General features: G+C 35.5%; 1 long non-coding RNA gene across 3 annotated transcripts; it reads right to left on the bottom strand.

Annotated features, from left to right (window-relative positions):
- Positions 1–63085: 63085 nt before the first annotated feature.
- Positions 63086–130645, bottom strand: LOC127550716 (uncharacterized). 3 transcript variants are annotated; one of them, XR_007950929.1, is made up of 5 exons: positions 130474–130645; positions 130348–130386; positions 130165–130219; positions 120169–120231; positions 63086–63344 (listed from the first exon to the last, which is right to left on the bottom strand). It is a non-coding gene; the product is annotated as an uncharacterized LOC127550716 (long non-coding RNA). The 3 variants fall into 3 exon arrangements; XR_007950928.1 differs by lacking the exon at positions 63086–63344 and adding an exon at positions 109398–109848; XR_007950927.1 differs by lacking the exons at positions 63086–63344; positions 120169–120231 and adding an exon at positions 124771–125084.
- Positions 130646–144179: the final 13534 nt, after the last annotated feature.

Below are 144179 nucleotides of genomic sequence, written 5' to 3'. Positions count from 1 at the left end.
CATCTGCAGCCCTCTACAATTTACTATTTCAATACTTTTCTTACTTTCAGTTTTTATTAATCTTACCTCTAACTTTCAGGATTTTTAATTTGGTCTTTTATTTTAAATTTTGGTCTTCATCTAGTTTTCTTAATTGCATGCCTAATTCGTTAATCTGCTCTTTCTCTATTTTTGTTGATGTAAGAATTTAGAGAAATAAAATTTCCCCTAAATACCGATTTGGCTGCATGCATTAGTTTGGGAATGTTGTCTCATGGTGTCATTCTCTTTATTGAAATTATTGATTGTTTCTATCATTTGTTCTTTGACAAACTTATTTTTTAAAGATTAAGTTATTTAATTTCCAGTTTATTTTAATCTATCTTTCCACTGTCCTTTGTTGAATGAAATTTTTATTGACTTAGGATCCAAAAAAACCACATTTGATATTTCTACATTTGATTTTGAGGGCTTTATGCCCTATTACATGGTCAACTTATGTGTAGGTGCCATGTGATTCTGAGAAAAAATAATATTGCTTTCTGTTCCCATTCAGTTTTCTCCCAAGGTCTGTAATATTTATTTTTTTTCTAATATGATAGTTACTTCCTTAGTTTCTTTCTTCTTTTTTTTTTATTATTAAGTTTATCACTTTCTGAGAGATCCCTCACTAGTGTAGTTTTGAAATCTATTTCTTCCTGTAATTCACTTAACTTCTTTAAGAATTTGGATGTTATAATATGTTATATACACATATATATGTTCAGTATTGAAGTTGCTTCATTGTCTCTGGTACTATTGGGAATATGTAGTTTCTTTCCACATCTCTTTTAATAAAGACTACTTTCGCTTTGAGATTAAGATTGTTACCACTGTTTTTTGTTTTTTTGTTTTTTACTCCAGCTGAAATATAATAGATTCCGTTCCAGCTATTTACCTTTACTTTGTATGTAGCTTTCTGCTTCTAGTGTATTACTTGTAAATAATATATTATAGGATTTTAGTTTTTGTTCCACTCTGCTATCTAGTTCTGTTTTATGGGAAAGTTCATCCTTCACATTTACAATTATGATTGCTAATTGTATTTTCCCCTCCAATCTGTTTTTCTTCCTGTTTGTCCTTTTTCTACCTTCACCTTTTTCCTCTTCATCAGTATTTTGCTTCTGTCTACTACCTCCCCAGATCTCTTTTCCTCCTATGTCACCATTAAGTAAAATAGATGTCTATATTCAATTGATAGTGTATATTTTTCCTTCTTTGAGTCAACACTATTTGAGAGTCAGGTTCAAGTGATGTCCATCATTCACCCTCCCATTTCCTTCTGCACTATCATGCCTTTTAATGTGAAATGCTTTACCCCATTCTACCTCTCTCTTTCATCTGCAGCTACTACTTTTTCTCATCCTTTAATTTTTTATGTTGTACCCTCTGTGTATAATCTTTTACAAGTATAATCTTCCTATGTAGGGATGTAAACAATTTAACTCTATTGAATCCTTTATGCTTTATTTTCCCTTTTTATACCAATTGGGAAAAAAAATTGTTAATTCTGGTGTCTTCCTTATGAAAGCTTGATGACCATTTTTTCTTTTGATGTATTATGCTTAATTTTACTGAGTAAGTTGGTTGTACTCATAGCTCCTTTGCCTTCCAGAATATCATATTCCATGATTTTTTTAATGCTATAATTTTTAATGTTATAGCTGCTAAATTATGTATAATCCTGATTGTGGCTCTCCAATGTCATTCTGAAATTTGACTATAATGTTCCTGGGAATTTTTATTTGATTTCTCTGTCAAGTAAATAGTGGAGTCTTTCAAGGCCTATTTTATCCTCTAGTTCCAGGAAATCAGTGCATTTTCCCCTGATAATTTCTTGAAAGATACTGTCCATGTCCTCTTTTGATCCTGGATTTCAGGTAGTCCAATGATTCTAACATTATCTCTCCTGGATACATTTTTTTTATGTTACTTGTCTTTCCTATATCATATTTTACTTTTTTATATTTTTTTCATTCTTTTGAATTTGTTTCATTGATTTTTAATGCCTAATAGAATCATAAGCTTCCATTTGACCAATTCTAATTTTTAAGGAGTTATTTTCCTAACTAACTTTTGTAAATTTTTTTTTCTATTTGGCCAATTGTACTTTTTAAGCAGTTGTTTTCTTCAATTGATTTTTGTACCTTCTTTTCTTTTTGACCAATTCTGCTTTTTTAAGCCGTTGTTTTGGTTTTTTGTTGTTGTTGTTGTTGTTGTTGTTTTTAAAGCTATTGACTATGTATTCATAATTTATTTTGCATCATTCTCATTTCTTTTCCCAATTTTTTCTCTGCCTTTCATATGATTTCTAAGCTCCTTTTTGAGGTTTTCCATGAATCCTTTCTGGGTATCAGATCACTTCCCATTTTTCTTGGGAAAATTATGTCATAGACATTTGCCATTGCTGTCCTCGTCTGAGTTTATGTCTTGATTTTCCTTATCATCATAATAGCTTTCTATAGTCAGGTTCTTTGTTGTTGTTTTTGGTAACTTTTTTTGGCCTTTTTCCTTTCTTTTAAATTTGAGCTCTGCTCTCAAGGTGGAAGAGGTACTTTTTCAGAGGCACTTCTTATGTTAGAGGCTGCAGGTTTGGCTGTTTATCTGGTGCTGTACTTACTGATGTTGTCTTGAAGACCACAGGGGACCCTCATGTTTGATGCTGACTTAAGGATCTCAGATGGCAGCAAGATTGTGACATTGCTGAAGGTCATAGAGGTTTGACAGCTAACCTGGTGCTGAGCTGGAATCCTCGTGGTGATGTCTGAGAGTATTAAGATCAATGGGATGTTTCTGCATTTCCCTGGAACTATAATAAAACAAATGGTAGTCTGGCCACTGGCAGCTACCTGTTTTCTCAAGGTTATTGTAAAGCATGTAGAGAAGCCTATATTGGCAGCCGCCTATTTGTTTAGCTACCCATAGGTTTGGTATCTACTTGTTTGCCTAAAGCTACACTGAAGCATGAGGTCTGGCCACTGAAGGTTCCTTGTTTGCCTGGGGCCATGCTGATGCATTTGGTGATTCTCAAAGTTGAAGTCTGCCTATTTGCCCATTTCCCTAGCTATTTTAAGGAGGAAAAGGAAAGGGAGATGTGGTGCTTTTGTTTACATTTACCTGCTCCACCACACTAGGGCTCAGGATCTAATGATAGTTTGCAGAGATGGGGCTTGCTGCTGGCTTGCCGGGAGACTTTCTGTCCTGGACAGTACTTTACTTTTATCAGAACGAGGCAGACCTTTCTAGCAGATCTTCCAAGTTTGTTGGACTCAAAGATTGTTTCGCCCTGTCTTTTTCCTGATTTTGCTGTTCTAGGATTTGTTTTGGAGTGCTATTTTTTAGTTGTTTAAAGGTGAATATAGGACAATTAAGGCAATTCACTGCTTACTTTGCCATCTTGCCTTCTGGAAGTCCTGCTTAGAGCTGGACTTTAGGAATATCACTTCGGCATCTGTGCAGAGGAAAGACAGAAGGAGGGAAGTCGATTAGGAGGCTAGTACAGCAGTCCAGGTGAGCAAACTTTTGGTTCTAAACTATAGTGACTGTAGTATGAATTTCAAAAAGGAGAAAAGTGAGAAAGATGTTGTGGAGGTAGAAGCAACAAGATGTACAAACTAATTATTCTACTGTTCCTGACACTGCAAATGTATCCTGGAATATTCCTTTGTATCTCAGGCATCATTGCTCTGAAACATCCTTCTCATCCTGGAATATTTCTCCATAAGACCCTAACTCCATTTTTTCCATTAATGAGTTCCTCCTGGAGTCTCCATTTAGTACAGTCTGTCTTCATTTTTCTCTGTTACCAAACCATGTTCTTAAACCAAATACCTTCCTTTGCTCCATCCCACCTCCAACTCCTTTTGTATATTATTTTTCCTTCCCCTATTAAAATATAATCTCCTCCCGGGCAGAATATGTCTTTCTTTTAAATTGTATTTGTCTTATTTGGTGCTTAGCATAGTGCTTGGCACATATTAAGTGTTTAATAAATGATCTAATCAAGTACCATTTCTTTTCCCTTCCCTTCCTTTCCCTTTCCTTCCTTTCCTTTCACTTCTCTTCCCTTCCCTTCTTTTTTCTTCCCTTCCCTTCTCTTCCCTTTCCTTCCCTTCCCTTCCCTTCCCTAGATCTCCCTAGATCTTCCCATTTCTTTCAGACTGGAAATGCAATGATCACTCATGGCTCATTGATTGGCAGAACTATGAACTGTTATAATCTAAGTTGGTTCATTCCTCCTTAGGTAGTTCTTCCTTCCTCGTACTGTTGCTAGACTTAATTTGAACAATCAATCACTTAGCATATTGTTGCTCAGAATTTCAGAGCTAAAGAAATCCCTATAGAAGGGATTATAGGCATGTACCACAATATTCAGCCCCACATCATTGTTCTATTTGATTAACTCTAATGATTCTTTATTTCTTCTAGGATTAAATATCATATATATATTACATATGTAAATTATATATAATATATTATTACAAATGTATATTTTATATATATAAACAAATCCAGCATTTCAAGTCCTCAATATGATCCCAACCTATTTTTTGAGGCTTATTACACTATTGCTCTTTACTTAGTCCAATTTTATAAACATTTATTAAAGAGCCTACTATATACTAGACAAAGTATTTATAATCTAAAGGAAGAGACAACATGGAAAAAGATGCAAGAAAATAGGAAGTGTGTACAAAGGACAGAGTATACTCAACCAAGGATGTCTTGTTGAATGGAGTTGAAACTAGGCAGGGCAGCACATACAAAATAGTGAATTTAGTCTGGTTTCTGTCCTTTATAAAGGATAGTGTTGGGAGGAGTTTGATACTTTGCCCTTCAGCCCTGCAATCAGAGGGAAGAAGAAGCTGAGGGAGGTGATGTCACTCAAAATTTGTTTTGAGTTTGTTTTGAGTTTTAAAGTAATGAATTTATCCCAGGAGGGGCCTCTTATTCCAGACAGTAGTCCAGTCAACTGATCTTCTCACTATTCTTCAAAAATGGCATTTCCCTTCTCATCTCTGATGACTACTGGAGACCGGCCATCTCCCATTCCTGAAATATATTTCCTCCTCATCTTGTCCCTTAAAATACTTAGTTTCCTTCCAAGTTGAGTTCAAACTTCACCTTGTATGAATCAATAAACAAACATTTATTAAACATCTACTATGTGCCATTCACTAGGGATACAAATACTCATACAAAGCCAAATTCTGTCACTTCTTTCCCAATTGAAGCTTCTCAAACTACCAGTAGTTGACTACTTTGTGTTTATTCTCTTTATTTATTTTTTATTTATTTATTAATTATTTATTTTTGTAGAATTATACAGAGTATATTCAAAAGTCTTACTTCAGTTTAAAACTTAATTGCTTAAAACTACTCTAAGACTTCTGGAAAATATAATGTATGTATTTGTGATTTATGTTAGAGTCTGTGTTAGCTCTCTGAAAGTAAAAATTACTTTATTCCTTATATTTATAACTCCATCCTCTAGCACAGTTCTTTAGACAGAGTAGACATTTAATAAATATTGATTGATTTATTGAAAAATAAAAAATCCCTACTCAGAAAGAGCTCATATTCGCCAACAAACTTCTTTTAATCTCTCCATTTGCTAGTGCCTCCCTTCTCCCAGTTATGTTGAATTTATTTTATCTTTTTTGTGTTTGTATCTGAATTTGCACATGTTGTATCCTGAAGTGAGATTGTAAGTTCTTCCAGGGCAGGGACCATTTCACTTGTATCTCTGTATCACTCATGCCTAGCACAACCTCTGACCTAAGATAGGAACTTAATAAATGCTTGTTGTTTGACTGATTGATATTGCAAAGTGAGAAGATCCAATAAGACAAATAAGAAGAGAATCATAATGTGATGAAAAAATGTAAAGAAAGCAATTTTCAGGAAGTAGAGAATAGCTAAAATAAGAGAATGATCATCAATATTAAATGCCACTTATCAAGAAGGATGAGAACTAAGAAATGGCCATTTTATTTAGGAATAAAAAGATTATTATTCACCTTTGTGAGAGTATTTTCTGTCAAGTGGTAGGAAGAGAAATCATATTGTAATAAGTAAATGCTAGAAAAGGGAGTTCATGTAACTAATAAAGACTTTTAGGAAGCTTTTGTTTTGTTTTGTTTTTGTGAAAGGAAAGAAAAGGTATAGGATCATACTTTGGGATAGGATGGGAGAGTCAAGGAAAGACTAATAAATCCACAGCCTGGTATTTTCATTCAGCATCACTCAACACTTGATTTAAAAGACTATAAACTCAGTCTTGATAATCATACCTATACTTCCACCTGCTCATCTTATTTCCCACATCAAACTCAATGTATTTAAAAGCATCCTCCTCATCATTCCCCCACAAGCCAACTACTCTTCATGAATTCCCTATTCCTATAATAACACTGTCTTTCTAATTTCTGGAATTTTGGGTATCTTAGAGTTATCTTTGTCCCTTCCTTCTACCATCTCCCACACACCCCAGCCATTCCTCAAATTCTGTCACTTCTATCTTTTGCATTCTTTTATATCCATTCTTTTTCTGGTTAGCTTCTGCTAACCCAATTCAGGCTACCATTATTCTCTTTTGGATTACTGCCATCTCTTCCTATCCTATCTCCCTACCCCTAGTCTTCTTTCCCCAGTCCATCATACACATAGCCACCATATTCATCTTGTTAAAACACAACTTAAATCATTTCTTAGCTCTAAGACTTTCAGTGGCTTCCATTTTTCCTGAATAAAATTCAAAGAGAGGAAGAGACAGACAGACAGACAGACAGACAGACAAGGGAGGAAGGAAGGGAGGAGGGAAGGGAGGGAGAAAAGAAGAAGGAAGGAAGGAAGGAAGGATGGAAGAAAGGAAGGAAGGAAGGAAGGAAAGAAGAAGGAAGGAAAGAAGGAAGGAAAGTAGGAGAGAGGGAGGAAGGAAGAAAGGAAGAGAAAGAAGAAGGAAGGGAAAGAGGGAGGGAGGAAGAAGGGAGAAAGGAAAAAGGGGGAAAGGGAGGGAGGAAGAAGGGAGGAAGGAAGGAGGGACGGAGGGAGAAAGGAAGAAAAGGAGGAGGAAAAGGAAGGAAAGAAAGAGGGGAAAAAAGGAAGAAAGGAGGGAGAAAGGAAGGGAGGGAAAGAGGAAGGAATGGAGGAGGAAGGGAGGAAGGAAGGAAGAAGGGAAAGAAGGATGGACAGAAAAAAAGAGAAAAAGAAAGGAAGGAAGGAAGGAAGAGGAGAAGGAAAGAAGAAAAGAAAAAACAAAGAACAAATAACAGTGTGAATTTAACTAGTACCAGAAAAAAGGTTAGTCAGTTACTTAATCAGGTAATTATATTTCTAACAAAACAAAACCAAAAAAATGGTACCAATAAGATGAGTCATAAAAATGTAGAAAAGTCATCGAAAACAAATCCCATTTGGGGATACCTGAATTGGTCAATTGGCTTCCACCCTACTTGCCCTACTTATAGCTTAGAACACTTCCACAGGCTTCCTCAAAGAAAGGTTAGAGGGAAGGGCAGTGTTGGAGCTGGGAATACATTCAGCATCTAAAAAACAGAGCTAGTTATGGACCCAGCTCTAATGATCCCAGGGCCTCCCATGGGCCAATGGGGACACTTGGGTGATTGTCTTTGAAGGGGCTAGCAGCTTTGAAAACCTGCTTTCATGTGAATATCAGAAACTTTATTGCCTTGACTCTGGTGACCTCATCTCCCAGAATGAAGTCATTCATTGAAAGTCCATCAAGCCAACAGCACAGCCTTATCTCCAGCCAGTGAGAGAGGGAGCAGTTATAAACCTGACAGGCACCAGCTAGCCTCCTGTTCTTCATGTGATGCAACATCAAAAAGCTCCAACTTGTAGCCAGAGAAGCCCAGCGTGACATAATTTCTGACTTGGGGATTACATTGTTTCAAATCAAGGTATTTCTGGGAGAACAAAACCATGGCATTCCAGTGAACTTTAGATTTTTTTTTTTTTTTTTAACTATTAACTCTGCCAGATAGGAATGCTGGCCACATAATTGCTGGCCCTGCCTTTTCATCCCAAGCTATCTCACATCCCATAAACATTCCAATTAGATAGCCAATTAAAATGAGAAAGGACCTCCTGAATTATACAGCAGTTGGAGGCAGCTCTGCCTTTTGAGTTGTCAGCCAGTGAAAGGTTTTTATTGCGTCTGAACTGAAGGAGGTGAAAGAATTAAGTGAAACAGTGATGTTTGAAAGGCCCATGTGAAGGGGCAGAGCAGTGATAATAGTTCTCAGTGCTCCTGACAGGGAGCCATTAGTAAGCCATGAAAAGCTTTGTTATGCTAAGGGTGGACTTTATAATAGGTAGGAGCTTCCTTCCCTTATTTTACCCCACCACAACAAAATAAAAATCCCTAATTTCATTTTACTTTGTTGCTGTTTGGCAATCCTGAACCAGGAGATTTAATGAAAAGTCTGAACTGTGCCAAGTTTCAAAAAGTGGATTGCTTCCAAGGAAATGTGCCCGGTACCTAGTGACTCGGGCTTTGTAGGGTAATCCTATATATTATCTTACTTAATACTTCCAGCAACTCTGCGATATAGTAGGTATCATTATCCACATTTTACAGATGAGGAAGCTGAGGCTTACATAAATAAAGTCTAGGACTTACTAACAAGCTCTCACAGTGAGTTTTGCCAATCAAACCCACACACGAGTTTCTCATCTTCCTTTGATATTATATCTTTTTTTTATTCTTTTTTATTGTTTTCTTCTTCTGATTATACATGTACAGTAGTTTTTAATACACATTTCTTTATGACTCATGTTGAAAGAAAAATTAAAACAAAAGGGAAAAACCTCAAGAGAAAGAAAGAAGAAAAAGGAAAAAAAAGTGAACATAGTGTGTGTTGATTTACATTCATCTCTCTCTCGATCTAGATGACATTTTCTATCCAAAGTTTATTGGGATTGCCTTGGATCACTGAACCAAATCTTTCATAGTAGATCCTCGCACAAGCTTGCTGTTACTGTAATCCTAGTTTTACTTGTTTCACTCAGTATCAGTTTGCATAAATCTTTCCAGGCCTTTCTAAAATGAGCTTATTCATCATTTTTCATAGAACAATAATATTTCATTACTTTTATATACCATAACTTATTCAGCCATTCTATATCTTTTTTTAAAAAGTATTTTATTTATGACTTTGTAAAAATATCACTTTCATTTCCTGTGGTTTAAGCAAACAAACCAACATGTTAGCTGTTTGATAACATATGCTTCATCTTATACCAGTCCATAGGAAAGAAGTGTATTTGCCATTTTCCATCTGAAATCATCATCAGTGATTTCATTGATCCGAGTTCAGGTGCTTTTCAACATATGTTTCTTTTACATTATTGTACTTATTGATCTTGGTTCTCTTTCCTGTGCTCTGCATCAGCTCATATTTTCCCAAGTCTCACTGAATTCCTTATATTTCATTGCTTACAGAACAATATCACGTTCCATTATTTTTACATGGGATAACCTGCTCAGCTATTTCTTAATGAATGGCTATTTATCCTACTTCCAATTCTTTGCAACCATAAAAGTGCTAAGGGGAATATTTTTATATATGTTTTATCTTTTTCTTTGTCTTTAATGTCGTTATGAATCATTAGTAGTATTGGTCAGTCAAAGGATATATACAGTTTAGTGATTTTAATAGCACATACCAAATTATTTTTAAATAGTTTAATTCAGTATTTATTTATTTTAAGTACTCTTTTCTTTTTAAATTTTGAATTCCATGTTCTCTCTCTCCCTCCCATCTTCTCCCCTACCCACTAAGAAGGCGAGCAACATTATATAAATTATACATGTGAAATCATGTAAAATCTTTCCATACTAGTCATATTTTTTAAAAGCAAGAAAAACAAAGAAAGTGAGAAAATTATACTTCAATTTGCTCTCAGAGTTCATCAGTTCTCTCTCTGGAGATGGTTAGCATTTTTTCATCATGAGTCTTTTGGAATTGTCTTGGATCATTGTACTGTTCAGAGTAGCCAAATCTTTCACAGTTGATCATAGTTACAATATAGCTATTAACATGTACAATGATTTCCAAGTTCTTCTCACTTCACCTTGCATTAATTCACACAGATCTTACCAAGATTTTCTGAAGCTACTCCATCATCATTTTCCAGAGTATAATAATGTTCTATCACTATCATATACCAGAGCTTGTTCAGACATTTACCAATTGATGAGCATTCCTTAAATTTCTGATTCTTTGCCACCACAAAAAGAGTTGGCATAAATATTTTAGAACATAATAGATCCATTTTCCCTTTTGTGAAAATCTCTTTGATAAGAGATAGAAAGAAAAAAAAATCATTTAAAATTATTGTAGGCAAAATAAAATACTTGGCAGTCTACCTGTCAATACAAACCAAAGAACTATATGATCACAATTACAAAACACTTCTCACACAAATAAAGTAAGTTCTAAACAATTGGAAAAATATCAATTGCTCATGGACAGACCAAGCTAATATAATAAAAATCACATTTCTGTCTAAATTGGTCTACTTGTTCACTGTGATACTAATCAAACTGCCAAAGCATTATTTTATAAAACTAGAAAAAATAATTACAAAATTCATCTGGAAGAATATCAAGGGAATTAGTTGAAAAAATACAAAGGATGGTGACTTAATAGTATCAAACCTAAAACTATATTATAAAGCATCAATCATAAAAAAAAAAAAAAAACGCTACTAAGAAATAGAGTGGTGGATCAGTGGAACAGATTAGATACACTCAGCACAGTAATCAAGACCTATAGTAATCTAGTATTTGATAAACTCCTGAACTCCATTTTCTGGAATGAGAACTCACTATTTGACAAAAATTCCTAGGAAAACTGGAAAATAATATATCAAAAATTCAGCATAGGCTATATCTCACACCCCATACCAAAATAAGGTCAAAATGGGTACATGACTTGGGCATAAAGGATGATACCATAAACAAATTAGGAGAACAAGGGAAAATTTACCTATCAGATCTTTGGAAGAGGTATGAATTAATGACCAAAGAAGAACTAAAGAACATTATGAAAGGCAAAATGGACAACTTCGATTACATTAAATTAAAGATTTTTGCACAAACAAAACCAGCAAAAACAAGATTAAAAGGGAAGTATAAAGCCAGGGGGAAAAAATCTTTACATCCAATGTTTCTGATAAAGGTCTCATTTCTAAAATAAACAAAGAACTGTGTCAAATTTATAAGAATACAAATCATTCCCCAATTGATAAAAGGTCAAAGAATATGAACAGACAATTTTCAGAGGATGAAATTAAAACCATATATAGTTATATGAAAAAATATGCTCTGAATCATTACCGATTAGAGAAATACAAATTAAAACAGTTCTGAGGTATCACGTCATACCTCTAAGATTGGCTAAGATAACAGGAAAAGATAATAATAAATGTTGGAGGAGATGTGGGAAAATTGAGACACTAATGCATTGTTGGCAGAATTGTGAAATGATTCAACCATTCTGGAGAGCAATTTGAAACTATGCACAAGGAGCTATAAAACTGTGCATGCCTTTTGATCCAGCAATGCCAATCCTGAGTCTGTATCCCAAGGAAATCATAAAAAAGGAAAAAGGACTCACATGTGCAAAATTTTTTCTAGCATCTCTTTTGTAGTAGCAAAGAATTAGAAAATGAGTAGATGCCCATTAATTGAGGAATGGCTGAATAAGATAGTATAGGAAGGTAATGGAATACTAACTATTGTTCTATAAAAAATGGTGAACAAGTTGATTTTAAAAAGGTCTAGAAAGATTTATATGAACTGTTGCTGAACAAAACAAGCAGAACCAGGAATGCATTGTACACAACAACAGCAAGAATATGGAATGATCAACTAAGAAGAATGATTCTTCTTAGTGTTCAGTGATCCAAAGTAATCCTAATAGACTTTGGACAGAAAATGCCATCTCAATCCAGAAAAAAGTCATCTTTCCACATAAGAATGTAAACTATTTGAATTTTATTGAGATACTTAAGATTATACTTTCATATTTATCTTTTTATGCTTCTCTTGAGTCTTGTGTTAAATATCATATTTTCTATTTAGCTCTTGCCTCTTCTTCATCAGGAATGCCTAGAAGTCATCATTTCATTAAATATTCATTTTACTTCCCATGAAGGATAATACTAAGGCTTTTCTGTTGTATTATTTTTTAATTTGCATCTTTGCCTTCTGAAAAATCATATTTCAAGCCTTTCACTACTTTAACATGGAAACCACAAATTATGTGCAATCCTGACTATGGCTCTATAATATATGAATTGTTCCTTCCTGTATACTTCAAGTACTTTCTCTTTGACTGGAATCTCTGAAATTTGACTATAATATTCCTAGGAGTTTTCATTTGGAGATCTCTTTTAGGAGGTGAATGGTGGATTCTTTCCACTTCTAATTTGCCCTCTGGTTTCAGTATATTAAAGCGGTTTTCTATGATAACTTCTTGAAAAATAGTGTCTAGGCTCTTTCTTCCTTCTTTTTTCTTCCTTCCTTCCTTCTCTCCCTTCTTCCTTCCCTCCTTCCTTCCCTCCTTCCTTCCTTCCTTCCTTCCTTCCTTCCTTCCTTCCTTCTTTCTTTCTTTCTTTCTTTCTTTCTTTCTTTCTTCTTTCTTTCTTTCTTTCTTTCTTTCTTTCTTTCTTTCTTTCTTTCTTTCTTTCTTTCTTTCTTTCTTTCTTTCTTTCTTTCTTTCTTTCTTTCTTTCTTTCTTTCTTTCTTTCTTTCTTTCTTTCTTTCTTTCTTTCTTTTCTTTCTTTCTTTCTTTTCTTTCTTTCTCTTTCTCTCTTTTTTTGATCATGGCTTTCAGATCATGGCTTTTATTTCTCTTTGATCTGTTTTTCGGGTCAGTTGTTTTTCCTGTGAAATATTTCATTTTTTCCCATTCTTTTGCCTTTTCTTTTATTACTTGACATCTCATGAGTCATTAGCTTCTATTTGCCCAATGTTAATTTTTAAGGAATTCTTTTTTCAGTGAACCTTTGACTACAGTTGGCTGAATCTGTTTTAAAAATTATTTTCTTAAGTGAATTTTTGTACCTTCTTTTCTGGATGGCCTATTTTTATTTCTTTTCTTCAGTGAATTTTTGTGCTTCTTTTACCATTAGGCTAATCCTATTTTTTAAGATTATTGTCTTTAATTTGGTTTGTGCCTTTTGTTTTTTTACCAAGCTTTCAACTTTTTCCATAATTTCCTTGTGTCATTCTCATTTTTTTCTCCAATTTTTCTTCTATTACTTTTATCTCCTTCTTTAGTTCTTCTAGGAATTTTTGTTGGGCTTGGGTCCATGATGTTTTTTGAGACATAACTTTAAAATGTTTTCACATTGTTATCTTTTTCTGAGCTTATGTCTTCAACATCTTTGAAACTATAGTAGTTTTGTATGGTTAAGTTTTTAATGGTCAAATTCTTTTTTTTGTTGTTGCTTGATCATTTTTCTCATTCATATCTTGACTGTATTAAAGCACTTACCTGGGTTTGAAAAAATACTGCCCCAACCTGTAGGTTTTTTCATGATACTGTTTCCAAAGCTAATTCTGGGAGTCTGAAAGTTTTTGATGGTTATACAGTAGAGTGATCCTAAGAAAGGTATGTTTACTGTTCTCCTCAGCTGTGTTTTGGTTTTTACCCAGAAAGGCTCCCTCGTATCTAACAACCACAAACAGTAGTGTTCCTTTTTGCTTTGGAATTTGATCAGGGTCCTTGCTCTCTTGTGACCAATCACCAGTGCATCTTTCTACACTGGAACTACAACCTAAAACTCTATAAAGGCAATAAAGTTGCCAAGTTGCACCAGCTATACTTGGTGTCAACAAATAGTTTCTTATAAACTTTTTTTGACAAGTTGTCTGACCACCTTATCCTTGCTATGCTGAGCTCTCTAGAAGCTGGTGCTATTCCTATGGTTTCTATATTGGAAAGACCTTCTATTTATCCCCACTACACAAAATGCTTGCTCTTGGTTTTAGGTTGACACTACTTATCATTTTAAGAAAAATTCCATTGATTCTTATGCTATCTACTGCTTTCCAATAGAATGGGTGTTGTATATTATCAAAGGCTTTTTCTGTATTCATTTATATAATAATATGATTTTTGTTGTTATCATTGATATAGTCAATTATACTAATAGTTTTTCTAATATTCAACTAGAATTCCTGGTATAAATTTTACTTTGTCATACTTTATGATCTGTTATCTTCTTGCTATTATTTTATTTAAACTTTTTGGATTGATATTCATTAAGAAAATTGGTCTTTGTCACTTTGATGTCTAGTCCAATTGCTTTATCTAAGAAAGAGTTATTTAAGTATTCTATTTCCTCTACTATAAATCTGGGCAGTTTATATTTTTAAAATATTTATATACTTTACTTAAATTGTCATATAATCATATATATTATTATATCACATGTAATTAAACAATAATATATATAATTAGACAAAGAAAATACTATATTTATATATATAATTAGACAAAATAACTCTTAAAAGTTGCTTTAATTTCATTATCATTGATGGCAAATTCATTATTTTAATTTTTTATACTAGCACTTTGGTTTTCTTCTTTTGTAAAATCAAATTAACCAATAGCTTTTTTTTTTCTATTTTGTGGGCTTTTTTCATTAAATAAGGTCCTCAGTTTGTTCATTTATTTTTTACTTTGAAACTTATTAATCTTTCCTTTGATATTAAAATTTTCCATTTTGATGTTTAATAGGGGGATTTAATCTGTTCTTTTTCTAGTTGTTTTTTTTTTTTTTTGTACTTGCATGCTTGATTTGTTCACCTTTTTTTCTCTACTTTATTGGTGTATGCATTTAGAGATATAAATTTTAGTTTGATCATGGCTTTCAGATAATCCAATAATTCTTAATTTATCTTTCCTTTATCTGTTTCCTATATTTCAATTTTTTTTCTATTTTTTTATCTTTTGTCTTTGTTTTATTTCTACTTGATGTCTCTGGAATCATTAGCTTCCACTTGCCTAATGCTACATTTTAAGGAATTATTTTTTTCAGTGAACTTCTGAGCCTATTTTTCAATTCGGCCAATTCCTTTTTTTAAGGCATAATATTTTTTAGTATTTTTGTGTCTCTTTTACAAGGCTGTTGATTGTCTTTCCTTAGTTTTCTTCATTTGCTTTCTTTTCTATTTTTTTTTTGCTTAATTTTCCTCTACCTCTCTTATTTGATTTTGAAAATTATTTTTTAGTTCTCCCAAGAATTGTTGGGCTTGTGACTAACTCCCATTTTTCTATAAAGTATTGCTATAGCTTGTAGCTTGTAGTTTTGACTTTAATATCTTCACCTGATTTTCTATCTTCCTTGCCTTCACAGTACCTTTTATGTTTAAGTTCTCTTTTGTTGTTTGGTCATTTTCCATTCTATTTCTTGATCTGGCTGTTCATGTTAATGTTACTCTCTGTTTCTGGTTTCTGGGCAGGGAAGAGAACTCTTATATTTCAGGGTTTGGTTTTTTGTTTGTTTGTTTTGGGTTTTTTTTTTTTTTTTTTTTTTTTGCATTGCTGTTGTCAAAGCCAATTCTGAAGATTTGGAAGTTTTCAATGCTTCCAAAGTGGGTTTGAGCTAGGGAAAGATGTGGTCACTGCTTTCTTGGTCAACACAGTAGTCCTTACTCAGAAAAGGCCCCTGATACCCTTGAGATAGCAGTTGATACTGATTCTCAGGACCCTCCTCCACTGGGACTAAAAGTGATAGTGCCCCTCAGGGCTCTTTCCTCTGGACAAAAAGAACTCATCTTTGCTCTTGAACAATGACTTATAAGTAAGTTGTCAAATAGCATCTGGTCCTACATACACTGATAGCCCAGAGATACCCGGTAATCTCTTTCTGACCAGATGCCAGATCTCCTTACCACTGAGAGTTACCAAAACTGCTGCTAATTCTGTTAGTACCCTCAAGTTCACCAATGGGTGTTTATTTAAAAAAATAAAAATAAAAAAGTTAAAAACAAAACAAAACAAAAAGAAAATGTGATGTCTTATTGCATTTTGGTGGTTGTCAATTATCCTGTTTCATCAAATCAAATTTGGTTTCTCAATTGCATTAACTTTATTCTCCTCTTCTTAAGCAGCCATCTAATTAAGTGTTTCCTTTAAATAATCTTTTTGGTCATCTGTTGACTCATATTAATTGGTGTATAAGACTTTATGGTGTGGACCCTGGGCCAGCCTTCACACACGTCCCAGAGGTCTCTTTCCAACTATGTTTTCTTAGTCTGAAAGGATGTCACACTCTGACCTTTTTTTGGCTTTGACATTCCAGAATTCAATTTGAGGCATTATTTTACTCTAGAAGAGAATAGAGCTGAGTACTTTCTTTCTTTTGCCATTTTGATTCTACCTTCAAAAATCCTACAGCAAGTCTTGATAGCCATCAATTAGATCTGAAAGGGGTTGTCTTCTGAACAAAAATAAAGAATTGACTCAATAACCTATAAGTTCTTTGAGGCAAAGACTGTCTTCTTTTTGCTTGTTTTTGTATTCCCAGTGCTTAGCACTGTATCTGATATAAAGAAAGCACTTAAAATGTTCATTGACTTGACTTTATCACCTTGAATTACACAAATACTGGACACATTGAAGGAGTATAATTGTCCTTGTCTCCACTTCTTTTTCTTTCCTTGTTAACTAAAAACACTTATCAATTTCTCTATATTTCCCCCAGCAACTCCATGTTTCTTTATCTCAATCTGTGATTTTAAATTTGGAAATAATGCTTGGCTTGGAATCGGAGGATATGAACATGAATCTCAGCTCTGCTGTTTCCTCCCTTTTTGAGCTTGGGGAAATCTCCTCACCCTGCTAGGTCTCAATTTCTTCATATATGATGAAGAGATTAGATAGAAGGTCTGTAAGGTTCTGACTAGTCCTAATACTATATGATTCTATTTTCAACATTTTCCTAGGCGGAGGTTAGACCTATATGTTATTCTTTAAAATCATCAAATTTAAAGCTAGAGGGGACCTGAAAAGCCATCTAATTCTATTTTATAGTTGAGAAAACTGAGGCTTAGGGATGTAAAATTATTTGCAGAAGGTTGTAGACATACTAAATAGTAAAACTAGAACTTGAACCCAGGTCTTCTAATGTCAATTCTGCCAAATGTTCTACTTCATCTCTACTTTATTCTTTGTGGCTTACTCCTTGCTATTAAAAAAAAAATTCTTTTTCATTCATCATTTCATTTTGGTTCTTATAATCATATCATGGGTTCTTATCATTTGCTATTCTTTCCTCATGATTTATCTACCTCTTAAATTCCTGAATGAAGTAGCTTCATTGGTCTTATATATCAATTAATATGAGTCAACAGATGACCAAAAAGATCATTTAAAGGAAACATTTAGTTAGACTTTAGTTAAGAAGAAGAGACTAAAGTTCATGCAACTGAGAAACCAAATTTTATTTGATGAAATAGGATAATTGACGACCACAAAAATGCAATAAAACATCACATTTTCTTTTTGTTTTGTTTTAAACTTTTTATTTTTTTAATTAAATCTTTTTATTTTCAAAATATGTACATGGATAATTTTCCACAAAACCCTGTATTCTAATTTTTTCTCTCCCTTCCTCCCACCCTCTCCCCAAGTTGACAAGTGATCCAATATATGTTAAACATGTGTGGTTCCTATATACATAGTACCATAAATATCATGCTGCACAAGAAAAATCAGATCAAAAAGGGAAAAAAATGAGAAAGAAAACAAAATTGATTTCCTTCTAATTTTGTCTGCATTGGTTTTGTTTGTACAAAAACTTTTTAACTTAACATAATCAAAATTATCCATTTTGCATTCAATAATGTACTGAAGTTCTTCTTTGATCACAAATTCCTTCTTTCTCTGCAGATCTGAGAAGTAAACTCTCCTTTGTTCTTCTAATTTGTTTATAATATCACACTTTGTGTCTAAATCATGAACCCATTTCAATCTTATCTTGGAATAGGGTGTTAAGTGTGGATCATTGCCTAGTTTTTGCCATACTAATTTCCAATTTTCCCAGCAGTTTTTGTCAAATCCCAAAAGCTGGGATCTTTGGACTTGTCAAACAATATAGTAATATAGTTTTTTGTTTTTTTTTTTTTTTTGTCCTATGAACCTAACCTATTTCATTCATCAACTACTGTGTTTCTTAGCCAGTACCAAATGGTTTTAATGAGCGCTACTTTATAATATAATTTTAGGTCAGGTGCAGTTAAGACACCTTCATTTACATTTTTAAGCATCACATTTTCAAAGGCTCATCTTGTAGACTTCATGATTTAGTTCTCCATGGTTAAGAAAAAAGAAACTTGATTCAAATTTTGTCTTGGCCAACTCCAAGCTATGTGTCCATGGGGAAGACATTTTGCTTCTCTGAGTCTGAGTTTCTTAACTTGTACAAAATGATAGAATTAAACAATAACCTTTAAAATCCATTCTAGTTCTACATATATAATTCTATAACTCCCACTGTTCTTATGTACAAAGAGAAAAAAGACAAGACACTCCAGATGAAAATATCAGTTAAGGCTTAATCCTGATTCCAAGGCTCAAAATGTCACATTTTATCTGTCTGTACTTTGCATATGCAAGGACTTCATAATTTCTAGGTTATTCCTTGGAAATAGATGTCCCATTGCATGTGGACAGTATAGTAGCCACAAGACAAAAAGAAGGTTTGAATAATGACTCTGCCATTATTAGCTACTTGTGTGCTCATGGGCAAGTTTCTTGACATCTTTTAATATGTTTCCTTATCTTTAAAATTAACTAGATGATGTTGGAGATCTATTCTCAATTGAAATATGGAATTTATCACTTCAAAATCACACTGACATTAAGTAGACTTCCCCAAAATGTTGAGAGAAATATTGATAGTTGTCCTTCATTTTTGAAGAGGATCAAAATTACATTCCCTATGTTAGAGTCGAATTACAATGTGTCTGACTGTGGCTGATCAATATGAGCTCAGAATTCTCTGCTACAGATTGGACACAAATAATACCCATAAACATTTGGAGTAATTTCTCCATTTTTGCACATTTAGCATTTCCTTTGGATTAATTCCATTCTGCTTTGTTCATAGAGCATAGGATCTTCTTTAACGATGGCACGCAATGCTGGACCATCCTGTGTCAGAGTTTCCCATGTCATACAGTTGATTCCAAAGTTCTTACAAAAGGAATACTGAATTTAGCATCAAATGACAGAGTTGAAATCCAGCTTTGCCACTTCCTGCTAATATGATCTTGGAAAATTCCTCCACATCTCTGGACTTCAGTTTCCTTATTTGTAAGTTGAGGTAATCATATGGCCTCCAAGATCCCTTCCAGCTTTAAATCAATTATCCTATGAAATGTATGTAGTTGTATGCTAATACAATCTCTCTGCTTCAGGGTAGAAATTTAGTCTTTTTCTTTACTTTTCAGAAACATCTTTTCATTGTGTGCAAGGGTATCTTCTCATTCAGTCATAGTGATCATTCTAAGTACCTGCTATGTGGGTCATCAATTCAGATAGCTACATATTTGCAAAGAGAAGAGAAAGGAAATGATTTTTGTGTGTGTGTTTATGAAATACTGCACCAGTGTAGTGCAAAACAACAAAATCTGGCTCCTGCTGAATAGTCAGAAGGTGATGAATTCCTGAGGTTTTGTTTGCATTTTTTTGCTGTTTATTATAGCAGATCAACCAAGCTTTTTGATTGAATTATCACCTGATATTCAGTCTAGAGCAATGCATTATTACATATGTAAGTATAAATGTTGATGCAAATGAGTTTTTCTAATGAAACGAGAGGTAGTTTGTTATTTGCCTTTGCATAATGGAAGATTCAGAGAATAAGATTTATTTTCTAGAAGTGAGTACATGGTTATTTTTCAATTTGTCATCAGCTGTTAACATATGCACCCCAATAATTCAATTCTGCAAATCTTCTAGCTTTCACTTTTTGATATAGATTTTCTTACCCATTTTTAAACTGAAATCAATTTCAATGTGATTTATCATCAAAGAATTACCTTATGTAAAATGCTTAAGTGAATGAAGTAATAACTTTTGGTCTATCAGTTATAGGTAATATTTTCCTGTTCTTGGTTCCAAATAAAGAGTTAGACTTCAGATTACATTTTCATTTTATTCATTGCATTGCATATTTTAGTTATTTCTAGAAGGTCTAGAAGCTTCAAATCAGTTAAATTACTCAGAAATATTCCACAATTTTATTTTATACATGTTGAGTTGTTTGAGAATGTTTCATATTCTATTATTGTGCTCAGGAGTATTCAATGACTCCTGACTGCCTACTGAAGAGAGTCCAACTTCTTCTACCTGGTACTTAAGACCCTCTAAACCATGGTATATTTTTATTTCCCAACCTCCTTTATTTTTCTACTTTAAATAAACAACTCTGTTATCTGAAGACATACATTCAGGTGTGACATTAAAATTCCAGTTCCCTCTAGCCTCTCTCTTTCCCTGGATTAAGGTTGACTTGTTCACTCTACTTGTACTCACCTTGCTAAGTCTGGGTAATATCACTAGCAGGATGACCATGGTAATAACTACTGGAATACTACTCAAACTCTTTCTAAGGGTATTAAAGATAACCTGGTTTGTGAAAGATATACTCCTACTACTTGCTGTGGTAGTGCTTGAATCCCCATTTATACCAGGTCAGCCAACACAACACTACTGACTCTTAAACATGAAATATTTCCTTAATGATGAGAAAAAAAGAAAAAAATACTCATAACATTTACTTAACAGAAGATAAGAGCAGGAATGATCAAAATTAAAGAGTTCAAACATAAATGTCCCGGAATGATAAGACCTACACAAATGCATCCGATGTCCAGATCTATGCTACAAAAACAGAAACAGCATTAGCAAAATCACTACTTCAGAACGATATAGTATGTCTTCAAACAGTAGGCAATCAGGAGCCTGCACCCATCATTGCATCGGGTTGTTGTAGGACATTTATCTGAGGAGCAGTTTCTTAGGAAATTCTATATCTTTCCTCAACATTTTCTGTTGAAAACTATATTTCTTTTTGAACTGATTTATATTATTTTGCCTTATATGAATTTTATTTTTCTTCCCTTTTAAATAATCGAAATGTTCAAATGTGAAAGAGTTAAAACCATTCATGTACAAAGATGCAGTATTATATGGTGAATAGAATACTGTATTTGGAATAAGAAAGATTTGGATTTGTGTCCCAGATTACTAGCTGTTTAATCATGGAAAAAGCACTTAACCTCTCTTGAGTCTCATTTTCTTCATCTGTAAAATGCTAGGGTTCTAAGGTTCTTTCCAGCTCTAAATTTAGGCTCTCCAAATGTCTTCCTTCTTTTTTTCTTTTACTGACTCTCTTACTACCCTTTTTTAAAGAAGGGCTCAATTTTTTTTTCTTTTTTCTTCATTTAAATGATTTGTAACAACATTCCCTTCTTTTTCTATAACTCTCTGCTGTACTTAAAATGTAATCATGTATGTTATAGTTATATTTGCTTGTATCATATTGTACCATTAGACTATAAGCTTCTTAGGACAATTACCATATTTTATGTAAATTATTTCAGTGTTCAGCATAGGATACTTCATTCAAAATTTAATAAAAGTTTGTTAAATACTTTTGCTAAAGAATTCTATTATCTAAACCAAGACATAGTGAACAAAGAGCTTTCCTCAAAGTTAGGAAGGCTGTATTCAAGTCCTACCTCTGACATATATTGGCTGTATTACCCTGTGAAAGTTACTTGTTCTCTCATTGCCCCAGGAAATCTTATAATTGAACTATAAGTTGCCAAACAGGTACCACCCTACATTAGTTGTTTGGAATCACTAGGAATTCTCCACAATAAAAGTACAGATCTGGCCAAAAAAAAATTATGTATCTAAATTATCTAGCCAGTTTTGGCTAGATTTCATTTCTGAATTTTATTTGAGTGTTCATAAATTAAAACTCTAATCTTAAGCTTATCCTTTGTGTAATACCCCCTAGGTACAACAAACCACTCTTTGTGATTTTCTGATGTCCACATGTAACTGAACATTTTTTGAATGAATCAAAGAAATGCTTTAAAGATAGACTAGTTTGGTTGTTGAAGTTACTGGAGCTACTGGGGCTATCAGAGGTATAAAGGGTCCTGTAGATTATGGAGAAATAGCTCCAATTGCTATGCAGCACACCATAATAGGTAGACAATTTGTGTGGTATCAGCCTTCCTATCCATTTATCCAGAATCTGAAGTTTGGAACTTGTAGCTTTTCTGATGGAGGGGGAGACCTACTTGAAGCCATTCAGGCAAGGAAACAGAGACCATATGCCTTCATAAACATTTATGTTGCTCACATATCATATTGGAAGACAGAAGCCAATGTAGACTTGAGAAGAACACCAGTCAAAATAAAGACGGGCAGTGTTTGCTGTCCCCATTGTACAGTACAGTTGGAACAAATCCTATTCTCTCTACCTACGTTTGATGAGAGATAAATCTCCCATTGCTCTCTATGTAGTGATCACCACCATTTCTACATTTGAATGTAAATTTACTCTAGGTTTTTTTTTTATTTTGAGTGGGTAAAGGGTACTTAGATTTATAAAAATCTACTTGCAGAATAATTCAAAAACATCATTTTTGGCAGTATAGAGAATCAAAGCTAAAATAAATCCCTGAATAAGCATCTGACCCAGTTGATGAAAGGCCATTCCTCTCTTTCTGTTTAGAAACTAAAGACATATCTTGATGGCATACTCAATCCTCAGTGATGGAGATTTTCATGCAAGGGTTTGTGCAGTGGAGTAATTTATAGTTGGAGATCCCTAGTCACTAAAGTCTCTCCTTCCATAGACAAAAAAAAAATTTAATTAAAATTTTAAAAAATCTCTGGCAGAGATGTTTATTTGTAATAAGATTTATAAGTAGATATTTTATGTCTAAAAATATAAAAGACCTTTAAATCAACCAGTCCAAACTTTTATCTGCAAATAAAAAAACTGAGGTCCAAAGAAGGAAAGTAATCTATACATTAAGTAGGAAATAGGAATCATTTGTCCTGACTACAAATCCAGAGATTTTTCTATAATGTTTTCTGTCTCTACAAAATACTGCCTCAACTCCATGAAATTCTGTAGAATTGGGGGAATCAATGCCAACTTTATGTCCCACCCAAATAATAGAAGATATGGTCTGACACCAGAATGGTCAGTATAGAAACAGCCTATGTGAACACTATTTGAATGGTAATCAATATGTATTTCTAATTATAACCAACTATATGAACCTCCCTGCCTCAGAGACTCAGGGTAATGATTAATGAGATAATACTCAGGAATTGTTTTGAGTTTCTTGGAAGAATGGGCCTCTGTACAATCCAGCTGGTGGTTTTACTGTTTAGTGGCATTTTAAAAACTCAACTGAATGAATGATATGCTCATGGGGAGTTGAAAAGGGGATTATCTTTGAAGACTTGGGAATGTTGATGATTGCAACTATTCTCTTGCATTTTCTCCTAATACTGCAAATTGGCTGTAGAGATAATGGGGTGGGAGGGAAGGATGACATCATATACCCAACTGCCTTTTAAGTGCCAGGGCTGAAGGAACCACTTACAGTAATTAGGAAATCCTTAAACAAGTGTTTGCAAAGTACTGGCTGACCTTTGGTATTTGCTTTCTCTCTCTTTCTCTCTCTCTCACTCTCTCTCTCTCTCTCTCTCTCTCTCTCTCTCTCTCTCTCTCTCTCTCTCTCTTTCCTTCTGTATCCAACTGAGAGTCTGACCTTGAATAATTATCAATCCACTGCCTTTCCATCCTTTTCAGCAACCAGGGTGAAAAGACTCCTGAGTGATTGTTTTGTTATGAGTAGATGGCACCATCAACTGTAAACACAATTAACAAATAAGGAACTGTTTTAAAGAAACTCACAGATAAATTACACAAAGTGATGTTGAATGAGACCCCTGCTAATGCTTCAGAACAAACTGCCAACAATTTCTCCTTGCTTCCTTTTCCAAAAAAAAGCAACAGAAATAAAAGGAAAAGAAAAGAAAGCAAACTACCAAATTCAAACTCCGGTCTTTTTATTCTAATGAAAATTTCTTCTATGTTCGATATGAGATTAATAATAAAGCTTAAATGAATTGTCTTCACTGAAAATACACTATATTACATGTTAACATGTTTGTGCATTTCTGTTTCAAGTTGATAAACTATATTAAACTCCATTTGAATCTATATGTCACTTAAAATTCATTTAATAGGTTTCTAGATAGGCCAGAATTTCAACTGTTTATCTTATCCTATGTATTTCAGAAAGTAGTATAATATAGGGAGCTGGCCTCTAAGGAGGGTTGGAGTCTCCTCTTTGCCACAAACTGATTGTGAGACACTCCTTCTGCCAATTAAGGTCATTATCTTATTTGCAGCATAGAAAAATAGAGAGATACTTAAGGTACTGGGATAAAAAGTGACTTCTCTAGTGGCTTAAGTATCTCTCTATTTCTCTATGCTGCAAATAAGATAATGACCTTAATTGGCAGAAGGAGTTTCTTCATCTGGGAGTTCTTCCCTGTACCAGTGAAATCACAGGTACAGTTCCTATCATCTATTGGATTTCTTAAATTATAGGCAGCAGATGAACTATAGGGTAAAGCAAAATTTCTTAAAGGGGGTAAATAAATTGTGACATTTTGTCAACAATACCTTAAATATGAGTAGTGTTAGATATATATATATATATATATATATATATATATATATATATATATATACATATATATTTGATGATGATGATATATAGATATATATTTCATCATCATCAAGGATGCTTGGATAAGAAGTTAAACAGGTCAAGTAGTAAAAAATGAAGGATTAGAAGTAAAAATCTTATGTTAAAATAATATTCAAAAAATATTAAAACATCCAGATACCACATTAGATAGATCTTCTATGGTGGACTCATGAAAAGCTGTAGGTAGGCAAGAATCATTCAGAATAAGGTTTCATTTAATCCTAGTAGTCTGTCCTGATAGAGGAAGCACCAATATCTATGAGACCAAAGAACAAAGTATTGTCTAGCAGAGTCCATAGGCTCTTTCTCAGAATAATATTTTTGAATACCCCAAACATGTGAAGATATCTCCCAGTGGAATGGGTGGATGAGAACAATTTGTTCTAATGGCCATGAAGATGGCTGAAGCAAGCACTGTGGAGCACTTAGAGTTTGGTTAAACATCAAAGACACCAAGGTCATCCATTGCATCCCTTGTAACCACTAATCATCTTGATTGTCTTCCCACTGGACTTAGATAACTCTGGAAGAGAAACTAAAGCTGACAACTTTGCTCAACTCTGCTTCACTTAAATCCAATCCACATGCAAGTCAAGATATCCTCCTTGTGATATTACTGGTCCTCTTCAAAAACAAAGAACAAACAAAAATTTTTAAATGCATAAAATAAAGCACAAATGATTAAGAAGGAAGTTAATTGCACTGAAATGCAGTCATACATACATGCATGCATATATGTGTTATATTTATGTGTATATATGCATATATATATACATACATATGTGTGTGTATATTTATATATACCTATCAATATATTTAAAGCTCATAGACACCAAATTAGGAGCCTCTGTTATAGAGCCATAGAAGAATCAAAGTATTCATGAACCTACATTAAGTAAAAGCAATAACAACAACTCCCATTCCATTGCACTTGAAAATTTGCAATATTTTAAATCATGAAGAAGATAGTGCAAGTACTATTATTGTTTCAGAATTAAGAAAATCTGAGAGAAACTAAAATTTTCATGCCTAGGATCATAGAACTAGAAAAAGTTGGAGCTGAGATATGAAGCCACATTTTCTGAATCCCAGAGATCCTATTTCTTTGAATTGTGTCTAAAACTACTTTGTAGTCCTTCTATCCCCTAATATGGTGCCTTGCATAAAGTAAGTGCTTCATAAGTATGCATTGGTTACTATAACAATAACAACTATAATAGTAGCTTTATTTATTTATTTAGTAATCTAAAATTTGCATAGTAATTTACATATACTACATTAATATTTCACAATAATCCTAATGAGTATGTGCTAAAAAATTTATTAGTCCCTTTTTTACAGGTAAAGAAATTTAAGCTAAGAGAATTCATATAACATGACCATGTTCAGGCAAATAGCATTGAAGGTTGATGGATTTTTGACTTCAAGTTCCATACTTAATCCAATATGTCATATTTGCCTCTTTGGAATGAATGAAAGACTCATGACAGGAAATTTTACCTAATAATTTTATCTAGTATTTAGATACTAGTAAGTTTCTCTATACACATTAAGCATATATATAGTTGAATCAATTGGTTTAATCTTGTCATCAGAAAATGCCTTAAATTACTAAAACATATTTAAGCTTTTTTGAACTTGGCATTATGGAGGACAACAAAATAGTATGAGACAAAAAATATCCTATATGAGTTTATGGTCCTTTAAAAATTCAAATAAGCTAATGATACTTTTTAAGTCTTTAGAAAAATTGTTTTGTTTGCTCTGCTGTATTTTTGCTTTAAATTCTGTTTACTTCTTATTTGATTTTCTAAATTTTCACTTTTTTGATTATTTGGAGATTATTAAGTTGATAATTTTGTAGCATTTTTTAAGCTGCATGCATAATTCATTAGTTGTTCCTTTTTTTTTCCTTTTTGTTAATAGAGCATCATACATTTAGAGCTGAGAGCTCTTCTAATCCAACTTCCTCATTTTGTAGATGAGGAAACTGAGTCTTGGAGTCATTATGACTCCATTATTGCTTCAAGAAAATACAGGTAAACTACACACTTCTCAGATTGGCTAAGATGATAGGAAAAGATAATGACAAATGTTGGAGAGGATTTGGGAAAACTGGGACACTGATATATTGTTGGAACTGTGAATGAATCCAAAAAATTCAGGAGAGCAATTTGGAACTATGCTCAAAAAGTTATGAAACTATCCATGCCACGTGTCTAGCAGTGTTACTACAGGGCTTATATCCCAAAGAAATCTTAAAGGAGGGAAAGGGATCCATATATGCAAAAATGTTTGTGGCAACCCTGTTTGTAGTGGCCAGAAACTGGAAACTGAGTGGATGCCCATCAGTTGGAGAATGGCTGAATAAATTGTGGTATATGAATATTATGGAACATTATTGCTCTGTAAGAAATGATCAGCAGGATAATTTTGGAGAGGCCTAGAGAGATTTATATGATCTGATGTTAAGCAAAATGAACAGAACCAGGAGATCATTATACACTGCAACAAGAAGACTATACACGATCAATTCTGATGAATGCGGTTCTTTCCAACAATGAGATGATTGAGGCCAGTTCCAATGATCTTGTGATGAAGAAAGCCATCTACACTCAGGGAGAGGGCTGTGGGACCTTCTATCACAGTGTGTATCACAGTGTGTATCATAGAGTAGCATTTTTCACTTTCTATTGTTATTTATTTGCATTTTGTTTTCTTTCTCATTTTTTTCCTTTTTTAGTCAGATTTTCCTTGTGCAGCAAGATAATTGTATAAATATGTGTATGTATATACATATATATATAGGATTTAATATACATTTTAACATGTTTAACATATATTGAATTACTTGACATTTAAGAAAGGGGGTGGGGGTAATGAGGGAGAAATCTGGAACACAAGGTTCTGCAAGGGTCAATACTGAAAAATCATCCACGTATATGTTTTGAAAATAAAAAGCTTTAATTTAAAGGGGGGGGGAGAGAAGATATACTACATTTAGAAAACATAATTATAGATAAACATTTGCTAGGGCTAGACAGAGCTCTGCTTTGAATCTGGTTATATGGAATACTGGGACTCAGTCCCACTTGAAGAAGACTGAATATGAAGTTTACAATTGCTTGTGAAATTCAAGAACCTAATTTAAAATAAACCACAATTAATTCAGAAAATATGCAACTTCTATTACAAAAAATACAGGTAAAAGTAAGAGAGCTGGAATTTGGGTTCTCTTATTTCAAATCTAACAAACTTTCAACAGTACCATGATGAATGTATTCAGATATAAATTTTTTTGTTCCAAGGACTGCTTTAGCTACATCTCATACATTCTTATATGTTGTCTCTTTGTCACCATTTTCTTTAATTTCACTTTGTTTGTGTAGTTTATTATTTAGCCTGACTATTTATTTAATATTTTCCCCTAGTTACATTTGAAACATTTAAAAAAAATTTTTTAGTACTAGATTCTCTTCCTTATCCCCACCCACAATTAAGAGGTCATAATGTTAAGTTATGCAAAACATTTCCATAAAAGTCAAGTTGTGAATGAAAATGTAGATCTCCCACTGTAATGAAAACAAAAATCCTCAAGAAAAATTAAGCGTGCAGGGGAGGGAAGGAGAGAGAGAGAGAGAGAATGCTTCAATCTGTTTTCAGATTCAATCAGTTCATTATATGGATAGGATTTTTCATCATAAGTCCTTCAGAGTAGTTGTGGATGATTGTATTATTGAGAATAACAAAGTCCTTTACAACTGGTCATCCCAAAACATTGCTATTACTTTGTATACAGTATTTTTCACTTTGTTCATAGAGGACTTTTCAATTTGTTTTTTTTTTTCCTCTGAGAGCATCCTGCTCATCATTTCCCAAAGAACAATAATATTCCATCAGAGAAACATTTAACCTAATTTTTAAAAGAATATATTGATTTACATTTAGATCTTGAGATTTTGTCCATAATTATATTGCTAATTATAATTTTATTGTTGTGGTCCGCAAAGAACATTTTATATTTCTGCACTAGTAAATCTCTCTCTCTCTGTCTCTCTCTGTGTGTCTCTGTCTGACTGTCTGTCTGTCTATCTGTCTCTCTTTTAAGGCAATGTGTAATGATGCCCATTAAGTTCTTTCTTAAGATAATATCACCTTATTAAGCAAAGACCTCAAGTGTTCTAGTTTTAATTTTTTTTGTTTTCCCTCTAAATATTTGTAAAATATTTAATACAGTGTCTGACACATAGATATTATATAAATGACCATTCTTTTCCTTTCCCTTCTATCCTTATATTTTTTAGTTCTATTTATGCCATTCTTTTTTCACTCTTTTGTTAAAATTCTCAACCATATATTCTAAACTCTTGAGATTCACATTCATAGTTTTTATTCTTCTTTAAAAGATTTTTATCTCCTTTTTTATAGAGCATAGATTTCATTTTAAATCTTTTATTGAATATCTCAACCATATGAGTTGTGCTTATGGTTGTATTTTTTCTTCAGATGTTCTAGTTGTTATTTTGATAGAATTATTTTTCTCCCCAGTCTCACTTTGATGGTTTTGTCTCATTTCATTTTAGTCTACAATAGTTTATTAGGGCTTTATTTATTTATTTTTTTTTACTTTTTTGTCTCTTTAGGCTATCTCCTCTTTTTCTGAATTTATTTCTTTTTCTACATTTATATTTTTCTTTTAAGTTTATTTGGCACATTAGTTTTTGCTCTGTGGTGATAAAGATAGCTAGGCTTAGTTATTTTTGCCAGAAGTCCAGAGCTTACAATATAAATTAATTTATTTTAAAATATGGTCCCAAATATAAACATAAGAAGAATTCTGCATATTTAACCTATTGACGGTTTGCTGTCTTGGGAAGGGGAGAAGTAAGGGGAGGGAGAAAAATTTGGAACTCAAGATCCTACAAAAATGAATATTGAAAACCATCTTTACATATATTTGGTAAAATAAAATATCACTGAGAAAAAAAATACTGTCCTAGTCACTGTCAATATTACCAGTTGTGGCCTGTTTCTTAATACCACCAATGACATATTAAATAGTATTACCCCAGAAATTCATACTGCAGTCCTTTGAGTATGTATATATTTTTTTTTACTTTCAACCTGAATTATGGAATTCCTTCCCTTTTCCACACTTAGAATTATTGTTACTCTCAAAAACAAAAAGAAATGTTTAATGTTATTACCAATAGTCATTTATTACTTATGATATACTTCAACAAGGTTTCCTATGAGTTAATTCAATGCTTTTCATTTTTTCCAAAAAAAAAAAAATGAGGATACATTTTAATTTTTGGCAACTAAATCATAGTATTTGTACTTTTATAAATCATGACAGATTTCCTTATTAACCACCATGAAGATCACTCTTTTAGAAAAGAAAATTAAGATTATTCTACCTTGGGATCATTTTCATTATCTTTAGCATACAAATGATTTTTTAAAAAGATTTTCCCCTCTACATATGTACAGTATCATTGATATAATTTACATTGCATCCTTCCTATTAACACTCTGATCAATCATTGCTGACAAAGCAGTGTCTTTGTGTGAGAGGCTGTAGGACAAATGTTTTAGCTTGTGAGAAGAAAATTGTTAGCATTTGAATAGAGAACAGTACAGGAAGGATTAATAGCCTACTTTGATGGATTAGAATGTAGGGAAATTGCTCAATATTAATATGAAAATGTTTGTGAATTGGTTGCTTGGTGCTGTCAATGGAAAATGAAGGCCACTGATTATGTCTCTAAGGCCTTATCAGTTTAGACTTGACTCTCACCAAAGACTCCCACACAAAAAGACTGATGAGAGTCCTGTAAAACAGCTGAATGAGAGCCACTACAATAACTGAGCCATTCAACAGTCAGTATCACAGTGTCAGTTGGGGTGCCCTTTCTGTAATATTGTACATCTTTATATTAACATATCTGAATATGGATTTGCAACAAGAAAGAAATGAAACCAGTGCCAATACACACTTATTTCTATAATTATTGACCTATGATCTTTTAAAACTTGATCAGAAAATAATCAGGGGGTAGTTAAATAAACAACTGAGGTTTGTGTCTGCTCACAATGGTTTCGAATATGATAATTTGCAAAGGTGGTTGATAATTTAAAAATCATGATATGAAAGCTGTTTTTTTAATATTGTTGTCAACAAACACAACAATAAAAAACCTAATTTTATACTAGTGCCTGAAAGACTTTTGGGGAGTATTAAAAAGATATGTGTAGAAATTTTCATTTTCAGTGGTTAAAAAAATCTAAATGTAGTCAGCTTAAGTTGTTTGGCATATTTCCTGAAACCTCAAATTCAGAGCATAAAGTTAAAGAAATCAGACAGTTTTATTTATTCAATTTCTTCAAGAAAATGGGAAATTATAGATATCTATGCCTTTTGAACACTGGATTAGAATTCTCAGATACAAAAAAAAAAAAAAACCTGTTACAGTAGTTATCAATAATAATAACTAATAGAGATAATAATGAATAGATAGCAATATAGCTCATGTTAAAATTGGAGTAATCTGATTAAAGATGAACTTCAACATATAGAAATAGAAATGGCAAATTTAGATAGGTACAAATCTTAAAATAAATCCAGTAAAGTAAAAATGATAAAATTTGAGATTTGTGCACATGAATCAAAGGCAATTGTAGTATGGAAGGAAGCCCAATCTCTGAGTCATGAAAATCTATGTTGATTATTGGCCATGACTTTGATGGCAAGCCTTTTAAGCTAGCATTCTGGTACAGTAGAAAGAGCACTGAGTGGAGTCAAGAAGACCTGAGTTTAAATCTGGTTTCAGGCACTAGCTGTGTGATTCTGGACAAATGACTTAACTTCTACCTCATTTAATTTCCTTAACGGTAAAATAGAATAATAAAACACCTACTCCCAGGGTTGATGTAAAAAACAAATACAAGCAGGACTGGTTCAATTAGGAAAACTATCAGTATAATTGGCCAAATTAACAAATTAACAAAAACCATATGATAATCTCAATAGAGGAAGAAAAAGCATTTGATAAAATCCAACATCCATTCCTATTAAAAACTCTTGAGAGTATAAGAATAAATGGACTTTTCCTTAAAATAATCAGTAGCATCTATTTAAAACCAGCAGTAGGCATCATATGTAATGGGGACAAACTGCAACCATTCCCAATAAGATCAGGAGTGAAACAAGGTTGCCCACTATCACTGTTACTATTTAATATTGTATTAGAAATGCTAGCTTTGGCAATAAGAGTTGAGAAAGAGATTAAAGGAATAAGAATAGACAATGAGGAAACCAAATTATCACTCTTTGCTGATGATATAATGATATATTTAGAAAACCCCAATCCACACCTTTAGCAAAGTTGCAGGATACAAAATAAACCCACATAAGTCATCAGCATTCTTATATATCACTACCAAAACCCAACAGTTAGTTACAAAGAGAAATTCCATTTAAAGTAACTACTGATTGTATAAAATATTTAGGAATCTATCTGCCAAGGGAAAATCAGAAACTTTATGAGCAAAACTACAAAACACTTTCCACACAAATTAAGTCTGATCTAACCAACTGGAAAAATATTAAATGCTCTTGAATTGGGTGAGCAAATATAATAAAGATGACCATACTACCTAAACTAATCTATTTATTTAGCACTATACCAATCAGACTCCCAAAAAACTATTTTGATGACCTAGAAAAAATAACAACAAAGTTCATATGGAAAAACAAAAGGTCAAGAATTTCAAGGGAATTAATGAAAAAAAATCAAATGAAGGTGGCCTAGCTGTACCAGATCTAAAATTATATTATAAAGCAGAAGTTACTAAAACCATCTGGTATTGGCTAAGAAATAGACTAGCTGATCAATGGAATAGTTTAGGTTCAAAGGATAAAACAGCCAATAACTTTAATAATCTAGTGTTTGACAAACCCAAAGATCCAAGTTTTGGGGATAAGAACGCATTATTTGACAAAAATTGGTGGGAAAATTGGAAATTCGTATGGCAGAAACTAGGCATTGACCCACGCTTAACACCATACACCAAGATAAGGTCAAAATAGGTTCATGGCCTAGGCATAAAGAATGAGATTATAAATAAATTGGAAGAGCACAGGATAGTTTGCCTCTCAGACCTGTGGAAGAGGGAAGAATTTATGACCAAAGAACTAGAGATCACTATTGACCACAAAATAGAAAATTTTAATTATATCAAATTGAAAAGTTTTTGTACAAACAAAACAAATGCAGACAAGATTAGAAGGGAAACAATAAACTGGGAAAACATTTTTACAGTCAAAGGTTCTGATAAAGGCCTCATTTCCAAAATATATAGAGAATTGACTCTAATTTATAAGAAATCAAGCCATTCTCCAATTGATAAATGGTCAAAGGATATGAATAGACAATTCTCAGAGGAAGAAATTGAAACTATTTATAGCCATATGAAAATATGCTCCAAATCATTATTAATCAGAGAAATGCAAATTAAGAGAACTCTGAGATACTGTCACTCACTAACACTGTCAGTGTCACTGACTACACACTGTCAGATTGGCTAGAATGACAGGGAAAGATAATGCGGAATGTTGAAGGGGATGTGGGAAAACAGGGACACTGATATATTGTTGGTGGAATTGTGAACACATCCAGTCATTCTGGAGAGCAATTTAGAATTATGCTCAAAAAGTTATCAAACTGTGCATATCCTTTGATCCCACAGTGTTTCTACTGGGCTTATATCCCAAAGAGATACTAAAGAAGGGAAAGGGATCTGTATGTGCCAAAATGTTTGTGGCAACCCTGTTTGTAGTGGCTAGAAGCTGGAAAATGAATGGATGCCCATCGATTGGAGAATGGTTAAGTAAATTGTGGTATATGAACGTTATAGAATATTATTGTTCTGTAAGTAATGACCAGCAGGATGAATACAGAGAGGACTGGCGAGACTTACATGAACTGATGCTAAGTGAAATGAGCAGAACCAGGAGATCATTATATACCTCAACAACAATACTGTTTAAGGATGTATTCTGATGGAAGTGGATCTCTTCGATAAAGAGTGCTAATTCAGTTTCAATTGATCAAGGATGGACAGAAGCAGCTACACCCAAAGAAAGAACACTGGGAAATGAATATAAACTGCTTGCATTTTTGTTTTTCTTCCCGGGTTATTTATACCTTCTGAATCCAATTCTCCCTGTGCAACAAGAGAACTGTTCGATTCTGCACACATATAGTGTATCTAGGATATACTGTAACCTATTTAACATGTAAAGGACTGCTTGCCATCTGGGGGAGGGGGTGGAGGGAGGGAGGGGAAAAATTGGAACAGAAGTGAATGCAAAGGATAATGCTGTAAAAAATTATCCTGGCATGGGTTCTGTTAATAAAAAGTTATTTAAAAAAGAGAGAGAGAGAAAAAAAAAAAAAAGAACAAATACAAGACTATTTCTAAAGTGCTTAGTGCAATGTTCACCATGTAATAGATGTCCAATAAATAATCATTTCCTTCCTTTTTTTCCTTCCTTAATTCATAAAGATATATATACACACATATATACATGCATATATTTTTATTGCAGATCCAATAAGAGATAGAAAATGGATTTATAATTTCATAGTATAGGCAATTTTTGGATGAGGAAGTTCTCTTTACTAAGGCAAGTTGGCAAATTCTCTACAACTCATCGTCTAAGAACACTGAAGCAACTTGACTAGGTTCACATGGCCAATATATGTCAGATCTCAGTCTTCTTATCTTCAAAGGATAGGTCTCTCTCCATTATGCCACAGTGCCACAGAGGATAGAGTGCTGGGCCTAGAATCAGGAAGATTCATCTTCCTGAGTTCAAATCTAGCCCTCACATACTTAATAGCTCTCTGACCCTGGACAGGTCACTTCACCCTGTCTGCCTCAGTTTCTTCATTTGCAAAATGAACTGGAGAAGGAAATGGCAAACCGCTCCAGTGTCTTTGCCAAGAAAACGCCAAATAGGGTCACAAAAACTTGGATGTGACAGAAACAACTGAACAATAACTGTATGTGTATGTGCATATGCGGCTGTTTTTGTGTGTGATACATTCTTCTTTAGTCTTCCCCATCCCATGAATTAAAATTAAAAGCAAAGATTTGATGCCCTTCCGTTGGAGATTTTCTTTCTCTAACAAAGCTTTTTTCTATAACATTTGTATTTTTTTAAATCTCCTATTAATTCCAATCCACTATAGCTCTTAAACTTTGCACTTCCCAAATGATAGGCCAGTTTTGTTTTGTCTTGTTTTTCCCGAAGCTTCTCATCCTTCTGGATAGATGCTTCAAATCACTCTTAGGATCTAGACTTTTATATCTGTTTTATGTTTGAATTCTCCTAAATGTGTTGTGTTTCCCCAATTATATTGAGAACTCATTAAGAGGAGAGAATTTCTCTTTTTTTTTCTATTTGTAGTTCCAAAGCTTAGCACATAGCACTTAATAAATGTTTTGTCATTCATTCATCTACTCTACATCATATGTGATCTAATTCTCTTTTCACAAATGTTGAAATGGTCAGCTCCTAAAATGTTCTCTCAGAATTATTTAACAAATATTCCTCACATAGGATTTCTAAAACTGTCTCCATTCAGCATAAATTGAAGAGGAGGTTTGGCAACTGTCTGACTGTCTACATTGATCAAATTTTCTAGGCAACTGCTAGATTTCCATTTCATTTTCTAAAATGTAGACACAGTTTAAACACTGAAATTGTATCATATCTTCTTTAGTTGAAATGGGGAAAATATATTTAGGCTCCAATTAACCTATAAAAAATCCTAGAAGTCCTATAATATTAGAAGTGAACTTATATATAATTGAGATCAATTCCCTTGTTAATATGGATGAGGAAAATAAGATTCTGAAAAATTGTGACTTTTCTAAGGTCACATAGCTAGCAAGTGACAATCACAGCCTGAACATGTCTTCTGATTTCAGATCATTATTTATCAAAAAGAAGGTGAATATATGAATGTAAAAGCATTTATTAAGATCTAATTATGTGCCAGTTGATGTTGATTCTACATCAATAATTCAAGGATCCATTATTTTATTGATGGGGGTACTTGTTCAGACACTATAGTTAAGTTCAAATTAGTACAATAATGAATTTTCATTACATATTTCCATGGGACTGGAAAAATTATTATATTTTACATAAAATCATAACATCAAATTCAACTACTTCATGGGAATTCATCATTCCTAATAATGTGGACTAAGCTATAGAACAACCAATCCCTCTACAAGTTAAAGTCTTCAAGAGATGGTATGGACAATAATAAATCATTATTCTGTAAGCCTGGTGATGGTCCTTTCTAAAGTGGGTGAAGCTTCTCTCCACGATAATAGACATATAGAGCAATAGCTGGCCCTTGTCTGAAGCATTTCTATTTGGAGATGACCTACCAGAATTGCTGGTAGAGCTTTCAAGAACCTAAGGTCACCTCCAAACCTCCATGAAGGATCAAAGGAGAACACTTGCATTAAAATAAGAGTAGTTCTATTCCTTCCACTCAGGGTGTTTCTCAGGCAAAAAAAAAAAAAAAAAACTGGAAAGAAAGAATTTCAGTCAAAAAATGAGGAGTCTCCTATGTTCTAGAATTCTATGACCATAAGACCATTGCTTTACAGCTGGAAGGATCTTTAGGACTTATCTAATCTAATTGCCTCATTTTACAGATCAGGAAACTGAGACCCAGAGAGGTAATGACTTGGTCACAGAGGTAATAAGTTTCAGAAGCTAGATTTGAACATTCTCAGATTTCAAATGTCCATCTCTTCCATGTATTACATATCTCAGTATCAATGTTAACTACAATTTACTTTAAAAGAGATAATCTCCAACATAATTTAACAAATCTGAAAGGTAAGATCACCAAATATTTGTTAATGATTAAGACAGATAGCATTTGAACCCAGATCCTTTGACATCAGTATTTTCTCAGAGATATTGCCAAAGTTATCATCTTGCTTTTATATTTAAATTGTTGTTGAATTGAAGGGAAACTTAAAATTAATATGGAATTTGGGTAGGAAAGTATAGACCTATTTCTTCTAGGTACAATTAAAGAGAAAATAAAAACTTTTTAGTCACTTTTCATATTGAAATGTTCTAAACTCTAAAGCACATATTAATAAAATGTTCACTACGTTAATCTTTTAAACTATTTTGCAGGTACAGGAGGGAAGAAATTTACCTTATGACTACAAGTTTTTCTTATGCTATAGGCAGTATTGCTATTTGAGAAAAAATCTAAAAAGTGCATTGTTAGAAAAAGTAGCAATAACTTTCTTGAGGGGAAAACAACGAAAACAACCTATAAAGATTTGGAAAACCTTTGAAATAAAATTAGAATAGAATTTTATTATAGCCAATTTTATTTTAATAACTCCAAAGACTGTTGGTGAAGCCATATTTCTTCAGTGACCCAACACATAGTAACAGCCTGACACAACAAATTTCATCTTTAAGGTTTCTGTTATTCCTGTGCCCAAATGTCAGTGTCAGGAAGGCTTCTTATCATTGTCATTTTTTGCATGAAACATGAGACATTATTGATGGTTTGGGAAAAGCTGATCTGTGTGGCATCTGCCATCTTGATTGATTCATGCCATGACTTTTCTCTTTTTTTGTTCTCAATAATATTTTATTTTTCCAAATACATGTAAAGATCATTTTCAACATTTATTTTTTAAGACTTTGTGTTCCAAATTTTCTTCCTCACTTTCTTACCTCTTCCTTCCCCAAAACAGCAAGTAATCTGATATAGATTAAATCTGTACAATCCTTTTAAACACATTTCCATACTTTTCCTATTGTGCAAGAAAAATCAGATCAAAAGGAGAAAAACACAAGAAAGAAAAAAAGTAAAAAAATAGTGAAAATACTATGCTTCAATAGACATTCAGAGAGAGTTCTCTCTCTAGATGCGATTAACATTTTCCATCCCAAGTCAATTGGAATTGCTTTGAATCACACTTTATTGAGAAGATCCAAGTTGGTCCTCACATAATATTGTTACTGTGTACAATGTTCTCTTGGTTCTGCTCACTTCACTCAGCATTAGTTCATTTAAATATTTCCAGGTTTTTCTGAAATCAGCTTGCTCATTATTTCTTATAGAATGGTGATTTTATTCCATTACATTCATATACCATAACTGATTCAGCCATTCCTCAAAAGATGGGCATCCACTGAACTTCCATTTCCAAAAAGGGGCTACCACAAACATTTTTGCACATGTGAATACTTTCCCTTCTTTTATGATCTCTTTGAGATTTACATCCAATAATGACACTATTGGATCAAAGGGTATGCACTAGCCCTTTTGGCGTAGTTCTAAATTGCTCTCCAGAATGGTTGGGTCAATTTACAACTCCACCACGACTTTTCTTACTCAGTTTTCAACTCAGTGAGTGAAAAGACCAGATTATCTTAGAGGAATGAGAAGTGCAGGCTATGTTCTGCTCTAACTTCTAGGATCCCTTCTGCCACATGATGGGGATCATGATTATATGGTATGAAAGATTTCAGAGATTCTATCATCATCACTATGACTAACTTCATTATTATCATAATGCTCAGTTATAGATAGGATAAAGCCATTAGGACTATTAGCCAGGGTACTGAAATGTATAGGACATCGATAGCAAAACACTGGGGCATATTTCCAGCCCCTTTGCAGTTGTTCCTCAAGTGAGCTCACATCACCTTTTCTATCCTAATCACACTCTCATAATAACAACAACGATAATAGTAGGCCACTTTTTCTCTAGACTGGCTTAATGTTTACAAAAACACAGTCCTTGGACGAGACCAAGGGGTGAATCTGTCCCTTGACTCTAGCCACAGGGTAATACCTAGCATTAGGGCATGCCCTACAGTCATGCTTCCAGGGTAAAAGTACACCCCTTAGAAGCACAAGTGCATCCTGAGGCTAGAGTGTGGAGCTCTGCCTATTGCACTGATATGCTTTCCCCTTTTAGGCAGCAAGTGGGTGGCTGATAGCATATAACTACTTAATGCTGAGGTCTGTTGTAATGTTGCAATGGGCAGAAGGAGATGGGAAGAAAAGAAATTCTTTCTCCCATTCTATACCCCTCCTGCCATACTTAAATCCCACATGATTAAATGGCCCTGGGCTACTTGATCCATAATAATTCTAGACCTGCAATGTATACCTATGTGGTTTTCACAAGAGAAAAAGAGAATTCTCTTTTTTCCTCTCTTCCTTCCTTCTTTTTTTCTATTTATTTTTTCTCTTTCTCCTTTTTACTCTCTCTTTTTCTCTATTTTCTTCCTTCTTTTCCTTCTTTCCTTCTTACTTTCCTTTTTTCTTTATTTTGTTCCTTCCTTCCTTCCTTCCTTCCTTCCTTCCTTCCTTCCTTCCTTCCTTCCTTCCTTCTTCCTTCCTTCCTTTCTTTCTCGCTCTTCTTTCTTTCTTTCTTTCTTTCTTTCTTTCTTTCTTTCTTTCTTTCTCTTTCTTTCTCTCTTCTTTCTTTCTCTCTCTCTCTCTCTCTTTCTCTCTCTCTCTCTCTCTTCTTTCTTTATTCCCATCTTCCTTTCTTCCTTCCCTTCCTTCTTCCTTCCTTCTTTCATCTTAGAAAGGAAGGGCCCTTTTTAAAAACATTCTGGCTCCTAATTCACATAAATGAGTGGTTAACAGTCACTACAATTTTTGCACTGGGGGAACAAGTGACATCTTGCTGAGACCCAAGATCGGCATTTTAAGCAGCTGACAGTTCACAAGGTGGGCTCCTGGCAGATGCGGCCAGCATACCCATGGGATTGGCAGCTTCATTATTGCTGTTGTCACTGTTTGTACAAGGCTGACATTAGGAGAAGGCTCTGCCTCAGGACTGACTTTCCAAGTTAGAGATGTTCACTGTAACCGATTAATTCCCACTGAGAGACAGTCTTGGGGACCCTTTTTGTTGTCCTTAATCACCTGGGTTTGTCTTTTAATACCTTGTCATGGGGGCTGAGAGTTTGAAGCCCCAGATTAGGAAGTAAACTGAATCTATGAAAACAGCACAAAACTGGAAGTCAAAAAATAGGGATTTTCTGTAGCTATTCTCAGTGATCACAGACAAACAAGTCCCTTTTGTTTTCTGCACTTCATTTTCTCTATCTGCAAATGGGTATAACTATCCCTCCACTGACTGTTGCAGAGATAAAAAGAAAGAATAATTGAAGATCCTTTGTAAGCAGCATGTCATTCTAACAATGTAAGGAATTGTTTTGCTATTTCTTTCCTCATTTTTCTAACAAATATTTTTGTCTAAAATAGGAATTCTTAACCTAATAGATATCAAGGGGTTCATGAAATTAAGTGGGAAAAAAATTACATCTTCATTTCACTAAAATTTATTTCCTAAATAAAATAAAAATTATTACAAAGGAAATAATATAGTACATATATATAAATACATATATGTGTATATTAGGATACACACATACACATATATACATACATACACACATAAATACATACACTGCATTTAAAAGCAATATTCAGAACAGTCCACAAATTTCATCAGACTGCCAGAGGGGTCCATAACACACAAAAAGAATGATAATCCCTGCTCTGGAATTATCATGAAAATAAAAGTTTTTATTGTAAATATGGACTATTAACTATATAGTAGACCAATGTGGCTGGAATATAAAGTATGTAGAAGGGAAAAGCATGAAATAATCCTGGGAAAGTAGGCAGAAGCTAGATCATTAAGAGGGAGATAGAATATGGAACATGAAAATGGAAATATTATTTCTTAATAGAGTTTATGATTTTATAACCCTGTCCTGGGTTTTGTACTCACTGTATCATAGTTCACAACAGACCAACATGATTTCCAATCCATCCTAAATTAATAGAGGGTCAACTGGAAAAGGAGGGAGGTTGTAGGAGAAATTAGATTAATGACCCTAACGGCCCCTTCCAATTCTGAATTGTACAAATTATAAGATGACAGCATCTGAGATCTGGTGTCAAGAAAACTCTGGTCCTCACAAGACGTGGCCCTGAACAAGCCACTCACCCTCTCTGAGACTCATTTTCTTAATCTATGAAGTAGAAATAATACAAATCCCTATCTCACAGAATTGTTGTTAAGGATCAAAAAAGATAAAGTGTTTTTGTTCTTATTCTCTGGGTATTTGTTTATTTGTTGAGAGAGAGATTGTTTTTCTAAATGGAATTCAAATAGAGATGGTCTGGAAACAAATTGTATTTAAGGTTTTCTGGAGTATTGTGCAAGTGAATAAAACAATTAACTTTAAATGACTAAATAAAAGTATTGGAATGTGTAAGTAAGCTTGCTGAAAGAATCTTGGGAACAATTTTAGTAGCCGGCAGAATGGTGGGGATAAAATATAACACATTTTGTTCCTATTTGAGTTTGATTTCCTCTTCTGGGTCTTTGTATTTTGAAAGCTTTTTGTTCCATGTAGCTTGGATTACTAGTATTTGATGTGGTGATATCTATTAATAAGATTGTTCTTAGGTGTTTGTAGAATAGTGTTTTGTACAACAGTTTTGCTGTGGTAATGAATGGTTCATTTCCAGTATAAATTAATTGTTGAATTTTTTTAAGGTTATTTTAAGACAGAATAGTAGTAGTAATAGTAGTAGTAGTAGTAGTAGTAGTAGTAGTAGTAGTAGTAGTAGTAATAGTAGTAATTTATATTATTAAGAGGCAGTATCATATAATAGATTTCAAACTGATTTCAAAACCATGAAAACCTGAATTCAACGATTACCTGTAGTACATACTGACTATGTGACTCTGAATAAATCATTTAACCTTTGAATGCTCTACCACATAGGGATGTGATGGAGCTAGCTCTAACAAGATTGAAAGAGCAGATTGTTAAGTTGACACCTCTAAAACTGGTTAACTGCTATAAATCAAAGTTGATTTTCATTTGTTATCTAGATCAGAAAGTAATGGTGAAAATGCTAAAAATACAAATTAAATTTAAAAGTATGTTGTGAATAGATATTTTTTCCTAGAGAATTAGTCCTTAAGCGTTTAACAAGATACTCTAGCTCTAGACAATTGTATAAGTGAGCTAGAAAAAAAGCACCCAATTATATTGGTAGAAGTTTCCTTATCAGGTAGTTGCTTATATCAATGAAATGACAGGTCTAGTCCCTATCCTTATGATAGTTATTTTTATAGAAAGTAGTTTTTCATATCTCTATTGATGTAGTTTATATAGAAACTGTTCTGGGACAAGTCACTGTCTTACTATTTTTTTTAATTATGTTCTGCAGACTATAGCACAGATGTACTTATAAAAAACTTTTTCTAATTAAAAAAAGTTTTAGGTTGTATACTCATCTTCTGGAGGTTCATTAAAATATGATGATGTTGATAATGATGGTGATGATGATTCACAGACATAACCTACCTAAACAGATCCTCCCAACTACCCTGTGAAACATGCAGGTGCTATGATACTCATTTGTCAAATAGGGAAACCAAGACTCAAAGATGTGAGGTGACTTTCCAGTGTTCAACAGGATAATATGGAAAAGTTAGACTTGGAAAATCCAAGTCTTTTAGCTACATATGGATCAATCTTTCTGATTAATTCTTAGCGTGGGCCATTGTGAAGATGAGTCATTTCTCTGAAGCTCTAAAAGTAGGTAAATAACCCTGTGAAAATTAAAAATGTATGCAATAATAGAAGTTTAATTTTTAGAGGGATGATTATTTTAAGATGCTTTCCAAATTGTCTACTTTATTATCATCTCTCCTTGACAGAACGATTTTTTAAAAGGATAGGATGACCTTATAAAAGATTGTAAGGGGATCCACATTGTTTTTGCACAGCTAAAGGTCACCTTGGCTTTTAATCTTGACTGCCATGCTTTTTCTCTCATTAAAATATTTGACAAGAATTCTCTGCCTGAATGAACAGCACAGGGCACCTGAGCACTGGGATTTTCTCACTAAAGATGTTGCAGTGTCATAATAAATAATTGTTCTGTCAGCCCAGAATCAATACCAATGTTATACACACATTAACAAATAAATCTGCTGTTTTTACAGTTAGCATGTTTCTTAGAAGATTCTGAGCTAGAATGAAGTCTAAGTTTTCCTTTTAACTTCCTGTTTAGGAGATTTTAAAAGAAAAAACATTGAAGAGGCACATAGTCCTAAATATGAAGTCAGGAAAACCTGGATCCCTTTCTGTCTGGGACAATAGTTGTATGTTCATGGGCTATTTTCCAAATCTTAGTTTTCTTATCTGTAAAATAAGAATGATAATGCCTGTAGTATATCCCTCATAGGATTATTGTGAGATTCAAATAAGATAAATGGTGATGAAACATGCTATCCAGTATGGAGAGGTAATGGATTTAGGAAACAGAAAAGTATGTGTGTTGGGGGGAAGGAATAGAGGGAAGGGAGATGTATGTGTGAATGGCTGGGGGTGTATTGGGGGGGGATGTACAACCACTGAGAGAATTTATTATTACAAGCAATGGTTTTTCTTTTCTTTTTTCAATGGGAGAGAAAATAGAATTATGTTTTTTTTTTATTAGAGAGGTGAACATACTATAGCTATAAAATGTCATATGTTCTTTCAGATGATATCACTATATCTTTATTTTTATTTAACTGTTTTACTTTGTTATAAGAAAACTCTTACAAAGTGAGAAATAATTTGTAAATATTTGCCCTGTAAAAACAAAACAAATCAATAAAAACTTAGAATATATATTTTATATGTTATATTATTGTAAAGTAATTTAATCTCTCTGGTTGTTCTAAGAATTTGCATATATATATATATATAGTTATTTTTTGTGTTTCTTTTGCAAAGTAATGGAAAGTTAAGTGATTTGCCCAGGGTCACAATTAGTAAGTGCCTGAGGTCTGATTTGAACTCTGGTCCTCCTGACTCAGGGTGAGGAAGTCAGGGCTGGTTCTCTATCTACTGTGCCATCTAACTGCCCCTGAATATATTGTTTTTGAATGATCAATGAAAGCCCACAAATAGCATCTCTCAACAGTCACTCATCCATCAATCCATCAATCAATAAGTATTGTGTTCTATGTGGCAGGCACTGTGGTAGGCTATGGGAGTACAAAGACAAAAAGAATAACTGCCTTCAAGAAATTATATTCTAGTGAAGAAGATAATATGTATAACAATGTAAAAAAACACATACAAAGCATATATAGCATAACATTGGGAATGAAGTCACTAACAGCTCATGGGACCAGGAAAAGCCTCTTGTAGCAGGTGTAGTAGATGTTACAACATTCCCAAAGATGAAATGTTGAGAATGAAGAACAGAAAGAAGACTGGACTAAAGAATTAATGGAAGGGAGTAAGACATAAGACTTCTGGAAAGGCAGAATTGGGTGAGATTGTGAAGAGATCTAAGTACTAAACACAGGAGTTTATAGTTAATCTTTCAGTTAATAGGAAGCCACTGGATCTTATTGGAGGAGGGGCACATTATCAAATCTATTCTGTAGGAAAATCACTTCAGTAACAGTGTGAAGAATGAATTATAATTGAACAAGTTGAGTCAAAGAAACCTGTTAGGAAGCTATTTGTAAGAGGGCGTGAGGAATAAGAGACTAAGCAATTGTATAGTACCTAGTGTATACCTAGCACTATGCTAAATGCTTCCTAATAGTGTTTCATATGAAGAGGTAATAAGGGCCTGCATTAGAGCAGTAGGTACATAGGGAGAAAAGGAAATATATTAGAGATGTTTGATACATGACATGATTTGAAACTGAATATGTGGGATAAATTTGAGTGAGGAATTGAAGATGATTTCCACTGTGGCAATCTGATTGATCAGGGGTTCTCAAACTGTTTAAATAGGGGGCCAGTTCACTGTCTCTCAGACTGTTGGAGGTCCGGAGTATAGTAAAAATAAAAAACTTTGTTTTGTGGGCCTTTAAATAAACTTTATAGCCTTGGATGAGGGGGATAAATGTCCTCAGCTGTCGCATCTGGCCCACAGCTGTAGTTTGAGGACCCCTGATAATGGTGATATAGCTGAAGTGTAAGGTAAAATGGAAGAGAGTTGAATTAGGGGGTGAGGAAGGCAGGAATAATGAGTTCTTTTCTGGAAAGTTTAGGTTTGAGACATCTATGAGACATTCAGTTTGAATATCTGTGGGATAGTATGCTCAAGATGACGGGATATTGGTCCTCAAACCTATATCCTGGATCTTCCTAGTTTTATTGACTTATATAATATTATTTTAAATATGGGAAAATGTTATTTTAAAAATGTTCATTCTGGTTTGTTGAATTAAAACACCAACTTGAAATAGGAGTAAGTCAAATAGAAGAGTCATGTACTCTAATATCACATCTTATCATTGCAAAATCACAAGCAAAAAATAGAAATTATTTTAATTGGAGTTACAGCTAAAAGGGACCTTGGAGATTATCCAGCCCAAACCCCTCATTTTTTATGAAATAGAAACACCCAATGTGTATTAGGAATTTTCTCCACCTACCCTAGAAAAACCAACTTAAGATTTATAGGTAAGGTCTTAAGTAGTAGTTCTCAAAGTATGGTTCTTGGGAAAGCAGTCCATGAAGTTGAAATTATCTTTATAATAATACTAGGATGTTATAATTTCTAATATGACAAATATCAAAAGATATAACCCACATGAGTAAAAGATCTTTTTCAGGAAGTCTTCAAAAGGATAAAGGAGTCAGAACGAATTCTGGGAAAATGTTGGAGTAAGTCAGGAAATTCCAAGCTCACCAGATTTCTCCCATAAACAAGACAAAATAATGTCTTGGGGTGAAAAATAAATGAGAGTTGAGGCAGAACAATGGTCCTCCTAGAAAAATCAGAGAAGATTAAAAGAAAAATACCAGGACAGAGGTTTGGCCCATGTAAAGTGTAAATACCTCCAGGTTAGCACCACTGAAATAGCAAGCAGCAAGCCCTGGGGCTAATTGCATTGGAAAATATTCTTGGCCTCTCCTGGATATTTCATCTCCTGGATAGTGTAGGGAGTCAAGCATCTGAGTTGGGGAAGATTGAGGGAACCTCTGCTGATAAGGGGTACCAGAACCAGCTGTGTTGCTGAGTGAGTACAGAGATGCAGCTGGCTGTGAGCACTGTTCTTGGTTTGGCACAGTCCCATATACCTCAGGACTAGAGATGATTACAATAACAAGCTGCAATAATTTTTTTAAATGAGCAAGCAAAAAAAGAAAGAATCCAATCACAAAAAGTTGCTATAGAGGTAAAGAAGACCAGGATTTACCTTCAGAAGTAAAGAAGAGAAGAGAAGACTTAGTCCCTCTTATCCCAAAGAATAACATCAAATGAACACCTACCCAAAACGAAGTCATAGAAGAACTGAAAAAAAAAAACTTTAAAAATCAAATGAGAAAGGTTGAGGGGAAAAGTTTTTTAAATAAAAACAATCCTAGAAAAACAAAAAAATTATGAAAAGAAAGTCAACCAACTAGAAAAGGAGATCTAGAATCTTAGGGAAGAAAACATCTTCTTGCAAATTAGAATTGGGCAGGGGGAAACCAGCAAAGTTATGAGATTAAGAAGTAATAAAAACAAAATACAAAGAATGAAAAAATGGGAATGTGAAGTATTTCATAAGAAAAACAATTATCAAGAAAAGATAATAATCAGACTACCTGAAAGTTATGATTCAAAAAAGAATCTTTATACAATAATATAAGAAAAAATTAAAGAAAATAGTATTGAGAGTTAGAAAAAAAGGGAAAAGTAGAAATAGGAGGAAAAAAATCTACCAATCTCCACCTGAAAGAGATTATAGGAAGAAAATCTACAGGAATATCAGAGCAAATTTCAAAAATTACAGGTTAAAGAGAAACCATTACAAGTAACAAGGGGAAGAAATCAGAGTAACATTTATCACCCAGGACCTACAGCAGCTACATAAAAAGATCATATATCTTAGACATTCCTCCCCCCCCCCAAAAAAAAAAAATGAAGAGCAAAAGAACCGAGATTGCAGCTGAAAATATCATACTTAGGAAAGTTAAGCATTAAACTGAATTTTTAAAATGGATATTCAATGAATTGCCAGACTTTCAGGATTTTGAACTTAATAGAAAATTTGACATAGAAGATCCAAGAGAAATATAAGGTAAACATTAAAAACTAATTTCAAAAGATTCAATAAGGATAAACTTTGTTTTAACATGTGGGAATGCAAATTATATTTCTAAGCTTGTCATTATCAATTGGGTAGTTGGAAAGAAAGATTGGAATAGAGTTGAGTATAATCTGATTCTAAAAAGCAAAACCATATAGGAAAAGGTAAGAGTAATTAATTTATATAAGTGGAGTCCAAGAGAAAGAACTGACACAGAGTATTTATATGGAAGAGGAAGGTTGGTAAGTCAGGAATTCACCTCTCATTGACAATAGGGGAAAGAGGGAACACTCCATATATATCTAGAAAGGTATAAAAGTCTCCTAAATTCAGAAAAAAATAAGAGGGTTGGAGATAAGAAGAGGGAGATGATAAAGGAATAAATTTTAGAAGGAACTCTATACACGTCAAATCTGGGTTAAAGAAAGAACAACATTGTAGAGGTTCACAGACAGTGGGGAAACTCTGAGTGAGGTATAAGACCCTTCAGCCCAGAGGGAACCTGCTAACAATGTCTGGTTCAGCTCCCCAGCTCCCCTAAGGGCTCTCAGCTTTCCTGAGAAGTCAGAGGGCAATGATAACCTGTGTTATGATTAAAGCAGAGTGATATTAGGTGGCAAACTGCATACAATAGCAAGTTGTTTAAGATCCCACATGCCCAGTATATACTGGGCACATGTCCAGTGTTTTTGTTACATAAGGGTATAAGGATATAAAAAGAGAAAAGTCTTTGAAATAAACAGACTCCATTTTTCCACCATCTTCAAGAGTCTTGCCTTATCACTTCTCCACTAGGAAGGTATATTTTAACCACCCCGGTGTGGGAGTTCCAGAAAGCAATGGTATGTTTTGTCATCCCAACATGGGGGCTCTAGAAAGCACGACACAACACAATGTATACATTTAAAAGGAAATAAATGTCTTCTAAATTTGTAAAGAAATAAGAGGATCAGGGAATGTGATAAAGGAGGATTTAGAAAGGTACATAGATTAACAGGAATGGGATAAGGTATGTAAATTAATGGTAATGGATAAAAAGAGAACAATATATATTTGAAAGATTATAAAAGTCTTCTAAATTCAGAATGAAACAAGAGGGCAAGGGGAAAGAGCAAAGGGAGGAGATGAGGGAGGAATTCTTGGAGGGGTGGATAAAAGTAAAACAGAAGGTTCAAGAGGGATAGGAATTAAGAGATACAAATATAAAATAAAAATCAAGAATAGAATTAATTATGTTTTTAAAAGGTAGAAATAATAATCATCATTTCAGACAAAGAAAGCTAACAGATTTAATCAAAACAGAAAAATAAAGAAACTACACCATATGTAAGTCATATGAACAAGTATTGTTTTAGATTATTTAAAATAATTAAACAGTATAAGGTTTGAATGTTGCTGTGGTGTAGAAAATGATGAGTTAGTAGAGTTAGAAAAATATGGAAAAATGTGGACTTATGAAGATATTATCCACCTTCAGAGAAACAGAGGACAAACAAGCATAGTACAGTCTTATATAGATGCATTTGAATGTATATGTGTATGATTACAGATATTTTGTACATATATGTGTGTGTATGTATGTATTATGCACTATATGTTTGTGTGTACATTCTTTATTATAGTCTTTGGGGCAGGATAGGGGGAGTAAAAAGTGCACAGCAGAGAACAAAAGAAAACCTACAAGGATGCAAAGAAAAGATGGACAGCTCTGAACACAATGTGTAGTACTTATATAGACTTTCTGGAAATGAAACTTACTGTTTTGTATTTTGAATCTTCTCTTATGTTCTGCTTTGCACAAAGCAATTTTTTTTCTTTTCCTATTTTGTATTTATATTTAAAATAAATAGGTTAATACATTAAAGGGGGAAGAGTATAAAGAGTCCTAATATCAAAAAGTTTGAGAATTCTGTCCTAGAAAGTTGCCTACCGCATTGGGAAATTAAGTGACTTGCCTAGCAAAACATAACTAGTTAGTATTAGAAGCAGGAACTGAACCACATCTTACTCCAAGATCTGTCCATTATTCCATACTTCTCTCATTTTATAGATGTTTTCCCACATTCACAACATAGTAAGTTGCAGAGCTAGAATCATTTTGATTCAAAATCTTATGATTTGATCTTCATTTAAAAAGAGATAGATACATATACTCTTGTATCCACTTAGTAAAGCAGTTATTTTTATAACTATACATTAGGAATTTTTCAAAGTTATGCCAAAGAAGAAAAATATGCAGCCTGGAAAATCCCATTCATCTACTTTGAGCTCATCACTGTAAATTTAATTTTACCCTTTCCTCCTTTTTTGGAAATGTTCATAATTCTGATTTCATGCAAGAAAAAAATATATTTTGCCATTACCTGTGAGAGTGTTCTTGTTCTTCTCTAAAAATAATAATAAGATGATGGTTCTCTCTAGGTGAGAGCAGGTTTCTCGGGGAGGTTTTCTAGAGGCAGTCTTAGTATCAGTTAAGAGTAATAATCACCCAAAACTCAGCCAGGCGATAAAAGTTCAGATCTTTTATTGTCTCCAATATAGCCCGGTTAGCTTTTCCTAGAGGCCTCTCTCTCTCCTTGGTTCTAAGAGCTCTTGCAGTTGTCCTTTGCTTCTGCCTCTGCCTCCAGCCAGCACCAAGGTAAAAGTTGTAATGAATCTTTCTTGCCTCCAATATAGCCCGGTTAGCTTAGAGGTCTATCTCTCTGCTTGGTTCCAAGAGCTCCCTCTGAATGTCTCCAAATCCAAAAGTTTGTCCTTCAGTCCTCCAGCCAGCCAAGTGGAAAATGGAATGGATCTCTCTTGCCTCCGAGAGAGGGCTTCTGGCTTTCAATCTCCCAGAGTGCTCTGCGTCTGTCCCAGCGTGCATCTAATTCAGCTGAACTCTTTCTACTGGGCTTATATATGACTCTTCTGAGAGAATGGGATTATGGGTTTTCTCCCAGAGGGCTCTCTGACCCTAAGAGCTTCAAAGGAGGTGTGAATTCGGATATCTCATACTAAACCCTGAAATCTCCCAAACATGTGAACTCCAATGAGTAAAGGTGTGATCACAAGCATTGTATCAATTAGTTCTACTTAGTACCTTGTTCTGGCCCAAAGCATCTTGAAAGATCAGATCAGTGATACTGAACCATGCTAAATTAGATAATTATTGTCTCTATCAACTCTAATAACTTAACAGTTTGTAGAGATTCCAACAATTACCAGGTTGTAATTTCTTTTTCTAAGTTTTAAAAGTCTTTAATACACACATGAAAGAATATACAGACCTTCTCATATTACAAGGAAATAAGGGCATATGTTCAAAAGAATAAATAGCTGAGAGGAATTGCTATAACTTGTAAAATAAATACCTTCCAATAAACGAAACTGGTTTTCTTTGATCCAATAGAATCCATCTCTTACCTTATCCTTACTTCCCAAAGGAGTCTACTTTGTGATACCAAAACATCTAGATGAAGTGTCAATGATCTAGAGAATTGGACCACTCTATGTCAAACATCTGATATTTGGAAATCACTGGATAAGTGACAGGATTTTTTATTTCCTTTTAGGAAAAGTTTAGGGTTGGGGAGGGCTTTTATCCATTCAAGTATAATCTCCTTGAGGGAAATGTCCCACTTTGTATTTAGATTTCCATTGTTTAATACAGTACCTAGAATTTAGTAGAGAGTTTAATAAATATGTGTTGATTGATTGATTTTCCTCCCTCTTAAGATATTTCAATAAGATTCCTTCTCTGTGAATTAGATTTTTCTACTACCTTGAAGAAAATCTCTCAGTGGGAGAATAGTAATGGCAAACTTTAATTAAATGGAATGTTTTGGGGGCGATTTACTTTTAAAACAAAGTAACAAATCACAAATAAGCCTCTATTAAAGATTTAGTTGAAAGTTAAATTTCCAAGATATATACAGGGTACACCATAGGCATTTAAATATTTCTTAAGTAATAGTCATGTTCAACATACATTTTTATTACATCTTCAATATTATGGAATTTTGTAATGAAAATCCAAGTTTAAGTCATAGACTCTGAGAATTAGAAAATGTCTTGAGAGCCACTCATCAAATCTCCAATATAGAAAGACTCAGAGATAGCAAGTAAATTGCCTCTATGACCCTAAAAGTCTCATCATCAAAATAGGATTCCATGATTTTTACTAAGCTCTCTTTTTTGAGACTGAAACTCACCTTTTTTTATGTCCAACAACAGAGGATAGAAAAGTTTTGGGGGATCTATTAACCAGAAGCTCCAATCATTCTAGATAATAGCACTTTCACTGTACCCTTTTTTCATAACCATAATGAGTGACCAAAACCAACATAAATATTGAATTTAAAGAAATAAAGCAGACATAAATTTGGCCTTCTATAGTTTTTCAAAATCTTTATACTATTTTCTAGCACTGTTTTTGTGTTTTTATTTCGACATCATCACCAAAGACCATTCAATGAAATTTCTCAATTTGGGGCTTCAGGATTTTAGATCATCTTTATAATCAATTAAGTCCTTAAAGAAGTGATTGATAATGACAGAGAGATTGAATGGTTATTAATTTGAGATTATCTTAAGGTCACATAATTTATCCTATCTCTGGACCAAGAATATTGATTCACAAATGGCTTATTTAGTTTTTAGTCTTTTGGGGATAAAGTTCAAGAAAATAACTTATCTATTACCTCCAATATATAAACTCCCTTTGTGTCATGGGTCAAAAACCTTCAATGGCTCCCTATTACTCATAGGACAGAAATCTCAATTCTTAACCATTAGTCTCTGGTTTTCTACAATCTGGCTCTTACTCACAGAGGATGCTGTTTATTCTTCATTCTTGAAGAAGACCATGATATCAGAGAGGTAATGCTGTGAAATGCAAATGAATTAGATTTAAGTGAGGGAGGACTGTGCAAGGTCATCTGTCTCACTTTCCCCCCAGAGCCATCTGGGTTCAGTGGCCAGCTATAGATCAGGATGACTGGAGATGGCCCTGGGTACAGTGGGAGACTTTGGCCTTTTCAAGCTCAGATTTTTAACAAGTCTCAGTTTAATTGAGCCAACCTCTCTTCCACTAAGGATGGCAGCATTTCCCTGAAGTCATGGTCATTTTCAAGAACAAAGGACAAAAAATAACTTCTGTAAGTAGAAGCTGCCACAATGACAATTGAGCAATCAACTAGCTAGCTAACTTCCTTCCTTCCTTCTTTCCTTTCTCCTTCCTTCCTTCCTTCCCTGCTTCTCTCCTTCCTTCCCTCTCTCCCTCCCTCCCTCCTTCCTTGCTTCCTTCCTTTTTTCTTTCCTTCCTTCTTTCCTTCTCTGTTTCCTTCCTTCCTTCCTTCTTTCCTTCCTTCCTTCTTTCTTTCTTTCCTTCCTTCCTTCCTTCCTTTTCTCCTGACTTCTTTCCTGATGAGGTCCTCTCCTGAACTAAGACAAAGAACAACAATATTCTGCCATTGGATTTTTTTTTTTTTTTTACTTTACTTTTCATGACTTACATTCCAGGGAAACTGGAATTTAATTGTTCAATGATCTTAATATACTACCTCCAGTTTTTGTTCAGCTGATCCTCTAATAGCTGAACTGCACTTCTACCTTATATGAGACTGTGAAATTCTTTTCATTCAAAACCCACCTCTTCCATGAAGCTTTTATTAGTTCTCTTTCTCTCTCCCCTATTCCTCCTCTCTGTCTTGGCTATCTGTTTACTTATCTGTCTCTCTGTCTCTGTCTCTGTCTCTCTGTCTCTCTCTCTCTCTCTCTCTCTCTCTCTCTCTCTCTCTCTCTCACACACACACACACACACACACACACACACACACACCGTACTTTCTTACATTATACTTAAGTACTTCCTTCAAGTAAAGTATAAAATCTCTGAGGGAAGGACTCTGTGATTTTTAATCTTCATTTTTCCAGTGCTAAATAGTGCTCTGCAAATAAAAGGCATATGCTAAAATTTTTGGATGCATTCTAAGTGAATATATGTGCCAGATAAATAGTGATAGAGCATAGATTTCTGATTTCATTGGTATAAGGGAATTAATTCCCAGGTGAGAAAACTCCCTCAACCAAAAACAACAACCACAACAACAACAACAATAAAAAGCTCAGGCTTTTCTTTGCAACTGATAGTTGCTCAAAGCATTTAGAAATTAAATGACTTATCTAGAGCTACTTAGGCATAATGTATCAGAGATGTAATTTGAATCCAGCTTTCCTGGGTATGAAACCAGTCCTCTACTCACTATGACACACTACCTTATGATCTGAATGTTCTAAAATAATAAATTAAGCAGAAAAGGAATGAGGCTCTTGCAGTCATATCCAGGGCCTAGTCCCATTTGGCATTTTCTGTTTCCTTTCTATTTAAACTACACTTCAGAGTTATTAGAGTAGTAGCCCATTTTGTCTCTTCATTGCTTAGCTGATGATGATCTCAGAACAACATTTCCTAAAATTCTCCTTGCCTAGAAAGCTTGTTACTTATTCAGAAAAGTAGTTGCTGGGAATAAAATATAGCTAGATATAGATATAGATAGATAGAGCACTGGGAATTTTATATATATATATATATACATACACATATATACTCAGGAAGAAAAGAAGGACTTTAATAATAGCTAATAGGAAGAACAGACAGCATATTCATTACCCTGACTAAAACTTAAGGACAGAGCAAGGTGATAAGGAAGTTCTGTGGAATTGCAGTAAATGAAGGGTTTATATGTTTGTCTCCACCTCCATTCCCCACATCCTCCCCCATTTTATTCAGCTATAGAATTGCTACTAGACTCTCTTAATCTATGTCATCAGATTAGATTGACTTAGACTTATCTTTTAGGGTCCTTCTGCCAATTTTTCAGGGATGATCTCTAGATGACATGAGATATGCTTACCATGCAGAATGCCCATTGCACAGTGTTAAAGTAGAATTATCTAGGAGGAATCAGAAGCAATTTAAATCTTAAACAAGGGCTCATCATGGCTGTTGATTGAGAGAGTTATGCTTCCCCCAAACCCACTGTATTGTTGACAGATGTTTTGCTGACATGGGGGCTGAGTTTTTAGTTTTATCTGAGAAGTGGTGATTCACAATATCAAATGCTGCTGAACAACAACAAACAACTAGAAATCACAGTCAACTTGTTGCTCATTTAATCTCCTTTTACAGCATCTTGAAAGAGAAGAATCAATATCCAGAACCAGAATAGGGCCTAAGAAAGCACCCATGATAGAATATTAGCAGGAAGATGGTGATCTTTTCTAGGTTTAAGAAAAACAAATGCTTTTGGAATACAGGTTAATGAGATTTCCCCAGGAGGATTTGAAATATATGCCTTTTCCTTCAAAAGCTAACTTGAACTCTCCAGCCTTTGTCCATCAGTCTGAGTCTCCTTAGAGACTCAGGTTATTTAATGTCAATGGGCTAGAAGCAAACCCAGAAGTTGATGATGATAATGCAGACCACAATTATAAATGTAGTTTATACTTTTTGTATGAGTTCTGCTAAAATATCATTTATTCAAATCATAAAATCTAAAGTCATCTACTACAATCCATGCCATCTACAGTATCCTCAACAGATAGAATCCAGACATTATTTGAAGGCCTGTACTGATGCATAAAATCTCTTTCTTTCTTTCACATATATTGTACTGTTATAACTTGTAGTTATGAAAGACACTTCTTCTTGCATCTAGCTAAAATCTTCTTTTCTGTAGCAATGGAAATCATTGCTCCTGGGTCAAACCATGGTCATTACTCAAAATAAATTATAATAATTTGCTTGGAATTAATAAAAATCATTTCACATTTACTAGGAGCTACCTAGTTATAATTTTATGGATTTTTTAAATTAAGGACACAACCTCACACCTATCAAATTGACTAATATGACAGAAAAGAAAACCATAAATGTTGGTGGGCATATGGGAAAATCAGGATACTAATGTACTGTTGGTGGAGTTGTGAATTGATCCAACTATTCTGGAGAGCAATTTGGAACTATGTCTAAAAGGCTGTAAAATTACATACCCTTTAATCCAACGATACTACTGCTAAGTTTGTGTGGCAAAGAAATTAAAGGGAATTGTTTGTATAAAAATATTTATAGCATCTCTTTTTGTGATATCAAAGAACTAGAAATTGAAGGGATGTTCATCAATTGGAGAATGACTAAATTATGGGACAGCAGGATGATTTCAGAAAAACCTAGAAAGACTTACATGAATGGATGAAAAATGAAGTGAACAGGAAGATGGTATACACAATGAACCATACAGAGTGAACCAGGAGGATAGTATACATAATAACAGCAATATTATACAACTGCCTACTGTTAATGACTTGGCTATTTTCAGCAATGCAATGATCCAAGTCAATTCCAAAAGACTTATGATGAAAAATACCATCTACCTCCAGAGAAAGAACTGATGGAGTCTGAATGCAGATTCTTCACTTTTGTGGAGTAGGGGAGAAAGAGGATTATGTCTAATTTCACAACATGACTAACACATAAATATGTTTTGCATTATTATTCATATGTAACCTATAACAAATTGCTGACTGTCTTAGAAAGGAGAGAAGAAAAAGAAGAAGGGACAGTATATGGAACTCACAATTTTAAAAAAATGAATGTTTAAAATTGTTTTTATATGTGAATGGGAAAAATAAAATATTATTCAAACATGAAATAAAATGAAGGCTACAGCAAGAGTGAATCAACAAATGAATTAGTTAAAAAGAAATTCAGTGCTTAGTATTTGCCAAGCACTATCATTATAAATATAAAAGCATCAACGGTCTTTGCCCTCAAGGTATTTAAATCTAAGACAAGCACATAAGGCTGGTGGGTAGTGAGGGGCATTCTGATCTGGCAAGTTACAAGGACAGTGAGTAGGGCCAAAGTGAAGTAGATTGGCACACCTCTTCTAAAAGCAATGGCAGGGTCTAACTGATCATTATTCCAGAACTAGAAAGGGAGGAGAGCAGGAAGGTATGTGCTCAAAGAGATTTGCCATATTGTCAATAATATTGCCAGGGAGCAACACAAAATTTGGCTAGGGCCCACCTAAAGCCCATATGAGACAGGTGCCACAGGGAGACTGAAGGCTGCACTTTCAGAAACTCCCCAGTTTAAAAACTCCCCAGATGGTATTTAGTATGATATGGTATCTGGTCCAGGTAGCAAAATGACTAGTTAGGTTGTCAAGAAGATGACCAGAAAAAGTCTGCAATGTAGACAAGGACCAATTTTTCTTGATTCAAGATATATCACAGAAGATATGAGGTCAATCGCGGAGCCAAAAAGCTCTGCCTGGACTACTAAACCTTACAGTTTATACCATTTTGTTCTCCAGATTAGTTAGGAGCTTGCACCCTTTATAAATGCATCACAAAGTAACTAGACCTCAGACTACCACTTGACTATACCATTCATGAATAGGACCATAAATCATAACATCAGAGAACTCAAAGGCCATAAAGGCAAACCATAAACTTTGTAAAAGAAGAAACCAAGACCCAGAGCAATACAGAATAAGTTAAATAAAAATGTGAAAATTATTTTGCTTCTTAGTAGTTATGGGTATAAATTCATGAGTCATCCTAGGTGTTCTTTCAGCCCATTCTTCCCTTTGGGGCAATGATTCTAAACTTAGGATAATTGAACTTAAATAAAAATTATAATTGTATTTCAATATAATTGATTTCCTTTGTAACCTATGTATTTTATTTTATGCACTTAGAAATATTCTGAGATCAGATCCATAGATTTCACCAGATTGTCAAAAATTTAAGAACCCCTGCTGTGGGGGAAGAACTCTGATTAATCTCTCTTCCAAGGGACAGTCTTTCATATACTTGAAAAGAAATATGTCCCCCCTAAGCCTTATCTTCTTCAAGGAAATTATCCCTAATCCTTTCAACAGATCATCATATGGCATTGTTTCTACTTTCTTCACCATCCCAGATCAAGACATTATTTTTCTGCCATAAAACATGATTTTGCCTTAGAAAAAAGAGGAGAAAACAAAATAAAGAGTAACTGAAAGCATACTGTGAATCTGTAATCTGTACTTTTCATGTCTCCAGGCTACTGGTGCTATATTTCCCAAAGGGCTATAATAAATCAGGGCTAATGAGTCCCTGATAGCTGGGAGCCAATACTGTTAGGCAAAGCTATGTCTAAGGGACTCTCACTATGTAAGATTGGAACCTGCGGGAAGAATTATAATTCTGTGCTTCTTTTCTTATCTCAATGTTTCTTCCTTCAAGTTGTGCTATTCTTCATATTCAGAAATAAAACTCCTGCTTTCTGATTTCCTGGAAGCCCAGCCATGGGAGCTATAGAACAGAACTAGTGTTTTTCTGTTTGCCTGCTGTCTTTCATTGGGTCTTCAGAAGATTCCCAGTAAAAATCCCATCTAGTTTCCATGTCCCCATCAAACCAATCTCTGCTTCTTTCTGTAGTCATCCACTGTCCAGGTAAAGTTGTTCCCTTTTCTGTTTGTTTGTTTCAGAGAAATCTTCCCTTGTTGAGCAGACCTGAGATTGTATAGTATTGGGCAAATAGAAAATGACAATCCAGGGATGTAGGCCTCATATGTGACTAATGGAAAGTGAACCATGAAGTGGTGGCTGTAGAACTCTCCATCAAAGCTGCAGTAATTATAAAGCAAGAATTTTCTCTTTTGCTAAATTACCTAAAATTTCCTATGCCAGTTCAATCTTTGGTAGGATGGAAATATTTATGTGGGACTTTCTTTAGTAATCAAGTATTTGAGAGTTTATCACTACCAGTACTCCCTAAAGCAAAAGAGCACCCAACCCTTCAACATATCACCAAGGAGATTATAAAAGAAAAATTCATCAGTGTGGTAATGAGCCTTTTCAAGGTGAATCAGGTTGTCCCTGAGACAACAGATGCACAATATTTCATTGGGCCTGAATAAAACCTTTGTCTCTTGACAAGAGCCACCAAAGTTTTCCTTCACTCAGTATAGCCTTTGAAAAATCTAGTTTCTCTCTGACTCAGTGAGTCTATGGAGGATGACCTTAGTGAAGGATTATTTATGTAGTGGTGATTTTTTTTAATGAATAAACAAAAACTTGCCAACCAAATTGTCAACCTTAATAAAGGAAACTATGTAGAAGCACATCACATGAAAGGTTACACTAATCAGTAGTGTTTTAAAATATTGCATTAGTACCTTGTGATCAAACTTCATAGTAACATCATGGAATTTTGCTCTAACTTTAATCATCAGATGAGTTAAAACCCAAAAATGAGTCCCAGAATTCTCCAGTCCCCTAAATATCAGTCTGCTTAGGTTTCCATAATACTTAAAACAGTTACGTAAGCATTGTTCCATTGGAACTGTATGTCCTAGAGAATTAATTCATAATTTCATAAAGACCCTAAGGATACCCCTATTTTTTCAGGATGGTATTCAGAGAGAGATTTCCAAAGATATCCTTTAGGGAAGTGTATGATCTGGCATCTCAACACTTCTCAAATATGTTATCAAATAGAGAATTACTTGGGAATTTGCCTCCTGCCTTCTTAATAAGTGGTATGAGTATCCCAGAGGTAGCAAGTTTTCTAAAAGCAGGACAACATTTTACAAGGTAACATATCTCGTATTCCAAACTAATGCAACTATAGAAACAAAGATCAGATAATTATTTCTAAATAAATAAATAAAAGTTAGATACATTGACTTTTGAAAGAGATTTCTATTTCATAAGATGTATAGTCTTTTTCTCTTTTTCTAAGAAAAACTGAAGTGTTTAGCCAGAGACTAATTCAAATGATTCTGTAATCTCACTGATGAAGATTACAATCCATCAGTATATATTCATCCTGTGCAGTTCTTATCCATATTCTCCCATGAGTTTGCTTCTTCCAATGTGGCTTGCTTTCCCACCTAATGTAGTTGGTGGTCTTCCTAATTTTTCTTGACATCTAAAAAATATCAATAGAGCACATGGACATTCCACTATCTATTCCTTCTCATCATTTGGCCCATCTTACTTTTGGAGCTGTTACGAGAATCAAATGGAATGATGTTCATAAAACATCAAGTGCAGTACCTAGAACATTGCAGGTTTGTAATAGATTCTCCTTTCCTCCCCTTCTCTCATTTTTTACTGTATATTTCTTTGATAACATCCTTTGCTCACCTTGTTGTAGATATGTTGAAGGTTTTCTCAAATGTCATAGAGAATATTCAGTGTAGAATCTAAGTTGAAAATGAATTTCCTCTGGATGTGTAGGTTAGTTGTTTTTTTTTGTTTTGTTTTGTTTTGTTTTGTTTTGTTTTGTTTTGATGACATTGTTCTGGTTGCATCAAACACTAGAACACTGCATAGCTTCCTACATGAGATCCATTACCTCACAAAAGAATTTGGCCCAACCATTCACATAGGAAATAACAAGAGAATAAAGAATACCTTCTCTCCAGACTATATTATACCTTTAGTTAGAGAAACTGTAGAATTTGTCAAACATTATTTAGAACTTGGAAAGACACTACCAATGGATAATGCATTGGGCCCAGAATGAAACAAAAGAAGGACAAGGCATTGGGTTGCTTTTTGAGAAAGTAGAAAGGTCTTTTAATAACCCCAAACTTCTTGCTGAAACAAAGAACTATCTTTTTTATTCTATGAGTACTATTTTTTGACATAATTGCTATTTCCAGTGATTTATAGAGCAACTAATACAGAATGGACATTTAAGAAGTGTTTCTTCATTTATCATTTATTCACTGTGTTTTCATTAATCTTTGTTTTATTTTCTATTTCAATTCTATGCTATTCCATTGAGGTATTTTAATATATGAAACCACATATTATCCATATAACAATTTTATATTAAAATATTTCCCCCCTTAAAAAATTCTCTTTTTCTCATAATCAGACTTCATATTGCCCATTTTTGCCTTTTGGGGGGAGGTGGAGGTGGTAATAAAAATATCCATCTTTCCCCCCAACTTTCGTCACTGTCCAGTTTTATATATATACATAGCAAGTCCAGAATTAGCTTTGCACCTCAACGCCAGTGTAGAGGAATATTTGAAGTTAAAGCTCTTTGCCTCCTTTCCATTTTCATCACAGCATCCTCTTCCGCTTGTTTTTTTTTTTCTTTCCTCAAAAAAAAAAAAATTCTGATTTAACAAAACTTGATCTGTTTGGGGCAAAATAGGCCTCGCTATCCTTCCTGTGTTGCACCAAGCAGAGTGAGAAATGAAGTCTAAAGGGCTAGGCCAATTTCAGGGGGGAAAATGCCCCCAAAGGTCAGGGGGAAATGGAAGCCTGTTCATTCTATGCTCCCCGGGTGATATTCAATAACTCTTTTGGTCTTTCTACTGGAGGACACAGGCTCATTTGCTCAATTTGGGGTGACAGCAGCGTGTTTTGTCAGAACATAGCTGGAGTTTTAAGTGAGTACAGCTTTTGGAGGCTAAAGGAAACATCTTTTATCTTAGCAACAGGAGGGCATGGAAATGCACGGTTTTTGGCAACAGTAGTATAAATCTAGTGTTTGTGAGGGGCTGACTTAGCCTGGGAGGAAGGAATGCACAGTTTCCCTTTGACGGTGTGATTTCCTGCTTCTCGTTTGAGAAGTTGTCTGGACTCAGTGCTGAAGAAAGTCTGCATCAATTACTTGAAAGGAAACCAACCCTATTTCTGAAAGTTTGGCAGCAGAAATATTCATTGTTGAGAAGGGGGAAGAAAAGGGGGAAAAAAAACCCTAATGAACTCCTCTTTCTGCTGTATTTTTCAAAGGCCCTATTGTTACAGCGGCTTCATTTTTGCAGTGTTCTTAGGACATCATCCCTATGCCCTACTTTTAAGAACTTGTAACTTTGTCATTGAAAATTAGCTTGGAGATGAATTAGGGCTTTGGCCCAGAAATACTTTCCCCCTGCAGAAGCTCCCCTAAAACAACCACAGGAGAAAGAAAATAGATTGTGGTTTCTCAAAAAGTGTTTACACTCCATCCCGTCAAAGTGATTAATTCGGGAACATTTAAGTTTTTCTAACTTTCATCTCTAATGGGAAGGCTGACGTTTTTATTTGAATCTTTTTACAGCATCCAAAATAATCTCCCCTTACAAAAGTAACGACTAGTTAATTACAGCGGAGCAGCTGTTACCCCTTCTCCATCGTCTGTCCTCTTTAGAAACCATTCTTTGATTGCTGCATATGAAGCAGAAAGGCTCCAGGACAACTTATCAGCTGGAATGATTGAATGAACCCCTTGTTTTGGCAGAGATCTATGCAGGTTATTTGGTCACATAATGGTAAGCCTAGTTCTCATTTGTATAATATTTTACACCAGCCAAAGCTATTTCCTCCCAACCCTCTGGGAGGTACCCATGTAGGTATTATGTACCCCATTTTACAGATAAGAACATTGAGGTATCTTCAACAGTATTACCTAATAATAGAAATGGAACTTTGGAATCCAGAATTTCTGACTCTCACGGCCAGGACTAACACAGCATCCTTTGCTTTTTAAGTTAGTTTTTGGCTGATTATCCTTACTTTTACTTTTCATAGTTAAAAACACTGGCAGCTACATGACATAAATATCTTAGATCCAGTTGTGCTCCCTGAAACAAAACAACCCCACACAGTTAATTGGGTAAGGAGGGAATTACCTAGTATTTAAAATTTCAGCCCTTTCTATGGATCTCTATAACATGTTTTCTTGTTTACTACTGCCTCAGAGAATAGAATCTAGTGAACAGAATGAAATCTTTACTTAATGATTATCTGCCAGGGCCCCCGTGGTGAAACTCTGAACACTTATTCCTGCTATGGCAAGTCTATAGATGCAGAAGGAAAGGGTGAAAGACAGGGGTTGAACATGTAAGGATCAGTTTCCTTATCTATAAAATGAGGCAGTTGGATCCCTTGCAGCGTTAGCATTCTATGTTCTAAAGTTCTAGGTTTAAACATTCTATACTCTAGGTGCCTTTCTCCCATAGCACTTAACATTCTATGCAACAAGTTTCTGGTGTTTTCTGTGTCCTAATGTTCTTTGTTCTAAGGCCCCTTCCAACTCCACTAAATTCTGAACCTACAACATTCTCTAAAGTTTTTACTCTCAGAAACAAACTTTTTTGCTCTTTTCTCTTCACATCTGAGTGCAAGAAAATCACCCTCATTAACCTGGAATTCTGGTGACACTGGTTCCAGTTAATGAATTGTTTTCTTGTATCATAAATATACCACTTATAGGATGGATGGTGATGCTTCCTGGGATATTGATTAGCATTGTGGGGAAAAGTAACCCCAACTAAAATAAACTTGGCCTCTCATAAACACCATGGAAAGCCATCTTAATCCCCACATGCCTGTGTGTGCTTTCTGTTTCACCGTGTTCCTAAAAACATAACGTTTGTGTGTGGGAGAGAGTGAGTGAGTGCTTGCACTAGCACAGACAACCAAGCCTCTTGCATGCTATTCAAAGAAGAAAGCAAAAGCTGCCGTCACATTGGAAATGGAGATGGAAATAGAAATGAAAATAGTTTACCAACATTGGGAAAATACTAACTCTTGCTTTTGCATCTTTGGAGCATGGAGTCCCAGCCCCATTTCACAGATCAAAAAGAGAAAGTTGCAAAAACAAAACAAAACAAAAGGAAAAAGGAAAACTTCAACATCCCAATTTAGGCCCACAAAGTGAAGCCAAGTTGTCAGCCTCCGATCCATTTTGACTGATAATCACGTGTGACCTTTTCCATTTAGAAAAAAATTCTGTGTTCTCCAGCCACTCTAAACCTAGCCCTGTAAGCGCACTTAATTTCTACTTTGTTTAGCAATCAGAGTTGCTGTGACTTTTGAAAGGCATGAAATCCCTAAATGATGGAATCTAAGATACTTCTCTTCCAACCCCCCTCCACAATCCCCTAAAGCCCAAAGAAACAATCTGAATACACAAAATTAGAAAAACATACACAGAATAGTTGTTTAAAATTCACAGCTGTCAACATCAAGTGTTTTGTGCAAGAGAAAGAATGTAAGAAACCTCAAGTTAACAAAATAGCCGCAGATGGATTGGTTCTCGGAGAGCCCTCCCCAAGCATTGTCTGCAGGGAGTTTTTTCAGAAGCTCATTTGCATTGCAGTACAAAGGTCCTCTGTTGGAGACCCTTTCTCTCTCTGCTCTGTCTGGAAAAGGCGCCTGGCCATCCGCAGCATAGATAGTTTTCATTACTCCTCCCGTCAGGAACCTACAGGAATGAACACAAATCTGTTATTTTAACACAACATGTGCACAAAGTGGTGTTTTCAGTGCGAATAAAGCTCGGGGAAGGCAAAGAAAAGGGCCTTTTATTTGAAGGAGATAGTCAAAGGAAGCTCCATTGAACTGTAGGCTGGCTTATATGAATAAAGTTGTTAGAGATTTTTCAGCCTGCAGGCCAGAAGCTAATGCTGCAAGGCAGCAGGGATGGAAGTTGTGGACCAAGGCATCAGAATGCCTAATTGCATTGGTTAATTACATTCTTAGCTGGGCCTGCCAAAGGGAAGTAAATGCTTTGGGGGCACAGTTTATTTTGCCTGAAAGCGATTTTTTTTCAGTTGAATAAATATTTTTGACAATAAAAAAATCCACATATTTTATTAATCAAAAGATACATCCTCATTTTTCATGATGATTGTTACAACCTGATAATGATGTCATAAAAATCAATTCAACAAGAATTTATTTATTTATTTATCTATTAAGCACCTACTATGTGCAAGGAATGGGGCCATAGCTATACAAAGACAAAAATGAGAAGTCCCTTCCTTAAAATTCATGACATTCTAATAGACGTGTAAAAATATGTTTACAGATAAGTAAAAACAAGATCTGTAATAACAATTATAGAAGTTGGGCACACAAATCCCAGCTACCAGGGAGGTTGATGGAGGCTTGAGTGCAAGGGTTTTAAATTGCAGTAGAATGGATCTCGATCACTAAGACTGGTGCCACTATGCCAGGAGTAGGGGATCTCTAAGTTATCTAAAGAGAACTGAAACTTCCCAGGTCTAAAATGGAGAAGGTCAAAGCTTTCAGGTCAATTCTTAGCAGGACTGAATCCATGAGTAAGCTCTGCACTTCCAGCCTGGATGAGAGAAAAGAAGACCTTGTCTTTAAAAAGAAAAAGAAAAAAGTAATTGTGGAATGACAAAAACTCAGGGAATCAAGAAAGATCTCTTGAAGAAGAGTGCATTTAGGAAGAGCCTTCGAGGGAGCTAGAGATTCCAAAAAGTGGGGGCAAGGAAGAAGAGCTATTATAGGTATTGGGATCAGCATATATATTCACAAAGACAAAGCACCAGACTGGGAGATGGAATGTGATTTTTGGGGAAGCCCAGATAAGATAGTTTGGCTAGATAGGGAAAAGGGGATAAATGTGAAATAAATTTGGAAATAAAAACTGGAGGAAGGTTGCAAACAAAAGGTTTTAAATGCCAAACAAAGGAGTTTAAGTTTTATCCCAGAGGTAAGAGGGAGCCATTGAAACGTCTTGAACAGAGGAGTAACATGATCCTACTTATGTCAGTTTGGAAGCTGTCTGAAGGATGCCTCAGAGAAGGGAGAGATTAGTTTAAGGGAAGCCAATTAAGAATCTATTGGAGTCATCCAAACAAGATTTGAGAAGAAACTAAAGTAGGGTGGTAGCCATGTGAGTGGAGAGAATGGGACAGATGCCAAAGGTCTTGTGGCGCTACCTCTAACTAATTGAATTTAGAGGGTGAATCAGAATGAATCGTTAATTCACCTTGATGAAAAAAAGGAAGGGGGATTCTTTTGGCAGAAATAAAAATATTCATTACATTTTGTGAGTTTTGCTAATAATAACTCACGATCTAGAACGCTTTCAGATTTACAATTTATTGCTTCTCCACCTCCTCAGTTCTGTGTGGCAGATTATCACCATTTTACAGAGGATGAAATTGAGGTTGAGAATTTAAGTGGCACATAGTCCAATTTTTTACAGAAAGCTAAGAGCAAAAGAAGTTAAAGGACTTGCCCAACATCACAACTAGAAAATAAGTAGGTTCAACTATAGCCAAAAAAAAAAAAAAAATCTCAGGTTTAATGACAAAATCAGGTTTTCCTATTCCACACATAGTATTCTTCACATTATGCTAATAACTGCTTCAATTTACCTAAGCCCATTGTTGCAGGACTGGGAGCCAGAGTTAAATCCTGGCTTTGGACTCCAATTCCAGTGATCTTTTCATCCTACCACACTTCCATGCTCTCTTGCCACCTAACCATTTTGACCTTGAATTTTAAAAAAATTATGCCAGAAATTTTTCAGTTTTAGTATATAAATTACATATAGTTGGAATGTTTAAATTGTCTTGGCAAACTGCTCAACCTGCCACGGTGGGTGTCAAAGTCCAGGCATCTTTGTTGATGACACCCTAATTTTTATATCTCTGCTCAGACCACTGAGCTAAATCAATGAAGTTTAGTTGGAGATGCTCACATGTATGATTATTCGTATGATACAGGGTCCCCATTCTGTCTTTCTGATGCCGTTGCCTCCCTGATATCTTTGAAACATAAAATTGGTTTTCTTATTTATCCAGAATCTCTCTGAAATCCTCCTTATGTTAATGCTCCCCTACCTCTAAGATTATGTTAGACAAGAGAGCAAAATAGACAGGAATTGTACATAAAGCTGAAAAGATCATCTTTTCCTATCACAGCATTTTATAGAGAAGACAACTGAGACCCAGAAAGATTCTATCACTCAAGAAATATCAGGGGCAGAATTTGAATCCAAATCTTTCTGGCTCCAGTCATATTTTTATCTTCTTTACCACACAGTCTCTTTATTCTTTTTAGTGTTCTAGAAAACTCTCAAAATAAATTGAAGAGATGCTGCTAATCTCCCTTAATAGTTTTTTACACTTAAATAATTGTAGTTCTGGCAAAAACACCATCACCACTATCCTCCAAATAAATTTCAAAAAACAAAAGTAATTTGGGGATGGGGATTGAGGTGGAGGATGAAAAGAACTAGCAATTGGGAGAATCTGTGTTCTATATTGGAACATTCTATGTTCTAAGTATTCTTTTCTCCACTTTACCCTTCTGTGTTCTCTGGTTGCTCTAAATCCCATGATGTTCCGATCCCATGATCCTTCTAATATATTCTTCAGTTTAAAGATTCTCACACTCTCTCCCCTCCTAACTAGCACGAGGGCTTTGTGGGCTCAGCTTTCCAAACTAGCCTGTCCTGTGAGACCAGATCAAGAGGAGATTAGGTTATACTCTGGGAGATTAGCTTTTTTTCACCCCAAACATAGGAATTCTTTGGGTTGTATTTTTTAACTTGCCCCTCAGGCCTGGGGATAATGCCATTAGAGCCATTTTACAGGCACCAGAATCCCTATAAAGGAGGCCCTGATTTAAGCAGTCTCCTGTGGAGCCAGTGTCAAAGTTCTGAGTTGTTTACAGGTGACATCAGAAGATCCGCTTTCTGCAGCAGAGCTGGGCATCGATCATCTCCAGACTCACGGCGCCTAATCCCCCCTCACCAGAAATCATACTGTCCTCTCTTTCCCTCTTGCCCCCCAGTCTGCAGGTCAAACAATCAGCCTCAATTTCTACCTCCAGGAGAGGGGTGAGAGGTGGTTGTCTTAAGAGAAACTAAAATAATACTTCAGACACTCTTACTACTGGGGAAAGAAGAAAAGGGCATCCCAGTCCTTTCCCAGCCGTTCCCAACTAGGAAACTGTACACTCCTACAGCTCCAAGGACCAAGATCTGCTTTAGCAGTTCTGATGTTTGACAGAAGAGAGTGGTTTATCTATTTCCTTTGCCAGGATCCAGAAGACCCGTGGTATATAGAAAGAACCCTGGCCTGGCACTCAAGAGATTTGATCTAATTCTATAAACCAACTATGTGACCCGGAGGAAATGACTTAATCTTTTTGAGCCTCAGTTTCCTCCTTTACTAGACTGTCTCTATGATCCCTTCCAGATCTAAAACTTTGGGCATTTTTCCCTAAAATAATATGAGCTCTTTGACATGGAATCAAGAAGACCTGGATTCAAATACTGCTTCATATACTTACCAGCTACAGGGCTCTAAGCAAGTAATCTAATCTTTCTGTATCTCAGTTTTCTCATCTGTAAAATGAGAAGGTTAGACACAAAGCGAGGTCTCTTCCTACTCTTAAGACTATGATTGTATGACTTCATCTTTGTATTCCAAGTTCCTAGAAACAGTGCCTGGGCCACAGCAAAAGCTCAATAAATGCTTGTTAAATTAAATGTCATGCTTAAAAAAATAAATGTCAACATTGGAAGGCATTGCAGGGGCCATGTCTTCTAAACTCCTCAGTTTTTAGTTTTCTTAACTATAGACCTAGGGAAGTGGCTTGCCTAAGGTCACTTAGGAACATATAATAACATATCCAATTTATACAGCAATTTAAGTTTTGCAGAGCCCAGAATCAGGACTCAAACCTAATTCTTTCAACTAGAAAATCAGTTTCCTTTTCACTATACTTCATTGCCCCTGGTAGAGCTATAGCACTTCTAGTCCTTTTATCATATTAAGCCATGTTTCTAAGTACAGAAGTCTTTTCAGTCCTGCCTACTTTTAGCAGCTTTTGTGCCTTCATCCATGTCCAGAAATAGTTTCAAAACTATATGTAGTATATACAGTAATCCCCTTAGTGTCTTGTGCCTCAAACCCCAAGGAAACCAGTCATATTACACATTTCACCTCATTTGTTTTGGTTGTGATCATGTAGTAAGACATTCTGAAGATGAACAAAAATCCCTTAAATTTTGCTTTCTTTTATTTTAATATACATTATCCTTCAGTAGTTTTATATAACATACTCTGTGATAGTTTTATGCAATTTAGAGCTAGACTAAGTAAAGGTTAGTAAAGGTGTTTACATTAAAAATTTTTTTCTAAGAGAAATAATTTACGTTGTCACTGCTGAAAAGCCCACATTTTCACTTTTGTGGTTTGTTTCATTTTTACTTCTCACTGCCAAGAAAAAAAGATACTCTTTAAGAATGTCAAGAATATATACTGAACCTTTGGCAGAAGAATTGGGGGAATGTGTGGGTCAAACAACTGAAAAGAATCTTAGTATTAATTTTGCCTGGTTCCTTCTTTTTGCTTTGTCTTATTAGAATTTTTTAAACTTTTTTTTTCAATTAGTTATCGGTAAGTAATCATGCCTTCCTACTATTGATGATATCCAGCTTATACTGTAACTATCCTGCTTGTACATAGTTGTTTGCCATTTTGTCTCCCCAATTAGACTGAGTCTCTTGGAAGTAAAGATTATTTTTTTCTTTTCTTTGTATCCTCAGTGCTTGGTGCATGGCAGTGATGGTGGTGGTTGAAGGGTTTCATTTATGTCTAACTCCTCATGACCTCTTTTGGGATTTTCTTAACCAAAATACTAGTGTGGATCCATCTCCAGCTTATTTCAGAGACAAATAACTGAGGCAAACAGGATGAAGTAGTCTTTCAATGTTGTTTGTCTTTAAAATATTATTGTTACTCTATAAAATGGTTTTCTGGTTCTGATTGTTTTCTCTGAATCACTTCATACAAGTCTTCCCAAGTTTTTCTGAAATTGCCTCTTTTATCATTCCTTTCAGCAAAAGAGTATTTTGTTATATTTATATACCATAATTTATTCAATCATTCTTCAACTTTGTCACTTCAGAACCAATCTTCTCTTTTTGCAAATGAGGAAATAAAGGCACAGAGAGATTAAATAATTTGCCCAATGTCATGCCGATAATAAAGGGGAATTTGGGTCAGAGTACCAGGGCTCAGTTGTAGTTCTCCAGTAGTTAAAAAAAATTTTTTTTAGTCCCATTGGTCCTTTCTCAGAATAATTTAATGCCCAAACATTTCTGATGAAAGTCTGTGTGTGGAATTTATGTATAGGACTTCTCAAGTCTGCCTTTTAGACATTCAGGAGAAAAAAACAGTATAGAAACATGAAAAGATAAACCTAAGTAGCATTCTCCTATTTTTCTTTCCTTTTTTTCTGGCTTTCAACTTTTTTATTTTTCTTCTAATCAAGTAGTCCTCAAACCCCTTTTACATTCTTAAAAATTATTGGGGACCCCACAAAGAGCTTTTGTTTACCTGGGTTGTGTCTATCAATATTTATCATGTTAGAAATAAAACAGCTTGGTATTACTATGAAAATAGTTTTGACCTCATGGACCTTATGAAAAGATTTTCAAGGACCCCCCAAGGGGCTCCTTTGAGACCTTTGAGAATTGTGGCTCTAGTCAATGACTTTTATTATAGAGGGAAAAAAGCAGATAAATGAGATGATCTATTTGTCTGAATTTATATCCTTTTCTTCTATTATTAATATGGATCATTTGTTTTAGATAAGATTCTTTGTTTTCATCAAACTATTGGAAGTCAAAGAGTTAAAGAAAATGAACTTAAGTTCCACAGGTATGCATCAGTTTTATAATTCTATAATGGATTTGCAGCAATGGGAGCACTTATCTGTAAGGAAAAATGTCTCAAACTAACAAATGGCTAGAAGTAGAAACAGAACCCTGCTTCATGAGTTTGCTAATTGTTCTTCCCTGTTTTAGTCATTTCAGCATTCAAGTTTATCTGAAAGTGATCAGTCATTTTAAAATCGCAGATTAAAAGGATCAGATCTAAATGAACATAAAAGTGGTGGTGTAGGGTTTAGTGAAAGTCTTAAATTGGTCAAATATTTTTAGCAGAATTATCTGAAATTATGCAGGATATTATGTTGGCCATTATTGTTTGAACATTTTATATAAACTACAATAATATACATTCATCTTTATAGCATGATCAAGTCTTAAAACTAATTCTGGTGAATTAAGAATTGTATTTCGCAGGAATTAACAACCACTATTTGACTGCAGTTGTAAAAATTTTATTAGGCAATACATCTGACCTCAAATTGGAAATTTGTGTTGGAACCAGTTTAGGAAATCATTATAGCTCTGCTGTTAATTTTATATTTGCCTAATAAAACACAGCAGGAACAACGGGACGTGAGTTAGTATAACAAAAGAAAGCTCTTGGACATGTTTTATGTGACTGTTTTCAGCCTAGGTAAAGCATTGAAAAGTGCCATATCTTCATTGTATGTTTGTGGTTGCCACTGACCTTGTGACTATTGTAGGAATAACAATGGTCTATGGGAATCAAGTTGAGAGAGAAGAAAATGTTGTTTGTTTTCATTCTCATGAATTATTATGAAATGTCATCATGCACATAACTAAATCTGTGTGCTACAGTGAACTTAAGTATTAATGTATGCAAATGTGTAAAGATATAAACACAAACATGTATATTGTACACCTACATATACACATGTGTGTATATAAGTTACCTTCAAATAACTACATGCAACAAAACATTATCCTAATAGAGATCCACTTGGTCTAATTTTTTGTTGCTGTATTAACCAGATTGCATCAGGAAGCTCATTAACGGACCAAGATTGAGCCTATCTTTGAATCAAAGAGCACATTCTTTTTTATAATGAGAGAGATAATTGCATAGTTAGTGCATCCTTGAGATTGAGTATTATATTTCCTCCTTTAGATCTTATTTTGCATTTTTCAGGCTTTGCGCATTTCAGCCTAAATTAATCATGAAAAAAAAACAAAACAAAACAAAAAAAACATTTCTTGAACAATAAATAGATAAACATTTGTTAAGTATCTACTATCTGCCTGGCCCTGTGCTAATTACCATATAGAATAAGGTAGAAGTATAAATTACGTTTCTGCCCTCAAAAAAGTTAACAAACTACATAAAATTAGCACATATAATATTTTGACGAGTCTATGATCTCCTGATTAACCCTACTCTTAGTAAAGGTCAAGATACCAACTCATCTAAGCCTTCTTATTCTGTGCTATTGTTATGCATTGTCTTTTCACTGAACCTAGAGAGACTCTCTTCCAACTTGAAGTCTTAGAAAATTACATTGAGCACTGAGAGGTCCAGGGTCACAAAGGCAATGTGTTTCATAAACAGGACTTGAACCCAACTCTTCCTGACTTTCAGTCTAATCCTTAATCTTTTGTGTCACACTGATTCTCATTCTTGTCCTTATTCTCTGAGAAATTCTTTGTGGGGGATCTATCTAGCAACTTACAGACCTTTCTTTAAGTCTTTTAGCATTTGTGGTCATCATTGTTAACAGTATTTATCTTTCAATCTTGTCACATCCCCAATCTACCTCATTTTCTGATCCTACATTTTTCTGGATGATATCGTTACATTATTTTTCATGTACAAATAATTATTTGTAATAATTACAGAATACTTTGCTTACAAGGTATTTTTCTGTTTCCCTTTGGGTTATCCATGATTTTGATTCTTCATAGAATGCGGTACACTATGCTGTTTTTGTTATTTGTCCTTTTTTCTCAAATAGCACCAATGGCCTCAGAAAGGTTATACCTTGAGTTGTAAATGAATTGGATTTAAGTGAGGCAGGAGCTGTGCAAAGTCATCAGCTCCACTCTTTCCTCCAGAGTCATTTGGAGTTCAAAAGCAAGACATAGGTCAGGACAGCTGGCAATGGTTCCCAGCATTATATGATCTCCTAAATATATAGCAGCCTGTGAGACAATTACCAAATAGCATATAATTAAATTTTTGATTGTGAATAAACAATATGTACTTACAGGAGTCTAGAAAGCAAAGATATCATTGAGGGCTAGAGTAACCGGGTAGAATTGCTTAAAAAGGAAAAAATTTGAGCTAAGTCTTGGAAAATAAGTAGAATTTGAACAGGTAGACACCAAAAAAGGTACTTAGTAAACAGAAGAGAGGAAGGAATTGTACACACCCTTATTGGTACCGGTACATTACCAAGTTACAATTTCTCATGCTAAGGTATTAGTAGATAAGGTCAAGAAATTCTCAGAGCTCTTCAGTAGCAAATGCAGCTATTGATGTACTATAGATTGTAATCACAATTCTTTATGTCTTTCTAACATATTGATAAATATGTTAAATAAGCAATTAATAAATAAAAGTCAATGCCTTCATTCTTCTCCAAAATTTATTTTATTTAATTCAACAAATATCTTTTATATGCCAGATACTAGGGAAATGGAAGGAAGGAAGGAAGGAAAGAAGGAAGGAAGGAAGGAAGGAAGGAAGGAAGAGAGAGAGAGAAATAGAGAAAGAGAAAGAAAAGAGATAGAAAGAAAAAAGAAATAAAGAAGATCTGTCCTTAATAAGTTTATTTTTTATTGGATGAGAAACAACATGTACATAGAAAACAAAAAAAAATGCATACAAAGTAATAATAAAGCAATTTGGGAAGTGTGCTCAGTGATTTTCCAGTCATGTCCAATGTTTCATGAACCCTTTGGGAGTTTTCTTGGCAAAGACACTAGAATCATTTCCTTTTCCAGCTCATTTTACAGATGAGGAAACTAAGAAAAACAGGGTTAAGTGACTAGCTCAGGGTCACACAGCTAGTAAGTGTCTGGGGCCAGATTTGAACCCCGGAAGAAGTATTTCTGACCACATGCCTGACACTATATAGGGGACAAAGTACAGATCAGACACTTGCAGCAAGGATGTCTTGTAAAGGACTAGGGTCAAGAAAATTGGGTTCTTAACCTAGTAGTAACTTTTGAAAAGGCGCGGCACACTGGCAAGAGCACCAGAGTTGATGTCTTATGATCTCAGACAGCTAGGTGGTATAGTGGACAGAGTGCTGGGCTCTGCAGTCAGGAAGACCTGAGTTCAAATTTAATCTCAGTTAGTTCCTAGCTATGTGACCCTGTTTGCCTCAGTTTTTTCATCTATACATTGAGCTGGAGAAAGAAATGGCAAACCACTCTAGCATCTTTGCCAACAACAGACTTAGATTTGGATATTGCTTCTGCTTCTGACGCAGTATGTGCTCTTGGCAAGTTAATTAACCTCTTAGTTTCCACAGTTACAAAATGAATAAAGGTTTGAATCACCATGATACCTCCAACTCTAAATCCTATGCTCCCTCCCAAATGGAAATAATCCAACCTCACCTTCTCCCCTTTCTTGTGGAATTAAGCACTAGAGTAAAGAAAGCTTCTTTGGAAGAAAGCCTGATAGCAGCGAGAGTGTTTTGTTGCCAGATGCTCAAAGCAAACTGTAGGCTATCTAGCTAGCCAAATCTCAGCATGAGATGCTGCTTCCTTGCTTCTAAAGGGCCCTAATATTACTTATGTGGGCACTCTGTCACCAAAACAAGCCACAAACCTTCCATATCTAAGTATAGTCTTCATCAGCTGCTGTCACCAATTAAAAAAATTCATTACCTGGTAGCTAACCATCTGGTGGTAAGCACAGTAGATAACAGTCCCACAAGAGGCAAGAGAGAGCCCACAATAAAGAATGGCTAAAGACAACTCCCACATTTGTTAGGCTCTTGGATATATTTCCCAGTGGTTCATAAGTGTCATTACTTAGAAGAAAGAATGTAAGAAATTATCATCTTATGGAAAAACATTTTGCATTACTCTTTTGAAGAGGTGAGGTCCAAGGATATAGAGCATTAACTATATTATCAAGAAAGGGTTCTTTTTTTAAAGAAATTGATTGGTTTTGCTGACTTTTTTTCCTCTTCTTTCTATTTTCTTTTTATAAATCTTTCATATAAGAAATGGATCTTTGAAATGAAGGAAGGGGAGAGTATCAGAAGGAAATTTAGGAGATGTAAAAATAAAATATAACAATAAGATTGATTTTGGTTTTTTTTAATGATCTAGTCTAATCCTCTTTGTACAGGAAGCTGGGGCCTAAAAGAGGATAAATGATTTGCCTGGGCTGACCTAAGTACCAAGAAACAGAAATTAAATTTGAACCCAGGACCTTTTTGACTCTAATTCTATTGTTATTTCCATGAAAATTCCATTGTTCCTTCTCTCCCACTCCAATCCCCAGGGAAAATAAGAGATCTTGAAGTACTCTAAGCAGGTAAGCTAGTAGAAAAATAAATAAATCCAAAAAATCCACCCATCAAGTCATATGGGTAGAATTTGTGAGGAAAACTATAACCCCAATCATGTAGAAAGTAAACAATTCCAATCCTGGGCCAGCAATAAGCATCTCAGTCATTGCCAAAATGGCACCCTTAATCAAATCCCAAAAATCAAAACGAAACTTTAAATCCTAAACCTATTGACTTGGGAGTCACACGTCTGGTTCAGATTCTTGGCAAGACTTACATCCATTTGGAGAATGATGTCTGGGCCAACACATTCATTTTCATTTAGCACAGGAAGATGCTAGTGAAACAACTATCTAATTTGGTGTTCCTTGTGATACCTAGCTTACAGTTGGAATTCCATAAATGATACACATCTCTCCCAGCAAGCATGAAGTTATTTTTATCTTAATGATTCAGAGACTGAAAGTGGAGGCAAATAATAAAATTTAGATTAATAAAAGGACTCAATGTAAGCTCCTTTTAGTCAGTGTTGTCTTATTTTTAAAAAATAATTATGTTCCCTTCATTTTATTAAAAGTTTGAGCTTTGTTATCAGAGAATACACTGATATACCAAGAAATCACCACCCCTCCCATCATCAAAATTACAGTAAATTAAAATTTATTTCCCAAGAGAGAAGAGAAATTTCAGAGGAATGAGAGAGAACTAATAGACTTTCATTCTCTGAACAATCATTTTTTTTCCAAAAGAATATGCTTTCAGGCAAATAAATTTGTGTTGCCTCCTGAGAAATGTTATGTTTGCAGCTGTAAGACAATAATAATTAAAAAATTAAACTATTAAAAAGGGAAAAATGTTTGTCATTCATTTTAATTTTATGTTATGTGAATTAATATTGCTTTTTTATAATGCTCTATTCTAGCAATTTATCATACAGACCAAGTCTTTGCTCCCACATTGTAGATAATTAGTTTACATTACTGAACAGAAATGCATTGTCTCCAATGATCTCAAGAACTGACTAACAAATCATTTCTACTGGGAATTAATTCACTGAGATTCTTTTCAGGCCTTAACCATAACAATATGTGACATTGTCCTTAAATGTTAAAAGTCACCCTGATTTGTACCAGATTTTTAATCCTAGATGACCAGAAATAGATCTTTGTGACAAATCACCTTAGTGATTCTCTCTCTGTCTCTTTTTTTCCTCCTTTTTCCTTCTCTTTTTTTTCTCCCTATTCCTCTTTCCCTTCTTCCTCCTCTTTTCTTCCCCTCTCTATCTTCCTCATCACTAACAAATCAAGGAGAACAATGATAGCTTTGAGATTTCTCTGGTTGTAAAGGTATAAAATCATTCTGAATGCTTTTGTCTACTTTCTTTCCCCAAAAAACTTGATTGCCCTTAAAACTTGATTTTTCCATAAAATTCTCATTTAAAAAAAAGTAACCTTGAGATAAAATTCAAAATTCTAGTATTTGTCATTATTAAAGAGTGAACCACATTTGAGTTTTGTTTCTGAACAGGAAAAAAAAAATCAGATGATATCCTCCAAGGAAAATTTCAGGTGAGACTCAATCATACATGCATTAAATATTTAATGTCTTACTACTATGATAAATATGGTATCAAGAGATATAGTTTGAGGATAGAACCTAACCTTTAATTACTACAGTAGGAGCCAATTCACCTTCAGCAGAGGAGCCCAGAGAAATGACTATTTCCTAGTTTCTATTGGTTCTCCTTTTCAGCTAGAAATCAGTTTGTTTGGGAGACAAGAGCTGCTCCCACTTATTCTAGATTGCCAGTCTAAGTATTTCAACTACTTCTTGAGTTCTAAAAGACAATGATTTTCAAACTTAAAGGGATAGGAAGCAAGGAATGGACTGGTAGCAAGGGACAAATTATGCTCATGGGTAAACCACAAACTTAACCCTGATCCTTTATTCTATGAAACAATCTCTTACCATTCCCCTTTCCAATCTGGTGGTAGCATTTTTATTAAAGCAGCAATCAATTTATACACATATACATACATATATACATATACATACATACATAAATGTGTACATCTATCTATCTACAAATATTAAACACCCACTAGTTGTGCCTGATGCTGTGCTTGGTACTAGAGATACAAAGACAAAAATGAAACATTAGTGCCTTCAAAAAGCTAACATTCCTTTAGCGTTATATACTGTAGTTCCTTTCCTTCAGGATATCTAATTATATATTTATCATTTTGATTGTACATTTATCTTTTTTTTTTAAATAAAAGACCTATAAGGAGATTTGATTTGATTCAGGAAGGATTTATTAAGCTAGACACTCCCAATACCAAGACAAAAATTAAATAACTCTTTTGAAAAACAGCAGTAACTTGATCTTTACTTAGTTTTGTGGGTATGGGGATGAGGGGAGGGGAAAGAATCAACAGGCTGAATGGCTTGCCCATCTTGAAACATGGAGCATATTAAAGAAGGACTTGAATGAACGTACCTCTTCCAGATGACTAAATCTGGCTCCTTGTCCCCAGTGTAATGTTACCTCCTCCTCTCTCTGTCTGTATCTCTGTCTCTTTTTGTATGTCTCCCTCTGTGTTGTCTCTTCTTTTGGTCTGATGGTTTGAATTTATGATTTTATTGACACAGAAAATTCTCTCTACCAAGGCATATCAGAAATTGCTATTCAGTTTATAGTCTTAGAGAGCTTCCTAAAGCATTGAGAAAAGTGGGTGACTTCTGTGGTCACAGAGTCAATATATCAGAGGCAAGACTCGCATTCAGATTTTTCTGAATCCATATATCCACTTGACCACATAACTTCTTTTGTCCTTTAAACTCTTGAATATGTTCCTATCTCATCCCCACATGAATTATTTTGTGAAATTTTATTTAGGAAACAATAGGCTTCATCACCTTTGGGAAGGCCATCCCTGACTAACATCACTGAATTGACTCTAGAGATATGGTTGAAAGCTTCAGAATTAAGGTCTGATAACTTCCAGGGCATTCTGGTCTCATTCTCTGCAGAATTGTCCAGAATCCTAACTGCTAGGCCAAGGACAATTCTGGATCTACAATTCTATCATGATCTTATAAAGGTAGACTGCTCATGTAACAAGAACAAGGGGTGTCCCACATTGATGTCTTGCTTGTTAAGCATCTCCCATGTGCTGGGACAAAAGCAGATGGAATCCCTATGTGCTTACAAGTAACTGAAGAGCAAAGTTTCAGATGGTCAGTGCTAGTGATAAATTGATGTCCATAAAATATCAAAAAAACTAGAGGAAATAAGTAAGAAACAAACATTTAAGTTCCTATCATTTGCAAATCACTGAAGTGAAAATCAGCCTCTGCCTTCAAGGAACTCACAGTCCAATGGGAGAGACAATACGTAAATAATGATATTCAAACCAGATAGATATAACCAAGAAAATAGTGAGGTTATCTCAAAAGGAAGACACCTTCTTACAAGAAGGTGGAGTTTAATTAAGACTTGAAAGAAGCCAGGGAAGCTGGAGGTAGAGATGGGACAGTAGACAGAGACTTATGAACATGTTGGCCCTGGAGGATGATGTGAACAAGAGACTCAGAAAATGAGAGGGCATAGATGGGTTTCAATCTCCAGCACTTATGACTAATGAGATCATCAATCCATGTCAGAGTATTGGTGTGTGGTTATAGTTTTAAGTATTATTTGGAGTTCAGAGAACATCAATGACCAAAGCAAATCTTTTGGCTTACCATGGGTTAATGGCCCAAAGTTTAATCCAAAAGAGCTCAATTCAATCCTGTTTCCTTCTCCCTTTGATATCTTCATTTCCCATTTCACTTCCTCTTACAATTTCCTTCTTCCATTCCCAGAACAAACAACTCTCACTGTGGAATTTTGCCATTTTAAAAATCATTTTCCCAGAGTCTGATATTCTAATTTGGCCTCATTCACAGTCACCCCCACGGACGTTTTGATAAGTAACAGGACACCAGCTGTAAAAAGGCAGGAATTCACGTTCTTCATCTCTTACACAATAACGAGCCCCATGCCTGGAAACTTGGGTGTGGATGGGAATAACAGCAATTGAGCTCCTGGGGTCTCAAAGAGAAAAAATGGTGATATATTTGGGAACAGCAACATCAGAGAGTTCTAAGTAGACAAAGGTTTCATTCCACTAGTAAGCTTTTTACGTGTTTTGTTCCCCTGTTGAGTTCTGCAGCAAAGGAATTATTTTTCACACAAACCAAACTTTCATTACCAAAGAAATGTTTTAAGGCATAATAATAATTCACATCTCTATGGCACTTTAAAATTTACAAGACATTTCCCACAGCTTCCCTGAGAGGTAGATATTTTAAATTTATGTAATTCATATTTAAAAAAAACAAAAATACAACCACTACCACTTTCCAATCAGGATTCCAATCAAATATTTCCTTGTGAATAAATAGATGGATAATAATACTGCATTATAAATAACACAAACAAATTCTATATACATATGTAAAGTAATTATCTTTCTATAAAGTCAATAAGGAAAATGACCTTATGGAAAACAATTTCTCACAACCAGTTGCAAAAGATAATGAATTAATATCCCAATGTTAAAGATGAAGAAACTGAGGCACATGGAATTTGTCATCCACTTGAAGTTTCATAGCTCACCTGTCACTCCAAGAATGTGCTACATATGTAGCAGCTATACCCCAGTAAAACAGCCTTGACATCCAGATTAAATCAAGCTGAGGGTAGTTGACAGGTTTTAAACCCATTGATGAGTTAGGGGATGTCTACCTCAAGTATGAGAAGACTTCTCCCAGTGGAATGAGTAGTTGAGAACGATTTGTTTCATGAAGTGAAAAAGGCTGAAACAGGCATTGTGGAGTACTTAGAGCTTGCTAAGACATTGAAAACACCAAGGTCATCTACTGCCTCTGGGCCATCGTCAGCTCATCCTGACTATTGTCTTGTCGCCGGACTTGGATGACTGGAGAAGAGAGTGAAGCTGACTTTACACAGCTTTCCCTCACTTACATCCAAGTCACAGGCAAATCAAGACATGACCTTGTGATGTCGATGGTCTCTTCAAAAACAAAGGACAAACAAACGTTAGAGTTGTACTATGAGCTGGGTCTCCAAGCCCACTGTTCTTTCTTCTATATAACATAACTCAAAGTGCTTATAGAAATGTTTGAATGTTGCATTGTGGCATATAAATAAGAACACCAGTCGGTACTCTACACATCTGGACATTCATCGCCAAATGTTTAACAATTAACTATATAAAAATTCATGACATTTTTAAAAGTTCAATCTGCTTTATCAACATTTTGTCCATTACTTTCTTAAGTCTAGACAGGCAACAAAACAATAAATCAGGTCCTGACTTATAGCATTTGCTTATTTCCGGAGTATAAATGCTCACATAGAAAATTTAACAATTAGCTCTCACAAGCTGGTGTGAGCTGGTTACAACAGCTGACACAGCCTATATTAGTGATATAAGGGGGAGAGGGTGATCAGAAGAGTTCCTAGTGAGATGGAACATTTGATGGGCACTTCCTCCAGGATAAGTATGTTCATTGGCCCTACTTCATAAGAGAAGGCTCTTGATTGGGGTTTAGGGATAGGAATTGTTCTTTAAATAATTGACTAAGACTCAAGGCAGCACAAGTGCTCGTCTTTGCTGGCCTATAAAAGAAAGATAACATACCACTTCGCTCCTTTTCTTTTTTCCTTTGTCTCTTTATCCCTGTTCTAGAGGAAGATAAGAACATAGCAGAGTGGACCTTGTCTGGATTCCAGGAGAATAGGAGATTCTAATGAGAGATCATATGTCCTAAGATATAGGAGAAAATTAGTCTATGTTCACAATTTCTCCCCTACTATAAGATCATAAGATCATAGATAAGGAACTGAAAGAAACTTTAAAGACCATCAAGTCTCTAACCCTTTCATTTACAGAAAAAGAAACTGAGGTACAGAGAGTAGCTTGTCCAGTATCACATAAATAATAAATGTTTGATGTGAGATTTGAACCCAAATATGCCTGTTTCCAATTCTACACATCTACCCACTATGTCATATTGTTTTCTATATGTTAAGCACATCCTATGCTTTGGGACAGAAGCAAATAGAATTCCCACATGCTTCAAATAGCTGGAAAGAAAAGTTTCTGAGAAAGGACTTTTTTAATCCAAGAGCTAATAGTAGCCAGCACTGTAGAGTTCCTCCAAAAGTATAGGACATAAATAGACACACTGGGCCATTCAAGCAGAAAAAGGAATTCATGGACAATGTTCGTAAATTCCAGTATCCTTTACAGAGTGGGGGGAAATCTAAATTTCCTGGACAGTAATATCTGGGAGTAAAGTCTTCTGGCAAGACAGATTTTTAGGAAAGTGGCAAACATTAGGGCTCTTTACAAAAAATAAGTGTGCATATATGTCTATATACACATGTAAATATACGTGTATACATATATCTGTATGTATACATATATATCATGTGAAATATATAAAGAAGAGGAGAAAATCAAGAAAAATAATGAAAAATTAGTGACAAGGAAAAGGCTGTTTGAGGTATAAGACCTAAAACAATAGCATGGACCAATAATCACCAAAACAATTTAGTACTATTTTAACCCAATAATTTGAAAAGATTAGTTATGCAACACAAATAAGAATAATAATGTAGTAACCTAGCATTTAATAAACTCAAAGTCTCCAATTATTCAAATAGGACTCACTAGTTAACAAAAACAGCTAGAAAAATGACAAAACAATCTAGCAGAAATTCGCTTACATCATACATCACAATAAGCTCCAAATTGATATAGGACCTAGATACAAAATCATACATTACAAACAAATTAGAGGAATAAGGAAGATAATATATTTTGCAACTGTGGACATAGAACTTTTGTAACTAAATAATGGATAAAGAAGACTAGGAAACATAGGAAACAAAAAAATTGATTATATACAATTAAGATTTTTACAAATAAAAGCAACAAAATTTAAATTAGTAGGGAAATGTAATAGGGGAATTTTTTTTGGTAGAAAAATCCTATGATCCAAGATTTATAAAGAATATATTCAAATGTATAAGAATAAAAACCATTCCCCAACTGATAATCAGATGATTAAATAAAATGAAAAGGGAGTTCTCAAAGGAATAAAGACAAGCTATCAATAATAATGTTTTAAAAACACCTATCAAATCACTAATAATAAGAAATTCAAATTAAAATAATTCTGATATTCTACTCTACATTCACCAAATTGCAAAGATATCAAACATGACTCCAGAGGAGTCATGATAAAAGTTGGTTACCTATCTACTGACAGAGAGGTAAAAAAAATGAGTTACATGTCTTCAAATATAACTAATGTCTGATTTCCTTGAATATGTATGTTTGTTAAAGGGAAAAATAAAAACCATGAAGAGGTAGAAGTCTAGAGAAGAGAGAAAGTTAACAATAATGATGTCAACAAAAAAAAAGAAAAAGAAAAGAGGATCCTTGAAGTAATTAGTCAACATTTATTTTTTTAAACACTACATAGCAGATATTGTGTTAAGTATTTAAAATATATGGAACAGAGTAAATTCAAAAGGAGACATAGACAAGCAGGATAGCTTTGAAATAAATGTATTAAATTTCTCAATACTTTTAGAAACTTTATATAACAGATATATGTAACTTCATATATACCTTTATTTTCCTTTGTTCCTTGAATATTGTTGCTATTTATACATCTTATTATAATAAAAAATTAAAATTATTTAAAGTAACCCCAACTTTGAAAGTTCAGGTAACTTGGTTTCTTGAGAGAGGACAATAGCTGATTGTGTGTGTGTGTGTGTGTGTGTGTACATTTTGGAAAAACTAGAGGTTCACTCACATAGTCCCTGCAATTGGAGGAATTGTAGGGTCAAATCCACATCAAGAGAACAAAAATGATCGAGTCCTTGCTAATCCCATTGTTTGTTTTTTAAATAAATTTCATTAATATTATTTTGACTTTGCATCCATCTGTATTTCCTTAGTATTCTTCTTTCTCCCCCTTCTCCTTTCAGAGTCATCCTTCATGAGAGGAAAAAAGAGTTCAGCAAAACTACCTAACACCTTGATAAATCTGGCATGATATGTAATTCCTTATCTGTCATGTCCTCCCTGTGTATTTCCTCTCTTCTTTAAATTAGTCCTACTATTATAGTGTACTAATATCCATAAATAGTGCAGGCAAAATGTTTTCATGTCTTGCACCTCCAAACTCTATTTACCTTCTTAGAGAAATCTAAACCTAAAAGACATTATAAGTCTGGAAAGGACTGTATTGAACCCTGTAAATAAGCTAATGATTCATCAGAATTCTGGCATACTGTCCTAATGACATCTCCAAATTGTTTCTTCCAAGTGGGAACATCCATGAGCCATTTATGTGTGTTCTGGATCTGTTTATATCCTCCTGTGGGTCTTTGGGGTGTTTTTTGTGCTTTCTATTTCCTTATCATGAGATCCTATGAATCTTTTGCATTTTTTGCATTTTCTTTGGGATTAAAAATACAAGCTATCCTCTACCTGTAAAGATTTATTAACTTCAATGTTGATATAGGAGGAGCAGGCATGCCCTTTTCCCATTTCTGTGGGAACCTTGATGAGAAATACTTTTGAATATTTTCTCATAGTAAATTCTTAGTGAAGACATATAGAGCCAAACAGACAAGATACCTTTTGGGGGTCGATCACCTAGAATCAGAGCCCGTTATTATGAACCAAGGGTTGGTGTTATTTTGGCGGGGAACCGAATTATGATTTACAGTGATTTTGGAAAGTTTTAGACAGTTCTTAACACAATCTCTATTAAGTGTGATACAGTAGAAAGAACGTTGGTTTGTATTCAGAGGATTAAAGTTCATTCCCAGGTCTGATACTTGCTATATAACTGTACAAATCACTTAAGCTCTCTGAGCCTCAGTTTCTTTATCTATAAAATGAAAGAATTAGACTACAGAGCTTTTAAGAGTCCTTCCAATCTAAAGCTATGATCATATGATTCTCTCACAGCCTAGTAAGAGTGAGAGGACCTAAGCTGAAATCTGGATGTCCTCATTACCTAAATGATCCTGACAAAGTCATGTCACACGTTTGGATCTCACTGTCCTTATCTGTAAAATGAAGTGGTTGGGCTGAGTGAGCTCTTCAGTCCCTTTCAGACTGAAATCTATAATTCTATTATCTTTTTTTTTTTTTTTTGGCTTGTGTTCTCAAAGAAAATTTGCTCTGAATCATCAGTATTTGACTTGTGCCATTCCCTTATAGGACCTTCAGCTTCCATGCAAGCAATTAGGCTAACAAAACAGTGACTCTAGGACAGCTTTCATTTAACCTAAGAGAAAACACATGTGAGATACTGCCCTCTCTTATATGAACACTTCATTTACTGAAATAAATAGAAAAAGGATATTTGTTTAAGAAATACAAAGAAAATTAGCTTTAGAAGAACCTGATAGTGCTGAGAGGACCTAAGATAGAGATAAGTAAGATAAATGAGAGAGAAAGAATGAGAATTTATTTAAAAACTTACAATGTGCTAGGTACTGTCTTAAGCACGATGATAAAAAAAACAAGATGGTGCTTATTCTCAAGGAAAACTGAAATTCTAGTAGTAGTAGGTAATACATAAAGGAGAGGTCAGAAAGCAGTGGGGGGAGGGGATAATACAGGAAAGTGAACAATAAACTTGGATAAAAATCAGGATTTCTGATGATACAGTAGTTCATCTCATTGAAAGAAACTAATTTACATATGATTATTTCTAGATCTTTAAAGATCATAGCTGGCATACTAAAAAACTTAGGACATTTATAGGGAAATTGTATCTTGATCATTTGTGTACTATATGACAGAAATTTGGATTGCATATTATTCAATCCAGGATAGATGTGGGGTATTACACATGTGAAGGACATGAATTGAGACAGGAGAGACATGAGAAACTGGGGGATTAGAAAGTAGAAGTTGAAGAAAAAAGCTACAAAACTCAAGATATTACAAATTAGATATGAGAATACAGAATCTGACAAAATAAAATATAGCCCAATAAACCAATTGACTAGAGACAGAAAAACTTTGCAGTTGATGTGGGAATTTATCTTACTGAAAGAAAGTTCTGACACTGGGATCAGATTGGAGAAAACCAGATCCTCAGCTCTTGGAAAGGTAATTAGGAGCAAGCTTTCTTGCTCTGAAATACCATACACAGCTTGAGAGAGAATGTGTCACTTAGACATTTGCCTATACTGTCCTTTACTATTCTCTATGACTTACCCTCATTCTGGAAAGTCTAATTTCCCATAAAAGGACTACCACGATATAGTGACACCCAGATTTTCTCAGGATCCTAGAAGTAACCATGTAGTGGAAAATACATTCCTATTTACTACTAGAGTTTTTAAGCCCAGCCAATGTGCCTCCACTTCCACACAAAAGTAGCTACTCATGATAATGAGTCTTTTAGATCTCCAACACAATCATAAGGGAAAAGAAATAACAACATAACAGGTATGCATATTATTGTTGTTGTTGTTAGTCCTACATTCTTGAAGAAGACCATGACATTAGGGAGATGATACCATGACATGCAACTGAATTGTATTTAAGTGATGTAGGGCTGTGTATATATACATATATGAATATATATCCATATATGTATTTATATGAATGTAAGAATGATGATACATTATATTCCCCATATAAAGATGAATTATACTCTCATTCCAGTGTACATATTATGAGGAGAGTAAAAACACACTTATAGAAACTTGTCAGAGAAATGTTAGAATGTACAAAACCTATGTGTTTAGGGTAATTCTTAACTAAAGAATTGTAAACTTCATTATCTTCTTATCAATATCAATAAAATTTCCTTTTTGAATTTAGTTTCTATGTTGACCAAATGCTTTTACTGATAAGCTGAATTGATCCATACAGTACTTGACGGGGCACATATCTGACAAACTAGTCCACTGGGTGACTGCTCTGATTTCTGCCTTTAATCTGTTCCTCTGTTCAGATGGACTTACTACCTAACAATTGTAGTATCCATCACTTCCAATTTCAAGTTTAATTGATGCTGCTCTGAAACTTGACCTTTTACTTAACTCTCATATTTCTGGGATTAGACTTTGAATCCTGTCTTTTAACAATTCCATTTTAGCTTATTGTTCAAAACTAAATTCTCATCTTTTGTTAATAATCAGAAAAATTATATTTGTCCCATAACTACAGAACAATTCTGGTACCCATGTCATTTCAGTACGTCATAATCAAAATTTAGCAATTATTGTGTCAGTACTTTAGAGACATAAGAATAGCTTCACTGACAAAGCTTTTTTGAAAAACTTAATCCTCAACAAGTATACTGCCCTTCCCTTATGGAAGGATTCTTTTACATATGCATATTGTTTCTCTCATTAAAATATAAATTCCTTGAAGGCAAGAAATGTTTTACTTTTGTCATTGTGTTCTCAATCTCTAACACACAGCACTTGTCACATAGTAGGCCTTAATATAAGAGTGACTGATTGATTGCTTGATACTGAGAGTACAAAGATAAAAAATTAATAATAGCCCCTGTTCTCTAGGAGCCTATCTTCCACTAAAAGATAGAAAACCTAAACAGACAAGAAAATACAAGATAAGTTCACAGAGGGAAAAGCACTAAAAATCAGATAATCTGCAGAGGTAAAAATTACTTTTAATTTTGTGCTTTTGTTTAGTTTGTTAAACTCAGGTTTTATATATATATATATACATATATATATATATATATATAATCTTAATAATACTCTTAACAAGTACCCAAAAAAACCAACCTTAACTTTAAAAGACAACAGAAAATGGGGTTAGAGGGGCTGGTGGCCCAGGAGATAAGAGTATTAGGCCCAGAATCAGGAAGATTTGAGTTCAACTCCAGCCTCAGCCACTTACTATCCCTAAGATCATAGGCAAGTCGTTTATGCATGTCTACCTCATGTATACAATAAGAACTGTAACAGAACTTTGTTGCTGTGAAGATCAAATGAAATAACATGTATAAATATCTTAGAACTGTACATTGTTGTATTTGTTCTTCATTCTTGTAGAAGGCTATGACATCAAGAAGGTGATGCTTGCAAGTGAATTGGATTTAAGTGAGAGTGAGCTTTGCAAAGTTATCAGTCTCATTCTCTCCTCTACAGCCAACTGGGTCCAGTAGCACAATATGGATCAGGACAACTAGAAATGGCCCCCACTTAGAACATATAGAAATTTAATAAATGCTTGCTTTCTTCCTTGCCTAAATAAAACCATAAACTCTTTAGTATTTACATTTTGATTAAAAATATATCATGCAAAATAAAATTTAATTACATTAATAATAGGAATTCATTTGCCTTTTGTCCTCTCAGAATCTTCCTTCTATTCCTTATAAATTGCCAATGATTTCCTTTATTTTTTTTAATAATCATAGTTAAGAGATATGTTGTTCTTGATTCCTGAGACATGGCTGCTGAGCATAAATCTCTATACAATACAATGTGACATTATTTATAATCTTTGTTTTAAGATGCGATCATAATATAGTTGAAAATTCACAGGTTTTACATCTAAATAAAAATTCTAGGTAAAATTCTAGCCCTGCTATCTATGGATTCTGTGACTATGAGCATCTGTCCTTTCTCTAGGGCTCAGTTTCTTCATCTATAAAATGAATGGGGTTGGAGTAAATGTCCTTTAAGCTATCTTTCAGCTGTAAATCTTACAATGTTTAGGAGGCCCCTTTTCTCTCTCCTCGATGATACTAGGTCTCCAGTCATTTACAATTACCTCCCTCCCTTCCTTTTACTGTAAAATTGCTTTGACTTTGCCTGTCTGAGGCATGAGGGTTGTTTTTATTCACAATTAAGCTTGCTGGAAACATGGCTTGAATTTTCTGAGTTTGGGTTCCAGTAAATAAATGTTTTGTCTGGCAACATCTTAACAGCCAAAACGTTTTCTTTCTTGGTAACCTATTAGTTTTGTTAGCAGACTTTCCAAGAGGGAAGTGAATGTTTCCATCCTGGTGGCTTAAACTTGGGGGGGGATGGGAATGAAGAACATGGGGGGCAGGCCTTAAACCAACCAAATATTTATTATGTCCCTGACTTCCAATGGGGGAGTGCCCTCTGCTGGAATGTTTGTCAACACTTTCACAAAATGTGTTCAAACATTTGGAAAATGTCTGTATTGGGGATGTAGACACAGTGGGATAGTTGGGGGTGCAGCCCCAAACCCAGGTCGGATATGCTTTTCCAGGAAATTCCCTTAGATGCAGAGTCATTTTCACATTTTGCTTCTCTAAAAGATTTCTCTCTTAATTTTCGTTTGTGTGAGGTGGGTTTTTTGTGGGGTATTGAGGAGCAAAGAAGGAGGCAATTATGGAAATAAGGGGTATGGAATTTAATTAAAGTCCCTTTTCCAAATATAGCTGTTCAATGAAAGAAGTATGCATAAGGAGACTTCCTCCAGTCATTTCAAATGGGTAAGCCATGTCTTTGAAGAGTCCTTTTTTTAAATGACCTAATCACCATTTTAAAACTTTTATTATTTGAAGTAACAGAAAGGTAGGTTGCTGCAACCTCAAAATGTTTTCCTAAAGACGATCTGGTCTTAATTGCTGCTAAATCTGGAAATTGAAATGGAGGATGGGATTCTTTTAGCTATTTAAAGACCAGTCATTTTTCCTCAAAAGTATTAAACCTAGATAGAATTCATGTGCATCAGAAAAATGTCAGAGTCCATCCAAGATGCTGTTATTTATTGCTTTGCTTATTACTTTAAGAGCCTTGGATTCTTGTAGAATATGGTTTAGTGGGTCAAACATCCCCTTTCCTCTCATTTATCAGCCTTTTGATCTCATGTCAGTTCTAAATGTTGGCACGCCTGGGCCTTAGCCGTATGCTGCAAGATCACAAAAAAAAAAAAAAAAAAGCATCGTTACATCTTTAAAAACTTACGGGCATCCTGGTGCTCTAGGAGCCCAGCCTCAGTTAGCAGATGTGGTATTGAGTTCCCCCAGTCCTCACTGCCCTTTTGTCTATGATTATTTTATAGTTTTGTTCTGCATTCCTTCCACTCAACCTCAAGTCGATAGAAGCCTGTTTCTTTATTAGTTACATATGTCTGCACCCTTTTACCTCAGCGGGGAAAGACAAAATATGGAGGCGGGCTGAAGGTTTGGGATGGTCAAGCTAATCCTTCCCCACCTTGAACTAATCGGCAGGCTGATGCGTTATTGTGCTCAGCCCTGTGCTGGAGCACAGAGCAGTGGGGTTTCAATTTGTAGAAGCATAAACAGATACTAAAGTTGGGAGAATGGTGCAATGATTTGTTAGCGGAGTTCAGATCAAATTATCACAGCGGTCCCCTGCTGACAGTCCTCACAATTACCTCCTTTTTTCTTGATCTTTAAATGTTTTCTGTTTCACTTAAGCCTCGGTAAATAGTTGACTTCTAGTCCAACTTCATTTATTGACATGAAAGGCTTGATTTATTTGTGTTCCCCCAACCAACCCCGACCCTACTCCACCAAAGTGGCTTTCACAGGAAAGCAGAGTAATGTTTTGCTGAAAAAAACCAACCCTCCCTTCCCCCACCCCCAAGGAAAAATAAGATGATAAGTTTATTGTGACTTGTTAAGGAAACAGTTTAATAACGCGGCTGGCAATGGTCTGGAAATTAATTGGATTCCTCAATCCCCCAAATTCTGAAATTTGCTTTAAAAGCTTTTTATCAGACCCCCACAGATGTTGTGCTTTCCTAAACCTTGAAATCCAAAGTGGGAAACTTGTAAATAGAGAGTGTTCATATTTTCAGATAAGAATCCATAATAGGATTATTTAGAACACCAGAATTTGATCATTATTTAAAAGAAAATTGAATATAGGCTGTCAGTGGTGTTTGTCCTCTCCACAGAGCAGATTCACTTGATGCACAAGTTCACGAGAATTAACTTCAACATTTGTTTTCACTCTTTGCCCCCCTGTTCCCCCGTTTTCAACCCTTGACTCTCTCTCTCGCATAGTTACATTTGTCTGCTGCTTACAATTCTACTGGGACTGATTTATCATCATTTGCTAACATATCTGTCTCAAAATCTCAGCTTTGATCAGCTTGTATTTTATAACTTACATCTGTTCTACATTTAACCTTTTGTAATGCTGTTTTTCAAAAATATTACCTGATATAACAAAAGAATCGTGTTAGTACAAACATGAATGGGAGGAAAGACACCCGCCAAACATACCTGCCTACACATGTCTATTCACTAAATTGCTGCTTTTCCTGCTGTCCTGCTCGTTCCCTCCACCTTTGTCCCTTTGCCTGACCCTGACCCAGTTGAGGATTCCACCAGAAAGATGTGGAGACTTTGGGAAGAGCAGAGCAGCCATTGACCTAGAAGCCCAAAGCTCCTCTAACCCCAAATGTTGCCCACAGAGGTCCCCTAGCCAGACCCTCAAGTGGGAAAGAGATGATCAGCCGTTCAACGTGTCCCCATCCAGTTCTTGCCAAGTAATCGGAGGAGGGCGAGAAGTAGCCTTGTCTCTAGAGGACATACTAGCCTTTGGTCACCTGCATTCAGCCCTGCTGCACTTCCCACTTCCTTACTGCTGTGGACATCTCATTTCTCTATGCAAGGTGCCTCAGTAATCCCCTGCGGCCCACCTGGAAGGCTGCCGACCTCCCGATATAGCCTGTACCTTCCTGCCTTTAGCCTTTTTGTTCATGTTGTTCTCTGTCTATAGAATGTCTACCCTCTTCCTCCTTGCCTTTCAAATTCCTAACCAGCCTTTAAGCTCAACTCCAACTGTGCCGTGAGGCTCTTCCCAGATACAAACTCCAGTGGCAAAGACTATTCCTTCCAACAGTTCTCAAACGGCATTCTTTTCTACTCCCCTCTTATCACTTATCTCACTTACTATGAATTATTTTCTATTCCAACTATTTATGAATATTCTTCGTGTCACGATGCTAAATTATGAGCAATATGAAGAAAAGAAACAACATGCATTTATTAAGCATCTACTGTGTGCCAGGCATTGTGCTAAGCACTGTATAAATATTATTTGATCTTCACAATAACATTGGGATGAAGTCAGGAGAACCTGAATTCAAATCTGTCTCAGACACTTACCGCTTTCTAGCTGTGTGACCCTGGGCAAGTCACTTAACCCCAATTGCCTCAGAGGGAAAAAACAATAACATTGGGAGGCAGGTGTCATTATGATCCCCATCTTACAGCAAAGGAAACTGAGGCAGACAGAGATCAAGTGACTTACCCAGAGTCATACAGCAAGAGTCTGAAACCACATTTAAACTCGTCTGCAGTTAACAGACCCAGCTTTCTAACCACTGCACAACCTAGCTGTCTCTTTATAAGATCAGAAATTATATCTTTTTTGTAAACTCTCTCTCTCCTGCCTCAGTGTCTGTAGTAGCATAAGGCCCATAGTTAATGTTTGTTGTTGAACCGAATAAACTTAAGAGTTCTTAGCCTATCATTCAAGGCCCTACATAACCTGGCACCATCCCAAGTTTCTAGTGCTGACTCATATTTCTCCCCTTCAGTATTACATGACGTGACTCAACTAAATCTCTTACTATACATCATATATACCCTTTACTCTACTTGGAAAGTTTTTATCTCAACCTACCCAATCCTACTTTATGACTGATACCCATGATGCCTTTCTTAGTTTTAGTTGAAGGCAATAGTATAATTTGTGGAAATTTATTTTAACCTGGCAATATTACATTTGGGAAAATGAGGAAATTCATAGATGTTTTGACATTTTCTTCAGAGGACTCTTTCTTTCAGTCTCTGTCTCTGTATGCGTGTGTGTCTTGCTCTCAGTCTCTCTGTGTGTGCCTTTCTTTGTCTGACTCTTTCTCTTTATTTCTCTAAGGATCTCTGTCTCTGTCTTTTTCTCTCTGTCTGCTGCTGCACTCTCTCAGTCTGTTTCTGGGTCTTTATCACTCACTCTCTCTCTGTCTGTCTTTGCCTCTGTCTGTCCGTCTCTATCTCTGCTTCCATCTCTCTCTCTCTCTCTCTCTCTCTCTCTCTCTCTCTCTCTCTCTCTCTCTCTCTTTCTCTCTGTCTCTGTCTCTCTCTCTGTCTCTGTCTCTGTCTCTCTGTCTCTGTCTCTCTCTCTCTCTGTGTCTCTGTCTCTGTCTCTCTCTCTCTCTCTCTCTCTCTCTCTCTCTCTTTCTCTCTGTCTCTGTCTCTCTCTCTCTCTGTCTCTCTCTCTCCGTCTCTCTCTGTCTCTCTGTCTCTGTCTCTCTGTGTGTGTGTGTCTCTGTCTTGCTGTCTCTCTCTCTCTCTCTTTCTCTCTCTCTTTCTTGACAACTGACCAAAGTAAATACTTTTTTAAATGATAATCATCAATCCAGGATATTGCATAAAAAGGTTAGGTGGTTAGGCATTGTTCTTACCTTTCTTTAGCAACCACTCTAGGATCTTTACTTGACCATACATAGTTTGAAGGAAGGAAAGTAACAGTGAAAAGGTCAAGCAATGGTCAGAGTCACTGTGTGTATTCATCTGGCTGGGAACTTAACATTGACTGATGTCCTCAGTAGGGAAAAGCAATTACTAAATAAATTTTGCACCCCCTTGTATTGCTTCTTACAAGGGAATTCTGTTTTTTAAAAATGTATTTTTATCTGTGTAATTAAAAGAGCTCACAGATCAGTACTACTGCACCTCAGTTTTAAGACATGCATGATATTTTTTCAGAAGGCACTTAAGTAGGAATAGGAGGACCTGGGTTCTGATCTTAGCTCTGGTTCCTAGTAGCCATATGACCTACAATAAGTTACTTAACCTTCTTTGGCCTCAGTTTCCCCTACAAACAATGAGGGAATTCGAGTAGATGACTTCCAAAGTTCCTTCTTTCCCTAGATTCATGATTTTATACCATAGAGTTAAGTTAAGAAGTACTTAACATTGGACAAGCCACTTAACTCGTTGGGGCCTCAGGATCCCAGTCTATAAAATAGGAAGGAGGGGTAACATCTGAGTTCCCTCCCAACTCCAAATCTAACGATCATTTATCGTGCAGTTCAAATATGCCCAGGGAAATGCCTACACGTCTTTGTTTCTTTACAGCTGTACCTGCTGGTGATTGCTGGCAGGGTGTGGGAATGCCTTCAAGGGGCCGTCGTGTGCTCCTGTCTCCACTACATGTGTAGGAAGGCTCTCCTGTGGTTTTGTGGCTTCGGGGCCCCTCGGTGTTGGTGGCTTTGTTGCTTAGCTCTGCTCCCCAAGGCTTTTGTTCTGACTACCACGAGCCAGTCTCGACTGTCTGCCACCTCAACCACCTCTGCCCGTCTCCAGCAATGCGTGTTAGAGCATGTGAGGTGACGCTCTCCCGTGTCCCCGACGCCTTTGCTTCTGCCGCCCCTTTGCCCTCAGCTGGGCCTGCTGTCACTCTACATCAGCGCACCTGAGAACAGCTGTTCAGAAATCCAGTTGTCATCTCCTTTCTGCACACATCCAGCCCAGCAGATTGGGGCAGGGGAGGGGCAGAGGGCAGGTTGAAGAAGAAAGCATCTCTTCAATGCCAGAGGAAATAATAAGGGGGGAGGGGAGAGAAGAGGAAGAAGAGGAGGAGGAGAGAGTAAGGAGGAGGAAAAAGAAAAACAAGAACAAGAAGAAGAGGAGGAGGAAAAAGAAAGAAGAAGAGGAGGAGGAGGAGGAGTAAGAAGAGGAAGAGAAGGAGGAGGAGAAGAAGGAAGAGAAGAAAGAGGAGGAGGAGGAGGAAGAGGAGGAGGAAGAGGAGGAGAGGAGGAGGAGGAGGAAGAGGAGGAGGAGGAGAAAGAGAAGAAGAAGAAGAAGAAGAAGAAGAAGAAGAAGAAGAAGAAGAAGAAGAAGAAGAAGAAGAAGAAGAAGAAGAAGAAGAAGAAGAAGAAGAAGAAGAAGAAGAAGAGAAGAAGAAGAAGAAGAAGAAGAAGAAGAAGAAGAAGAAGAAGAAGAAGAAGAAGAAGAAGAAGAAGAAGAAGAGAAATCATGGTTTCTTAGTTTTTTCTTGGTAGGGATACCAAGAGCTTTCTTTTTAGTAGGGTCAATGCAAGCATGATAATTCCCATTTGAGAGGTAAGGAAACTAATTCTTAGGGAGACAGGTAACTTGCCCTGTTTTATTCAATTAACATCTAAGCACTTTGCAGGATTTGAACCCAAGCCTCCTGTTACCAAGTCCAGGGCTTTTTCTTCTACTTTTCTAGCCTTGATCAGTCTTTTATTCCTTCCAAGTGCTTTCACATATCCATTATCTCAGTTGGTCCTGTACCAACCTCAAGAAGCAGGCTAGGCAGAGATGAATATCTCCTGTTACATATTAGGCTTGGTTCAATAGAAGCCACAGCTCTGGAGACAGAGGAGTTGATTCAAATCCTGCCTCAGTCACTTACTACCTGTGTGACCCTGCAGAGTTAACTTGACCTCTCTGGGCCTCAGTTTCCTGCCCAGCAAAATGAAGGGTTTGGACTCCATATTCTACATCTATGATCTCATGATCCCAGAACCAGGAAGGAATCTTAGCAAATAATCTAAGGCCTGGATGGTTCTGAATCCTTGGAGAGAGAAACAAGTACAATTAAAAAAAAAAAAAAAACAGAAGAGTGCTGCTGGTCCTATATAGAATAAAAAATTAAAAAAACAGAAGAGTGATGTGGAGTTAGTTTGTGAAAAGTCAAGTGGCCTAGTGGATATGGCAAAAGACTAAAACATATCAGACAAGGATTTGGGCCCCACTCCACCATGTCCTCTCTCAATTTCATCATCTCCACTAAACTTCAGTTTTATCACAAGATGGATTCAAATCCTACCGCTACTGCTGATGTGACATTGGGTAAGTCACTTCATTAGACCTCAGTTTCCTTATCTGTAAAATGGGATTATATTAGATGGCCTCTGAGATCCATTGCAGCTGGAGTTCTATGATCCTCTGATTTACTAAATAGGGAAAATAGGATGCATAATATATACCTAACTCTACCCACTGAGTCATTGAGAAGGAAGTTTTCTATCAGAGTGGTCTGTTACTATTATTCTTTCATTTATTCAAGCAATCAGAATTGCTACAACAAGAAGGAGCTATAGTCCCTTGGTGCTGAAAATCAGAAAGAGAACCCTGGCCTGTGTAGATCCTGGTCCTAACTCAGAAGAGCATTTCTCCTGTTCTCATGCTAAGCTCCTGCAATTGAATCATGGAGTCCTTTCACAAGTATTTATTGAGAGGCAGCAGGGCATACAAAGGGCACTGGGGAGAGACTGTCTTTGCCCTGAGGTTTTGGCTCTACCAAGTCACCTCACTTGCCACAACTGGACAGCCTGATCTCAAAGCACCTTCCATTTCTGAGGATCTGCCTCTCTTTGGGGAGCCCACCCAGGATCTAATGAGTTTGTTCCCTAATTGAGATCTCATTGATTAAAGACAATATTTGTAATTTCTAAATGGCTCCCCTGTTTCTTTGTCACTAAAGTTGCCAAAATTTTAGCAACCACATCATCTCATTAAGGTCTCTCACCCACAAAAGTAGATTCTAGATCTCTGGAAAACATACAAACAGCCTATGACTTTAGAAACTGCTGACAGAGAAGATTCAATTTTCCACCTTAATTCAAATTCTTATTTGCTTGAAAATGTCCTAGTTTTCTCTCAGATTCTTATAAGAGAATCCTGGCTGACCTCAAACATTCATTAGATAAAAAGGTTTTTGACCAGGGCTTATGATATCAACAATATGGGAATTTCACTTAAGGAAATCTCACTTCCATCACTAATGAAGGGCAGATCACTAATTCTTCTGAACCTTGTCTTAGAGAGGTGCTTTATAAGAGAGCATTATAAGATTAATTAACTCACCCATGGACACATAGATGTTCACAGGTAGACCTTGACTACAAGTAGTTTAACTTTTTTACCAAGGGTTCTTAACCTGGGCTCTATACACTTATTTGTTTATTTATTTTAAAGATAAGAACTTGGGGCATCTAAGTGATGGGTTGGATAGAGTATCAGAACTGGAGTCAGGAAGCTCTGAGTTCAAATCTGCCCTCAGACACTTAATAGTTGTGTGATCCTAGACAAGTCATTTAACCCTGATTGCCTCAAAAAAAAAAAAAAAAAAAAGATGATAGTTTACTGAACTACAATATGATTAGTTTACTATATATTTTTTTCATGGATTTAAGCACATGATTCTGAGAAGAGATCCATAAGCTTCACCAAACTGCTGCCTTTACACTATTCTACGTTTAGTTAACTCAGCTTGTAGTTAACTTAGCAAATTATGAATTAAGAATCAAGTTAAAGGCAATCTGTCTGAATTCAAGAGATAATTTTTCACGTGTTTATTTTCCCCCCATGTCTGCACCATTTAAAAAAGGTTAGGAAAATGGGCCCTGGCCCAGGTAAAGTTAGCCAATTGCCTCCTTCTCTAAATCTTTGAATTAGCCAATTATGAGTACAATCTATTGGCAGAATCTGGAGGTTAAGTTTCTGAGCCCTGATTTTTCTGGATTGTGAATTAGAGAGCTGGACAATACACCTTTCCCCTTTTTCATTTGCAGAAAGCCTGAGAAACAAGAATTCCAAACCCTCTGGGAGGGGTTTGAGATTTTTTGTAAAGCTCTTCCCCTTTGAAAAAGGCAGAAGCCCATTAAAGATTAAGACCATAAACCAAGCCCCCAAACACTTCTTAAAGTCTTTTAGAAAGGTCGCAGGTGTAGGGAGGTCAAAGTGATATCTTGTTCTTCTAAATATTTCAGCATATAAACAGACTTTTGATTGCATTATCTGTCTCTCTCTCTTTTTTAATGGCTTTGAACTTTCCGACAGTGCAGGCCACTTGTGCTTTCTCAAACCAACAAAGGTTGGGCCAGCTGATAAGAATTCCTCTCCCCAGCTAAAGCAGAAACTTTCCTTTCATCTCACCTCTGCTGTGTACAGGCAATGTTTGCTTAGTTTGGCCCTGCTAACAGCAGGGACCTTTAAAAAAAAATCCTCCCACTTATTAGGATCTTGAACCCAATCTGCAAATAATCCAAGAAGAAAGTGGAGATTTCTTTTGCAAGAGGAACAGCTCAGGTTCAGGCACTCAGAGGCAGCCTTCTTTTCCTTGCCACTTCCTGACAATTTTCTTTTTCTCCATTTGATGTTTGATTGAACTTCTGAAAGTAGCCCCTGTTTATGGGATTGTTGTATTAACTTATGGTGTCTTGAAGGTTTTTTTTGTTAAGGGCTTCACACAGTATCTCTTTTAATCTTCATAATTGCCCTGAGATTGGTGCTATCCCTATTTTACACATGGAGAAATTGAGGCTGAGAAAGACTAGAGTCATATGGTTAGGGAGTATTTGAGGTAAGATCTAAACTCTGATCTTCCTGTTTAGCACTCTAGTCATTGGACTATCTAGATCATAGTTCAGCTAGAAGAAATTTAGGAGTAATCAAGTCTAACACCATTTTATTTATTTCATACATAAAGAAACCAACCCTCACTTAGATTAGCTGAATAGATGAGATGCCAGGGCAAAAGAGTGCAAATTATGTCTAAGTTTTCCCTTACCTCCCTCTCCCCCCCCCACCCCCATCATCAATATAAAAGTGTTGAGTAAGAAGTATATAGAAAACCTAGCCTTGAAGTGAAAAAGAGGTGAATTCAAGACTTACTTCCAACATATGCTGGCTATGAAACCCTAGATAGGTCACAACCTCTCAGAACCCTAGGTAACATTAAATTGCTGCAAGGTAGATGCTAATTTGGATTGGTAGAAGGAATTTCCTTACAGGAACTTCCCAAACCAATGAAACCTAAAATCCAAACAAAAAATGAAAAATAAAAGTGTTTTGATACAGGGCTAATAGACATAGAATATGCCCTGATTAGGGCATTATGGTGGAACATGAATTGGCTTGGTGCTTATAGATTCTGGGTTCAAATCTCAGTTCTTCACACCTTCTTGACTTTGGACAAATCACTTTCCTCTATGAGTTTCAATTTACCCATTTGTAAAAAGAGATATTGGACCATCTGTGACATGAAATGTATGATCTGAAGGCCAAACCCCTCAATTGCCACTGAACCAAATTAAAATGTAATTGGGAAGTGTTTAATAAAATAAACAAAAATATGATACAACAAAGATAATGTTAATTTACAGTTTTTAAAGTCTTTTTGCAGCCTGTCTCTGTTTCCTTTTGGGCTTAAAACCTCTGGGCCCTAAATGATCTCTATAATCCCTTCAAAAACCTCAAGCTCTCTGAATTTTATCCTTTCCCATTGACCCATTAAAGACTTTACCTTATATCTTAGGGAATAAGGAAAGAGGAGGGGTTAAGAGAGGAAGAAAAATTTGGAACATAAAGTTTTACAAAGGTGACCCTTGAAAACTATCTTTGCGTGTATTTGGAAAAATAAAATATTATTAAAATTAATTCAAAAAAAAAAAAAAGAACTTAGCTTTAAAAAGCCAAAGTCTCTCAGTGCATTAGAGCTATTTCTAGTCATCTCAATCTATATCAGACCACTGGCCCCAGATGGCTCTGGAGGGGAAAGTGAGGCAGGTAATTTGCACAGTCCTCCCTCACTAAAATTCAATTCACTTACATGTCATGGCATCACCTCCCTGATGTCATGGTCTTCTTCAGAGAACAAAGGACAAACAGCAAACTTTTCCTAAGAAGAAGGCCCCAATTTCCTCATCTCATGACTCATCCTTTAATCTGTCCCTTCCTTGTATGAATAAGGATCATCAGTTAATCCCCAAATAGAACTTCAAAAATCACAAATTCCAATCTTCTCATTTTACAGATGAAAAAAATTAAGGCTGAAAGAATTTAGGTCACTCAGCTAATAAATGACTGAGGCAATATTTGAATGGTCTTCCAGACTCCAGGTCCAGCACTCTACTCCCTACTCCGTGAGTATAGAATATCATTGATTTCATGCTTACCACATCTGCTAGGACTGTGAAGTGATATCACACACCACCATCTTCATCTATTTTTCAGAATTCAAAGGGTGACAGGTACGCCTCTTATAGTAACACTTCAAATGTAAGGGAGAATTTTAATTGTATTGATCAAAGGAAATATCAGACCCATAAGAAAGGAGTTGTGCATGTCAACATGGAAGCTGCTGTTTTGCTGTCATCCCCCTAAGAAAATTAAATCCAATGATATGTGTAAACAGAGGGGCCAATCTAACAGCCCTAATTTATCTGCATAGTGTCAGTATGTTGGGATTTCATAAAGTGAAACCAGTTTCATAAACTAAAAGCCCTCCCTAGCCACCTTTCTAAGACTCAGGTTGGACTTTTGGGGGCCTTTAATTAGGATAATAGATCTTTGATCTTCATAAGAATGAATAATTCACTTACAAAATAAAGCCACCATTAAACTGGTCTCCCAGGTGTTGGATACAGCTGCTTATTTGCACCAACTAATCCTTTCTGTGAAGGAGAAATAAATATGGCAGGCAGGGGGTAGGAGAGGAAGTTTGGGGACACAAAGAGGGGAGATGTCTGTACATATAAAACATCTAGTTCAATCAATCTCAGGAGCCAGCTCCTACCAACTCTTAAGTGCCAGTTATTAAATTTCCAGTGCAAGTATTTACAGCTGGCATGCATGCATTGCCCCACCATAACAACCACCCTACAAAGCTGATTGTTAAACACTGACTAACATACTCCTGAATCTGCTCCTAAAAGAAAAGAAGAAAAGCAAATGCTCCTCTTCAGCTCTATCACTGAAAGGAATATCAGAGATCACTTAATTCAATCTATTTTTAAAATTTTAATGTAGTCAAAATTACCATTTTGCATTTTATAATGTTCTCTCTGGTTCTTCTTTGGTCATAAATTCCTTCCTTCTCTACAGATCTAAGAAGTAGATTATCCCTTGCTCTACTAAATTGCTTATAGTATCACCCTTTATGTCTAAATCATAAAACTATTTAATCTTATCTTGGTATAGGGTGTTCAATGTTGGTCAATTCTAGTTTCTGCCATACTATTTTCCAGTTTTCCCAGCAATTTTTGTCTAATAGTGAGTTCTTATCCAAGAAGTTGGGGTCTTTGCGTTTCTCAAACACTTGATTACTACAATCATTGACTATTGTGTTGAACCTAACCTATTCCACTGATCTACTACTGTATTTCTTAGCCAGTACCTAAGGTTATGATGACTGCCACTTTATAATATTGTTTTAGCTCTGGTACAACTAGGCCACCCTCCTTTGCATTTTCTTCATTAATTCCTTTGATATGCTTGATCTTTTGTTCTTACCAGATGAAATTTGTTATTATTTTTTCTAGCTCTATAGGGTAATTTTGGCAGTTTCATGAGTTTCAACCTACTTTAAAAAATAAAAACAAATGAAGAAACGGAAGCCTAGAGTAGTAAACTGATTTTAAGCAAAAAGAACTGACTTTAACCAGACTATCTGCTAACAAACAGTACTAGGATTTGAACTTCTAGGTAGGAACTCAGGAGAAAAGAGAAGGGGTCCAAAGGACAAATGACTAAGAGTACAAAAAAAGATGAATATGAAACTAGAAGCAAAGGAATTGTGTCTATTCACATAAACACCACCCAAGCCTTCAGAGCCTATTGCAATTGTTTTCTGGTTGGTCTTCCCACTCCAATTCATCCTTCATTCAGCTGCCAATGTGACTTTCCTAAAAGGTGGATCTGACCACATAAGCCCCTTATCCCTAGCTGATAAGCTCCAGCAGCTTTCTATTACTAGCAGGATCAAACAGTAAATTCTATTTGACTTTTAAAGAATTTCACAACTTGGCCTTTTCTGGCACTTATAGTCTTCTTATTCATGTCTACAATCCAATGGCATATGTTTATAATTCCTGTTCCTTGTATTCAATCTCTAGATTCCATTGTTCTAGGTCCTAGGGATACAAACAAACAAACAAAAACAAAAAACCAGAAAAAGTACCTATTCCAAAGGAGTTTAAATTCCATTCAACTAAATCTTTCTAAAAGTAGAATGGGCTTTCTAGAGAAGGGGTGGATGTCCCCTCCTTAGAGGTCTTCAAGCTGGACAACTACTAGTCAGATATGTTATAGTGGGAATTCCTTTCAAGTCAGACTAGACCAGTGGTACTTTTTTGTGTTGTGGAATATTTTGGCAGAACCCTCTCCAAATAATGCCTGTTATCTACATTCACTATTGAAGGAAATGCTAAATTTCATGTAAAGATTAATACAAATGAAGATGAATTCTTTATTACATTGTATTACTATCCAAGTTCATGGACTTCCTTCAAATCTATCCACCAACCTCCAAAGGGAGCAGATGTTTTTTGAGATTTTTTTTTAATAACTCTCAAATTCTGTTAGTTTATGATTCTATTTGGGGAAAAACAAAATGCACAAAGAAGATTAAATACATGATACATACAAAGTAATTACATAACTATTTGGGACCTGAGAGTACCTGGAACTAGAGGGAACCAGATAAGTTTCCTGTAGAAGAAAACATCTGAGCTGAAGTTTGAATGAATCAAAGGATTCCATGAAGTGGAGCATAGGAAATGCAAAAGCTGGTTGTCTATCATAGCTACACAATCAAATCATTCACCAAAATGTGAGTCCCTTGATGACAGGAGTCAGTCTCCTTTTTTTTATTCCAAGTGCTAATCACAATGTCTGGCATGAATAAGCATTTGCTAAATGCTTATGGATTGAATAATTACTAGATACAACTCAATATGCATTTATTAAACACTTACTGTGTATGTCTAGTATTATACCAAATGCTGATGATACAAAGAAAGGTTAAAAATAGTCCCATGTCTCATGGAAGAGACCACATGAAAACAACTATGTACAAATAAGTTATATTCAAGATAAATTGGAGATAATCTCAGATGAAAGAAACTAGAATTAAGGGGGATGAAGAAAGGCTTCTCACAAAATATGGGGTTTTTAGCAGTCAGGGAAACCTGAAGGCAGAGATGAAGAGGACAGGATTCCAGGTATAGGAGACAGCCAGGAAAAATATTCAGATTTAGGAGATGAAATGTCTTTTGTAAGGAACAGCAAGGAAACCAGTGTCATAGAATCTTAGATTACACAAAAGGAAGTAAAGTATAAATTGATTGGAAAGGTAAGAAAAGTCCAGACTGTGAAAAACTTTAAAAACTAAACAAACGACAATTTGAAAACAACAAGGAGCCATTTGAGTTTATTGACCAGGAAGATGACATGGACCTTAGGAAGGTCACTTTGACAGTTGAGTAGAAGGACTTCGAGAAGAGGGGATGTATTTGAGGCAGAGAGACCAAGCTGCTCTTATTAGTCCAGGCGTGAGGTGATGGGAAATGGCATCCAATTGTTAGGAGAGGAAAGAAGGGAGAATATATGAGAGATGTAAGTTAGACTTACTAGAACTTGTCAACTGATTGAAGAAGGATGGAGGAGATGTGAAAGAAGGTAAGGAGTTGAAAATGATTCCTAAGGTATGAATCTAGATTTCTAGAAAATTTGTGCAGCTACCCCAGACAATAATAGAGAACTTAAAAAGAGGAGAGGTTTTGGGGAGAAGAAAAAGAGTTCAGTTGAGACATGTTAAGTTTAGAGTTTACATGGGACATCCAGTTCAAAATATCCAATAGGCAGTTAGAGATGTGAAACTGTGGTCTGCAGAAACATTGGAATTGGATAAATATATCCAAGAATCATCTACAGAGAACTGATAGTGTATAAATGCTTCTTGATTTGATTTTCTCATTACAAATTCAAGATAGAATCACTCATATCAAAAGTGCTCACCTGTAGGACACACAAAAAAAGTTAAAATGGGTGGAAACTTAATTACATTTTTCTCCTTGAAGACTATCAACAGAAAGGAAATAATATAACAGCATAGATTTAGAGTCAAAAGAAACCTTCTTGATCAGCTTTCTCATTTGACAGATAAGGAACTGAGACCATGATTTGCTCAAGATCAAACAGATAGTAATCAGCAGTCAGAATTTGAACCCAGGTCCCTTTATTCCAAATCCAAAACACTTTCTACTCTACCAAACTGTCTTGTGATAGGACAGAGGAGGGGTCTGGAAGAGGTAGGATTGGGAGGCAAGGAAGGACGAAGAAGAAAGGAGGGACCCAAGCAGCTGAAAGTGGCAAGCTCCTTCCTTCTACTGTCTCCTTAACATCTCTGCTGACCACAAGGACCCTCACTGCTCCTTAGGAATAAGACCTCATCGACTGCCTCTTTTAGCCTTTGTTTTTTCTAACAAGAGCATTCCATAGTCTGAGTAGAGCCCATTATATTTATTTCAGTTGATCTCCAAAGAGGGCAGACTCCTTATTATAGACTTAGTAAATGCTTCTCTCTCCTCTGCTCTGCGGGGAGAATGGCCAACCTGATCAATAGCTCAGAACTTTAATTTTTCTCATATAGCTGAGGCTTAGATGTTTGAGCAAAAAAAAAAAAAAGGTAAAAGACAAGAAGGGGGGGAAAGAAAGACCTTAAAACAGTCTAGTTATGATTTTTCTTTGCCTTGAGGAGTGAATGATGTTTCTCCAATTTTGGCTTGAGTTATACTTGATGCAAACATCAACTATAAATGGGTCAGGCAGTCATTAAAGTGAACAGTTGGCCACATTTGTGCTAACTCTGGTCTTTTTGTTTTTGCCAGAGGAAAAAAAATTCTAATTTCTATCAGTCTAAATTGTGCTGGGCGGCATTATCAGCTGGAAAGACCCCTCTGATTTGACAGGCCCCACTGTATGATGATTAATTACTTCTCGGCTTCATTGGACTTTTCTAATTTCCTTTTGCCACTGGCGGTAGGCATCGTGCGATAAAGTACTGCCCTTATTACTTTGTGCAAAGGAAAATGTCTATTACCGCTTCGTCCTACAAGCGCTCAGAATAAAGAGACAGCTAACCAGGAAACTTGCAAGATCCCTCTGTATTCCACCCTCCCTGGCTTTCTTCCCTGACTGCTTCCAGACAGGGGTTACCGAGCACTGTTTCCTGTCAAAATAAGAAGATAAAATCATAAGCTCGATCAGAGTACTTGACATTTGGAAATTTGTATAATGATTTCATGGGCCTTAATCCTCTAGCTCCACACAAATCCTCTTCCAAATGCAAACGCAGCTAAAATTTTATACTGAAAAAAAAAAAAAAAAGGAAGAGCAGTCTTAATTTCCCTGCTAATTTCATCACACGTTGAAGAAAAATAGTAAAAAAGCCACAATCTTGTGATTGAATTTGGGAAATTACAATTTTTAAAAAGCCTATAATATCCAAACTATTTCTCACAAGTGTCACCTACTGCCACTGGCAAGCTGGGGCAGTCGATGTCTAATGCATTTTTCCAGGCTAAAATGATCAGAAAGGATGGTCACCAATTCTGCCTTAATGGACAATTAAGACTTTACAGAAGATCTGTTTGTTTTCTTCGAGAGGAGAGATAGGAAGGCATAAAGGAGACCACTTTTGCAGCCCCTTCTGCTAGTTAATCCTCAAGGCTGAGCTGATATTGAGCACTCAGGTATTCCTGGAGACTTATTTGCTCAGGCTTATTCAGAAAAAGCCCCTTTGATCAGGTCATTTCTGCATTTTGATATGTCGCCTAGCTGCCAGTTCTGCTGGTGATTTCAGTGGGGGAATTATAACAAAACCAGAGTGCAAATGGCAGAGAGGAAGAGAAACTGGAAAGCAGAATGGCAACAGAGTTGAGCTCAGATCTGGAGGTCCAAAGGCCTAAATTCTTTTCTCAGCTCTGCTGCTTTCCTCTATGTAACCTAAGGGGGAGAAAAATCATTCAACTTTTCTGCACTCAGTTTCCCCATTGGTGAAAGGCAATCTACTTTCAGGGTTTCATTGTATCATAAAGTAGCTGTGAGTGTCAGAAAACAAAGGGAGCACATTGATCAATGAAGTCCCTAGTTAAACCAGTACAAAGCAGCATCTTGAGGGAGAATTGGCAATCATCACAATCACAATTCACACCATCTTGAATTTCTATATCTCTGAAACTTACAAGGTATTTCACAACAACCCTGTGAGGCAGGTGATTTTATTTTGCTGTGGGGGAAACTCAGGTACAAAGAGGTCATGTGACTTACCTCGGATCATTCAGCTGATTTAATGTCTGAGGCAGGATTCTAACTCAGGTCTTCCTAACTGCTACAAAAGCACTGTGCCTCCTACTTGGTTTTAAAGTGATGTAGTGTTTTGCCTCAAAATACTTATGAATTCTGGTTGTTAAGAAGCTAAGGAACTGTGACTATGGTGGAGATGAATAGCAAACTTTGGGGCATGTGTCTGAACCTGGAATACTCCTCACCTAAATTATGATCATTAATCTAGCACTAGGAGGGATCTCAGAGGTCATCTAGTACAACCCTTTCATTTTACAGATGAGAAAATAGAATTTCAGACAGGTCAAGGGACTTGTCCCAGATCCGATGACTCCACCCTATTTTTATTTCTGTTACCTTTTAGAATCCCTAGTTTCTTTCAAAGCTCAACTCAAAAGCTAAGCTCAAAATGAGGCCTTTCTTTGACCCACCTAGTTGGTAGTTCCACCACCCCCAAAAAAATTACTTAATATTCATTATCTTTATATGTTTACATGTTATTTACCTTGAATGAATGTACGCCCAAATGAGATCAGGAACATTTCTCATTTTATCTTTGTATCTCTAATACCTAGAGTACCTAAGGCACAAAGTTTTGACCAGAAACCCTAAGAATCTTTCCTTTCTATGTACACACACACACACACACAAACACACACACGATTTATATACATACATATATATATATATATATATATATATACTATATCCTCTCCCTCATTTCTTACCTAGCTTTAATCACTGATTGAGCATTGCCTAAAACCATTAAAGACCTTACCTTAAAAAAGTGAAAATCTCTCACTGCAACCAGGACCATCTCCAGTCATTCTGATTTATATCTGGCCACTGGACCCAAATGATTCTGAAGGAGAAAGTAAAGAGGGTAACCTTGGCCAGGTCTCCCTCTCTTAAATCCAATTCATTGCATATCATGGCATAACTTCCCTGATGTCAAAGTCATCTTTGAGAACAAAGGACAAAACAAATATTAACAAGGCACAAAGCAGGTACTTAATAATTATGTAGGTATGTATTGAATGATGCTTTGAAACTAATACAAAAGTATATTATAAATTGTCCTTTCAAGAAAGATGCATAAAAAACGGTAATATCACTCTAGTTCAGTTCTACATTCTTTTCAGTGAAGGGATGTAAACAAAGGGGCAGTTTCTGAAAGAGTGATTCATGAAGTACTTTTCAAGAAGTCAGCTTCAAAAGGCTGGAGATGGATTTCAAACATTCTTAACATTCATTTATAGGTTTACCATCTACTCACAGCTTTATATAGAAACCAAGAAATGGCAACATATGAAGGATTAAATTCAATTCAACCACTTACTAAATGCCTACTGTGTACAAGGAGCTGAAATTCTTTTCCTGGTATATAACACAATCTCAGGTAAATAAATACAAAGTTGTTTGAGCAGAGAGAGAAGATTTGCAACTGGGAGGTTGAGAAAGACCTCACAGAGGAGCTGAGCTGAGTCTTAAATAAAATTCAGATGATTGTTGATCTTGTCCTGCCAGCAGCTCCTCTGCTTTGCTCTTGCCCTATGAGAATGTACCCCTTCTCCATGTTTATCTCTGCCCCAGCTCTTGTGAGGAATAGTCCTTAGTTCTGAGTCAACCAACAGTTAATTAACAGTGGTACTCAAGGGGCAGAGGTTTGAAAAGATGAGAATCTGGGCATCTTGGCAATATCAGGTATTACCTTCAGATGTGGCTTCCAAACTAGCTCCACTTTAAAGGGCATTGACACAGAAGCCAAATAAATCAGGGCTGGGACTGCCACCATGGGAATGACCAGCTCCAGAGCTGGGATTGGAAAGTGCCATATTTGGAATTCTCATCATTGATTATGCCAGGATTCCTTCCCTGAAGAAGTAATTCTTCTGTGCCATCCTAGACTTTGCCTTATCTGAGATCATGGGACTCTTTTGTTTGATGATAACCTTCCTTGTCTTTTTCACCATTCTAAGAAGCCATTTCTACAAAGTTCTTCCTCTCCTGATCTTTCTGTGTCTCATCCAGGCTGTATGTACCTCCTCCTTCATCTTTCAGTGTTGGGGAAAGCCATCAGCTGAAGGTTTGTTTGAAAGGGAGAAGACTAATTAGCTAGGTGTAGGGGGAGAGGGGGAAGATCATGAGATCACAGATTTAGAGCTGGAAAAAGTGGAAGATCATCCAGTCCAATACTTCCATTTTGCAAAGAAGGAAACTGAGACCACAAATATTTGTCCAAAGTCACATAAGTAGTAAATAGAGCTGAAATTTCAATCAAAGTCTTTTGTCTCTAAAGCTAATGGCCTTTCCATTGCACTACTATGAAGAGGATTCTGAAAATACAGAGATGGGGATGAGGATCAGCCAATGAGAAGGTATGGATTGTTGAGTTTGGGGAACAGTCAATGGTTGTGTCTGAAGTACATGAGCAATAGTAATGTGAGATAGGCTAAAGAAGGACTTTAAATTCCAGGCTGAGGAGTTTGCATTTTATTCTAGAATCAAATGGAAGCTACTGAAGACTTTTTGCACAAGGAAGTGACAAAGCAAGATCTGTGCCTTAGGACATTATTGTAGCAGTGATGGGGAGGATAGATGGAAAAGGAGAGTGATTAGAAACCAAGAGTCCAGTCAACAATAGCTGAACAAGGGAAGGGAGAGAAAGGGATAGATGCTCAAAAAGAGGAGAGGTAGAATAAACAAAATTTGACCATTTGAATATGGGAGATTTAGATATAATCAGATTATGAAGCAGGGGAGAAGGAAAGGGAAGAATTGCCCTACATAGAAATAGAGAAGTTTGGATAGGGGGGGGTATATTCAGTTCAGTTTTGTGCACCTTGAGTTTAACATATTGATGAAACATTCAAATAAATGACAAACAGGTCAATATTCAGTGAACCCCAGTAGGTAGCACTTCAAGTCTTGCCATGTTGCTAAGTTCATACTAGCTACTCCCTTCAAGTTGTCAGATAGTGTGGTCACTGTTCCTCTTGAAAGAGTCAGAAGTCAATGCTCAGGATACACTACTTCCTCCCACAAGCATGCCTGGAAAAGAGGTCAACACTCAGCATACAATTGTTGAAAGTTTGCCAACCTCTGCTCTAAGCCCTTCATGAACCAGTTCATATTTTTAGCTTCTAAATGTTACAGATATGAGCAAGATGTTCCATTGGGTATTCACTATATTTGGTAGGCCAGGAGACTGTGATAATGGCTTAAGGTAAACAGTCAATGAATGAACAGTATTGGTGAGTTTGGGTTGGGCACTAGCTGATTGGTTCCTCTAGCAGGGGAGAAAGAATGTTCATGGATACCACGATAGTGGTGCCCAACTTTAAGAGGAAAGGTTCTTTTTGCCCCCAGAAAGCAACCTCTGATACTAGCATTTTCCCCAAATGACATGTCTGTGACATCTCATTGGCACTTTTCATATGAGGAGTGAAGAGAGTGTACCAGCCAATTGAAGAAGTCAATCTCAGCACAAGAAGAATAGGGGAGGATGCATCAGAAAAGAAGACTTGGCAACATGAGTAGGACTCTTTATGAAAATTCGCATGTATTTCATGAGAAATGGGATGTGTTCTACTAGAACCCAGAGGGAAGAAAAGGGACAAATGAACAAAGTTATAACTAATTTTAAATTAATAGATGTTGGGAGAAAAGTAAAGAAGGAAGTAGATGTACATGAAGGGAGAGAGAAGTGTTAGAATAGCAACATAAGAGTTCAGTCTCATTGTGAATATAGTTCTACATGGGAGGTAGAGGGAGTAGGGAAAGTATTAGCCTATAACCATGTGATCCTTGTCCTTTACCTTATAGGAGCTTAGGGAGAAGGTCTGTGAGAAGGACTCTGTTGATTAAAAGTTAGGGGTGATAGGTAGATACAGGGGATGTTGTTTATATTTTATGCCTTTGAAAGACCATAAGGCAAAGTTCAGAGGTATCAGTCATTGTGGGAGGATGTACTTCAGGAAGCAGGGTCTGATGACCCTGAGAGAATCTTAAAGGTTGGCTAGAGACACAAGGGCATCGTTCTAACTGTCAAATATTGCTCAGTATTTTTTTTTTTTTGATAAATAAATCTCTGATATCAGTGCATTTTTTTTGTATTTGTTCATTCTCCTAAAAATGAAACACAAAGAATTTCTGGTTATTCAGAGGGTTGATATGCCCTTTAAGAAGTAACCAACACAGCTCACAGCATTCGCCCATCTTTTTTACACTTTTCTTAACATCTGTTCACCCTTTCTTCTTCCCCTCTTTAAACTCTGTTATTCTCTGATCTTCTTTCCCACTTCCCTAGCCAAACAAACCACTTCCCTCCACCTCTGCTTTGTAATGATTGTGGAACATTTCTTGACTTGGCAATGAGCATTTTGAAATCTAACTTACAAACTGCTTACACTGCTCACCCCCACACCCTCATCCAGGATAGCACACAGAGAGAGACTTAATGCCTATGTTCTAATGATTGATATGGATGTGATCTGACCCACAGTGCAATTAAATATGTAGTAAAGAAGCAATGAAGAAAAAAAAAATCTTTTTTAAAGATATTGTGATTTCAGTACCCTTTTGGAGACGATATTGCTGAAATTTGCCAGGTGGATGCTTTTTTTACTTTTAGCTAAGGAATGGGTTAAAATTATCTTTTTTTCTTTCTCCCTGTTCTCAGATTTGTGTTTGTCTCTGTAAATAACGTTAGCAAAAAACCATGTCATACTCTGGCAATTGGGGCTGGTCCCTTAGATGGGGTTGTGCCCATAGAATTCTCCCATGGGTCCAGCAGCTTCCTAAAGGGCTCCTCCAAAGCACAGTAAGCTAGAAAGAGAAGACAAAAAGTCCCTCCATGTGCTCTCAAGAGTGTTAGTGGCTCTGGATGGACATCTTTTCCCTCTTTGTCACAATGACAAAGAGAATTCTGTCCCCGTTGTTTGGATTTTGGAATCTGAAAACATTGTTACTGTCAACCAAAAGATGATTGTTCCCAGACCACCGTTTATTATTTTCCTATAGGTAATCCTGGCAATATTGCTGATTTCTCATGTTCAACACCACCAACTACAACGAAAAAGCAATGAACTGTGTTATTGACATTGTTTTAATTACAATACATAAAAGATACAAGACAGCAAAGGCAAGGAAATTATCCTCCCTTATGAAGTTTACATGGTTACAAAAAAACCACTAGAAGAGGGACAAGCATTAACAATGTTGGGGAGGGAGGGGGGAGGACTGCTTGTTGTTTCTTTGTGCTAATGATAAAAATTCCAAGAGTATTAAAGGCTGCAATACAAACCACCACCACCCCCAGTCAATTATGCTAACACCGCCTGCATGACAATTAAACACTTTTCAGAAATTTTAGTGTAACTTGCAACAAAATCTGTGTGCAATGAAATAGTTGGTCGCTTTGTTCTCTTTTCCAATAAGAGGTGGAGGCTGTTGAATGTTGTTATTAGGGCTACATAAGCTAGGCTTCAGCGCAGCACAATTTTGTATGTCTGAACTAGCTAACGCCTTTGAAGTCCCACGGATCCTTCTGCTTGTTAATTCTTCCATTTGTTTGATTTTTGGTACAAAGAAAATGAAAGAATATGATGAGATTATGGCATTTTAAGTCAATATTTATTAAAAAATCAATCTAGATGAAAATCTGCCCATCCCTCTAATTAGATGAGGCAACTTGAGGTTGATTTTTAATTGCAAAAGTAATTACACGGAGCAGATAGCCAGTGACATTTGATTATCTAGGTGATTGATTAAAAAGCCTAGCTCACCGAGCAGATTGTCAGCCAGGGAATCGAGACAAAAGAGCAAATTAAAAAAGTTGTCCAGTTAGTAATCACAAAATTCAAGGATGAAATTACAGAGCCAAACACCTCCATCGCTCCTCAGCCTCATCACTCACCACTCGCATGCACACACACCACATGCATTAACTCCAAAGGGGCGATCAAGAAGTGGATTAGTTGGAAATTAATCGAGGGAAAAATAAAAGGGAGAAGCGAAATCACTTCGGAGAACAGAGTGCTTAAGTTGAAACAAATTTCTCCTGTTTTATGATAAAACTTACAGAGGGTGGGATGGAGGAGGATAGGATAGTTCATAAGGGAAAAATCAAGGCCTTCCCAATATGTTATGATCTTTCAAGGGGAGGGTGGATATCTCTAAATGTTTAAATTATTTTATCAAAGATATCTTTTTTTTTATTACTCATAGGATCATAGATTTAGAGTTGCAAGGGACCTCAAAAGCATTCTATTCTGATTCTCTCATGTTACATAGGAGGAAACCATGGCTCAGGGAGATATTTGTTTTGTCTAATACTATTCAGGCAACAAATATCCAAGGTAGATTTTGAATCCAAATCCTTTGTCTCCAGAACATGGAACCTAGATACTCATTTCATTATCCCTGCATAGTGATAAGAAAGACAACTCTTGGATTGGTAAAAAAAAGTACTTCTAATTTATTTGATTATGAATACCTAAGAGAACTATGATACAGCAATTGAATATATATTCATTATGTAATATATATACAAATATATGTGTATGAATGTGTGTGTATACAGTGAATGTGTCAGAGTAAAATTATAATATTTTATTATTTTTTATTTTTAGTATAAGTTATTTGCATTTAAAGTACATTTGTACAGATAGGAGAAATCATAATTTTTTTAAAATTTTGTATCAGTTGACAGTTTGATTCTTCTAGTATTAACTGCCTACTAAGTGCAGAGAACTCTGAAGCTTCTAGAGCACAAAGATTAAATTTTAAAAAGGTAGACCTTAACTTCAAAGTACTTAAAATTTAATGGAAAAGAATGAAACATTTATTAAGTGCCTACTATATGCCAGGAATTGAGCCTCAGCTTTATAAATATTATAAATATATTTATAATCAATATTAATAGTATGTAATATATCATATATAAAATATTATATATAATAATATATTATAAAATAATATTATAAATATATTAAATAATATACCTTATAAATATTATCTCATTTGATCCTCTCAACAACCCTGGGAGGTTGAATTACTATCATATAACTATTATTATAAAACTATAATTATATAATATTTATATATTATTATTCCCATTTTACAGTCGAAGAAACTGAGGTGAATAAAGAATAAATGATTTGTCAAGTAAATGTATGAGGTTAAATTTGAACTTATATTTTAATGACTCTAGGCCTAGAATTCTATTCACTGTGCCACCTAATTGCCTTATGGGTGAGACAAGATGGATGAAAATAACCTTGCTATATGAAAACTGTGATGGAAATAAAGGAGAAATCCAGAGAAAAGGCACCTAAAAGACACTTGAGGAGGAAGCAAACATGATTGTCCTGAGGGGGATAAAGAAAGCTTTCTAGCAAAGGTGACAATAGACCTGGACATTGAGGGAGAGAAGGACTTCAGGAGTCTGTGAAAGAATGGAGTATTACATTCCAAAAATGGCAGTTTGAAAACAGAAGGCAAGAAAGGCAGCAGTGGACAGAGACTAGATCAATATAGTTTGAACAAAGTTTGTGAAAGGGAATAATTTGAGATAAGGCTGGAAAGAGAGAGAGGATGCAAAGGGCCTTTCAATACTAGGATCAAGGATGTATAATTTGGTTGGTTGGCAGCATACTGGATAGTGCTCTGAACCTGGACACAGGAGTTCAATGGGGATTTGAACCTTATCTTAGAAACTTACTGGGTATGTGATCATGGGAAAGTCTCAAAATCTTAGTTTCCAGCTTTATGAAATGGATTCGATAATAAAATTTGTATTATCTTCCTCACAAGGTTGTTGTGAACAAGAGTACTTTGTAAACCTTAAAGCAATATAGAAATGTAGTCTGTTATTAGTCAATGGGGAGTCTTTGCAGGATTTTGAGAAGGAGAGTTACATGTTTAGAGCAATGCATTAAGAAAATTATTTTGGTATCTTGTGGAACATGTACAAGAGAGTGAAGAGCTTGGAAGACCAGGTGAGAGATAATTGTGCACAATCTAGTAGCTAGGTGGAACAGTGGATAGAGTACATGACTTGTAGTCTAAAAGACTCTTCCTGAATTCAAATACTAGCTGTCTGACTCTGGGCAAGTCACTTAACCCTGTTTACTTCAGTTTCCTTACCTGTAAAATGAACTGGAGAAGGAAATGACAAAATCACTCTAGTATCTTTGCCAAGAAAATTCAAAAGGGGTTTGACTGAAATATGAACATGCCACAGAAATAATCTAGATGAAAAAAAGAATTTAAGATCATGGATGTGGAGCTGGAAGGGACCTCAGAAGCTTTCTAGTCTTTCATTTTATAGTCAAGAGAACTGTGGCCTGGGGAAATGAAGTAATTTATCCAGGATCATTAAGGGAGTAATGTCAGAGGAGATATTTGAACCCCCTCCTCTGACTCGAGTCAAGGCTGTTCTTGCAATATCCATGGAGATGACCCAACTGATCAAAGAAAGTATTTAAAACATTCTGGCCAAGTCACATTTTGTGGTATTTATGGAGAAAAGCAAAAGGCATGGATCCTTGGATCATTAGCATAATGATGACTGATGAAAATGACAATATTTTTTCCCATGTTCCCAAAAAAGATATAAGGCTTTTCATCTGGAAGAACTTTCAATCTATGTCAGTGTATTTGCTCTTAGGCAGCAAAGAGGAGCCGAGCAGATTGGGATGAGAAGACCTGAATTTATGTTACAGCTCTAGTACTCCTCTGCTCTGTGTTATGAGCAATACATTTCACCTCACTGGGCTTCATTTTTCTAATCTATAAATGGGAATGATATCATCTGCTTTGCCAAGGTAGCATTGTTGTATGGCTGAAAATGTGATCACATTGTGGTATCAGCTGTAAAATTCAAGATGGTAGTTAATAAAAATAATATTCTCCCATCCTGTCTTTATGAAGTCCTCTTCCAATAGCTCACAATGGCTGAAGCTTAACCTGGGGTTCTCTAGAGTTATGCAAGTAGTAAGTTGAAGACAATGTCCTTCCTCCCTTTGAGAAACTATGTCTCCCTCCTCTTAAACTAAGTCATCACTAGAAGACTGGTCAACAGATAGTAAATTATCCCATCAACAGCAATTCACAAAGAGTTATGGAAAGGTTACAATCCATCATCATATAATAGATTAGGATTACACTTTAGAAGTCATCCAATCCAAACTCCTCATTTTACAGCTAAAGAAACTGAGATCCAGGGAAACGAAAGGATTTGCCTTTATTCACAAAAGGAATCATAGGAGCAGGATTTGAACCCAGATTCTTTGACTCCCAAGCCAGTAATCTTTATCATACTAATGAGATTGTAAATCTTTTGTATCATTAAAGTCATGATTACCAGAATATAAATGACAAAATATAGGTAGGGCAACCTGGCAAGACTTTTGAGGGGTTTTGTATTTTTTTCCAAATTTATTTTATTTAAAGAAACAGAATAAGCAAAAAGAAAAACAGAAAAGCAATACAAAACAAAAGAGAGCATTATCATGTGCCCAGTAGAACATCAGCAAGGATTCAAAATAAATGACAATTTAAGAAAGTCTATATATTAGTAGAAGAAATTATATCCATGAGTGTCCATCTATTTTTAACTTCCCTGTAAATTGTTCTTTTGCTGTGCACCTTGTTTACTTTATTCTTTTTTCCCTCTTTCATTCCCCCCCCCATTCCCAAGCAGGATGTAATTAAGAAAGAATATATTTATTTATACATATGTAGATATATATATTCACAGAAACACACACATATTTCCCTTTTATTACTCCGCCATCCCCAAGCAAGCTATAGTTAAGAAAAGATATATTTATGTATACGTATGTAGATACACACTCGCACACACACATATACCAGATACACTTATGTCTTTCCTATTCCTGCATACTCTTTCATTAAATTATGCTCCTTAACTTGGCTTACTATTACTTAGCCTGTCCCTCATTCTCCCTTGTCTTCTTCCCTCATCCTTTGGTTATGTATCCACCTATCCCACCCCCATTATTTCTTTATAAATTTTAGAAAGTGCTATAGTCTTCATGGTATGTTTTGCTTGTTGAACTCATTCCCAATGTAAGTTAGTTTTCCAAACTATGAGCTCTTCATTTGTATAACATGATTACTATTTTTATCTTTACTCTGCCAATCTTTATTTTGAGCTTACACTTTTTTTTCTTGTTTCTTGCAAATTTTTCTCTTTGATCTGGGGGTTTCAAAATTTGGTGATGATATTCCTATGTATTTTTCACAAAGGATCTCATTGAGGTGGTGATTAGTGGATTTTTTTTCTATTTTTGTTTTCTCCTTATGTTCTATCACTCCAGGACTTTATTGGATTACTTGCTGCATTATTGTGTCAAGGTACTCATGTCAAGATCACAATTTTCTGGCAATCCAATTATTCATATATTTTCTCTTCTTGATCTGTTCTCCAGATCTGTTGTTTTTCTTATAAGATGTTTCACATTCTATTCCATTTTTTTCATTCTTTATAATCTGTTTTGTAATTTCTTGATCTCTCACGTATCACTGACTTCACCTTTCCTGATTCTTATTTTCAAAGAGTTATTTTCATCTTTGAGACTCGTACCTCCTTTTTTAATTGGTTAACTTTTTTTCATAATCTTCCTGTTTTTCTGGAGTGGTTTTCATTTTTTCTTTAGTTTTTCCTCAATGTCTCTCATTAGATTTTTTAATTCTTCTATAAATTCTCTCTGAGCAGGGAGCCATTTAACATATTCTTTTGAATAGAGGCTTTTTTCCCCTAAAGTGTCCACCTCTGAAAATGAATCCTGGTCTTCCCCATTCCCATAATATGTTTCAGTGGTGGGGTTCTTTCTTCTTTGCTGGTTCATTTTTTTAACAAAAAGTTTTAATGTAAGCTCTTCTAATCATGAGGTGGATATGATGATATCTCAGCTTCCCTCCAGCTCTCCACTCTGACCAGAAACCCCAAAACAAGAGTTCCACTCTCCTACAAGTGCCCACAGCCAACAGTGCCTCTGCCCTGATGCTTCTGTACTTACATGGTAAGACTTCTGAAGCTTTCTGGGTTTGATCCTTGTAAAAGATCAAGGCTTCATTCTTATGAATTCTCACTTCTGAGTGGTCAACATGAGCAAGATCTCATGAAACAGAAGAAAAGGGCCAAATGACTAAAATATCTTTCCTTCATCAGCTAATGTCTGAATCAGTGTTTCCTTGTTCAACTTGGTCTTTCTAACACTCCAGAGAAGCTTACTATAACTATTGCTTAGAATCTTAGAAACTTAGAATGCTTATGTACTGTGGGGGAAAAGTTATAAGGTAATGAGAGATGTGGGCTCTACTCTTACAGCTATTGTTCACTCTCGGCATGACTGAGTTATTTCTCCCTGGATCTTAGTTTTCCTATCAATAAAATGAATGGGGGTTGGCTAGATGATTTGTAAAATGCATTTTAGCTCTAATCTATGCACTACAATTTTTTTTTTAAACTGTCTGCTCAGCTACACCCAAAGAAAGAACACTGGGAAATAAAGTAAACTGTTTGCATTTTTGTTTTTCTTCCTGCGTTATTTCTACCTTCTGTATCTAGGATATACTGTGACATACTTAACATGTATAGGACTGCTTGCCATCTGGGGGAGGGGGTGGAGGGAGAGAGGGGAAAAATCAGATCAGAAGTGAGTGCAAGAGATAATGTTGGCATGGGTTCTGTCGATAAAAAGTTATTTAAAAAAAAAAAACTGTCTGCTGTGGAAGAGGAAGGAATTTATGACCAAAGAAAAACTAGAGATCATAATTGATCACAAAATAAAAAAATTTGATTATATCAAATTGAAAAGTTTTGTACAAACAAAACTAATGTAGACAAGATTAGAAGGGAAGCAATAAACAGAGAAAATATTTTTATAGTCAAAGGTTCTGATAAAGGCCTCATTTCCAAAATATATAGAGAATTGTCTCTAATTTATGAGAAATCAAGCCATTCTCTAATTGATAAATGGTCAAAGGATATGAACAGACAATTCTCAGATGAAGAAATTGAAACTATTTCTAGCCATATGAAAAGATGCTCCAAGTCATTATTAATCAGAGAAATACAAATTAAGACAACTCTGAGATAGCACTATACACCTGTCAGATTGGCTAGAATGACAGGGAAAGATATTGCAGAATGTTGGAGAGGAGGTGGGAAAACAGGGACACTGATACATTGCTGGTGGAATTATGAATACATCCAGCTATTCTGGAGAGCAATTGGGAACTATGCTCAAAAAGCTACCAAACTGTGCATACCCTTTGACTCATCAGTGTTATTACTAGGCTTATATCCCAAAGAGATTTTAAAGAAGGGAAAGGGACCTGTATGTACAAGAATGTTTGTGGCAACCCTTTTTGTAGTGGCCAGAAACTGGAAACTGAGTGGTGCCCATCAATTGGAGAATGGCTGAATAAATTGTGGTATATGAATATTATGGAATATTATTGTTGTGTAAGAAATGACCAACAGGATGATTTCAGAAAGGCCTGGAGAGACTTACATGAACTGATGCTAAGTAAAATGAGTAGGACCAGAAGACCATTACTTACTTCAACAACAGTACTATATGATGATCAATTCTGATGGACGTGGCCCACTTCAGCAATGAGATGAACCAAATTAGTTCCAACAGAGCAGTAATGAACTGAACCAGCTACACCCAGGGAAAGAACTCTGGGAGATGACTATGAACCATTACCTAGAATTCCCAATCCCTGTATTTTTGTCTGCCTGCATTTTTTATTTCCTTCATAGGCTAATTGTACACTATTTCAAAGTCTGACTTTTTTTATACAGCAAAATAACTGTTTGGACATGTATACATATATTGTATTTAACTTATACTTTAACATATTTAACATATATTGGTAAACCTGCCATCTGTGGGAAGGGGTAAGGGGAAGGAGGGAAAAAGTTGGAACAAAAGGATTTGCAACTGTCAATGCTGAAAAATTACCTATGCATATATTTGTAAATAAAAAGCTATAATAAAAAAAAGAAAATCAAATTTTCAAAAAAAGAAACAACTGTCTGGAGATCATTTATCTTAGTGGTTTATCATATGTTTATTTAAAATTATTGCTATCATTATTATGGTTTCATTGTTGAGAATAATGACAATTTATATTTCTTTAGACTGTAAGGCTTTAAAAAAATCCTTTGAATGCTAGTATCACTAGCTTCACTTTCCAGATGAGCAACCTAGGGTTCAGAAAAGCTAAGTAACTTGGAGTCATGGGTCCAGAGCAGGAAAAAACCTCTGATCCATCTAGTTCAACATTCCCATTTTACTGATGAGAAAATGAGGCCTAGAGAGGCTAAGTATCTTGTTAAAGATCACTGGACTCAGTATCAAAAAATCAAAAAGGATTTAAATCCATGTCTTCTCACTGATCAGTGTTCCTTTTATTCTCAGGGTCCAACAGATAGGAAATGCCAGAGCAGGGACTAGAACCTAGATCTCTAGTTAGAACTTTTAAAAGTGTATTTAAACTAATAAAAGCTAACATTTATATATATACTTACTATGTTCCAGGTTCTATGAATATCAAATGCTTTACTACTACCAATAATATTATTATTATTATATTTCTATAATTACATTATTTACATAACATTTACTATATGCCAAGCATTTTACAATTATTATCTTATTAGATCCTCACAACAATACTGGGAGGTAGGTGCTATTATTATTCCCATTTTAGAGTTAAGGAAATTGAACCAGATTGAAGTCAAGTGACTTGCCCAGAGTCACACAACTAGTAAATGTCTGAGAACAGATTTAAACTCAGATCTTCCATCCAGGATTCTATCAACTAAGCCGCCCAATTGTTTCTAGTTACAATTATTTTCTATTTAATTTTAATTTTCTTATTAATTTATGCCATTCACTACCCTCCCTCCAAATTGAGATATTTGTTTAAAAAAAAAAACTTTAAAAATAAAACCCTTAGCATATAGAACCATGGACCAGCAAAACAAATTCTCACAGTAGTCATATCTGAAGATACATGTCTCTTTTCATAGTCATGTCTCTTTCTTCCTTTGTAGGTTATCATCTCTGGAGGTAAGTTTCATGTTTCATCTTTATTCTTTTTGTTAAGCCTTTCCATACCTGCTTCCTCTTTAAACTTTACTCTGAGGACAAGATATCCTCCTAAAACTTGAATAAATAAATGAATGAATGAGCATTTATTATGGGCTTGCTAAGTGTCCAGCACTGTGCTAATGGCTGGGAATTTAAATAAGAAAGCTAGACAGTCCTAGCTCTCAAGGAGATCACATTGAATTGGGGGAGATAACACACCTATGAAGGTTCATCCTTAAGACACATGACAAAACTCAGGTGTTCTTATGGTTCATCCACAGTTTTAATGGCCATGCCAAAGAGTTTAAAAGATATAACAGCACAGCAGACAATAAGGCCTTGGAGTCTTCCATGTTAAAGGAAGGATAATAGTTGCTAACCCCCTAACTTATTCAATTGGTATGAACAACCATGTCTACCACTTTGTAGGACAAGGGCCCTAGAGCAGAGCAGAGTGACTCTTCACTAATGGGAAAAGAAAAAACTTCAGGATTTGAGCAGAATAGGATTTCTGGATTCTATCCTACAAGGTAGGACTGGGGTTCAATGTACAGGCAAGAGAGGTATAGAGAAAGGAATATTACTAGAAATGTTGGTAGAGGACACTTTTATGGTGTCAATTCCCCTGGCTTTCCCTGGTCCCCAGTAGCCTCTGGGTGCCCTGGGTAGTGATATATATACCCTTCTTCCATTCTTATATGTATCACACTTCTACTTGGTTATTTTCTATATTATTTTCATCATCATTATAGGTACTTTCTTCTCTAAAGATCCTTCTTCCTAATAACCCCATGAGTCAGGTAGTGAAAGTGCTATTTTTTCCATTTTTCAGATAAGGAAACTGAGTCAGAGAGTGAAATGATATTATTTTTGTTACATAGCTAATAAATAGAAAAGCTGAGATCCAAGCCTAGCTCTCCTGCAGCAAGGTCCCACATTCTTTCCATTACATCATACTATCTCTCATTACCCATGAAAGTGAGGCGTGGGAAGAAGATGGAACACGGAGTGCAATGTTGTATTTATTTAGTTCCCTGGACAGTTTGCTAAGGATATCCTCAATAACTTAAAAATCTGGCTTTTACTGAATTTGAATCTACTATTTGTTAGATTTTCAAATTGTTAGATAATCTTTTCCTACAGCCTTTTATTAACAGATAATTTTGTGAAAGATAACAATAGGAAAAATATGAAGACACTTAGAAAGATTTACATAGACTGATGCAGAGTAAAGAAAGTAGAAGCAAGAGAACAGCATAAATAATGATTACAATGATGTGAACAAAGACAACAATAAAAGAAAGTCAAACTCAGATGAACTGCTGTGACCAACAATAGTCATTGAAAGCAGATGATGAAACATACAGCACCCCCTTCCTCCCTTCATTAGAAAGTTTGGGGTTTATAATTTGAGAAATATTGTATCCACTTTGAGATGCAGCCACTTTATTGTTGGTTTTACTCTAGGGTTTTTCTTTGTGACAAAGAAGTTTATATCATGTGTATAAATAATTATTTACATGTCATCTCCTCTATTTGCATGCGGATTCCTGGAGAACAGGGACACTGTTTTTTGCATTTCTTTGTATTGCTAATGCTTAACATAGTGTCTGGCACAGAGTAGGTCTTAGAGAATTACTTACTGATTGACTTATTGAGTATCCCAAGAAATAAACCCAAGATATTAGCCACCCAAAAATTGTATTAGCAAAAAGTAGATAAGGAAATTAAATAAAGTGTTACCAGCTGGGATAGTTAAACTTCAGAAGAAATCTCTAACAACTTCTCCAGCTACATTCTGGTTCCCTAAAAAAAAAAAATGAGAGGCATTTGTCAAAACAGATCTCCAAACTCTAAAATTCATGGTTATAAGGGACCAGATTTAAAAAAAAAAAAAAGTTTTTAAAAAAATGTTTGTCAGGAAACTAATTTTTTGATCCTTAATTTGGTCCCTTGCAACCTATACCCATTGTTCCCAGTTCAGTCCTTTGGGATCAAGCAGAATTAAATCTCATCTCTTTTCCATATGATGCTCAATTCAGGAACCCAAGTCACAAATGAAAAGATATAGATGGGACAAAAAACTATGAGATTTTGGAATCTGATGGAGCCTTAGCTATGATCTAAGCTAGCCCTATTATTTTCTAGAGGAGGAAAATGAGGACAAAAGGAAAAGTCATTTTTATTTATTCATTCATTGACATAAGTCCCATTGTAAATTAATGGCAAAATCAGGATTAGAATTGAAGATTCCCCATTCCAAATTCAGTGCTCTTTCTCATGAACTACACTGTCTATCTCACCACTGTCCCTTATCACTAGTTTGAAATGCTGAATTTTGTTGTTTTGATTTTCCCTGCATTTGAACCCAGTTATTTTAAATGCCTCTGTGATGAATGCAACTAAAATCTCAACACTGAATGGGATTCTACAGGGAAGAGAGTCAGTGTGGATAAGAAGCTAGACCTGGAATCAGGAAGACTTGAGTTTGAATTCTACCTTAGAACACTCATTGGACAGATCACTTTTTAAGGAAAACATTTCTCTAAGTTATCATAGCAAAGGCCTGGTCCTGAATTGATATTAGTAGGATTATTATTTAAATTTCTCTGTAATCTCATCTTTTCAGGAGTTTCCTCCAAAGACATAAATTTCACCCCTTTGTAATAGTCATTGTTCTCTTCATTATAGCTTCAAATAATAGAGTCAGTTCAAGCCCTGATTCTAATAACTCCTGGCTATGTGACCCTGGACAAATTGTTTAACTTCTCAGTATTCTAAGCAACTCTCTAAGACTAAGTTTTTGCAAAGGTGCCAATCTGCCTTGATAGAAGGAGTGTTCTCCCCTAGGAATTCCCTAGACTAATGAAATCACAGTCCAGTCCCCATCCTCATTGCTAATATTGTTATCATGACACACTCCTTTCCTAGTACAAAAATAGCCCCTCATTTCAATCCTTCTCTCCTTCCCCATTCAACACCCTCATTAAAATTAATCAACAGACACCCCAAACTGCTTGACCTTTAGCAAAGTACCTATCATAAAGGAGATGCCCATAAAAACCCTCACTTTCATTCCAAAGACGTAGTAAATAGTACGTTAGCCTTACCAGACATCCAATCTGTCAACACAGTTTAATTGTTCACTTACTATATTTTGGGTAGCGACTGCATGCTAAGCCATCCTCTATCCCCACTTAGACTCTGTGAGTTCCTTGGGATAGCACAAAAACAATACTTGCTGTTAATACCCCTCATGCTGCCAACAGCTTGGGCTGGAATGAGAAACAGCCCTGTTCTTGACCTGTGTTCTTCTCCCATTGCTACGTTAGTGCATCCCAGAAAGTCATCCCCAGGAGGGAAGCTGGAATGAAGTCCAAAAAATCCTCATTAATATGGTAGTCTCCTGGAAGGGGAAAATGAGCCTGTAGCACCTTTTTATGATTGGAAGTCCATGATTCTCCAGCTCACTGCTGTAGGCACCACTGGCTTGTGGTGTGGATTTTTTCCCCCACATTCCCCTTCATTAAACAAGAAACTCAGATGTTGGTAATTAGCCGAAGCTCCCCTGCTGCCAAGCCATATTCAGTTCCAAAAAGCCCTGTACACTGCTCCTTCTGCATTTGTTAACAATGTCCACACAACAGGTCTGCAATTAGATTCCCATCTGTTGGGTTTCGCATTCAGCATTGCCAAGAGATGCAGATGAACTTGGATTCCTCATTGTTGTGGATTCCTGACCAGAAATACTACATATGGAAAGACACTTGTAATTGAATGAAGGGACAGAAACCCAAGCACCATTTATCATAATGAACATAATGCAGCAAAAGGCAAGGAAAGGGATACTTGTCAAATAAGCTTTCAAGTCTGATTGTTTGTGCTCTGCCTGTCATATTGTATCACTTGCTATCTGTGGGGGGAAGGGGAAGTGGTGGATACAAAATGTTTTAAATCAATGTATTATGACACCAGAAGAACTGGGTCATTTATCATATATGGATACTTATACATGCACACAAATAGGTACATACATATGTAAGTTGACATGTATATGTGTATAAATAATATACATACTCATATACATATATATATATTTAAATGTGTATACATGTATATGCCTAATAGTATATATAATTTTTATTTGAAATTGATTTTTTTTTTGCTTAGTAAACTTCTAGTATGGAAATTCCTCACACTAATGCATCCCACCAGGTCTCCCATATTTTCATAGATTAATAATTATAGATTTAGAGCTAGACTCAGAACTTTCAAGTGATGGGTAAACTGAGACTGCCTATTGGAAAGGACTTAAGAGATCATCTAGTCCAATACCTTCATTTTACAGAGGAGGAAACTGCAGCCAAGAAAAATCAAGTGTTTTATGAGCTATTAGAGCCACTTCATCTTTCTGAGCCTCGTTTTATGCATCTGTAAAATGGGAAAAATATATTTGCTATATCTACCTCCCAGGGTTGTTGTGAAGTTCAGCTGATCTCATTCATTACACTACTTTACAAACTTTAAAATACTACATAAAAGTCTATCATTATTTTATTATTATACAAGTCCACATAAAATATGAAATAATTTCTGGACCACTGAAAGGCTCAGTGATTTGTCCATGATCAAATAGCATTCAAGAGAAGTAAGGTTTGTACCCATTATTTACTCCATCATTCTGCCTCTTCATCAAAAAAGTAATCTAATCATCTGCCTTCCTGGAATGAAATCCTTTGAAGTACTTCCCTCACAAGCAAGCACTGTCATATTGTATAATTTGTGAGATCAGTAGTATGAGTATTGTTCTTCCCATTTCACAGATGATATCTGGAATCAGAAGACCTGGGTTCAAAATTCCAGCATTGTCCTTCCTAGCTGTATGACTTTGCCTAAGTCTCTTAACTTTTTTTAAGCCCTCAATTTCTTTTGATCAGTGAAATGAAGAAGTCAGATTATGTGATTTCTAAACTTCAAATCTTATGACTTCAAGAAAAAGTGAAAAAGAAACAATTATCCTACACGCAATTTCCAAAGGATTAATTTATTCATTTCTATACCTACTGTGTGCCTTTTCTCATTTCTAAATTCCTTTCATTCTGGTTTCCAGTCTCTCCATTCATTCATGTGGAACTACTCTGAACTAAATCACCAGTGATTGCTTGACTGCTAAACCAATGATGTTTTTTTCTCTATTCTCATCTTTCTTGATTTCTGCGCCATTTTTTGCTATTCATCACCTCCAACCCTACTCTTTTTCTTGGAATTTCTCTTTTCCTTGGTTTTGGTGATATTGCTCCCTCCTGATTCTCCTTCTACCTGACTATTTGTTCCTTTTCAGTCTCCTTTTCTGGCTCATCATCCATATCTCTCCTATAATTCAATATACCCTCTATCCAGTACCCTCTTCTTTTTTTATACTCTGTTCTGGAGATCTCACCAACTCCCCATCAGTTCAATCATTACCAGTGTGCAAATAGCTCCCAAATGTATATATTGTCTCCTCTCTCTCCTGATCTCCTGAAGATCCTTTAATTATCATAAATTCAATATGTCCAAAATGGAACTCACTATATTTCCCCCAGATCCCATCCTTTTATTAACATCCCTGTATCCAGCAAGAGGACATCGCCATTTTCTAATTACTCAGGTTTACAGCCTGCAAATTACCCTCAATTTTCCACTCTAATACATACCACTTGTTTGCCAAATCTTTTTGATTCTACTTCCTCGGCATCTCTCACCTTCTTCCTCTTCTCTCCATTTACCTACCCACCAATATAATTCAGGATCTTTCCTCTTTCCTCTTTCCTGAACTACTGCAATAGTCTCTTCATTAGATTTTTTTTAAGTCTTCTCTTTCCATTCTCCACCTTATCCTATATAGAAATAACAAACTGACATTCTTAAAGTATGGATCTTGTAGTATCCTCTCCCTGTCCAAGAAGTTTCAGTGGCTTCCTACTGCCAGAATGAAAACAGACAAACTCCTCAGTTTGGCATTTAAGTCCTTTGCAAATTGGCTCTAATCCTATCTTTCTAGACCAGTGATATCAAACTTAAATAGTAACAGAAGACATTAAACCGTATACAAGGATCCCTGTAGTCTGCATATTGACTTAGAAAACCTAGTTAACATTGTCTATGTTTTAGCATTTCCACTCTTTCTCTTATTTGCTTACATTTGTGTTTTCCTTCTTAGATTTTTTTTTTTAAACTTTCTTTCTAGATCCGATTTTTCTTGTGCAGCAAAATAACTGTATGGATATATATACATATGTTGTATTTAACATATTTAACATGTATTAGACTATTGACCATCTAGGGGAGGAGGTAGGGGGAAGGAGGGGAAAAGTTGAAACAGAAGGTTTTACAAGAGCCAATGTTGAAAAATTACCCATGCATATGTTTTGTAAGTAAAAAGCTGTAATAAAAAATAATAATTAAAAAAACATTGCCTATGTTCTATTATATTTTAATTTATTTTTTAAAATACTTTCCAATTATATTTTAATCCTGTCTGGGCTGTACTCAGATGTGTTGTGGGCTGCATGTGACCCAACCCATAAGCTTCATGTTTGACACTTATTTTGGATTGATCTCATATACCCTCTTTTCCCTGTATGTGACCGTCTCTAGAAATGAGGTAGGCATATCATCTAAATGGGAAAGAAAGAGAGAAATAGTGCAATTAATTATTAGCCGTAATTGAATTAGAAAGATGAGACTATAAAGTCTTGTTAAATTGCCTGCTTTGAGATTCAGTATGTGCTAATCCCAACTCCTTGAGATCTGTTGGATAGAAATGATCCAGCTTCTAGAAGGAAAGCTATACCCATTGGGACCAGCATGTACTTTCATTGTTGAGGGACTTATGTTGTTCATGGTTTGCTGGAAGGTATAAAATACCTTGGGATCCTTTCCCCCCTTCTTTTTCCATAGTATCCTTCACTGGTTATTGTCCTCAGTCCTTCAATTGCATGATCTCAATATACCATGGTAAAGTAGAGGTACAAAAATACAAAGTGTGGGATTTCAATCTGAAAGACATAGTTTACTTTAGATAAGTCATTGAACCTCTCTAGGCATAAAATGGGTTGGACTAGATGATTTCTTGCTCTAGATCTAGAATCCCATGAATTCCCCCCTAACCTCTAAAACCCAGCTCATCCAGAAAGTCTTCACTGGTTTCCCATCTTCCCAAATAAGTATTGATGTCTTCCTCTGGATATTCCTATAGAATTTGTATATATCTCTCAAATATTTTTCATCATCCTTTATCTTATATGATAGTTATTTATGTTTATATCATCTGTCTAATGGAATGAAAGCTCCATGAGGACAGAAAGATCATAAATGTTCTATCTCCCCCATGACTAGTATAGTTCCTTGCACATAGTAGGTACTTATTCAATATTTGTTGTGCTTTTATGGCATCAAGACAGGCTGTACCTTAACCACCAGGCTCAATATGATCATGAAAATGAAACAGCTATGATCATTAAAAGTAAGTAAGTATAAAGATTTATGAGTCAGGAGGGTCACAACCTAATCCACAGCATGTCCAAATCCATGTAATATGGAGGCATGTTACAATTGACTTGTCCTGTATCTCGGGGGTGAAACTTTCCTAAGTAAGCTTTGACTGAATAAACTGTTTGGACATTTTGACTTGTAGGGTCACTGAAGATCATTACAAGGTCAATTTTTATAGACCTATTTGGTTGACAACCTGCCATGAATACTAGTGTAGGAAAGCTCCAAGTTCATTATGGATTGAGACACACATACACATACCTCCCCCCGGGAGCTCCCGTAGTAGAAATTAACCATTATTTGTTGGGGAAGAAGATTCGTTCTTCACAGCAATATTGATCATCACTGACTACGAAACTAGAGAGCTCAGTTAGAGAACTCTCATCCATGTGCTTGTGAGAAGACTGGAAAGGTCATCTCTTATATGGCAATATTGATCATCACTGGCTAGGAAACCAGGAAGCTCAAAGAACATTCATCTATGTATGTGAAAAGGGTGGAAAGGTCATCTCTTATATGGCCAGGATAGGGAACAATACAGCTTTAGTATCTGAGATTATCTAGTACCATATTATCCCACTCTACATTATATAAATTTTTCTTTTTCCTTTCTCTTGACTTCCTTCTCTTCTCCCACAAATTTTTAAATAGTTGTATTTGGTCGAATAATTACACATTTCTGTAAAGCTACTGTAAGTTTGGGAGAGTTGAGTAATTTTTGAAAAATTATCAGTAATAATATGTCATTTTTGTTTTTCCCCTTAAGAATGAAGAATAGAACTCTGTAAACAAGAGATCATACAGAAAGGACTGGCATAGTCAAAGATGTAGGATTCTCTTTCCAATATTTCTTTTTCTGCTTATAATTAAATAAACTGGACCTGATAATGTAAGAACTAAAGAGAGCTATACCATGATATAGGCAGGAAGAGTTAATAATTATAGGACAAGTCATGAGCAGAAATCTGCTCTTTGAAAATTGACCATCAGGACTGGACCTATAGGATCTTTAGAGAAAATCTTGGTTTGGGACTTAAAAGCAATGAAGTTACTGAATATGGGAAAATGAAATAATTTTTATTTTTTTATTGTGAATTTGAACATCAACAAGAATACTTTGATATACAAAGAACAGAAAAGGATTATATATGAAACCATAATTTTGTTCATAGTTTTTAAATGTATATTACATTTAATTAGTATTGGTAGTTAAACTGCCTGCTTGTCTTCTGAAATTTCTTCTATTTTCTGGGATATTTTGAAGTTATTTTTAAAAACAATTTAATTGAATTGAAAAACAGTTCAAAATAAGCATAGTTGTTTCATTTTTATTCAATGAAAAGAATAAAAACACTTCAACAGAGCGCAGAGGCACAGGAAGATGGAAGCTCATTAATTTGTACTGAACCCCTTGCTTTTCAACCTGGTATTTCTTAAATTAACTTTGTTTTCTAAACCTTGAATGGAGCATTTAGACAGGCCTTGTCTGCCAAGTGACGAATGAACCTTAATAGTTAACCCTAGCAACTGTCTCATTTCTGCCTTTCCCTTGTTGCCCTTTCTCTTCACTTCTAATTTGGGGCCCTTCCTGATAAGTAACTTTGAAAAGTCCTCAGTCATTATAGGATTCTATCATACCCTCTTCAGCTGCATCCATTCCTACTGCCCATTTATTTCTACAAGCATTTATTAATGTGGGTGAGGAGCTGGAGATTCAAAGATGAAAGTGATATCCTTGCCCTCACTGAGCTTTGTTATGGTTACTTTGTGGGGTCCAATTCTTCATGACTCCATTTGGGATTTTCTTCACAAAGATATTGTAGGGGCTTATCATTTCCCTAACCAGCTCATTTAACACATGAAGCAACTGAGGCAAACTAGCATAAGTGACTTGCCCAAGATCACACAGCTGATAAGCATCTGAGGCTGAATTTAACTCAAAGCTTCCTCATTCCAGGTACAATGGTGCTCTATCCTCTGAGTCACCTAACTGCCCTCACTGAGCTTACACTCTATTGAAATGTAACTGATGTACTTATCACACATAAGGGACAACATGCTGAGATAGTTTGAAGAGAAAGGTCAGTTTTAGGGAGAGGTGAGGAAGCAGGGAAGAGTTCATGAAGAAGGTGGCCCCTAAGTTGGGTCAGTCTCAAAAGAGAAGAGGAAAATCAGCAAATAGAGAAAAAAGTCCATTCCACATACGGAGAACATGAGAAAAAGTCAGAGGACGGGAGAGGAAAAAAGATACACTAAATTCAGTTTGGCTGGAGAGTACATAGAGTACATGAGAATGACTGGAAAGACAGGTTGATGAATTGTATTTTGATAACAAAATCAGGAATTTAGACTTTATCAGGCATTGGGGGGGGGGGGGGGTGGGGGGGGGGGGAGGCAGAGTTCTGATCAGATCTAAACTAAAGGGCAGAAGACCAAATAGGAGACTATTAGATTATTCCAGGTGAGAAATGATGAAAACCTAAGCTAAAAGACTTGTAGCAATAATGAAGAGAAGGGGGAAGGACTGGAATGAGATTACAATGGTGGAATCTAAAAATCAAGCACATGATTAGATGGGGGAAGTTTATGTGTGGGAGACAAAAAGGAAAAGAAGATACCAGTTGGGCTGAAAGTGTGACTCACATAACCAAAGAAACGTTTCTTTTTCTCTTGAGCTCCCTTTAGGACTGAGACTTCTTTTGGTGTTGTCTTTGAGTGCCCTATCCCAGTGACTTATTCATAGTAGATGTCAAATATATTTTTGTTTAAATGAATTGAAAGGTCATGCGTGCTTCCCATTTTGCCAGCACCATTTGAATTTTATATTTGCTCCCCAGCCTTGTTTTTATCTGCTTTTCTGTTTGGATTAGTGATCATGACCTGGGAGACTCACTTCTTTCATCTCTCATATTCCTGATCTAGAGCCCAGCTGCCATGATTAGTGAATGACTCAAGTGACCAGTAAGATAGCTATCCTGATCCCAGTCTTATTCTGCTTTATTCTCTGTCTTCTCCACAATTCCACCTTCCACTCCCCCATTTCCAGTTCTAGAACTCTAATCAAATTAATTCTGTCATTGCTATTGGAAAGTGCAGGCCCATGGCTCCACTTACCATTCCTATAATTTACTAAAATAAAATATCCTTCCCACTAACTCCCTCACAATCTTAATGTGTTAAAATGTAGACTCCTTGAAGGCAGGAGTCCTCCTCGCTTTTGGATTTGGCATATTGTAAGTGCTTAACAAATACTTTTTCTATCATTCATTCATTTTTATTGACATGGCCAGCAGATTGTAGATGGACCTTAGGCTATATTGAACTGAAATGGATGACCTCTGAACTCCTCCCTGAACAGGCAGCCCAAGGCAATTTAGCCCTTGACTCATCTGCCTTCATGTACTATGTTTTCCTATGCTTCCTGTCCTTTCTCCACAGCTTTGATTACATATTCCTTGAATCTCAGGACTCCATCTCCTTCTATTACATCCTCCAGAGTGCCTAGACTGTCCTGTGCATTATAGAGCTAGCATGGAATAATACTTTTTGACTTGATTTGATCAGTCTTCAAAGTTGAAAACAGAAAAGATGGTGATTTCCCCACAGATTTTCTAATTATATTTATGCTCCTGTGTTCCCAATTAGGGATCTAGGTGCTTTTATTTATTTTTTTTTTTTTTGGGGGGGGAGGGCAGATCTTGACAGGGGAGATTTATAAAAAATGTTTATTTATCCAATAAGAAGATTATGTTTATATTAGCCTCTCAGCTTTCTCCCTAGCTGTTGCTATACTTTTGCCTTGTTTCTTCTGTCTCTAGGCTCAGGACTATATGATGGACCATAGCATAGACATGAGATGGAAGGGCATGATGAAAGTAAGTGATTCAAAGATCCCTAGCTCATACAATTATGGCTATAATTGATCTATAGAGAAGAGATCTTAGAGATCAACTAGTCCAGAAGTCTAACTTTTTAGATAAGAAAACTAAGGGCCAGGGAAAGTAAGTGATTTGCCCCCAGTCACATAATTATTAAGAACTTTGAACTCAATGCATCTGATTCCCAACCCAGAACTCTTTCTATTAGACCAAACTGTGACTCAATTCAATTCAAAAGACATTCTTTAAGAAGAGGCAGCTAATTGGCAAGCGGATAGAAACTTAGGCCTGGAGTCCACAAGAGTGTGACTTCAGACTTACTTACCTCCATGATCCTGGGTAAACCATTTAGCTTCTTCCTCCTGCCTCAGGTTCCTCATCTATGAAATGGGAATGAAAATAGCCAGGATTGTCATGAGGATAAAGTGAAACAAAATTTATCAGGTCCTTTGGAAACCTTAGTCATTTATTAAATGCTAGTTGTTCCTGGCTATTATAAAGTACCTACCTTTTACCTGGCACAATGTCCATGGGCTTTGGAAGGAACCTGGGAGGAGGACAAAGAAGCTAAATAAACTAGGGTGTTACAGGTAGAAATTGCTAGGGCCAGTAATGCCCCTAACTCCGAACTCACCGCTTATTCCATTGTAACGCACGGCCTCCTAGAGAAAGATTACTTAAAACAGTTTCCAAGGGAATGTCCAGGGCAGAGTTAGCAGAGCCACAGCCCTCCCCGTGAAGAGAAACACTGTTCTGGATTCCAAAAGATCAGAGCCCTGTCCCTCCTCCCCACAGCCTGGGGACTGGGCTTTATTCGAGCTATCAGGGAAGTCTGCAAATATGTTACTCCACCAAGCTGTGTTTGGACACAATTGATTCTAACCCCACCTAATGCAGCCTGTGTATGTTGGCACAGAAAATCAAAGACTGTTTGAAAGGATCTGCTCACAAAGTAATGGAGTTTACCAACTGTCAGACGCTGCTTTGAACCAAATCCTTACCTCTAGGTATTATTTACCTCCAGGATGCATGCAGCACATACTCTTCAGCTGGAAGGGCCCTGGGCTCCCAGAGCAGCAGCTACTGTAGCTTCCAAAAACACGGAGTAAATCATCACATATGTGCCTCGCAGCGCCAGGCTGTTTGCTCAGCAGGCAAACACAATGCCGCGGCGGCATTATTAAATTTCCATGAAGTTTACCAAATTTGCAGGATCAGTAGGGTGGCCCCGATGGGGGAGGATCGCCCGCTGCCTCCAGCACCTTGAAAGCCGCTGATGGGGCCTGCTGATACTTTGCATTCTGCTTGGCCTCTCCTGCCATCCAGTTAATCTCCACAGTAAAGATTAGTTTATTCGATTAAGTCTGTTCCCTATAGACCATCCCCAGAGCTCCCTGCAAAGCACCAGGAGTGAGCCTTTCCAACCTTTTACCAGCTAAAAAAGATTCAATAAAAGTAATCTTTTCCCCCCTTCCTTTTATATGATTGGAAAATAAATTGAAAATGAATTTCAGTTATTGCTTGTGTTTTAAATATGAGATAAAGGTCACCCCCACCCTTTTTCCTATCTTGGTAGATACAGATTAACATGGACATGTGTTCCATTATAAAACCATGTGAACATATTCCATGATGGACTCGTATAGCAATTTTGCAAATGTGTCAGGTCACCTACAGTATATAATTAGTCTGCTCAGTTTTAGGAACCAGTGAAGGGTAATTCTTCTTTGTTCATGGAATTTTACCATGTAAAAAAGTCCAAATTATAATTGTTGAGGGTTTTTAAGCATCTTCTCTAGTGTTCTGCTTCAGGATCTATATTGAAACATCTGTGCTAATACTAATGAGAGGTCAAACAAACCCTTGAATAGCCTTGTTACAAGCCCAATCAACTGAGGAGCCATGTTATTAAGCACAACTATAAGGCAGATCTGAGCTAAATTCATATTTCAATTTCCTTTCTAACTGCATTCTTTTCCACCACTAAACTAGAACACCTAACAGGCATTCTCTGCATCAGCCCCACGTTTCCCTTCATAGTGTGCCCCTGGGAAGCCAGTGGCCGGGCCCTGTGTTTGTAATGCAACATTCATAGATGTATTTATACAAGGCCTGTGCTCAGCATTTGTCATCACTGTCACAGAAAATGATTTCCTGGGTCAGAAAATTGACTTCAAAGCTTGACCCCGAAGATTTGACTTGCTTGTTTGCTTATTCTGGTTCAAGATGTGATATCAAAAGCTGTCCCATTAGTGGCAACTTTTCACATTGAGTTTGCACAGGTTGACGATGACGGGGCAAGAAACGGGCATCTGGATGTTGAAAGAGCGAGAGCAAAGGAGGACTGGAGAAAATTGATGGTGTTGACAGTAGGAGATGAGATTGGGGGAGGATATTAAAATCTGTATGTTTCTCATAAATGACAGTATTCTTTTGGCAAAAGTCTATATAGCATCATCAAATTAACTTCATAGGCAACTTCTATTGCTTAAATTAAAGAAGAGATTTTTATGTTCCCTTCTAAAAAGCATCAACCAGTTGGAAATGTACACTGCATACATATTTTAAAATGCACCGAGATCTAATTAAAGCAGACTGCAACACTCGTTTTAATTATTCATTACAGTACTCGGGTACACAGAGAATCTTTTCCTATAGTTATAATAATTGTCAAGTAATGATTTTCCTCGTCGCATCCTCATAAAACCGAGCAGGGTTATTGCTCACCTCTTGATTATATTAGCCCAGCATTTCCTACAGGTTTCAGGAAGCACAGAGGGTCAAGCTTGGGCATTTTCTAAGAAGGCTCACATATTTAAAATTCAATTATTATAACTTTTGGACAAGAAGAGATGACTGGATATATGTCAAATCAATAAGTTGGGGTCTGCATCAGATTTGGAAAGACAACATGTGGCCAGTTTCATCACAATTACAATAAGGGTTCCACATTATAGGTTATTGTTCCTCTATGAACTTTTAACTAAATGGCATTAGAAATAGTGACATTCTTTTTAAAAAACTTGGGAGATTAGAAGCACCCCCTGTTCCCCATGCAGGTGAGCAGATACAAAGGATCATAGGCAAAGATGATAAAACTCCCTTAAATGATTTTGTTTCCATAATTTATGGAACATCATAATGAGACTGTTTAAAAGCATTTGGAATTATTCTTATAAATGGTGTTTAGGGTTATCTGCTGAGCACTTGGGAAAGAGTATTTTAACTCTGCAATGGAGGAGGTCTCAGGTAGATTTATCACAATTACCCTGATGGGACATTCTCATTCACAGATTGAAATTCATGATTTTTATAGAGTGGTCTTGTGTTTGCCCAAGAGCAAAACAAACAAATAAAAAAATCTTATAAGCACAATGTTTTAGGTTGCTAAATTAGAACAGAACTTGTTTTTGAATTTTAGAAATGTTTATGAGAAACAAAACACCATGACCTTAGACATCCCATCTCTATTTTACATTTGTGAATACTCAAATACAGATGGTTTTCTGTGCTTTTTATTCATTCAATGAGTCTCTATTAAGGGACTATGCTAGACACTGGGGGAAATAGAAAATTTATATGACTCAACCCTTCTAATCCAATAACAATTACTAATCAAGGATTAAGTATTTACTGAGCCAGACATCACGCTTGACACTAGGAATAGTCATGAAAAATCATGCCCTATCCTCAAGGAGCTTACATTCTATTAGGAGGGTGGAATAGAGAAGTATATTAATAGAGAAACCTATTTATGCTTATTTAAGGAGGAAGAGAGCACTGAAGAGTAGGAGGGGTCAGGAAAGATTTTTCACAGGAGGTAGAACATGAGCTGAGCCCATAAAGAAGTCACTAGAAAAGCCTTTTTTAAGGCCTAGGAAAGAAAGGATTGTATTTTATATAAGAGGGACAACTATATAAAGGCATGGAATTTACTATCTAAAAGATACACAGGTTACCATGGCACACAATAATTGTGCTAGACAAACATAAAATAAAGTGTTCAGAGATAGGGAAGGATAGGGAAAAGAAAAAAAAAAAAAAAAAACTTGTTATCCACAGAGAAAATCAAGGAAGACTTCTCGGAAGAGGCAACATTTGAATTATGCTTAAAAGTATGAATAAGAAAGAATTGATCCAATAGATTTGAATGGAAAATACCATCTGCAACCAGAGAGAGAACTATGGAGAAATACAGATCAAAACAGTATTTCCACTTTTGTGGTTATTGTTTGTTTGCTTCTTGTGGTTTTTCCCCATTGGTCTGATTTTTCTTGTCCAACATGATAACTATGGAAATATGTTAAAAAGAACTGGGCATATTTAACTATATCAGATTACTTGCTATCTTGGGGAAGGGAAAGGTAAAGGAGAGAGGGAGAAAAATTTGGAACATGAAGTTTTACAAAGACAAATGTAAATTATCTTGCCATGTATTTGGGAAAACAACATGCTATAAGAAAGAAAGAAAGAGAGAGAAAGAAAGAAAGAGAAAGAAAGAGAGAAAGAAAGAGAAAGAAAAAGAGAGAAAGAAAGAAAGAGAGAGAGAAGGAAAGAGAGAGAGAGAGAAAGAGAAAGAGAAAGAAAGAGAAAAAAAGAGAATCTAATTTGTATCTAATCTAAGCTTGTATCTAATTTATTATAAAAAAGTAAATGAAGATAAGGCTGAACTGTAGCAGCAAAAGTTCGCATAGTAGTGGCTAAGAGTAGAGTGCTAGAGTTAGAATCAGAAAGCCAGAATTCACATTCTAACTCAGAGACTAGGCAAATTGCTTGACCTTTCTATGCCTCAATGTCCTTACCTATAAAATAGGAACAATAATAATTGTGCACAATCAAATGAGGTATTATATAGAGAGTTTTATGGAAATGTTTTGCATAAGTACACATTTGATTTCTTAATGGGCAGTAGGGGTGGGGATAAGAGAGAGAATCTGGAACTCACAAATTTAAAAAAAAACAAATGTAAAAAATGGTTTTAAATATAACTGGGGGAAAATGTTAAATAAATAAATTTAATTTAAAAAAAGATATTATATGTAAATCATCATTCATCCCTTAAAGTGATATATAATTGTGAGTTGCTGTTATTATTGTTAATGTTATTATTCTTATTGCTCTCATTATTATGAGAGGGTGGCCTTAGATTGTTAAGAATCTTGAATACCAGGTAAATGAGTTTGAACTTTATAGACCAAAAAGAGCCACTGACAATTTTCTAAGTACAAGATAAGATAAGATCAAAATGGGTCTATGACCTAGGCATAAAGAACGAGATTATAAATAAATTAGAGGAACATAGAATAGTTTATCTCTCAGACTTGTGGAGGAGAAAGAAATTTGTGACCAAAGATGAACTAGAGACCATTACTGATCACAGAATAGAAAATTTCGATTACATCAAATTAAAAAGCCTTTGTACAAATAAAACTAATGCAAACAAGATTAGAAGGGAAACAACAAACTGGGAAAACATTTTCACAGTTAAAGGTTCTGATAAAGGCCTCATTTCCAAAATATATAGAGAACTGACTCAAATTTATAAGAAATCAAGCCATTCTCCAATTGATAAATGGTCAAAGGATATGAACAGACAATTTTCAGAGGATGAGATTGAAACTATTACCACTCATATGAAAGAGTGTTCCAAATCATTATTGATCAGAGAAATGCAAATTAAGACAACTCTGAGATACCACTACACACCTGTCAGATTGGCTAAGATGACAGGAAAAAATAATGATGAATGTTGGAGGGGATGCGGGAAAACTGGGACACTAATGCATTGTTGGTGGAGTTGTGAACGAATCCAACCATTCTGGAGAGCAATCTGGAATTATGCCCAAAAAATTATCAAAATGTGCATATCCTTTGATCCAGCAGTGTTTCTATTGGGCTTATATCCCAAAGAAATACTAAAGAAGGGAAAGGGACCTGTATGTGCCAAAATGTTTGTAGCAGCCCTGTTTGTAGTGGCTAGAAACTGGAAAATGAATGGATGCCCATCAATTGGAGAATGGCTGGGTAAATTGTGGTATATGAATGTTATGGAATATTATTGTTCTGTAAGAAATGACCAGCAGGATGAATACAGAGAGGCTTGGAGAGACCTACATGAACTGATGCTAAGTGAAATGAGCAGAACCAGGAGATCATTATACACTTCGACAACGATATTGTATGAGGACATATTTTGATGGAAGTGGATTTCTTTGACAAAGAGACCTGAGTTTCAATTGATAAATGATGGACAAAAGCAGCTACACCCAAAGAAAGAACACTGGGAAACGAATGTGAACTATCTGCATTTTTGTTTATCTTCCCAGATTATTTATACCTTCTGAATCCAATTCTCCCTACGCAACAAGAGAACTGTTCGGTTCTGCAAACATATATTGTATCTAGGATATACTGCAACATATCCAACATATAAAGGACTGCTTGCCATCTAGGGGAGGGGGTGGAGGGAGGGAGGGGAAAAAAAAATCGGAACAGAAATGAGTGTCAATATAATGTAATTATTAAATAAAAAATTAAAAAAAAAAAAAAAAGTTGGCAATTATTTATTCATTCATATTCATTCAAAATTTGCAGAGTAAAGAGAAGAAAACAAGCTAAAATTCATAAATGTATTAAACCAAATTCCACTCCCCCCAAAAAAAATTAAAGATAAAGCATACTTTTGCATGTCTCTGATTTCTGAGTCTAATGTTTATGCCTTAAGAGGCATAGTCTCATATTTTTAGTATATTCTAAAGCTCAGAGTTTTTCCCAAGTTCACTGGGTTTGTGACCCATTCTTCACAATGATGAAGCTTGATTTCATTCCTGGCAGGCAGATTCTTGGCACTCCCCCTTTCTTAATCTCACCAGTGCAGATGTGGTGTTTGGCAGACTGATGTGGTCACAATGGGCATCCAAGAAACATTTTTGGAATGAATAGATCAATTTGGTTCTCTATTTTTCTACCAGATATAACAACAGTGAAGAAAAAAGCTTAATTCTGGCAACTTATAGGCCTATAACATTCCCAGAGACTAAATCTGAATTCTAGAGCAGAGTGTCTGGCAAATCAGATTCTCTAAGAGTTTCATCTGCATTTTACGGGGTTATTATCATGTATGCACCTATAATATGATGGGGGCATAGGAAAATAACAAAGGAGATAATAGGGACTAAGATTGTTGTTGTTGTCATTGTGTTTGTGTTTGTTTTTAAAGGATGAAGGAAATAAATTTCTTTCACTTTGGCTGAATATATATTTTACCAGTTGTCTATTGGACTTTTCAAAATGGATGTTGCATTTACATCTCAAATTTAAAACAACCAAAAGTTAACTCATTATCTTTTCCCCAAAAACCCACCTTTCCTCTAAACTTTTTTTTATTTTTATGGAAAGCGTTACCATGTTCCCAGCTACTCATGTTCAAAATCTTGATATGATACTTTACTCCTCATTTTCATATATCTCATCATTGTTTCTGCTGCCACGACTCTTCCCTTCTCAACACCATAGTTCAGGTTTTGATGACTGCAACAGCCTCCTACTTGGTGTCCCTGCCTTTAGCTCTTTCCTTTTAGGGTTATCTTCTATGTATGTAATATTGTACCTAACTAATGAATGTTGGAGGAGATGTAGGAAAACTGGGACACTAATTCATTCTTCGTGGAGTTGTGAATTGATTCAACCATTGTGGAGAGCAATTTGGAACTATGCTCAAAGAGCTATCAAACTGTGCATGCCTTTTGACCAGCAGTGTTACTAATGGGTTTGTATCCCAGAAGATTATTAAAAAAAGGAAAAGGATGTATTTATGAAAAAATGTTTGTAGCAGCCCTTTTTGTAGTGGCAAGAAACTAGAAACCGAATGGCTGCCCATCAGTTGTAGATTGGCTGAATAAGTTATGGTATATGAATGTTACGGAATATTATTGTTCTATAAGAAGCAATCAGCAGGATGATTTCAGAGAGGCGTGGAGAGACTTACATGAACTGATGCTGAGTGAAATGAGCAGAACCAGGAGGTCATTGTGTACAGCAACAGCAAGATTACACAAACGATCAATTCTAGTGGACATGGCTCTTTTCAGCAGAGAGATGATTCAGGACAGTTCCAATGATCTTGTGATGGAGAGAAGTATGTGCACCCAGAGAGAGGATTTGAGGACTGAGTGTGAATCACAACATAGTATTTTTGCCTATTTAATTGTTGTTTGCTTGCATTTTGTGTTCTTTCTAATTTTTTTCTTTTTTATCTTATTTTTATTGTGCACCATGATAATTATTAGAAATAAGTATAGAAGAATTATACACGTTTGACATATTGAATTACTTGCCATCTAGGAAGGAATGGAAGGAAAAAAATTTTGGAGCACAAGGTTTTGCAAAAGTGAATGTTGAAAATATTTTGAAAACAAAAAACTTTCATTTAAAAATATTGTATCTAGCTTATATTTTTGAATACATACATATATGCTTATATATGCACATATGCTCTATATGTACAAACATGCATGTTGTCTCCCGCATTAGAATTTAGGTTCTTTGGGGAAAGGATCTGAGTTTTTTCTTCATCTCTGTACAATGCCTGACAAATAGCAATTACTTGATACATCTTTATCAATTTATTGATGAATATTTTTTCTTTCAAGGAAACACTTATTTGAATACATCCTTTACTCTGGTTTTCCCTATATAATTCCTCATTTATAATGTATTGTAAACTATTGACACTAACCACAAGCCTCTCTCAATTGCTGTACTTCAATGTTTCATAGACTGCAGTGTTTCCCACTTATAACTAAGCGACTTCATCAGAAAACCAGTGATGATTTAAAAACAAATAAACCTTTGTTTCAAGAAGAGGCAGCTCTAGAAACCAAGATCTACATACCCTCTAATGAAGCTGGGAGCACCTAGGGCAGCATTCTTTGTTCCAACACATTTCAGCTTCAGAACAAATACAGAATGTCAGTAATATCTTAGGTTCAACTTGCAAGATACTTAAGATACACAAAACAATCCCAGCGACCTTTAGTGATAACTCAGTGGAAAATGCTTCTTATTTGCTGATTGGTCTTGTAGGGATTCATCCTGGCTATGTATAGACACAAGTAAATATAAGCATTCAATTTAAAAGCACCCATGTTGATTATGCTAATTAAATAAGCCAATTATGCTAATCAACTGACACAAATGTTTTAGATAGATAGGAATCAGAGCCCTGTCTGTTACCACTTAACTTAAACACAATTATACTGTTAAAAGTGAATTTCTAAATGAAATCTTGCCAAAATATTGAAAATTTTTTTTACCAGGTCTACCACCCAGCTTTCTTCTTCTATATTTAAAGGAAAAAGATTTAAATGTAGATTTAATTAAAAAAAAAAAAGCTATTAAATTGAGAATGTTGTGGATGTGTGTGTGTGTGTGTGTGTGTGTGTGTGTGTGTGTGTGTGTGTGTGTGTTTTTCCACTTCAGTTCTAGTAATTAGAGAATTTCAGCTTCAAGGAAAGTCACCTTGACTTTCGGAACTAAACAAGGCCTGAATGATATGCTAATTAGGACACATCTCTTTGAAAACTGTCTAAATGGTTGAATACATTTTTTTAAGCATCCCAAAGGTTTAAATAGCTCACATAAAGTTCTTGCCTTCGTGAGGTTTTTTTTCTTCCCTCCTTCTCCTAAAGAGAGTTGGTTGGTCAAGTTGATCCCTTGTTGTTGAAATTCAATCAAGGGCATTAAAGTGTAAACCAGTTGGAAAAACAAAGAGCTTAGGGAAATCAGTTGCTTAAACAACAACAAACAAGCACTCTGTAATCTTCTTAGAGAAATTAATGAAGGGAAAACCCCCCTCAGCTTGGGTGGATAATGATCCCCAGCTCTCAAATAACAGGCCTGGGAGGTTTAGGAGGAAGGTGAGAATTAAGAAAGCAGGATTAAACTTAACTTCAACAAGAACAAAAAGAAATTTGGGGATCTAAGATCACAGCTACCCCACTTTAAGTAGGAAGAGTTATTTCTAAGGGCCAGTGAGGCTTAATCCCCTATGCAAATCTCTTTAGATTTAAGTTTGCCTAAGTGTTTTATTTCTTTGCATACAATTAACAAGTGAAGTTTATACCTCTGAAATGCTAACTACTTCAAAGCACTACCCTGCTAATTATATCTATGGGAGTAAATATGTTTATCAAATGTGTTACATTTTAATACATATTTATTCATCTGCTAGCATTATCGAAAACCTTCAAATGAAATCTCTGTTTTCCAGGTTAGTCTGGAGGGCCTTGCAAAGAAACTTTTGTAAATAAAATTTTACCTGTGTTTTAGCAGTTTGCAACCAATTTCCTTGATGCTGCTGGCAAAAATCCTTTTTCTCTTCAAAATTCTGTGATTTGAGTTTTTTAAATTAGTAAGAGCAAGGTGGGGACTTTGAAAATGAGTTTTAAAGTGTTTAGCTATGTTTACTTTTATTTTTATTAATGTGTTTAACACTAATTACCATGGCATTTTTATTAAAATAAATTATAATAATTACGATATTGGCCAGTAAGAAAGCATTTATTAAGTGGCACATAGTAGGCACTAATAAATGTTTATTGAGTGACCATTCTTTGATTGCTATTATATACCAGGCACTGTGTTAAATGCTCAAGATACAACAAGTGGGGATTAGGGAGAGAATCCTTTATCCCAGTCTCAAAAGACTCAAATTCTAAAAGGAAAAATAAAATGTAAATATTAAGGTGGGTACATACAAAACACATACAGAGTAAATGGTACTCTGGTACCATGAAAAGAAGGAGAAAGTATTAACACCAGAGGAACTAGGACAGGCCTCCTACAGAAGCTGGCTTCAGGGCAATGCTCTAACCACTGATCCATCAAGTCGCCCCTAAATTAGTATTTTTTGACCAAAGAAGTAGTATGCAGTCAGACTTACACTTTAGAAAAATCATTTTGGCTGCTATAAAGGGGATGGTTTGGAATTGGAGACAGTAAAATGAGAGGTCACTGAAATGGCTATAGCAATGGTCTAGGAAAGAGGTGATAAGGGGAGAAAATAGCTCCTGTAGTTATATAAGTGGAGAGAAGGGATATGTAAGAAAGATGTTCTAAAGGTAAAAAGGACAAATTTTGACAATGGATTATGGGGGTATGTGAAAGTGGTGATCTCAGTGAATTCACCTGTAAGATGGGTTCATAATAATAGCACCTACCTCAGGAAAATTCAGAAGTGGGAAGAAAGTATTTTTTATGGAAAGATTATAGTTTTATTTCAAAAAATTTGAGTTTGAGATGCTAACTACATCCAGTTTACAATGTTCAAGTGGCAGTTGAAGACGAATGAATATCAGTTGATAGAATAGGAGTGAATATATGGCTCTGGGAAGTACTAGCATAGAGATGATAGTCAACTATAAGTATAGGAACTGATGAAATCACCAAGTGAAATAGCATAAAGTGAAAAGAAAAGAGGACACAAGACACAGTCTTGAATTTATATTTTTAAAATTATCTATAAGAATAAATATAATCAAATTCTCAGATACAAAGTGATTCTAAAGTTTGAAAGTTTATCTTATGTGTGTAGTGAGTATATTGATGATAATAATAGCAAAAGTCTTAAGGAGAGTATTGTATGATGGATAGATCTCTGATCCTGGATTTAGAAAGACCTGTGTTCGAATCCTCCCAGAGTCTAATAATGTACATGACTCTGAGCAAGTCACTTATCTCTCAGCCTCAGTGAAGATAGAATTTGATAACAACAGTACTTACTAATCTCATAGGTTTGTAGTGAAGGAACAATTGAGATAATTACATAAAGTGCTTTGTAAACCCTGGTGAGCATTTGCTATGTACATAATTAATCAAGCATTTATAAGAATTTACTATGTGCCAGGAGCTGGAAAAACAAAGATAAAAGCTCTCTGGGGAGCTTATATCTAATGGTGTAAACCAGAGATGTCAAACACGAGGCCATTAACTTGAGTCAAGCCTGAATAAGACTAAATTTTAACAGGAAATGTTTAGCAAAATAAAATAGAACATAGATAATGTTAAAATGTAGTTTTCTAAGTCAGCATGTAGCTGGCAGGGATTCTCCAGTATGGTTTAGTGACCCATTTTCATCTGAGTTTGACACCACTGGTGTAGACCACATGCACAGCCAGGATCCCCATTTCCTTTCCACTGGAACTATGGATTCAGTTCATGAACCCATCTTGAATTCTGATTAGTGAGGGTGATCTTATGCTTAATTTTGCCCAGAAGCAGACCTCCACTTCACTGGTTCCAAATGTCACCTTCTAGAACTCTTCACTCTCGGTCAGTTTTTAACTCCCCCATTAGAATATAAGTTTGTTGAGAGTACAAATTGTCTTGGCTGGAATTTGTATCTGAAGCATTTAACATAGTGTCTGTCTCGTAGTATCATGAAGTATCATCACATGGTATCATGAAGAATTGAGCATGACTTAAAAAAAAAAACAACAATTTAGGTTTCACACCCTCCCTTCAGTACCACCTAGTTGCTCCATTATTAGGTAATTATAGATGATTGTAGATGGATTTCCCAAGGAGCTTAGTCAAAAAGGGAAAAGAGATATGGGACTATAAGAGGATGCATTCCAAAGACAGATAATCTGGATGAAACTTCTATCCCTAAAGCTCTCTCAGAAGCAGTTCAGTTCTTGTTACTATATTCTTACTGGGAGATAATGAAAAATCTGAAAACTGTTTTGTTTTTTTTTTTTCCTTTTTCTAGCTAGCCCTCTCCATCTAAGCAGTGGGAAGGAGTCTCTGTGTATATTCCCAGCCATCTTCTTGGATCAAAAGGCCCTAGTGACTCTCTTACTTAGTGCATGCTTTTGGGTTCTTTCAGTCAAACTTAAACCAAAAATTTTGAACCTTATTCTCTTATTAACTCAGCTAGGTTTTACTTAGCACTAACACTGAACTGACAATCTTGGAAAGAAATAGAAACCCTCTTCCTCAGGGCACCCATTTAGCATTACTTCCCCCACCCAGACCTCTGGGGCTTCTTAGCTCAGCTGCCTTTCTTTCCTCCTCATTCTCCCCTGGGTTTACTCCTTGTCTCTTAGAAGGGAAAGGCTCTCATTGCCTGGGAGCCAGAATCTTGGTCTTCAAAGGTGACAATTAGCTAATTTGATAAACTCATTTTATTTATGTGCTAATGGCAGAAGGTTATGGGAGTTCCTTAGGGTCCTCTTTCAGTTCCTTGACCACATGTGCATTAGAACAAGTGTTCTCCAGACATTTATTATTCCTATTCTCCTCTGAAATTGTGTTAACTTGTATAAATTAAATGAAATCAAGAAAGTCTATAAATCAGCTTAGATAAGATTTGGTATTAAAACTCATTCATATAAATATAATTTAGTAAATAACAGTATTATTTATTATCACTTCATTTTGTTACCTATATTATTTTTCTATTTTATTAAGTTAACATTTTAAATGTTTATATACACACACACACACATTATCTAATGTATTATACACATATGTATTGCATTTCTTCAAAACTATTCCAAGATCATTACAACAACCTTCCCCTCTTCTTAGTTCCAATAAAAAGGCTACCATCCCCGGGCCAAAATCTTGAATTATGAAAAGACACTGGTCATGAGGTGAATAGGTGAATGATAGGATAAAATAATGGAGCATGTTTGGCACTCTGATCAAGATGTGAAAATTGGGGTCCTTATATTGCTGTAACATCCATATTATAATATTACAATCTCAGTTATCTCAAAATAAGTGCCGCAGAGAGTTCTTAGATTTAGCTCTGCTAAGGTGGAATACATGGGGAACCATTTTAGGCCCAGAAACTACATATATGGATTTATAGGTGAACCTCCCTACATAGCTGTCTCAAAGATATTGTGACTAGGCTTGAAATTAGGCAGATTGGAATCCCAAGCTCTGACACTTAGTAACTAAGTGACCTTGTCCTAATCAGGCCACTCTCCCTTCTTTCAACCTTATTTTTTTCTTTAGACTAAAATGGGAATGAAAATTCTTGCAATCTCTACCTCTTGGGACTATTACATACAAAGTGCCAGTAAACCATAAAGAGTTAAGCAAATCAGCATCTCCCCAATTCAGAATATTAGAGAGCTGCCTGAGGGACAGAGAATTTAAGTGGCTTGTCTCACTAAGACAAGTGTCTTACCCAACTAGAACATGTCAGAGGTAAGACTGGAACGTAGGCCTTCTAGACTGAGTCTATGCATTAAAGTACTCTGCCTCCGAAGTTTCTCACTCATGATGAAATCACAGGTCTGCCTTCCTTTTAAACTGTTATAGAAATAA

This window comes from Antechinus flavipes, chromosome 2 (genome assembly GCF_016432865.1).
Source record: "Antechinus flavipes isolate AdamAnt ecotype Samford, QLD, Australia chromosome 2, AdamAnt_v2, whole genome shotgun sequence".
Classification (NCBI taxonomy): Eukaryota; Metazoa; Chordata; class Mammalia; order Dasyuromorphia; family Dasyuridae; genus Antechinus; species Antechinus flavipes.
The sequence above is the reverse complement of the archived record's forward strand: the minus strand, read 5'-3'. Positions and strand labels throughout refer to the sequence as shown.